At 35.0% G+C, this 144,179-nt stretch overlaps 1 protein-coding gene across 1 annotated transcript; it reads left to right on the top strand.

Moving 5' to 3' along the window:
* Nucleotides 1-29,623: 29,623 nt before the first annotated feature.
* NCAM2 (neural cell adhesion molecule 2) lies at nucleotides 29,624-138,290 on the top strand. Its single transcript, XM_063304711.1, has 18 exons — nucleotides 29,624-29,642; nucleotides 30,843-30,914; nucleotides 33,680-33,886; nucleotides 34,522-34,665; nucleotides 37,308-37,445; nucleotides 40,683-40,800; nucleotides 42,549-42,709; nucleotides 43,259-43,404; nucleotides 60,192-60,342; nucleotides 73,161-73,348; nucleotides 74,097-74,193; nucleotides 76,553-76,726; nucleotides 88,390-88,509; nucleotides 90,076-90,197; nucleotides 101,518-101,698; nucleotides 130,923-131,127; nucleotides 134,749-134,868; nucleotides 137,925-138,290. The coding sequence occupies exons 1-18, from the start codon at nucleotides 29,624-29,626 to the stop codon at nucleotides 138,034-138,036; spliced, it is 2,475 nt and encodes an 824-aa protein (XP_063160781.1). The 3' UTR covers nucleotides 138,037-138,290.
* Nucleotides 138,291-144,179: the final 5,889 nt, after the last annotated feature.

Here is a 144,179-nt window from a genome sequence, read left to right as displayed (position 1 = left end):
ATAAATGCTTGTTTCAGAAAATTTCCTTTCTTATTCCACCTCCCCTCTGTTTCCTATGTAAGGGAATAGTGATCATAAAATATATTTGCTACACTACTCAAATTCTTCAGAGAGAGGTTGCTTTCATCACTGTGTGTGATGATTGCCTTACTCCAAATAAAACTCTCAGACTCAAAATCACAATTCAGGTTCTGGGTTTATTTAGAAAAGAGTGCAAACAGGTAAAAAGCTGAGAATGAGGAAAGCGCGCCTAAACTCAAACTAAATATCATCGCTTCAAACATCAGCCCATCCCCTCCTTCGCATACAGTACAACCCCACATTCCCAGGTGCTCCTAACGAGCTCTGCTGATCAACGGGTAAAAAGACCTTGACATTTAAGAGATAGCCCAAACACATTCTTCCCTGGCACAGTCCAGCACGTCTTGAGTACAAGGCTCTCAGCAGCACCCACCCAGCCAGCACACGTATCAGCACCTTGGCAAGTAAACCATTACGATGTATAAACACCGCAACGGTGAACATGACACTGTGCAAAAATCACATGTTTATACAATATTAATAATTCAACTATCAAAAAGTATATTTATACTACTCACTTGCTCCCCCAAATATTATGTGGTAGATCATACTAATCCCCAGACAAATAAATTAAAAGTAGTTGTGTGATGTTTTCATGTCTCAAAAATATATAGGCAAGCAAATAAGATCACTGCACATACTACTGGACCAGCATTACAACCTTGAATTAGTTTAGTGACAGGTAAAGGTGTCTAGATGGCTAGATCAGTACTGCAAAAAATCAGACAGCTAGCATCCTGTATGGTGGAAAGGAGTTAGTGTCTTTTATCTACTACTACCATGTAGTGGTAGTGTCATGAGTACTGATGGTGAGCAGGAGGGGGGCCCTATCCAGGGGGGAAAATGCATGCATAGTACTGAGGAGTTAAGCAGCCATTCAAAGAGACACAGATCAGACCCGCCTTGACTTTTGGGGTTTATCTGTCTGGGTTTTTCCCACGCTTCTTCAGTTTGTTAGGATTTTCTGTCTAATGTAGCAGTAATAAACACTAGAGACCTATTCCTTGTCTCAGTGTGGTTCCTGACTGTTAGGACATCAAACCTAACAAACTCTACTACTCCCATTGAAAGAGGGAGGAACAAAAAAAAAAAGGAAGAGACATTTGGGAAAATGTCTTCAGAAAACCAGGAAATTTGGCAAGCCATCCAACAACTGGCAGCAGCATTGCAACAACATCAACAACAAGTAGATCTCCAGATCAACACATTACAAGCAGCCATGCCACAGCAGTTACAACAACCAGCTCCCATTAACACACAACCGGTGCCAGCAGCAGCAGCAGCAGCTCCGCCAGTAGTCTTGAGATCCCAGGGCAGTTTACCAGAGAAGTTTGGAGGAGAAGCAGGACAGTTGAGAACCTTTCTCACACAGTGCAGGATGTTTTTCGACAGCAGACCAGCAGAGTTTCCCACAGACTGAACCAGAGTCACCTTCATTCTAAGACTGCTAAAGGGCCCAGCAGCCAAATGGGCTATTCCCATAGTGGAGAACAACGACCCGATTCTCAATGATTACCAGAATTTTCTGGCAGGGTTCCGAGCACACTTTGACTACCCGATCAGAGAGGTCACTGCCAGCTGGGAAATTCGGAAGCTCAAGCAAGGCAACAAGAGGGTGGGAATTTACATTGCTGATTTCAAGCTGTTAGCAGGAGATCTGTACTGGAATGAGAGTGCCTTGAAAGACCAATTCAAACAGGGGCTGGATGAAGAAATTAAAAAGGAATTAGTGCACCAGGGAACACCAGCTACCCTAGAAGGTTTATATCAGCTGTCTGTGGTTGTAGGTGCCAGGCTAGAAGAGCTCAGACAGATGCAGCTGGGGAGAGGCAGGGCCTCAGAGCACTTCCAGGATTTCCAGCTCTCTCTGAAGCATCTCTCTACTCAGGACCAGAGGAGCCGATGCAGCTCGGGGCAAGCAGGAGGCTGACTTCCAAGGCTGAGAGACAGACAAGGAGCGAGAGAGCCCTCTGTTTCTACTGTGGAGTCCCGGGGCATTTGGTGAGAACTTGCCCAGCGAGAAGCCAAGCAAATTCCGTAAGAGCCCCAGGGCAAGCAGCAGAACCAAGAGCCACCTCCACCTTGACTTCCAACCAGGGAAACTCCGTCAGTCTCCCTCCACAGAGCTCAGCAGTTAGACCATAAATCAATTAAGAAGAGCTCCTTCCAAGGATTCCAGGCAATCCTTTTACTACTTACTAGTCATAATGCACGTAAACCCAGAGTACCAGGTCAAGCTAGAGGCCCTCGTGGATTCCGGAGCTTCCACCAATTTTATTGATGTACAGACTGTACAAGACTTGAACATCCTGACCATGGAATTGCCATGTCCCATAGAAGTTGAGACCACTGACAGCCAGCCCCTCAAGGCAGGACCAATTTGAAGTTTCACAGAACCTTTGCAACTAACAACAGGACACCACACTGAGTGGATCCAACTTTATGTTACTGCATCACTTAATGTGCCTATAGTCCTGGGCACACCTTGGCTGAAGATCCACAACCCATTGTTGGACTGGACTATGGGAGCAGTCTCCTTCCCAGCTAAGGAATGCCAGCACCACAAGGTTCAAGCCACTCTTCTCTCTCCAGCAATCAACGCAGTCACGGAAGCAGGGGAGGTCCAGTTGCCAGCCAAGTATGCAGATTTCACAGACGTTTTCAGCGAACAAGAGGCCACAACACTACCCCCCCCCCCCCAATAGGGACTGTGATTATCATAACTTATTAATAGAGTATGAGGTCAAAACTATCAGAGTGATGTGAATAAGCAGAAGTTTGTGAAGTAGAATCCTGGCCTGGCCATCATACATAATTCCATTATTCATTGATATGAAGACTTACTGTAGAATGATTGTTCCCAACCCATCATAGCAAAGGAAGAAATAGAAGGTTAATTTGATTATCCCACCTTCTCTTTCATGGAAAAAGCTATATTTACTCTATCTCATCTACAGCTAAAGCTGGCATTCAAGCTGTCATGTTCATCATTTCAATGTGTTTGTACATCCTAACGGTTCACATGCCAGAGTGTTGACGCGTGTTCCTGGCTGGGAGGGTGCTGCTGATAAACCTTGTACTGAAAGCTGTATCTCTCTGTGGCATGCAGGAATGTGTTTGGGTTATCTTTTTAATGTCAAGGTCTTTTTGCCCATTGATCAGCAGAGCTTGTTAGCAGCACCTGGGAATGTGGGGTTGTGATGATTGAAGGGGGTGGGTGGGATGCTGTTTGTAACGGGGCTATTTAGTTTGACTTTAGGCGCACTTTTCTCATTCTGAGCTTTCTTTTTGTTTGCACTCTATTTTAAATAAAATCAGAACTTAAACTTTGATTTTTAGTCTGAGCATTTTATTTGGGTTCAGGTAATCATTACACAAGTGCTCTGTTGTTGTTTATTCATTTAGTCGCTTCCGACTCTTCGTGACTTCATGGACCAGCCCACGCCAGAGCTTCCTGTCGGTCGTCAACACCCCCAGCTCCCCCAGGGACGAGTCCATCACTTCTAGAATATCATCCATCCACCTTGCCCTTGGTCAGCCCCTCTTCCTTTTGCCCTCCACTCTCCCTAGCATCAGCATCTTCTTCAGGGTGTCCTGTCTTCTCATTGTGTGGCCAAAGTATTTCAGTTTTGCCTTTAATATCATTCCCTCAAGTGAGCAGTCTGGCTTTATTTCCTGGAGGATGGACTATTTTGATCTTCTTGCAGTCCAAGGCACTCTCAGAGTTTTCCTCAACACCACAGTTCCAAAGCATCGATCTTCCTTCTCTCAGCCTTCCTTATGGTCCAGCTCTCGCAGCCATATGTTACTACGGGTAACACCATTGCTTTAACTATGTGGGCCTTTGTTGTCAGTGTGATGTCTCTGCTCTTAACTATTTTATCGAGATTTGTCATTGCTCTTCTCCCAAGGATTAAGTGTCTTCTGATTTCCTGACTGCAATCAGCATCTGCGGTAATCTTCACACCTAGAAATACAAAGTCTTTCACTGCTTCTACATTTTCTCCCTCTATTTGCCAGTTATCAATCAAGCTAGTTGCCATAATCTTGGTTTTTTTGAGGTTTAGCTGCAAGCCAACTTTTGCACTTTCTTCTTTCACCTTCATCATAAGACTCCTCAGTTTCTCTTTGCTTTCAGCCATCAAAGTGGTATCATCTGCATATCTGAGATTGTTAATGTTTCTTCCAGCGATTTTAACTCCAGCCTTGGATTCCTCAAGCCCAGCATGTTGCATGATGTGTTCTGCATACAAGTTGAATAGGTAGGGTGAGAGTATACAGCCCTACCATACTCCTTTCCCAATCTTAAACCAGTCCATTGTTCCCTGGTCTGTTCTTACTGTTGCTACTTGGTCATTACACAGATTCTTCAGCAGGCAGACAAGATGACTTGGTATCCCCCTACCACTAAGAACTTCCCACAGTTTGTTATGGTCCACATAGTCAAAGGCTTTAGAATAGTCAATAAAACAGAAATAGATGTTTTTCTGAAACTCCCTGGCTTTTTCCATTAACACAAGTGCTCTAGTTGGGATTATCTGCAATGTTCACCAAAAAGGAAAGATGTAAGTGGATGAAGCAGAGTAAGAACTTGTGAGTACTCTCAGCTGAACAACATGAAAATGCTGCCTTTGGCTTGCGTGATGAGGCCCATCATTGTTTTAAGAAATAACAAGCCTGTGAGAAAGATCTGAAAATGTAGAAATTCCAGTGACATTTTTCTTGGTAGAAGCAAGCAAATAAAGCAAAATAGTTTTTCAACTCCCTCTACCCACAGCAATTTTCAAAGCTGTAGTTATCGCTTATTTCCCTGCCTAGACCAAGAAAACCCAAGAAAAGAGAGAACTGACAATGTCCTGAAGGATGCTTTATTCCATTTTTTTTTAATATTAATTGAACATAGTGGTGGTTTGAAAAGTGGGGAGTGCAGTTAGAAAACAACATACAGTTTAACTGGAGGCAGCGTGTTCTTTTCAACATATGCTTCATTCTTCTTCCTCCAGACATACCGCTGATCCATCAGGCCAAAAAGTTCCAGTTTTGTTTCATCTCTCCACAGAACAGAATCCCAAAACTTCTGTGGCTTATTGATATAATTTTGAGCATATTGGAGTTGACTTTTCTTGTGCTTTTGGGTCAGTAGTGGTCTTGGAGTTCTAACATGGAAACCTTCTGTGTTTAGTGTGCTGAAAAGAACACAGTGGCCATCACAGTCACCTGACTTGAACACCATAGAAAATCTCTGGTGGGATTTGAAGAAGGCAGTTGCAGCATGCAAACCCAAGAATATTACTGAACTGGAGGCCATTGCTCATGTGTAGTGGGCTAAGATTCCTCAGGAACGCTGCCAGAAGCCTGTGTCTGGCTATGCATCTTCTTTGCAGCAGATCATAGCAGCAAAAGGGTGCTCTACTAAGTACTAAAGATGCTTGCCATGAAGGGGTTGAATAATTTTGAGACTGGAGAAGTCATTATAAGTTGCATTTTCAATTGACTTTGGGTACACTGCTTGAAGCATTTGTTGTGTTGAGCTATTTCAATTGCTTTTGTTTGCTTTGTTCATTGCAAACAGCTGAAAGTCTGTACATTTTGCCAATCAACCTGATTTGCAATGGGGGTTGGATAATTTTGATTGCAACTGTACATTAACTTTTTTAAAAAAATAAATAGGGCAAGCAGTAAAGGTCTTATTTTCAGTATAATAGTAAGAATTGTCATGAGTAAGGATGGCGAGCAGGGGGCTCCCTTCCAGACTGTTAAGCGCATGCATAGCACTGAGGAATTGGTGAGCTATTCCAAGAGGCACAGATTGGCACGGCCTTAACCTGCGGGGTTTATATGGATGGGTTTTTCCCACGCTTGTTCAGTTTGTTAGGATTACTATTATGTATTAGCAAATAAACAATAGAGAACAGTTCCCTGTCTCAGAGTGTTTCCTGGGAGTCAGGACAAGAATGTACATAACTGCGTATTGGGTTGTATCACTCAAGTAATATAAATATCTTGTGTGCATTTGCTTTGCATGAAAGGCATGCAAAGAGCTTCCAAATTTCTATGGTCAGTCCAAACTTCAAAAGGAAATTTGGTACCTTTCAGTAGATGGCGCCAGTTCTTTAACGGCAAACACTTTTTTCTCCCAGACGTGCCAACTGCGCTCAGTGTCAGAGAACTTTTTGGATTAATAAGCACAAGGTCTCACTTTGCCTGAGGGGTCCTTTTGAAGTAGAATAGCCCCAATAGAGGTATCTGAGGCATCTACTTGCACAATAAAGGGACAATCGGGGTGTGGATGTCGCAATACAGGTTCTGCAATAAACAAAGCTTTGAGCTTGTCAGATACAGCCTGGCAGTCTGGGGACCAATTAAGCAAGGCATGAGGGGCTTTAACTTTGCGAGTTTCCCCTTGGCCTTTGGTTTTCAACAAGTCAGTGAGTGGCAGGGTAATCTCCGTGAACACCTTGATAAACCGCCTATAGAAATTGGCGAACCCCAGAAAACTTTGTAGCTGCTTGCGGGTGCGAGGTTGATCCCAATTTGCCATGGCTTGCACTTTGGCTGGGTCCATTTCAATGCCCGCACTGACATCCGGTATCCCAAATAAGCTGGGATATGTGGAATTCACAGTTAGAGAGCTTGGGATATAGTTTTGCTGTTCTAAGCTTAGCAAGCATTTGCCTGAGCAAGGCTTTAGGTTCCTCTTCTGTCTCTGTGTATATTAATACATCATCTAAATAGACCAACACTCCTTTAAATAGATGGTCATGGAGAACCTTGTTAATGAGTTCCATAAAGACTCCAGGAGCCCCTGAGAGTCCGAATGGGAGAACCTTATATTGGAAGGATCCCAAAGGACAATTGAAACCATTCATCCCCCTCCTCGATGTGAACCCAGAAATATGCCTCCCTTAAGTCCAGTTTGGAAAAAAAAATCCCCTTAGCTAAATGAGCTAGCATGTCCTTCATTAATGGTAGGGCGTACTTGGAAAAATGTGGAAATGGCATTCAAGCCTGGTAGTCCGTGCAAAGTCTAAGAATCCCATCCTTTTTCTCCCAGAATAAAACCGGCACTCCCACAGGGGTGGGCTCAATGAAGCTGCGTGCCAAATTCTTGTCAATAAACTCAGGCAAAGCTGCTAGCTCCTTTTGGGTCATGGGATAGATTTTGGGCTTGGGTAGCTTTGCCTCTGGGTCTAGTTCAATGGCACAATCAGTATTACAGTGGGGAGGAAGCTGGTCTCCCTCTGCTTCTCCAAATACATCTGCAAAATCCACATACTGGGGAGGCAATCCCTCAAGCTGTGCTGGCGCTGGCATTGCTTGATCAATCCCCACCTTGCAGACTCAAGTTGTAATAGACACTGCCTCAGCAGGGACATTATAAAATCCATCTCTAAATGTCACAGTTTTGTACTCCCAGTTGATATAAGTGTTCTGGTATTTTAGCCAAGACATGCCCAAGATGACACAAGGACTGCCTGCAGGAGCCACCATGAACTTTAATGTCTCTATATGGCTCCCCACTTGCATTGTTACAGTCCCAGTAAAGTGGGTGGCTGGGCCCCCTCCAGCCTCTGAACCATCAAGATGCGTAAAAATCAGAGGGCACTTAAGGGGAAATGTTGGTAGGTCCAAGGCTGCCACCAATTTAGGGTGGATCAAACAATGTTAGCAGCCAGAATCCACTAGTGCCCAAACTTCAGCATTTTTCATTTGGCACTTCAGTCTGACTTTTAACATCAAAGTGGGACAGTCATCATTCACCATGGGGTCTTCATGCCTGTCCTCTGCCACCTGCTCACTGGCGCTTTTCACAGCAGGCAGCCGGAGTTTCCCGCCATCTCCTTGGGTTCGGGCTCAGACTCCCTGGTGAAATACACAAAATCCTCATTGTCGACATCACCTCTGGCCACTGTGGCCCTGCGTGCTGCCGGTGGTGATTTTGTAGGCATGCTTCCATGTTTGGGATTGGGTTTAGGCTTCAGACAATCGGTTGCCCGGTGTTCCTCCTTCCCATCATGTAGGCACTGCCCCTTTGCATAGTGGCAACTCCTCTTTTTCTCCCAAGGCTTTGTGGCTCCCTTGGCGGCGGCGCTGGTCACCTCTGAGAGTTTGGGTACTTGGATAGGACCGCACAGCCTTTCAGGCTTGTAAATAGGTAAATTTGGCAGTTTTGTCTTTTCCAGTCAGGCAGATCCAATCATAAAGAGAAGTGGGATCATCTCGGCCTAAAGCCCAACGCAATATGTCACCGGAAACCTTCTTTAAAATACAGAGTCTAGGGTAGACTCTGACCAATTGGTAATTTTATTGGCTAGAGCTTTAAACTCTAAGGCATAGTCAGCTACTGACATCTGGCCCTGGGAGAGCTCTTTCAAGGCTTTATTAGCCTGTTCTTTTGCCAGGGGATCTTCAAAATGCATCTTTAATGCCCACATGAAATCATCAACGGTGTTCAGAGCAGGCACCTCAGTATCACACAGCTGGATGTACCAATCCGCTGCCCTCCCCTTGAGCCGGGCTGCAACTGCATCGACCTTGGATCTTTCGTATGGAAAATACATCCCAAAATCCCTCATATAGTTCTTTGTGCTGGTGAGGAAACATGCCAGTTTCATTGGGTCCCCATCGAATTTAACTGACAGCTCTCTAAAACCCCTTCTGGGGCCAGGGGCCATGGAAACAGGGGCTGCAGGAGCTGGAGCTGCAGGGATGGATGCCCCATCACTCCAGGTCATGGAGGGTTGAGTTCTACATGGTGGGGATCCCTCCCCCCCTGTAGCAGCCTGTCCCTGCCCCATTGTTGGTCTGCTAGCTGGTACAGGTGAGGGTTGTTGGTAGCTGTCCTCCCCCAGCTTCATTAAGCTATTCATCGACATGGAGAGGTTTTTTTAACAAGTTCTCTATAGATTCAGTTTTTGCTTCTATAACCTGCAGTCTCTGAGGAATTGGTGAGTCCCCTCTCATCTGATGTCCCAGGGGTCCAGCCAGTTTGGTAGATTCTCCCTCCAGCATCTGTGGCACCTGTTTGCATTGACAATTATGGATTGTTCTTTTAACTAAATATCTGATTCCTTGCCTGCTTTTAGGAGCAACATGCTAAATTCCTGCTAACATGCAGCTCTGGGAAATATTGATGGAAATGTTCCCAAGAAACCAATAAATTTGATATGTGAGGTGAAAAAAAAACAATCTCAATATATGAAGTGTTGCTTATTTAAACATCTTTATTAAAACAAGTATAATGGCATATGTCACATAAGCATTATCTGGACACAGAAATAACATCAAGATAAGTGGACACATTATGCAAAGACCTAGTTCTTTGGAGAAAGCTTTAATGCTGGGAAAGGTGGACGGATAGAGAAGAAGAGGGCAACCAGCAGCATAATGGATAGACCCAGTTAAAGGGATGTTAGGTGCACTTTTGAAATATCCAAAAGACTAAGTTAGTGACATTGTCATGGATAAAATCTGTGTTCACTAGGAGTCAGCACCAACTTGATGGCACATAATCAATCAGTGGAAAACTTCCTGGCTTTCAAAGTAATGTTGGTAAATTGACAGTATAAAAATGTTCACCTGCAAGCTTTAAAGTAGGATTAGATGATGCAAAAGGGAGGCAGTTGTGTCAACAGATTAGTGGATCTTATTTTTCTTTTTTGGAAAGATTTTTCTTCACCTCAGAGGGCTGTTGTGGGGAAAATAGGAGGAGGAAGGAGTATTAAGCATGTTTGCCACTTCGAGTTATTATAAAAAATAATGAAGGCAGGATAGAAAATAAACAAACAAACAAACAAATCACTTCACAGTTTTGATGTGCTTCTTATGTCAAAATGATAGAAATTTTTGCAGTTGACATTCAGCTATGGGGTCAGTGAGACTCCAAGAGGTTGCGTTAAAGAAATACAATGTGTACAATTCCTGCGTTTTTTTTCAGAAACATTTTTTCTAGCCTCATTCTTCTCTGCAGAAGTTAACTTTCAATATTTTCATCAATAACTACCTGAGTTGCATAAGTAAAACAAATATAAGCTTCTGTATGTAAGCTTCAGTAACAACTTTACTCCCACTGAAAGGTTCACAAGCTCAATATACACATTGTGAGAACATCTAGCTTCTACCATTAAGAGCTGTATAAAAAAATAGGACTGTCCTTTTTACCACCCTTCTTTTGAAACTGATATGTGGAATGTGAAATGATGTCTTGAAAATAAACCAGATGAAGCATAGATTAATACGGAATGAGAATGATGTCTTGAAAATAAACCAGATGAAGCACAGATTAATACTAAAAGCAAACTTCTTTTAAGTCTTGTATTGTAAGGAGTATTACCTGACATTAAGTAAGAATAGATTTTCTCTTCTCCTTTCCTGTGAAAAGTAGATAGCTAATAAATAATGCATAAGAAAATGTAACATGGCAAAAAATCAGTGCTGAATGAATGAATGAATGAACAAATAAATAAATAAAGACAAGAAAAATCAGTACTGCATAGAGGTTTGTTACAAAGTGCTACATTTGCTAGAACATTGTCCAAATGAATTTGATTATTTTTATCAAAACAGACCTGATGATTTAAAGAGAAATAGAAAAACATGGATGGGACAAGAAAAAATGGCAAAACATGTTACAACATTAGAACATGAACTCCACCTTGTGCATACTTGTGTGTGAAATTGCATTGTAACTACAGAAGGGTGGAGGTTACTTCATGACATAGCAAGGAATATTTTATCATTTTAGCATCGTTGTGGTTAGGAGTGGATTCCTATGCAGAGAAGACAAGAACAAGGATGAAACTATACTTTTTAAACCTGAAAGCAGTAAGCCTGTTACGGGGCATATTATAAATATGCCCCACAACAGGCATATTTCTAAACAGGAAAAAGAAACATGCAACCACTTTTATTGGTTTGTAATATTAACAGGAGTGATTGCTGTTACAAAAGGCTTCATGCATTCCTTTGTATGCAAGGGAATTAACTGCTAACAACTTGAACTGAAGTGCTAGTAGATACAGTAGCATAAAGATTATACAGTATAAATTTGAGCTAACTTTTAGCATGGGTTAATAGTACTATCACTAAAGAAATCCTTCAGCCTTCCTCTCCCCACCCGCATTTTTATGCCATCCCACCACTTTTGACTGGGACAGCCACAATTCAGCCTGTATCGGGGTGGGTGGGCTGGGGGCTAATTTGGTTCTGTGTGTTTCAGTTTGGGCATGAACTATCAAAAAAACATTTTTCTGTGTATGGAATGGTTCATGCACGTCTCAGTTTGGCACATTTATCCTAGATATGTATGGAGAGAATAAAGTGTAGGTTATTTATTTACTTATTTCCATTTGGTAAATTTGATAGTCCAAAAATATGTTGCATGCACAGGGCCAGAGTTTGCATCATATGATACTCATTTCATAATTTCCCTCCTCCGTGGATGTCTGGGCATGCTAAACATCAGGCAACTGTGGATCCCAGAAGTATACTGGTTAGAAACATTTTATTTTCCTTTCAGCTTGGAAGTTTCGTATAAATTGAGCAATGAATCAGGTTGCATGTATAAAGGCAAGGGATGTATTCTGTAAAGAAGTTAGAAAGATAAAAAAATCAGGAAAAAATAACAAGACTGTCAGAAGAAGCTTAGGTCATTTATTTCCATTAAAACTGGAAAATTGACACTCATTCTCTTCTGAAGGCATATTTTAGGCTGCAGTGAGCTGTTAATTCTTGGTGATATATTTTGTGTTGTGAATATAATTCTGTAGGAAAGGATGTTATAGAAATCAAGTGAAGGTTTAATTAATATGACACAGCTCATTTACAGTAGCACATTGTAATGTGCTTCTGTGCCCATACAAACGTACTGTATGAAGCTACTAATAGTCAACAAACATTCCACTCATTTATGACTGTTTCTTGGATAAAGCAATTAACTTCTCATTACCAATTCTGAAAAAAGGTCTTTGTGCCGATTACATTTTACTTAATATAGGTGAAAGGAAGTTGTCAAAAGAGTAAAAACAATGCATTTAAAACTAGAATTTAAAAATGTTGGGTTGTCTGCAAAAAAAAAAAAAGAAGAAGAAGTAAAGCCCCAAATACCACAACTAAAGAAGAAGAGGAAGAAGCACAGTTAAAATAATTTACTTTGTAACTATAGGGCACATAATAGAGAATTAAACCTAGTCACTCAGTCACCCGATCAATCAGTCATTGTACTGTGGTCTCAAACCAGTACAAGAAATATGTCCATTAGTGATCTGTAAATATCTATAAAAGTCAAGCTTAAGAAACCAGTAAATAAAAAAAATAAGACAAAATTAAAATACATCTGTAAAACAGCCTGATTTGCATTACTAATACAGCTATAAGGCAGAGAAAAAATGGAGTATCAGATTAAATATGCTAACACCAAAATTTAAAGCACAGGTAATTCGAAATTTGACCCAGAATGCACTGCTTTCTTTCTTTTTCTTTTTAACTGCTAGAATGCTACAAAATTGTGACAAGGGGAGTTTAAGGAGACACGTAACATGTATTATAATTTTAAAACTTGATATGCAGGCACTGCCCAGCAGGCCAATATGCAAGCAGCAGCATTTTAAAACCATGCTTCCCAAAGTATCTCAAGAAAGTGGCAATCACACGCGCTAATGAGAAAGGAATTGTTCAGGGGAACAACACAATGACAGTATGTCAAAGCAAAATATTAGTGAAAGCTTTCAATGGGGAAATAGCATATAAGCCATAATGACAGCATATAAGCCAGACTGTAGGCTTTACAACTGGGACAGGCTTGCAGAACTCTTTGGTGCTTGAATACTGGACTGACACGGACCATTCCTGTTTCTTTGCCACTGCCTCCTCCTGTTTTCCTGAACCTACACTGCCTGCCTTCTAGTCCTGCCTCTTGTCTCTTATGGCTATGATCCTAGACTGGAATCTGGCTAGTCCAGAATAGCCTTCTGATATGTAGTAATAGTTAATTACTTTATCTATGAAATATTACTTGGAAAATACATCAATTCTTCTAATACACATACAATTTTAGTAGTCTGTGCTAACTGACTTGCCTTTCTTTCTGCATAACTTTCTGGAATGTCAGTAATTATGGCTCTAAATAATCAAACTTAAGTGTTTGTATGTGCGAATGTGTCAATGAGTCTGCCAATGTTACACTTCAGGTTTCAGGAAGACCTGGACAAATTGCCCTCAAATAATATCCAGTAGTAGTAGCTGAATCAGATCAATTTAAAGCAATCTTTATTATGGACATATTAAGATGATGATAGACCAGCATAAATAGTTAAATGAAGAATTACTCTGATGATTTGAGAATATATGTTAGCTTCAGCCACCCATCCACAAATTTCAGCAATTTCCCATTGCAGTAGAATCACATAATTCTACAGATGGAAATGATCCCAAGATTCATCTAGCCTAACCCTCTGCAACCTGTAGGAAAACCAGTTAAACCATCCATGAAAACTGGCTGTTCAGCCTCTTCTTAAAAACCTTCAGAGATGGCAAATACACAACCTCAACTAGTAGACTGTTCCTCTGTCCTAATGGATGAATTATGACTTTTAAGGCATGAGGTAGCAGACAAAATAATTGGACATGTTCGGTCTACCACGTGTTGCTCAACCCTTGCCCTTCTTGGATTATTAAATTTAGCAGCAATAGGCTATCCAGCTGGATCCAAGAAGTCGTAAATGTCTTATTCAGAGATGGAGCAGTTCCAGCATCTTTAAAAGAGGCAGTGATCAGGCTGCTTTTGAAGAAACTGAATCTGGACCCAGAGGATGAAAACAGTAAGCCAGTGGCCAATACTGCCACTGGTATTGGGCAAGGTGCTTGAGCAGATGGTAACCAATCAAGTCCAGGCTTTCCTAGATGAAACTGATATTCTAGATGCATTGCAGTCTGATTTAAAACCTGATTATGGAACAGTGCCTTGGTCATCTGTGAGATTACCTGTGCTGGGAAAAAGAAAGGGGTGGTCTGGAGTGAGGTGTGACCCTGTTAGTTCTCCTGGTCTTCTTGATGGCTTTTGATACCATCAACTATGTTGTCCATCCAAACAGGCTGTCTGTTACAGAGATTCAGGCGAGGAAGGAGGAGGTGCATTCCAGGGGGAGAAATGCACTCACAGTGCCAAAGATCTTGGGTGCCCAGCCAAGAAGGTCAGGCAGGGCCCGCCCTAGAGTTTCTGGAGTTTTTCCCTTAGAACCTGCTAGTTTTGCTCAGTTTGCAAGATTCTGTTTGCATGGCAGAAACAATAAAGACTAGAGCTTCATTCATGGCTCAGTGTTTTTTCTTCACTTGAACCCCGACACTGTCAGAGTTGGAATGTAGGGGTACTGTACTATGGTGATTCCACTCCTACTTGGATGGCCATTTCCAGAAGGTGGTGCTGGGATTAGTCTTCTGCTTCTTGGTGGTTGGGATATATAGTCCCTTGGGACTGCATTTTATCCTTACGCTCTTTAAATCAACATGAAACTGCTGGGAGAGGTCATGCAGGGATGTGGACTGAGGTGCTATCAATATGAGGATGAAACCCAGCTCTGCTTCTTCTTTTCATCTAATTCTGAAGAGGCAGTTGGCATTCTGAACCAGTGCTTGGACAGGGTAATGGGCTGGATGAGGGCCAGTAAATTGAGACTCAATCCAGACAGGATAGGGATAGGGATAGGGATAGGGATAGGGATAGGGATAGGGATAGGGATAGGGATAGGGATAGATAGATAGATAGATAGATAGATAGATAGATAGATAGATAGATAGATAGATAGATAGATCATAGATCCTCCACTGTCACTAAGGGACCAGCTGGCCTCAGTGGCAACAAGTGCCTTTTATCAGCTTTAGTTGATTTACAGTACCAGCTGCAACCTTACCTAGACAGAGACAGCATTACAACATTTATTCACGCTCAGATAACTTCCTGGTTGGTTTAGGAGCAGGTTACCTGAAGGAGTGCCTTCTTCCGTATGTACCTATGGACTTTAAGACCTTCTAATGAGGCCTTTATCCAGGTTCCCTCACCAAAGGAGGTGAGGTGAGCCTCCATAAGGAGGAGAGCTTTTTGTGTGGTAGCACCCCATTTATAGAATTTCCTCTCCAGACAGGCTCAACTGATGTCCACATCAGCATCATTTTAGTACTTGATGGATCTATTTCCCCAAGCTTTTTAATTGGCTTTAATTGTATTTTAACTGTATTTTAATTCTTAGTTTTCTAATGACCACTGTGCTTCTTTTTAATTTATATGATACTTTTATTTTGTATTTTATTTGATTTCATCATTTATATTTTTAACTCAGATTGTATTTTTAGGGTGTTTTATTGTAAACTACACATAGAGCTTCAGCTATTGGCTGGTTTATATTTTTACTAACTAACTAACTAACTAACTAACTAATCTCATGAAACGGTTCCTTGTATTTTAATGATATTTGTAAGAAGAGAGTATTTAGCGTCACTATAGCGCTGCCATATTGAGCATTTGCCATCCTGATTCTCTCCAGATGTCTCTGAATCTACTTTCCTTGGCCAATTTTCTTTCTTTCTTTGAAATTCCAAGCAGCAGGAGCAGGGTAGAGCCTGTGAGATGAAAGGTTGAAGATCTGTTGCTAACGTAGATGCAGCTCTGCTGTAAAGAGGTTTCAGAGTTCCATAAAACACATACAGTTACTAAGCGTATACAGATAAAATACTACAGAGAAAACAGTAGACTTAAACACACAAAGAGAGCCTGTTTAGTGTAGTGGTTAAGGCACCAGGCTAGAAACTGGGAGATTAATGGGTTTTAATACTACCATAGGCACAAAGTCAGCTTGGTGACTTTCAGCCAGCTATTCTCTCTCAGCCTTAGGAACAAGGCAAGGGCAAACCATTTCTGAAACTTTTTGAAGAAAAATGTCTTGTCCGGGCAGTGACCAGGACAGAAGACTGACTTGCAGGTACGAACAGATATATACCCATGTGATTAAAATTCTAATGTAGTTTTCTGATTTGATTTGTTTGTCTATTCTTTAGACAAAAATGGATTTCCTGAAGCAAAAGCATTTTCCTTGCTTCTCTGTAATTTTCCAATTTCTTGTAGATTGCAGCTACAAGAGTAGAAGTCCACAGCCTGCCCATTTATTATACAAGCGGAAGAAAAGCTTGTCTAAATGAAGACAAAATATATTTGGAATCAGTTATCATGGATTTCAGCACAGCATGTTACAGACATTATTTACCCATTCCATACCTATTTTCAGTGAATTCAGCAATGGTCATAAAGGGCTTTAGTTAAAGCAGAGGATAATGTAAAGCTGTACATGTCCCCACATATCTTTGCACCAGCAATGGTGTAAAGTCCTGGAAACAAAGTTTTGGAGGTTGTCTTCAAACATCACACTAAGCCATAATTTGATTTGGCTTTGACATATTTTATTGTGAAAATCTAACCACTGTGGGTGGTATAACATACTTATATCTTATATGTTTATGTTGAATGAATCTAGATAATTGTAAATTATTTAATAGGCAAACCATGGGTTAATACAATGTATGAATCTGTTAAATCATTATATTTCTTCCTTCAAGCCTTATGTTAATTTTTATTCCTGTTTCAGTTATTTTCCTTCAAGCCTTATGTTAATTTTTATTCCTGTTTCAATTATTTTATAAGAAGAGTTTTTAAAAGAAGTTGTAATACCTATGATTATTCCAAGTGTTGTTTTCTTCACTATGGTACTACGTGTTCATTTAGATTCCAAAAAAGATCTTGGCTACAGATGAAATCATTTGCTTTAGAAAAGATAAAATAAGCCTATACAGAAAGGAAGCAGTGATAAAACTGCAAAACTATTGCTAGATAAAATATAAGGAATTTCAGATTTCTGGTTATGAAACAGACATGCATTCTTTGAGGAAATCTGCTGGCATTATATATTATGCAAAATTTACTTCACTCTCATTTTAACCTTAAGCTTCCAAAACATTTAATTTTTTCATAATTCTCCATTGGCTAATATCATTATATTGTATATTCATAGAAATTTTTAAAAAGTGTGAATTTTAAGGAACTTTTTTTTTTAAAGTTGGGTAATATAGTACATTGCAAAGCTGATGTGCAGAACTAAATAAAATTGGTCTAATTAATTGTCTAGTTGTAATTATAATTACATTAATGCATACCTCATCTTCCTATACAGTATATAATATATAGAAATCCCATCTAACATTACAATTTTTGTTTTTTAAAAGAGCAAAGAATGAATTTTCAGAAACACACACACACACACATATTTGTACAGATTATGCAGTTCAATCTTTATTATTTTTAGCCACATACAATTACATCTTAATTGGGAAGGATTGATGAATATACAACATAATTCTATATACAGTATCTGCCAACAGCAAAGATTGCTATCATTTTAATGATAATTAAAGTAATTTTATGGAAAGAACAGTAGCAAAAAGCTATAGCCAGCAGCAGAGCTGATGAAAGAACCCCACTAGTGAAAGAAGAGATGTATATAAGATATAAACTCTGTGCTCACTATGTGGGTTAACTTTTTATCTTTTTTTTTTTTGTAAACAACTGCTAAGACCAAGGTAGTCTTTTGTAGTAAATTAGAAAATGATCTCTAATATGCCAGAGTATTTGCCTCAACTCACAATTTGGCATTAGTTCTCTTTTCTTTAATTTTGATCTTTTTTGTGTGACAGACAAAGTGAATGAACCTGGCTTTTCAAAGTGTTCCTGTGTTGTTGAGGTAAACTCTCTAAATTGAAATGTATTTTTTTTTCTAATGTATTATCAGTAATATAACTGAATAAAAAAAAAATTACAGTCCCCACAATTAAACCTTATGTTGTGTTAAGCTGTGCATAACTATAAACAAGATATTTCTGAGCAGTGCATTAATGAAAGGACTTTTATATCCAGTGTTATGCCCTGTTTACAAAGCCTTCAGAAAGTGGTGGATTTGACTTTGTTCCCATCCTACCATCTCTGCCAGCAGAATAATAACCACTAATCACTTCCTCACTAACACAGGACAAGGTGAGTTTGGGTGAGTTTAGGAGAGTGTTTGGAATTATGTGCTAGCCACCTGTCAAGTTGCCTGATTCAAGGTGTAGTGCTCTGCATCTGTGAGCTGTTAAGCTATATCTGAACAAAGTTCTAGTGCTTCTGAAAGCATATTTAACCTATGTCCAAAAATAGCCTGGCTGACATGCAAGAAGGAAATAGTGATCGAGAACAAGTGAGCAAAGTCCTCTGCTAGTAATGTAAAGAAGTGGTAATGCTAGCAGTGTGTCCAGTTCTGTTCTTATGGATGGCAGCCGTGGGAAGTAGCTCATGGATGCCTATTCAGTCAGAATGGAATAGACAAAGTGGTATCAGCCTCTCCATCAAAATAATAAAATGGTAAAAAGCCTAAGAATAAAAAGTATAGCCATCCAAAGTCCTTTTTGTGAAAGGCAGGAGAAACCTATACAAACCAATGGTGGTAGAAGAAGCAACATTTAGCTGGTACTGTCAGTTCTAATTCATGGTTGAAATTCACTTTCTTAACAGAACAGGAGTACCTATCTTGTTTCTTGAAATCATGCCTTGCATTCTTGCTAAACCTGTGTGTATTACAAATTTTCATAAGGCCCAACACATATAGTAACTGCCAGACAGGCATATACAAGTAGTCCATGTTTAGCGACTGCCTTGGACAGTGACCATTCGCAGTTACAATGGTGCTGAAAAAGGAACTTCTCATCAATGCCTACATTTATGACCTTTGCAGCATCTCTCTTTCAGTTATGTGTTCGCCATTATAGTCAGTCAGTACGAGTTGTCCTGTGTACAATCGTAAGCACAGTTGCGGTCTCGTGATTTTTCAGTTGGTGATCGCTTCGCTTAACAACCAATTTGCTGGTCCCAATTGGGGCTGCTAAATGAGGACTACCTGTAGCAGCAAATTTCTCTGCAAAAACCAGGTGTTAGTTTCCTGTAGCCCAAGCAAACCAGCCAGAGAAGGCAGTTTCTACCAACTGGTGGAAAAAGAATGTGCCCACAGCAGCCTAAAGGAGCTGGAGAGATCCCAACTTGGATGCATCAGCAAGCACATTATCAATGAAGCTTTTAGGTTATGTCTATACCAAAAATTGTGTTGTAGAACAGGACAAATGTTAATTTAAACTGGAATGGCTAAGATGACGTTAAGCTAGCTCAACTGTGGGCTGGGTATAAGACAAAGGCAGCAGCATTAGGATGTGCCATAAAAATGGTTGCTGGTGTAGGAAGACATAAGAACGAGTCATTTAACTGGGTCCTGTGATTGTGTCCCTAAAGGAAATTAATCAGGACAAATGAAGGATAGTTAAACCTGCATCTGCAAGCCCAATGCTTCCATTAGATAGAAAGATACCTGAGGGTGGCCAAAGGAGTAGTTATTGTCTCTATGCTATATCTGCCAATAAGAATGGTATGTGTGCACATCAGCCATACCCACTTACGCATCTTCTGAATGATTCTACCAGTGTCAAGATTTCTTCTCAAGCATAAATCAGAGGTTAATGTAACAACGGCATTTTATCTTTTGCATGTTGAAGCAAGTCTCTAAAACATACTCTTTGGAGGCATATAAAATCTCATCCATGCATAATTATTTCTGTGCATATGCATATGTACAACTTAACTAACGACCAGTTGTGGGTGTGGAATAATTTGGGGACATTAAAGTAGCACAAGTATAAATAATATTGTTTTTATAAGTTGTAACTATTGATTTTCTCTTGAATATGCCTATTGTACAGGGAGAAGGTGAATCATTAATCAAAATGTGATTAGAAGTTGGAACCATAGACTAAATCAGATGTTATGTTTGAATAAGCTGAATGCAACCCACATAAACATTCATGCCTGCTAGTTCTGTCCTCAGTATTCTTAAGTGTACTTTCTTCCCCAAGCTCACTATTTTGTCTCTAGATGTTTGTAGCAATCTTAAATTTGTTTTCCCATGCTTGAGTGTTGAACTTCACTTGCATTTAAGCAAACACAACTAGGAATCACGTATAGCCTTCAACAAAGCAAGGTGGGGGACATAGAAAATAGTAAGCATTTATGTCATTGTCTTTACTATGTGGTTTGTGCATTTTTAGAATGTAATAATAATTACTGTAAATCTTAAACCAGACAAGAGAAGCCAAGATTGTGAGTTATAATGCTAATGTGACTTACACTTTGAACTGTTGATAATTCCTCAAGCCTTGAAAAAGTAAAGCATTTTTCAGAGGAAAAATGCATAAAGCTGGGGGAAGGAAGGCTGGAAAGAGGTATGCCTTTGTCTTCTTTCTTTGTCTTTGTTGTAAACTAACCTTTTTATTTCATCTTTTTGTGTGTTTTTCCTGTAAACTACACAAAGATTCTAGTAAGCCTATTTGATTAAATGGACACAAAGCATTTTAGACAACTCCCACTATCCTTGGCAGCTGGTCACATTGATTTGGGTAATAGGAGATATATTCCAAACATCTAGAAGTCATAAGGTTGTGAAAATCTGTTACGTTAAATATATTATTTTGTGCTGGATGTTTGCAAGTTAGCATAACACGTTTTTGGCAGATGTTACTGTTATGAAGAGGATGAACAGCACAAGTCTGAGAAAAAAGTAGCAAATGAATTGTAAAGCTGAATTATAAAATCAAAGGGCATTTTCTAGAACAATGAAATTTCATTGTTCATGTGCAATGTTGTTGTGGTGGTTGTCTTTTAGTTTGTAGTTTTTTGGGTAATTACTTTTTCCATTCATCAGTACCATGAACTATACCATCTCTCAAATATAATTAAGGACAAATAAACATTCAGCTGGGAAAATCAGTGCTGAAAGGGAACACATGTTTGGCAAATGCAAGTAAAAGTAGTAATACTTAGTTTTATTTGTCTATTTATTTGATTTATAAACCGTCTCATTCTGGAACTGTAGGCAGTTTTTCTAGGAATTTGTTTTAACAGGTAGACAAATACACAGACGCACACACACACAGGTAGGTCCACGACTACATTTTAAAAGAGCAAGAATGTCAACACGTCCCATTTAAAATCCTTTCAAACTTTCCAAAGGTTTGCAGATTAATTTATGAACCACTGTATTGGTCACGGACTGCAATTTAGTTCAAGTATACTTTAAAAAAAATAGCAAAGTTCCACTGGGTATTCAACTGTTGCCAATGTTTATTACCCTTCTTTTTAGTAGTAAGATTGCTAATGACCTTATCATGAACATTGTTGCTAATGAGGTTTTTAGCATACGCTTTTTAACCATGCTAATGTTTTAGGGCACTTTATGCCTTGTAACAATTTAGCTGACTGAATTTGCAGTAAACTGAGTAGGTAGGCTTAGTTGCTATTATTTATTTATTTAAAAAAATACAGCAGCAGTGGAAGGCATGATGGTGAAGTTGAGGTGAGTGCTTGACCAGGATTTGCTAAGATACTCAAAAGCATTTCAGATTTAAGAATATCACTCAGAAAATTGCTCTCACATATATGCATGCTTTAAAAAATGTTGAGTTTTTTTAAACAATCCAAATTATAACAGATAAGAACATAACTTACACACTCCATTTGAAACAATTTAAAGAGCAAAGTACTGCACATACTTTAATGTAATAAACAGCAGAATCTAAAAGGAAAAGAAAATAATGAAATAACTAAATAGCACTGAACATAATAAAAAAGAAAAAGTAATACAATGCGATTAAAAATTCACCTCTTTTCTACAACAGCAAAACAGTAATATTATATTTATATACATTACAGTTCAATTTTTAAACAACAAATTAAATGTATACCATACAGCTACTGTCTAGTCTTGCCTCTGTGTCAATGCAAAACTGGTTCAGAGGTTGAAAGGTGATAAAATTTATTGGCCATCTTTAAAGTTTGGTATATATCCATTCTCCCTGGAATACATAATCACATTTTTGGCAACAGTCCAATCATCATATTTACAAAGTTCTTCATAAATAAGTAAATTCTAATATTTTAAATCTAAGTTAACAATACATTAAGATATTTCAATTACAATTTCCTTTCAAGAATCATGTTTCCCCCTGTAATGTCTAACTGATAAGAAACTGTGAGAGATGTGGCCAAAGCATACTGTATGCACTAATGTTTGTTCAAATTTATTACACTCAATAATATATATAATATATTACAGTCAACTAACCCAGTTTTTAAATCAAACATAACATATTTATTAGAACTTGAGATAAATTATATTGCAATATAGGCAACTCTAATTCTGTGTTCCAGATTACTTGTATATTGTCTAAATTTATATTTGTATTTTTTCAATAAATATTTTACAGTATGGAATTTTAGTTTCACTTTATAAAATCTTCAATATGCTCAAAGCTTCCAGAGACAAGACTGAGACATTAGGACTAAATAAGGAATCTAATGAATATTTTAGCTTTATATATTGCTACTCAGTTGTTTTTGGTAAAAAATATTTCTTTTCAAAATTTTCAAAAAAATTCAAGGTATTGTTACTTACTATACAACTTGTGACCTGTTGGTTCATCATTTCAGAGATATTTTCTTCCCAAACAGAGATGACCATGGGTGGCTTGCTATTTGTTTGGTCTAACCATGGGTGAATGCTGTTGGTTTGGTTTGAAAATTAAAGAACAAAATATCAGTTTATTAAAGAAGATAGATTCATAGGAAGAGAAATATAGATTCTTTTTGTTTAACAAAGGAACTTTGGATGACAACATTTCTGGCTGATCTGCCATCCTTTAAGAATACTCTAATGTTTTCACTTCTTTTTCACTGGCTTAAAGTGACATACAGCTGACCATGCTCGAATACCAGTTTTTCTAGATAAATTAGCACATTCTCCATGGTTCTTCCTTGTGCTTTATGTTTAGTGAGAGAAAAGCATGACTGTATTGTGGAGGATACCCATTCTCAATTCTACACTGTGTTGAGAAACCATAAAGTAAATTTGAAGGGATTTGGCTTGCTGGTTTGGTCTGGCATTAAATATCAGATGTAATGATGGATTTGCCCTTGAATAATCACAGCAGGATTCCATCTGTTCCTCATTGAAATACTACTTTGGCATTAAAAGATGTCATTTGGAAGAGACAGTTGTATTGTCTGATGTTCTTCCTGAACTCATGTGCAATAGGTTCATCACTGCTGAATAGGTTGAGGAGTTCATCAGGTAGAGGTTGCAAATTGCCTATACTGACTTTTCCCTTCATACAGAAGAAATTGGTGGTTTTTCCAGGGAATAGAACATGACAGTGAGCATAGACTTTGGCCATCACACCAGCATCAGCAGAACTATTACACCGTATGAGTCATGCATTTCCCTTTGCTCTTTCTCTCTTGAGGTCTTGTCGTCAAAGGCGGGTGTTGTTATGCTGAGAAACTCTAGCAGTAATTACTCTTTGCCACATATCCTCGAGTTGATCTTGCCTTACCTCCTCTGTCTCTTCTTGTGTTCTCATTCTGTGGCTTTTGTTTTCATTCTGGAGATGTTCAGCCCTTTCATCCTGTTTGTTCATATCTTTTTTCTATTTTTTCTTTGTCTCTGATCCTGGAGTCATGCATTTTTATGCTCGTTTGTGTGTTCCTCTCTTCTCCTTCTGTGCCTCTTGTTGTCATTCTGGAGATGCATATGGCTCTCCTCCTCTGCTTCCCTTCTCTCATGTTATTAGTCCTGAATATTTGATCCTGGAGTTGTGCAGCCCTGGCCTCATCCAATCCTTGTTGTCTCTTCCTTTTTGCTGCTTCCTGGTGATGTTTGGTGTCATCTGTTGACCATGACTTCCCCCTCTCTTTTCACATGTCATAATCAGGTTGATGATATTTATTTTTATTTTTTTTAACTACAATGCTGTACAGTGTCATCATCACCTCTGAAAAGTTCACACTTCCTGCTGGCTTACTTTGCCAAATTTCAATCCCTGAGGTATACGGTGCTGTCATCACCTCAGAAGATTCACATTTCCTGCTAGCTTCCCCATTTACTTGTGGGAGTTGACAAGGAGAATTGAAAATGACAATCACACGTCCATGGCTGACTGTGGTAGCATGGCAGTCAGCATGGCAGTGGTGAAGTGGCCTCCAATTTTCAAAATTTCAATTCCATGGGAGTAATAGGTCCCGGATTTTGGATACATTCTTTAAGTTAGCCCATTTGAGGTATATTGATTCAAAAATTGTTGCCCTGGGATGCACTGTTTTAGACCAGCTGAAGGTTACAAACGAACAGAAGAGTTTTAGTAATATATAGATTAATTGACTAAGAATAATTATACAATTTTTAGTCCTCTGCCTCCCCACAAATTCTTTTTCCTGTCATTTTTAGGTAAGGATTGTTATGGAACATCATTTCTAATCAGAACTAAAATGGAATTTTAATTTATTTCACAAATATGTCTAATCACCTTAAATTCTGGAAAATAATCATGAAGTTCCTACTTTAGTTAGAGCTGGTACCATGCCAGCGTACCAAATAATAACTCTCAAATAGAAAACATAACTGCATCATCATCATCATCATCATCATCATCATCATCATCATCATCATCATCATCTCTCTCTCTCTCTCTCTCTCTCTCTCTCTCTCTCTCTCTCTCTCTGTGTGTGTGTGTGTGTGTGTGTGTGTATAGATGGATATGTGTATACATTGGATAATTGAAGTTATCCAATGGTATATCTTAAAATCAGGAAAATTAAAACCACTGGTATTACCTGAAAGCTGTAGCTTTGAGAAAAAAATCCTAGAGATGTATGCCTTCTGTTTAAAAAGAAACATACACTTGCTTAAAATATTTAAGCACTGCCAAAATAGGCCTGCCTTTTGAAACTGTGCATAACACAGAGTCCATTCATCATCACTAATGAACCGCAACCTCACTCTGATTTTTTGTATAAAAAACAATTTCTGAAGATATACTTGATTCCTAAACCCTTTCAGTTTAGAATTCTGTCAATGAACATAGATTTGCAAGATCTGTATAGGCTCATACCAAGAAGTGAACCTTATTAATGCTCTTTAAACTATCAAATAGCTAATGGAAAAATGGGTTAGAGAAGCCTAGGTAATAATTTACTTCAGCTAGCTGAAATTGTATAATATTCAGCACAAAATACCACAGCAACTGTTCATGAGATATCTTTGAATAGTGTTTACTCAAGATTTTTTTCTTTGAAAATGGAATTTACTCAATAATTTTATTGTTAAGGCAGCATCTAGGCAAAGCTAATTTTATTTCTGATTGATTTTTAATTTCTATGTTAGACTAAACTGGACTTCAAGATTTATCTCTTTGGTGTATAATGCAGTAATTTAAAATCAATGGGATAATGGCTTTTTAATACTTCTAAGTTTCTGTGGATTGTTATACACTATATTTATTTTATATAATTAAGGATGAAACCCTTGCATCATTCTTTAGTAGTAGAAACATCCTTATACCCCATGGGTTGAATGAACTCTATTTGACTTCTAGTTTAATCCCATCAGAGACACTAAGCTTGATGTAAAGGATAACTCAGGTTGAATATCAAACTAAGAATTTAATGTACTAACATAGTGATCTACAATATAATTATTGGTTATAATCATTAGACATAATCACTGCTAAAAGTATTCATATTGATTCAACTTATACTGACACATTTCAACACAAATATGTAATAGAAAGGCTAATAAATACAACACTAAACACAAACTATTAATAATAAAACAGTTCAAAACTTTTCCTTTTCTTAATTACTTATTGAACTTGATGCCAAATCATTAAAATGTAACAAACAAGACTTATTAACCTGGGACTGGAGAATGCCGTTTCCCAAATATAAGCAGAAAAATTAAACAGTCTCCGTAGAGTTTTAAGTCCTGAAGCCAGCAAATATAAGTTAAAGGACACTTCCACAATTATTAATTTGATGGGGGAGGGGGTGTAGGTCAAACCGTAAGCAATTGCTCTGTAGGGTTCCTAGGTGTCCATCCTCTCTCTGTTCTTGATTAAACTCTGGGAAACAGCTAGTAATTTGCCAGCATCAAGAGAGATATCATCAGTATGCTAATGATTCTGATATATATTTCTTACCCTGATCAAACAAATGATGTTTTCTAGGTTCCTTCACAGTATCTGGAAGTGAAATGGGAGGGTCCTAGATGGGAAGAACAAGCTTCAACTGAACCTTAATGAGAACCATTGACTATGGGTTTTAGGTCCCCCCAATGCTGGGGACTTTCCATCTATAGTTGTGGATAGGGTGACACTCCCCCAGGCAGAAGTGGTGCACAGGTTGGAAGTATTCCTGGAATATAAGAGCTCCTGCTGGAACAGCAGGTGGCAGCCACAGTCAGAAGGTCCTTTGTACAACTTGTGTACCAAATGTACCCATTCCTGGATTTAGAGGCCTTGTCCATAGTCATTCATGTTTAGTCATCTCCCAACTGAAGTATTGCAATGAACTATCTATAGGGCTGTCTTTGGAGATCACTTGCAACTGGTTCAAAATGCAGCAACATGGATAATTATGGTCATTCTTCAGTAGACCCATGTTACATCACTGCATTAGCTTCCAGTAGGCTTCTGCATGCAGTTCAAAGTACTAGATATTACCAGAAAGTTCTTCATGGCACAGATTATTTGTGGGACTGCCTGTCTCTGCTTATCCTACTAGATTCAATGGAGTTGGCATGCCACAGGTCCCTTTTGTCAAGCACTACTATCTTATAGAACCCAGAAAATGTGCTTCCTGTTTCAGCATCTGCCCTATGGAACAAGTTGACCCCCAAAATTCAGATAATCCTGACCCTATTGATGTTTCATTACCATTGAAGATTCGGCTGCCTTGCAGGCAGTGGCCAGTGTGTTGCATGGGTCCATCTCTAAGGAGAGGTGAATATATTGATTGCAGGATAACCACTGAAGTCCTTTTACAGTATAGCCACCCATAGTTATGGGACTGGGTGGCAATAATAATAATAATAATAATAATAATAATAATAATAATAATAATAATAATACAGTTTGTAAAAGTATTGAAAATAATTTAAAAGGGAGATAATATTGTCCAAATATATTTAGTGCAGGATAATAAGATAAAGTTTGTGTTCTTGGGCAGATATGAAAGTAGAATGACTGCAGAAAGATAAAAGATTAAGTCCTGCTTGAAGAAATAATAGAACATAGCCGGCTGTGTGAAAAAAGTTCAATTTTTCAATAGTTTGAGCATATGTTAGCGCTGTCCTTTCTTGGTTTTGGAATATAAAGGATAATTTGCAGTCCCATACTTGGTTACATATCTCAGGTACCACTTAAAACTTAACACTTTATCATCTTGCAAGATATTAAAGTTCTGCAGGTATTTCATCAGCTCTTGCAGCTTTGTTATTAGCAATTTTTTAAGGGTCAATTTACATTCACTTTTCAGAATGTCTGGTCTAGTTCAGTGATCAACCCATATAGTCAGTTTGAGATCATTTTTGTTAAGTTCTGTGTATTTATGCCCTCTCTTCTTTATAGCTTCTTCCTCCAATTGCTTTTTGCTTTGTTTCTCTTTATATTTGCATAAAGATGGCTTATTTGCTTTCTACCTTTCTTCAACTATTTTCAATGCATTAGCAGAAATCCCTTTGGTCTCCTGTTTTTTTTTGTTTTTTTTTTGCATTTTTGGTTATTTTTGTTTTCTTCTTCTTTAAAATGTCACAAATTTCAGTTCAGACATTATTTATAAAATTTGATTTGTAATATCTGTTCTTTACCTTCACTGTATAACTATATGAAATACTGCTGACAATGCATCTCTTGATGTGATGGCTTTGTTTTCCTTAGTTTAATTTGTAATTTTACAATGGATTTGCGATCTGAGCTGTAGTAGTTTTTGCTGGCTGAATAGACTTACCCATATTTGCCTGCAGAGTATATAGTCAATCTGATTCTTGTGTCATCCATTCTGTGATATCTGCATGTAGATTTATCTTCTAGGTTTTTGAAGATTGCTATAAACATTGCATTTTCTTGGCAGAACTCTATTACTCTGCCCCATGTTTTATCTCATACACCAATGCTAATTTTTCCCATTCCAGAAGATATTTTACTTCAAACTTTAGTATTCCTGTCTTCTCTAATGAATATGGCTTTTTTTGGATGCATTGTGAGTAAGATGTTGGAAGTTGGCATAGAACAGTTCAAAGATAGCCTCCCCTGCATCTGAGGACATAGTCTTGGAAAACTATAATATTGATTGGCTTGCATTAGACTTGAACTAAAATTATTCTATCAAGTTTTGGGATATATCCAAACATTGACTTTGACACTTAAAAAAATATGGTTACTACATTTCTTCTGTGATTTTCTCAGGGCACATTTGCAGCTGAACAACATTTCAGCTTTAATCCAGGCATAAGGTCTGGTGATACTTACATTTCATCTCTGCATTTCCCCAGTATCTTGTTGAGGTGGGAGGTAGGCATTTTCTAGTATACGATTGGGGTCTTTTGTTCATGAATGTCATTTTGGGTTTATTGGAAGAATACTGGTGTGGATTGCCATTTTCTTCTCTAGTACATCATACTTAGTTTATGATCTGCCCATCATGGGTGACTCTTCTGGGAATATATAATCAAAACAATGAAGCTCATAGTATCATTGGATTTCTCAAGCACCTTCACTAGACAAGGTACAATCCATGTAAGGTGGGTTGGGGAGATCAATGTATAACAAATAGTTTAACAGGCATCATGGAATAAAATAAGATGTGTCACCTTGATTGCTGAATGCAATTGCATATGGATACATGTGTGTTTAAGCATTATTATGGTGTTGTTAGAGATATATTGGTGGGGACATGAGTTTTCATGAATTTTTGTATATAGATCATACCACTCTATTGGCTGAGATTAAAATAATTTGATGTACTGTAGATAGATTGTACAGTATGCAGCAATGAAGTGTATTGATCTGAAAATCAGTACATCAAAAGCTAAGAAAATAGAGAAAATAGAATGAATGATTGCAAGTCTTACTTAAATGGTGAAGAACTAAAACAAGGAGATTAACTGTGAACCTTGGTGGAATATTTACCAGTGTTTGAAAATGTTATGGAGAATTTAAAAAAAAAATATATTTTAGAAAGGTAAGAGGTAGTATGCCAACTATTCTGAGAAATGAATATTTGTCAAAATACGTGAAAACAGCTGTGTATAACTGCATACGTCTTTTCACGTTGTTTTATGAAGTTAAGAATTAAGTGCATCAGAAGAAATATAAATGTAAGTTTAATGTAGCAGGAATGGTTGCTTAGCGACCAGTATGAAAGAAGTACATGGATGTGGTTTATTCATACAGAGATAGAATTGCAAAATAAATATATGAAGGAAGAGTGAGTGTGGTAAAAGGTAGTGGAAGACCAAGAAAGTCACAGTTGGATGGAGTTATTGATATTCACAAAAAGAGAAGAAATGTGAAGAACAAAAGGCAAAGTATGAATTGGTATATGGGTATAGTGGGAGAAAGTATGTCTTGCAATGCTGAAAAACATTCAGCAATTTCATCATACCCTTGAATCCTGCTTACTATTTTTTATTCTTTCTTTGTGAGTATGTTTTGCATAATATTACTTACCCCAACAGGAAGTGTGATGGCATTTACACAGGAATATATGTGAACTGAATATAATGATCCTTGCTTATAAATAAACAAATGTAAGATTGCAATGGTTAGAATAAATAACTTACTGGATAAAGGAGACAGACATCTCAGCATATACTGAAGTACCGATTATACATGGAATTTGGGCCTGGAGTTGATCTCTGCAAGGCTTGGTGTTTAATAGCTACAGTACTTATCAGACACCAGGGAGATTATATATATATATATATATATATATATATATGGGGGGGGGGGTTCAATCCTGTAAACTGCCCAGAGTCATGTGTGAAATGGGTGGCTATATAAATGATATAAAGAAATTATCTAAATAAAATAATCTGTGAATAACATTTATAATCTAATTAATGGGGAGGGGTCTTTCAAAGTCACTGTTGCTTCTCACAGCAGAGTGGTTGGAACAGTTGATCTAACATGTTGTTTTTTATTTTTTATTTGATTTATAACTTACCTTTATTTTTTTAACTCCAGATGGCATGCATGATGTAGGTGCCTCCTATTTTCTCCACAACCCTGCAAGGTAGATTGGCTGATAGGGAATGAATGACCTAAAGGCACACAACTGGCTTTCATGCCTAAGGGAGGCCTGGAACTCATGATCTCTCAATTTCTAGTCCAGCGCCTTAACCACTACACTAAATTGGCTCTCAAGTTCTTCACGCAATTGTTGGAATTCAAAAATTAAGTTATAATAATTATGAGAAAAAGGTATATAAGTAATTTATATAGGCTTTTTATATAGACACATATTCAGTGAGAATATACCAAGAATATTGTATTCCTATCTGGGTATTCTAACCTGGGTTGTAGCTCCAATTTTTTTCTGTATATGAATTAATAGTTCTCTGATGACTGCATTCTGCTTCTGAACTGAAGGTTAATAAAAGTTATTTAAAATTAGTATGATCTTTACGATTTTCAAATCAAGTTTATAAAATAAAAAAAAACATATATATTATTATGTGCTCTTTTCTACTATTTTTCTTAGTTTTTAAATTTTATTATTTAAGTTGACTACCTTAAATCTTTTACTTTATGTCTTACAGCACTTCAAGTGTCAATTTCCCTCAGCAAGGTAGAAGTCAGTGTGGGTGTATCCAAATTCTTCACATGTACAGGTATAATGAATTTTATTGTTCTGGATCAGCTTCATTATCAATATTACTATAAATTTTAACTGGAAAATGTATGGAACATCCTAGTGGCTTATTTAAATTCTTTATTAAAAGTATTAGAGATTGTCCAAGTATAAAAGTCAAGGATAGTGGAATGAATTCAGCTTTTAAATCAAGAGTGTTATAATTGACCAGGAAAGTATCCTTCAAAAATCAATAGGAAATGAAGTTGTATAACAATAATTTTTAAATGATACTATCTGGATAGTTTATGGTGAGCCTTTTATATTTATGAAGCATTTTTTTCTTAACCAAATTATTTGTGCTTTATGTGTTTGTCAGTATATACTAAATTACTGCAACACTAACCAGGTAGCAATGGTCAATGAACCAACAAAACCAGAATAGTTTTGTTTTTGTTTTTTTCATTTGTAGTAATCATGCTAAAAGTTCAGCATCAAGAACAGCATGTATAGAGAACACCAACAAATACAGTAACACTCAACATTCCAGTAAAATCAATTCAAACTTTCTGCACTGAAATTCAAACAAATCAACATAGTCTTTTGTGTTTATGATTTACAATCTGAAAGTTTAAAGAATAAGATCAGGAACTACCTCTTCCAGTGCAGATTAGGATATTCCAGCAGAGATGTAGCAAAATGAGTCAGGACATCCAGGCTCGAGTACTATGAAGCCACTATATTACCTTCCTCGACTATGTGGAGACACTTTCAGACATGGTTTTGTGTGCAAAAGGTGAACTTCCAGGCAATTACTGTCAGGTATGGTCATAAACATCAATATTGACTGTTATAATGAATTGGAGTGTCCCACAGTGTTAATTCTGCCAGGATGGAACACTAGAACCTAATATGCTTCTAATACTGAACATTTAATATTCTATCACCCCAATCCCTATTTGAGTAATACCAAGCAATGTGCCTTAAAACATACAATAGCATTAGATAGACCACAAGGAAAGTGGAAAAATAAAGGGAGAGTAGGATCTGAGAAATTAGGGACTTGTGGTGGAATCAAGAAGTGTGTATAGCCTTTGGGGAATTCAGTATATTCAGTTCAAAGAACAAGCTCAAAGGAAGACAGAGAAAGCAAGGGATTTGAGAGTGAATTCACATTAATAGAGCATTTACAGAGTTCACCTATAGATGAAGAAAGCCAAGGTATTTTTTAAGCTATCACATTTTGAGGCATCTCTTAAAAATAAGATGATGAATGATCTGGAATAAGTACAAAAATAGGAGGCTACTTGACCATTTGAAAAAGTGAGGAGCTTAAAGTTATGGTTCTTGCTACCACACAGAAAGCAAAAGATTTACAGATGGAACCTTGTACTACTGCAAAGACCTTCACTGAAGTACAAGGGAAGCAGACTGAGAGTGTCCTGAGGCACAAATATTACTAATTCAGGTATTTCCACCAAATAAAAACGGGAGGAAAGGAAGTACTCCAGCCTGACTGAGATTAACCAAAGAGCATCATGACAGAGGAAGAAGGAGGTTTATCAGATGTCTGGTAATTAATGGTTGCTGGCCTGTACAAAAGATTGCCAAGGAGGTTAATAGCCTTAAAACCTTATCAGCCCTTTTGTTTTAACTGACAAAAGAAATTGCCAAGGAAGATAGTCTGAGGCTTGGTCTAGCAAATCTCTTGATACCTGTGTTATTATGTTATCAGGATCTAGGAATCAACAGTGTAAATGGGAAGAAGCTAGAGAAGGGTATTATCCACTCTTACAGCTGTTTGGGAAAGTCATCCTTGGGTTACTTTAATATCATACCATAACACTGTCTGCTATGAGCAGGGATCATAAAAGTGGTTCTCTGAACTCTCTCTACCACGGTAGGCTTCCTTTACAAGCATATAGATTTGTCTGTCAGCTAGTTTCTAGTACATAAGAATGCCAGCTTTAGAAATATTGACCCAAAGTAGGGATTAAAGCTTTGGATAGATTAGAATCCTACCAAATACAGTAGTATGTCCATGCCTGCCTTAATAAACATATCTTCTTCATGCCTGCCTTAATAAACATATCTTCTTCTTGACAAGGTACCAAATATAGCAGTTTAGAGGAGATTAGCAATGCTTGTGCTTGCTAAAGAAATACAGTGCTGGGAGTCAGGATGAAGGGGAGAAATCCTGCTTGTTGCTAGGAATAAACTATTTGCTAAATAGTCCAGCCTTCTTTCCCCAACTTTGCACAACTTTCCTTCATTGGCCTGGATCTTTCCACAACCAGGAAGGAGGGAATATACTGAAAACAATCTCTTCATCCTTGGAAAAATAGGCTAGAGAGCACAAAGGAGTTGTTTCTTCAGTTTCAAGAAGCATACAACTCAATATGAGGTCAATCTGCCAAAGCTCTGCAGTCCTCAAGAGTCCAGTTTTTCCTGGAGGTTATCCAAGGTCTTTTATGAAAAAAGAACTGTGAGCAAAATGTTGCAGAGCATGGCCTTTTCTGAATTCAATAAATTTATCATGAAAAAAGAATAGTTTGAATTTGCACACATCCTCATCCATAAAACAATTTCAGGAGGTGATGTATAAGACATAATATTATGTTTTTTATTGTCTCCTCATATTGCAGAAAGGACATAGTTGTTGTTTTTTTAAAAAAGTTTGATTTGATATACAGTAGTTTTGTTTTTTTTTAAGATGTTTAATTTCATTAAAATACTATGTTTGCATTTAAGTATCTTTTGAACATTTGTTATATTCATTATTTCTTTTTTTTTTTTCCTTTTTAGTAATCGGTGAACCTGAGAGTATAGATTGGTATAACCCACAAGGAGAGAAGATCATTTCTAATCAAAGAGTGGTGGTGCAGAAAGAAGGTGTCAGATCACGATTAACCATTTACAATGCCAATGTGGAAGATGCGGGAATATATAGGTGTCAGGCAACAGATTCTTTAGGATTTAGTCAAGAAGCTACTGTTGTTTTGGAAATTTACCGTAAGTAAATTCAGTATAAAGCTTTGTCTTTCTACTGGAAATGCTGAGTATAAATTTCTGTAAATTTAATTAAAAAGTATACAATTAAATTGTGATACCATTTCTTCTAGTAAAGTGTTAACTACAGAGCTACCATATCTAAGCTGTAAAAATCCAGATAACCAACAGATAGTAGCAAAGAGAGAGAGAGAGAATAATTCTCTGACTCTATCTCATTCAGATCTTTGCTACCAAATTATGGTAACTCTTGCATACATAGGTAGAGTCTTTAACAGAACTTCTTGTTTCAAGTACACCATAACCAACACACTTACAATATCAAGATATTATAACACAATGATAACTTAGCTTCCTTGAAATGAAACTACCTAAGAAAATCCCCCCCAAAATAGAATAGTTTTGGCTGATCACTTATCCCTCATCTATGAAAATTGTTCTATGTGCATAAGTCCATAACTATATGGACTTTAAAATATTTTAAAAATCAAGAAATTGATTTTCTGAATCATATTTATACATAGCCTTTTTGCCAACAAATAGTGCTCAAGGTGACTCATTATAAATGATTGATTACTTTGAAATTCTTAACAAAATAAAGGATAATTTATTAATGTATATATATCACTTTTTCTTAGAAAAGCTCACATTCCAGGATGTCTCATCACCACAAGAGTTTGTACAGGGAGAAGATGTACAAGTCATTTGTCGTGTTACTAGTTCACCTGCGCCTATTGTCAGCTGGTTATATCAAAATGAGGAAGTCTCAAATATTGCTGACAGTTAGTATTTTGGTAACTCTTTAAATTATATGTTTTATTACATATTCATTCAGATTGCATACACATAATACCATTCATACTTAAGAAAGTGATGTGTGGAATGAAGAAATATAAGTACTTGAATATTTAAGCTGACATGGCTATTGCACTGACTTTACTGTTTGCTCTAAGATATGAAAACTATGTGGAAAATATCCCACAGGTTTACTAAATAAATGACCTAGTAATTCAAATGGTAATTCACAGTTAGAAGTACCTTGGCATAAATCTTCAGGTTCAGAGGTCACATCTGTTTTGTCAAATTTCCGCCAAAAACTTTTCAGCTCCACTTTTTGCTTTGGACATTAATTATTGTCCATAGAACTGTGTACCTGTCTTTCTCTAAAACTCTTCTGTGCATTGAGTTAGTCAAAATATCTTAATAACTTCCACATACAACATTCTTTCCTGACTCAGTCTAGCTTTGGATTGAAATGGGGCAGGCAAGAAGCTGACTGTTGAATGGAACTGAGTGACTACATCTACCACCATCTCTAGTGCAAATGGCAAGCTTGTGGTTTTCAAATCATAGTCAAGGATTCCACTGAGTTCATTTCTGATATGAGTAAAATTGAATTTTGAAAATTCATATTTTGTGCTATTTTGAACTTGTCCATAAAGTCACTATTAGTCAAGTTTGATTATAGAAGAGTTTGATTATTTATCTTTATTTAAGGCATCTTTTTTTTAAGCCTGGAATTTGAACTTTATCACTTGAAACAGAATAATCATCAGTTTATATTTCTATCTACTGATCTCCTGTTAAGTAACTGTTGCTGTTCCTTGTAGTGTGCTAATGTTCATTCTTCTGGTTCTTTAGCTGAAGAAAAATATGCTAGCATATTTACTATATCACTGGCTGAACTTTTATTGCCGCAGTAGTAAAGTTTGCAAGTAGTTCTGTCCCTATAGCTTTACTGCAAGACACTAAATTAGAAATCTACATAGCTTTGTTTCTCCTTCTACCTAGCATCAATAGGGGGTAGGGGTGAGACTTCCACTTGTTCTCCTTAAAATATGATGGGACAAGTTTCAATAAATGTGGACAGGTGGAGAGAGGGAAACTTTGAGGTGAAAGGTGAAAGGTCCCCTGTGCAAGGACCAAATCATGTCTGACCCTTTGGGGGGACACTGTTTTCACAATGTTTTCTTGGCAGACTATATGTGGTGGTTTGCCATTGCCTTCCCCAGTCATCACCCCAGTCATCACCCCAGAGGGAAACTTTAACCGTCATTTAATTTGCCCAAGTGGCACATTAACATTGTGGAAATGCTCCATGCTGGCAAGTTGTCACTCAGACTATTTATGTACATTGGTCTGCTGGAGTTCTAGAAGACTGTTAGATCTGTGTCAAGAACAGCCCAGCTGAAAGGTCTGTAGGACAGAGGAACAGTGCAGGTGAAGTGGGAGAGAACTTGCAAAGCACATCAAAAGAGTTTCTTCCTGATTCATCCCATGCTGATCTTCTATTCCATTACCTATTACTTGATTATTTTTGGATATGTGTTAACTGGTCTTCCAGAAGACTGGTAGATCTCTTTCTAGAAATAACCTGTTCACCATCTGTTGTTTATTTAATTTTCAATTTATCTTGTGCTTTTATCCTGTTGTTGTTGTTTTTATTTTATTTTGTGAGCTTCCCAGAATTAATTTGGAATTGGGTGACAGCTACATGAATGAAAAATGAATGAAACCTGTATATAATGCCTGACTGGTACTTCACAAATTGCTAATCAGACATCTCTCATGTAGATGCCTCTGCAAAAGCCACATATCCAGTGTCTCTTGATGCCCAAGCCAAAGCAGCCATGTAGGCTATGCCGAACAACCAGAGGAAAGGGGATAAACCCAGAGCATGGCCAATGGGATCTAGCACATCCAAGTCTTTGACCATATCATCAATAACATAGTTAAAAAGGCATTGCATAATATTTGTACAGTAAGACTTTTTGGGAGGAAAGAAAAACACTGAAACACTACTTTGTGGTTGAGATGAAAGCTGCAGCATAAAATGTATAAATGGATACCAGGGTATCTTTCTGTGCCACATAGCAGGATGGGAAGATGAGCCTGTGAAAATATACCATCAATGATATTTGGGAAAGGATGGGGAAATTTACCTTTTTTTTGCTTTGGCATTTTTATCATCTGCTTTGTATTTATTATATAATGTTTTATATGAATGATATCTCAGTCTTAGCTTTGTTATGCTTTTATCATTTTTTGTGCTAAATACAAAAGATACACAAATTGTATCCTTCCCAGTCTGAGTTAAAATGGGTAATACCTAAGACTCAAATTGCTTTGTAAAGACCAATTGCATCATGTCTTTAATTCAACAAAGGGAATCATGTCACCCAGCAGTGTGAATCTCTTTATCAAAGTGAATGTAAGTAGTATTGCACAGTTCTGTTAGAAACACAAGATGTAAGAAATCTAAAATACAGAATTGAACTTTCAGGATTACATATTCTGTGAAAATTGAAATATGTTTTGTTGATGAATACTTTAACAGTATAGTGGAAGTATTTAAATATGTCAAAAGTCATATTTACTCATTGCCATTGCTTATGGATAATATTTGTCCTATATGCTTTTCCAGATAGATTTGCCATGTTGCCAAACAACAATCTTCAAATTCTTAAAATTAATAAAAGTGATGAAGGAGTATATAGATGTGAAGGAAGAGTCGAAGCCAGAGGAGAAATTGACTTTCGGGATATCATTGTAATTGTAAATGGTAAGAACTTAAACTAAACTATATTTCTGATATTTTGGTGATTTAGACTAAGGTAAATTAATTTTTAAGAGTAAAACTGTAGTAGTCACTATAGTAGTGACTATAGTAGTCATATAGTTACTATTGCAGTCAAACACTTGTAACACTAACTCATCACTTCCTAGATGAGTATAGGTGGTTCACTTATATAAATGTGTCCTTTAACTTTGGTATCATCATAATATAGGCTATAAATCATTCCAAGTTTGTATATGGATATGTTATATGTTTTAATAATATGGACAATGTTCTAAAATTTATCTTTGGAAAAAAAATATATGTAAATGCACGAGACAGAGGATTGTAAGTTTTGAATGCATTATTCAGTAGCCAAACTCTCTATGTAGAATGACAAAATAATAATAAAAAAAGTTATTCTTATTTTAATTTCATAAGAAATGTATAAAAAGGGTAAAAAAAGTACATTGTTTTCATTTTGTTTCCATTGATTTACTTTTTTCATGAAAACAAATGCAATTAAAGAGGTTAATAAACTCTTACAAGTTCTTTTATGTGCACTAATTTCCCTATTCAGAATCAGTGAGTTGGATTCAGTCTTGCTTCTTAAGAATGGAAGGACATTCCATTCCTTTCATTCACAGAAGTTCACAATGTGACTTCCCATACTGTTATAGGGGGTTGTAGACTGAAGTGAGAATCAGAGAAAATGCTCCAGCACCAGAGGAGCAGTGCTAAATGAATTCTTGGATTCAGCTCAGAACTATAGCAAATCAAGAGATTTTTTTTTTTAAATGTATTTATATGATACTTGTTTTATTAAAAGCAGCCCAATGAATAAATTATGTTTTATAGTTGCTTACGATATGTTTTATGGTTGTTCAATTATCAGTACATTGATAAAACAACACCAAACATTACATTCAATCACTAATAAATTCTAAGCCAAGACTTTAAAAAAAACACACACATACAGAGATGCATATTATCTTTTCACATTGCAATATATGAGATGGCGAACAGGAAACCAGAAAGCAAACTAGAAGTAAATACAGTAAAAAAATAACAAATGTAGCATAATATAATTTACAGTATAATTACGCATTGTGAATTTATTGCTACATTGTTCTGAAGTGTAAGTAAAAAGCTTTTTGCAATTTAATTGGTTTTACCTGGTGCCTATGTAGTGATTCTCCAAATAATAATAATAATAATAATAATAATAATAATAATAATAATAATAAAAGATGAATTCCTTTTCACAGGAAACTGATAACACAATTATTATTTCCTGAAATGATATAGATAGATCTTTATTATGGTCACTGACAGTCGACTTCTTAAAAGAATACAGCACAAGATGCCTTGGTGTTGGAAGAAAAAAACAGAAACATTATATGGAAAACAGTAAAATGCCTAAAATTGAGAATGTTCCTAAATAAAAGTACATATAATAATTTACAATACCAGTAAGTATAGGAATAGAGTCCAGGTAATAGAAACAGCTAGACACAGCATCACAAGGAGCTGATACACTATTGTGTAATAGAGGTCTCACATTTGTCAGTCACTGAAAATTTGGGTGGAGGAAATTCCATAGATTTCCAGTAGGAGGTCATTTTTACAACATTGATCATAAAAAAACAAACTGGATCCTTTTTATGCCATTCACATTAGGAAGCCATTTAATACTCACAAGAGCAACAGCATAAGTCTGGCAGTGAAACAATTGGCTTAAAGAGAAATGAAGAAAATCTCTTGGAGCCCATTTTCCTGCATTAATATTGCTATGAAGAGCAAATAAAACTAGTTGATTGTATTGATAAGTGGGGAGAAAATCCTCTTTATCATTTGGACTCACAGAAGCACTGAATTTACTGCTTTCAGACTGCTTATACAGTATGGCATGGAAGCTTGGTGAAGGGGTTTTCTGTCTTTGTCTTTATCTCTTGGGATGAGTCTGTGTGAGCAACAAATATTTTCCAATTTTTCACTTTTAACAGAGATAGCTGCTAGTTGCTCAAACAAAGCTACAAACAATTAAAATACAATATTTAGCCAGAAAAATCTGAGGAAGGTTTTCCAGTTACATCTGTATATAAAGTTCATCTGTGAGTAGCACATTAAATGCATAAGTACAGATGGTGGGCAGCATGCTTCCTGGATGCAATGTTTTTCTGAAAGTCATTGCTCCAGAGAAATCCATTGTCCTTGTTTAGAGGAAAGGAATCAAATACCTCATCACATTGCTGAAATAACACCTCAAATCTATTCACAGAATTCATGGTGTTCCATGAGGAGATTTAGATCTTCAGTAGGAGCCTTTGTAATGAGAAGCTGGTTAATATTCAATTGTTCTGCTGCCTTAGCTGGTTTCAGAATTCCCAGGCCAGTTCTGTATCTCTTTTTTCTGCCCATAATGTGTGAAGTTTGGGATTCATATGATAAGTAAAATAAGATAAAATATCAAAAATAAAATAAAGCAGAAGTTCCATAGAACCATGGACAAGTGCCAAACAAAACAAGTGCAAAACAGAGCTTGCCAACAAGGCCACTCCTCTGATTCTATCTTTCGGGGGGGGGGGGGTACTCCTAAAATCATATGCATAACAATATGCAAATGTTTCAACACCACTCTTCTTTTCCTCCTTGGCCTCCTCTACCTCATCCTCTCCTTTACTGGAAGGGGGAGAAGAGTAATATTAAGTCTGATGTTCCATCTATTTTATCTTTAAATCCAAACTTAGTATGTCCAGTGTTTTATGACATTGCTGTTTAATTTTATTTTAATGTCATCTTCATATTTCAGAATGAAGTACTTTGGAGGTAGGTATTATTATGTACATATAAATATGTATGATACCTGCTTCCCAGCTCATTCTGCCAGAGTGGTTCTCTCAACTTCTGCTGCAAATTCCTCTCCTGATAATCCCTCTATCTTGAAAGGCTAGGAAACAGCACAAACTATTTTTCCTGGGTTCAGTGGAGAGCAATGTGACTCTACTTCTGTAAGGAAGTGGATGATATTTTATAAATAATTAGCTTTATTCTTGATATCGGTAAAACAAAATATCATCAGATGTTTTCGAGAAGATAAATGACACTCCCCCCACCTTCCTCAATTGTCCTTCATAATCTTCCAGATCCCATGTTTAAATCATTATGGAGAGATGATCTGAAGGACAAAATAAATCTGTTTTCAATTGTCTAATGTCACATGCATTTTTTATATTTTTCCAGTTCCTCCAACCATTACTTTGCTCCAGAAGTCCTTTAATGCTACGGCAGATCGGGGAGAGGCAGTTACTTTGTTCTGTAAAGCTACTGGTTCTCCTGAACCTGAAATCAACTGGTATAGGTAAGTTTCACAAGCAGAAATATTTAAAATACAATGGGTTTTGGAATTACTAAACAATGAGCAGAACTTTTGAACCAATAGGGATTTTTTTTTAATGTGCTGATTAAAAACATTTCTGTTCCCCTGTCTGTGCTCAGTTCTGAATGGATGACTTGCTAAATATTTTCTTATTGTATCAGATTCTGTGTAATCCATTAAAATAACATGCATACTGACTAAGTGTTGAAAACACACACCAAAAAGATGCACACTGAAATGGCAGTTTACTTGGATTGTGAACTACACTAGTATAATAAATAATGTGTCAAGCTGATGGAAGACTTCAAAAACAAGTGTTTTCAGAAACTCTTCCAGTGTGTCTCAAGGGCCTTTCAATGATATTATGATTAAACATAGTTTACAATACTGAAGATAATAAAAAATGTTATTTTTATATGAAGGCAAATATTCAGATTCTGCAGTATGAAAGGAATTTCACTCAAAACTATAGTTTTGAACATTGCCAATATTACATAAAATTATATGTAATAAAGAAGGCTAATCATTCAGAAAATCTATAATTAAACATTATTTTGGTTCAGATGTTTACATTAAATTCAGTCTATACAGCCATATGAATATATTAAAGAAAAAATAATCTCATTATTCCTTTGGGGAAGTATTTATTCTGAGAATCATAGGAGAAAGTCACTTTGTGTACTTTTGCAACATATATTTGAGCATACTCCCTTATTACAGGTTGCTGGTTAAGATTTTTGCCCTTACAACATGGTGCTTATTTGATTCTGCAGATTAATTTACAGAACGCTTTGGAAATCTGTTGCTGTATGCAAATACATTTGTGAATAGAAGTAACAGATTAAGATTTTCACATTAAGTGAAAATAATTGTGTACATGTAAATGTCTTGATGTAAATGTCTAGATGTAGAAGATATACAGTAATTTGAAATTATTAATGGTAATAATAAATTTCCTGGTAATAAAATAAATATAAAATGTTTCTTCTTTCATTGTGTGATATATAGAGAGATAGATATATCTCTAAAGAACTTTTACAACTTCTCCTGACAGCATTCTGATCCCTGCATCATATTTCCTCAGTAATTATCCTTATATGAAGATTACATGATTTATGTCTTTTGGAATATAAATCTTTCTTTATATGGAAGTATTCAGTAATCAAAATGAAAGTATTCAGAAATAAAGTCAAGAATATTTGTGTTCAAATTTATTTATCCTTCTCATACCTATGAGGAAAGCATACATTCTTCATGGCATGAATAAGTTATCAATAATATAATGAATAATATGTTATACTATATAACATTTCTTCTATAGCATACAGTAAAGCTACATGATTTTAGCTTTCTTAAGCAGCCAACTTAAGCCCTCAGAATATGTCCAATTCATTATGTCTTTAGTGATAGATTGATTATAAATGTTAGTTTCAATAATAAAGTAGATAGAATTTGAACCTTCATACTGTAATTGTAGAATGTCAGATGCATTAAATTAAATTTATTTGGATTGATAAAATTGCCACATCATATTGAAAATTAATTTATATGTTCTTATTTCATTATATATTGAAGCCCATTACAATGTATTTTCACATACAAATGAAGTAATTATCTTTTCTTGTTAGTAGCACATTACATAGTAATAAGAAGACTGAACTTTTAGATTTTAGTAGGATCATTCAGCTTGTAAAGAATACATGGTCTTTATATACTTTCTTATTTTGTAGGAAGGGCAAACATATTGAGGAAAGTGATAAATATCTATTAAGAGGAAGCAATATGGAACTAACCATAAAAGATATTAAAAATATTGATTCTGGTCCTTATATTTGTGAAGCAAGAAATAAAGCAGGAAAAATGACAAATCAGACTTTCATGCAAGTTTTTGGTAAGTATTGTTTGGCTTCCTTTGAATCTCAGTTCAAATTTATTGTATATACAATTTCTTAGAAATGTTTCCATTTACTTGAAGAGTAAGTTGAAAGTTGAAGAGGAGAGTCACTGTGGCATTAGCTACTAAACAGTTCTCTTTCATAGAACCAACTTCTGGAGAGATCTGCTAGGGTTAGATATAAATTGTGAGCATAGCAAGAACTGGGTAACAAGAAGAAAAAATGATGTTTTCTGCATCTGCAGGATTTAGGCTTCATAATGTCCCATCTATCTAATCTATAGAGGGTCATAGTATGGAGATAAAGATCAGGATAGAAAAGAATATCTGAGATTGAATAGAGCTATTATTTTACGCAGTGTTATTTTCATTAAGCATATGGAATTAAATTTAGTTAACCTCTCGCAAACCTCTAGCAAAAATGGAATAATGTTACAATACAGATAAGCATAATTCTTGATAAAATATGTCTGTATCAAGAATTACACAGGCTTGTATGTACCCTTTCATATCAAGAACAAGTAATATAATTTATATTTCTAACAGTACAGCCTCAAATAATACAACTTAAAAATGAAACCACCTTTGAAAATGGTCAAGCCGCTCTGATATGTGAGGCAGAAGGAGAACCAGTTCCTGAAATCACTTGGAAAAGAGCCATTGATGGAATAACTTTTTCTGAAGGTGACAAGGTAAATTGATAAACTGTTAAACTGTTTAATAATCTGTTAAACTGTTACAATAATCAGTATTAGATTTATTCAAAATATAAATATAACTTCAGTTAGATAAAATATTTTTGAGTGAAATATTCATATATTAGTATGAAAATCTTGCCTTTCCAGGTTTCAGAAAACAAAAAAGTCAGACTAAGGAGAGTAATTCTTCCTTCAATTAATTTCTGGGCAGCACTTAGCATTATGCTTGAATTACAGTTTTATTGATGTTTTTTCTTGCCCAGCAAAGTGGTTGCTTTCTAACTTATCCTCAGGGTGCTTGAGAATTTTGTTCAAATTTCCTTGTGGGCATCTTTGAACTTTATTACTGGAGTTGACAGGAGGTCTTATTGCTGGTGTTGTTGTTTATTTCACATCTTCCATAACTCTGAAACCACTCTGCACATCGACAGACATTTCTTCCTAATGTTTTCCTTTGAGGGGTTAATTGAAATGTGGGAAGCCCCGGTGGATGCAGATTACTTAAGAAATAATGGTATGATGAAATTCAAGGTATTTGTTCAAAAATCTGGCAACTAAATAAAAAGACCATATTCCATCCATAATTATTTAACCAAAATAATTGGAATTTATTCATCACTAGAAATAAATTTCTAAAGCATTTTAGCAAATGGAAAATTTGTTGGGAAAAAGAACACAAGGTTTGGGGTTTCTTCCATGGCACTGGCACCGACCAGTGAAACACAAACAAGACATTTATTTAATTTTATAGAATTTTTAAAATAAATTTCCAATTAGAACCTATTTGTGTGCATTTAATGTAACCTATTTTTTAAAAAAAACAAATCATCATTTTGTGAGAAGTATACTTATCTGTGAGACCCATTTTTTTAAAGAAAATTGAATTTCCTGTGTCAAAGATAATTATAACTAATACAGTTTTCTTTATATATGTGTTAAAATTATATTTTTATTTGGATAATCTGTTTGCAGAATATAGGACATATTTATATATCATTTCCAGGCATCTTGCTTTTAATTTATACCACACACACACACACATGCACATGCACATATACACACACACACTGTATATAGAGTAACAAGAGTTTATCAAGACCTTTTAGCTTTGAAAAGAGCTAAGTGATGCATTACATGAAGAAAGTGAAAAGTTTTCTCCCTGTCCACAAATAATATTTATAGAGAAGAAATTGTTAACCTATGGAATTCATTACTACAACTTGTAGAATTCATTAATGTAAGACTGAATAACTTAATGGAAGATATGTCTTTCAAGGTCTGTTGGTCTTGAAGGGCCAGTGAGTTGTATTTGGAGGCATTTGTCTCCAGCTTGCACGCAGGACAGAATCATTGGTTGGCCTCTATGAGAAACAAAATGCTAAACTAGGATGGACCTTGGTCTGGCTCATCAGGGTGCTCTAATATGTTATTAATTGTAGCTATTATCAATATTTTATGTCCAATGCCACCATAATTGTGTAAAAAAGTGTATGATCTTCTGAGATCTCCAGTAAAAATGTTGAAATGTCCTTGAGATCCTAGTTGATACATAATAGCACATATAAATGATTTTATTGATATAAGTTATCAATATCGAACTAGAAATAATTCATACAAACATATACAGTAAGTATACACAGACATACTACAATTGCTACCTGATATACTAAACCCCTTTTTTATTAGCTCTTTTGACATAATGTAGCTTTTTAAAAAATGTGGGTCTTATATTATCTTTTTTGGCTTGAATTTCTCCTAAATGCTTCCCCTACTTTATAATATATTAGAAATAAGACACAAAGGAAGTTTAAGCATACCTATTTGAACCATAATTATTGTCTATCTAATTAACCATGAGCCAAGTACTAATTTAGCTTTTGCTTTTTTTTATTTAAACTCATGCTTTGTAATATTTTGATTATTAGCATTTATCTTCCCCCTTTCTATATACAAAGAGCAGTCTAGAGTAATGTGTCTTGCTGGAGACATTTCTGACTTGTTAAGTTGCTATCTTGATGCCTGCATTGTGACAGGAGATGACCTAAATAACTTTTCAAGAGCAAATAATGGCTTTTTATTTGCACTTGAAGTTCCCCATTTATTAAATGGGAGATATTGTATGTTCTAGGGCTCACAATCTAGAGATGTAGCCTGTTTTTTCTTCTGATAATTTAGTCTACATAATATTTTTTTGTAGTGGGTCAGTGAAAAGTGATTTTATTGGAGAGTATGGGTGGATGATATCCAGTAGCACATTTCAACTCCAGGCAGCCAAAAGATGCCATTGATGTCCTGTCCCTGTGTCTGGAAGCCATCCAGGTCTGGATAGAAACAGACAGACTCAATCTTGTTCAGACCGAATAGCCATGGATTTTGGGGGCCCTTGGATCTGGGGACATTCCATTTTTAACATGGAAGAGTTACACTTCTCTTTCTGTAGTCTGTGGAGTCCTTGGTGCTCTCTGGCAATGAAATGTCTGCAAGAAAACAACAGGGCTCAGAGAGCACCAAGGACTCCATAGTTCAACCCTGAGCTACAAATATTCTCTTTGATTGGTATTCTGTAGTCTATTGCTTTATCAATTGTTTTCCAAACACTGACCACCTCCCCCTGATTTCCTATTTTACATAAGATAGCAGATGACACTGACACTGCCCACTTAATACATCTGAGCTACTTGTGTTTGGACTAAATAGTTCATTAGTTTGGCAAACAGATTAAAAGACATGTTGAGTGGTGAATCCTTTCTCCAGCTATGTTCTCATATCTGTTTAGTTGTTTCAGCTGAACAGGTACTACCAGCACATTTCCAGGTCACTTCAAAATCTTTTACACAAATATTATTTTGCTAGATGTAGTCAATATGCAATAAATTGAAGCCTTGCTTCAGTGGAGATTGTCTGGAAGCTATCAAATTATTTTGTGAAACTAATTCACCTGCTTGGCTTCATTCCCTTCAAGCATCAAAGAAAAGTTATAAAATTGTTAAAATTAAAGAAAAGATTATTTGATGGAAGAATATTTGATTACTATTGCTACCATTAAATTAAAAAAAACATACAGCATTTTGGCAAGGAGTTAAAATCTTCTTTTACTAAAGGGCTATAGCTGGCCCGACAAACTTCAGCAGTCCTGAGAGAAAATTATTTCCAAACTAATTTTACATTAGCTTTTGGTGGCAAGTGACTATGGGACTTTGCACCAACAGATCTCCTCTATCTGAAGCAGAAATTAAGGATCATATTTACCAAGTAAGATCAGGAAAAGCATCATGTGAAGATTTCATCCACCATAAACTTTAAAAGGAAAGCATGCATTGGAAGCTCCAGTTTTGCTAGCCCTTTTAAATAAAAACAATGCAGCCTATCTCCTTGCATCTAGTTGTCAACACACAGTCCTCATTCTATTCACAATAATATTGGTAATAGGCTAGACATTTCTAACTATACATACAGTATATTTGCTAGTTATGTATTAATAGTAAATGCAAAATTATTTATGTTAAAGTATCTTTGGGTAGAATGCAAATGTATGCTGACAGAGGAGCAATCAAAGTTGTGGGGTGTCATTCAACATTTGATCAATGTTTGGTTCTAAATAATCTGGTGATATACATGATATACCCTGAAATAATTGTTTGTATAGCTTTTGTAGATTTAAATCTACCTTTGACTTGACTCCTAAGGTGAGGAAAAATAAACTATGGGAACCTAGGCTTGGCTACTATAGATAAGAGGCTGTAAATGTTTATGAAAAGGCTTCATACAAGCAACTATTTTAGACTTAGATGCTTTCCTCGGGGTATATATCACATCACATTCCCATTCTTGGAGGGATAAAGCAGTTTTTAAAACTATTTTAAATCTGTTTTTTTTAAACTATATTCATTAGTTGGGCAGTCAATGTTGACTGAAATTTTCATCCTTCAGTTTTGGAAGGCAGAGCAATTTCAATTTAATTTGATGATGTTGCAGTTGTTTTGTTTGTTTCATCGGTGAGCTTGAAGAGGAAAAGGTTCATATCATATATAATTACTGTATAAACTGTTATACAGTTATCTGATTACACAGATGGTGGTTATGAAAGAGGCTAGGGGTATTTTTAATGGTAAATGTGAAATCATATTTTAATCTTCCTAGGTCTTAGTACTTTTTTATGAAACCCAATATTATTTCTCCACTAGCTTCTGTTTATCTGTATTCTGTGATGGTGTTGTTTTTAGTAGAACTACTGAAAACTGCTTAGACATATTTTATTAAATGTATTAACCTATTTTTACTGTTTTCATAAGTTTTGTTTTTTGCTTGGCATTGCATTAAATTTAATTTACTATGAAATCCCAGTTACTTTTTGTTTTGTTTTTTACCTGATGAATAATTTCTAAACTACATTCAGAATGATATCAGCCTCCATGGTAATCTTTTAACCTAGGTTAGGTGTAGCTGTTGACTATAAAACTCAGTACAATTTTTATTGGCAAAGGTTGAGAGTAGTTATAACCATAATTTGTTTCTTCTTCAAATTCATTTTCAAGCCTGATAATTTTCCACTGTAATTTTTATTAATCTTTGAAGATTATTAATCTTTGAAGGTTTTCAGATTTTTGGAGAAAAGGACAATGTTGTTGACAAAACATAGATGGTTGATCTTTATTGCTTCTTTGGACCAGTTCAGCTGTTTGAATATCTCTTCTAAGATTGCTGATAATAGTTTTGGTAAATTTAATCATTGTGTTGAATTTCTTTTGTATATTGATGATAGCAGTCTTTTCATTTATGTGGATGGTAGCTGTGGCATTTCTGTATATTGATTTCAGGAGGCTGATGTAGGGTTCTTTCACACTTGCCCCTTAGGGCTTCAATTACAGTACTCAATTTAGCAGAGTCAAAGGATTTTTGAAAGTCAATAAAGGCCAGGCAAAGTGGTATCTGGTAGTCATTGCAATGTTCAATAACTTGCTGAACCACTTGTATATGATCTATAGTGTGAAATCCATTCCAGAATGAACTCCTTCTCTTAGTTGGACAAGGACCAATGTTTTTGCTTAGTCTTAAAATAACTCAAAACTGAGAAGTTTGTATAGGGCCAAAATTCCTTATTGGTCTACAGTTTTTAATACATTCTTCATCATCTTTCTCCTTTCTTTGGCATCTTTCCATCATGGTGGAATGGTAGAATGTTTCATTGTTTTAAACAGCAAGTAAATAATTTTGCCAATATTCTGTAAAGCTACCAACATATTAAATTGCAAATAGCACCTTCTACTTCTGTTGGAATTATGTCAGGCACGTCAGCATTCATATAGTTACTGTTGTCCAGTTCTACCTTGTTAGCATATAATTTAGAATAGAAGTCTTTGTTGCATTCTATATTTTATAACTGATTTGTTATGATTGAGTTATCCTATTTCTTGATCCTGAAATTTTCATGATTTAAGATCTTCTATCATAGATATACAGTTTCTAAACTTTTAAAGTTAGTAGCCATCAGTTTATAAATGGCACCATTTTTATCTGATCTTGCTGAGATTGTGATACATCAGGGATTAATATAGCACTGTCTAATCCATCACTTGGGATGGGAGCCATCACTTTTTCATGTCTGAGATATCAATAATGTGCCTCAGCTTCAATAGCATACCTAGCCTTATCCTGCTTTTCTGCCTCACCACTACATGGAGTATAGCTCTTGGCTTGAAATGACTGAGATGAGCTATCTTCTTAATTTTATGAGGCACACTGTTAACATAATGTTACCTTCAAGCCATTAAAGTAAATAGAGAGAGTTTGGGCATAAATCACCCACCCATTCAGCAATTCCATCATAGGGTCAGAGTAGGATAAAGAAAAGTAATTGTCTAAGCAGTCATGAAAATCCAAAGTCCTAAAATATCAAATATTAAGGAGTTATTCAACATTTTTGGCTCAAGTGTCACATTTAGAATGTGTAGAGTTGTATAGGAATATGTAGATAACCTTGAAGAAGGACTGATAAAATTGTTACATAAATATCAGCTACTTTTGAGGTAAGCTGGGTCAAGAAACAGACTCCACAAAGAAACTGTAATTCTACTACTTCATGTGACAGTCTGGCCAGTTGGTGTCTAACCAAAACCTCTTTCTTTGCAGTATTACCCAGTGAATCTAGTCCTGTTGTTCTGGGCAATCTAGAATATGTCCACTTCTGTGTGACAACACTTTAGATATTTGAATACTGCTCTCATATCTTATCCTAGTCATCTCTTCTGTAAACTAACCATACTAGATCCTTTATTTTTTTTTTCCCTCAGAGCTTGGGTTTCCAGACCCTTGACCATCACGGTAGCCCTCCACTGAATTTTTTACATTGCAGGTTGATGTTTAACTTGTGGTCAACAAGGACACCCAGATCACTCCACTGAATTTCTTTCAATTGTTCACTGTCTAATTGTGGTTCCCCTAACTGGCCACAGTACTTAAAATGAGGTCTGACCAACATAGAATAGAGTAGAACAATTATTTCCCATGATCTGGACTTTATATATCAGTCCTACTAAGTAGACAAGACCAGGAAATTAACTCCACAGGAAGGCTAAAACTACTTTTTTGATGTTGGCTACAATAACAGAATCTTGCAAGTTTGATTGTGTGTACCTCCTTCTCTTCCTTATAGTTCAGTAAATTAGGGAGCTGTCTGCCTGAGTTACTTCTGAATATTATCTTATAGTTCCAGACTTAAAAAATGCTTCAGCGCCTTTTGCTTAGGTAACAGTTCCTGCATGTCTCCATCAAGGTCATCCTCCTTATTCTTTACATATACTGTACGTGTAATGCACCCCAAGGTAGAATTTGACTTTTTAGCAGCTGTATTATATTGCAGGCTGATGTTTAATTTGTGGTAAAGAAGGACACTCAGATCACATGTACACCACATGTAGTACTCTTTGTGCTACTGCCATTCAGGTCTGCCCCATCCTATATTTGTGTCTTATATTTTATTACCCATATATAGAAAATTGTATTCATTCTGTTAAATTCTGTCTTATTCAGTTCACTTATTCATTACAGCTCAAAGAGAACAGACTCTTCTCTCTTTCATGCAAAATACTTCTAGCTTTATGTCATCAGAAAAAATTACAAGTAAAGTAAAGGGACTATGTGCTAGCAATAGCTAGAAATATTATTTTTTCACATTAGATCTTGCTTCTAACAATGAAGCTGCTCAAACGGACAGTAAAATAAATAAAATAAAATAGCTTATATACAGTGATATAGCATAAGTACATAATATTAACTGTTCTTGCTCCCAGTATTAGTTGAATCTTCAGTATTAGTTCTCTTAGTCATTCCTGTGCCTTCATGATATTTTCCTTCTTATTGCTAATACAGTTCAAGAAGATGGTTGACTCTGTGCAAAATAGGTAGTTTGCCAAAAGCATTTGAAAATTGTAGCTATACTAGATCAGTATAAAATCTGATATAGCTTAAATCTTTTGACTTGAAATGTTTGCTCTCAAAACTGGGAAAGTCCTTCAGCGTAGTCCTGGAAAATTCCCCATTTGAATAGTATAATGTACTTGAAATGTGTTAAAGAAGAAGCACAAATGCAGACTTTCTCCCTAAACTGGAAAAAAAGCACATGAATAATTTTGTTCATGCTATTGTGTGGACTGAAATCTAATAGGAATGAATATTATCATTTTATACTAGTCACATTCTTTCAGGTGAAGCCACTAGCTCATCTCCTTTTTGGGACTTTGGTTCTTTGGTCCCCCCAGCTTCTTGTTTCACCTCCTTGGAGAGAGTACAATCTAAGTTCATCAGAGCAGCTCTCCAGTTACCTTGTTGTGTCTCTAACACACATTTACGACTGGAAACAGGTATGATAAAACTTGAATCAAGAGTGTGTCTAGCTTCCATAAACCTCTGCTTAAAGCTTAACTTTTATCCTCAAGGCTTAGCAACATTAATTCTCCAGGATAATTTCCAATCCACATGGATCAAGGCTGCAGAATCTAAACTTTCAAATTTAGGCTACTCCTCTGTTCTTAAGATGAAATATGATTAAGTGAGGCAAACTCTAAAGCAAAGGATAAAGGATACAGAGCAGCAAGCAGATCTAGGAAAGTCTTTGGTTTTTCTGTCACCAGTACACAACAGATATATTGTCATTGTTGCCAGCTACCTTACACAGCTAGAAACACCCAGCCATTGGAGATCCCTATGTCATGCACCCCACTCTGCTGTATTGGATGATAAATATAAAAGAAGTACCATTGGCTGAAAGGCTTTGCCCCCGTGATTCTGGACAGATAGAAAATATAGAACATGTTCTTCTTTGTTGCCCTTTTATGGAGACATTCAAAACAGATTCATGCTACCTTTGCTTAGTAGATACCTTGGTCGCTCAGACTCAGCCTATGCCCAGATGCTACTCATAGACAAACTACCTTTTGTTAAGATAGATTTATATATACTCATTGAGCACTCTGCTTGTACTGGTCTACAACTGTAATGAATTGAATAGTGTATTGTATTTGAAATGTGTTAAAGAAGTAGCACAAATGCAGACTTTCTCCCTAACCCAGAAAAAAGCACATGAATAATTTTGTTCATGCTATTGTGTGGATTGAAATCTAATAGGAGTGAATATTGCTGTTTTATACAGCCACATTTTTTTGGAAAAGGATATATGGAAGGGTGAGTCATTTCTTCTGTTATTCTCACGGTCTCTCTAGGGTTCTGCTCTAAAAACAAGCTGAATGTGAAAGTAAAGCTGCATAAAGGAGTCCACATAACAAAGCAGTGATTAAGTTTAGGACTTACTCAAATAGGTGATAGTTAAGGAATTGTTAACTGTAAGATTTGTATATAAATATCTATCATTTGTTAAGCTAAGACCAGTGTACAATAGGTAGAAACCCAAATTGTTTACTTTAAGTATACTATAACATGAAACATATTGTAGTTTAGAGAATTCTGTGTCTGTGTCTGGATAAGTTCCTGTTTGTTTGTTTTTTTTCCCTATGTTCAATATTCATTTTTCTTTTTAATCTGAACTCTAAATATTTTTTTTAAGTTTTCCACTGAGGCTGACAAATGGTCCAAATGATAATAATTTGTAGTAACATGCTGAAAATACTAAATATGGCTAATCTAAAAAGAAAAAAAATAAATTAAAACATAGATTTACCATGTTAAATTTACTTTGAAATTTTATATTGGATTAAAATATTAGTGATATAGGAGAGAGAAAACTATGTCTACCCTTTTCTTCATTTTAATTAATTATTTTAAAAGAATTTTAATTGGGTATATTTTTAGAGCTGAGATCAACATTGCTAATATATTAGAATGCAAGAGAAAAAAACACCATGTTGAAATACTATCAGGCTGGATTTAAAAAAAAAAATCTGTCAAGACTTCTTATTTCTGTTTCAATAGGTTACTATTGTTATGTCCTGTGTAAAAAATGGTGGTTATGTCAAGCATGAAGAAATTAAGTGTATATTAGACCTTCATTTATAAAATTAATTTAATATATATCATACTATGCTATACTAGCAACCTATATTCCTTTCCTTTTACAGCACTTATGCTCACAAGAGGATGTGCTTTAAAATACCTGATGTTACTAAGGGAAAGAATGGAACCTGTGGCCATTTTTTCACACTTGCATTTAATCTGAAGAGAATTTTAACCCTAACGTTTATTACTTATTTTGCTTATTTCAAAAGGTGGAAGTACTACAACTCTTATTATACATCTGGGGGGAAAAAAGGGAGAGGATAGGAACTAAATGGGGATAGTGAACAAAATCCCTATCACGTAGTATATCTATTAATAGTGTGTATATTATGAAGGTATAAATATAAATAATTTTGTTATTAAAATGCTTTACATTGTAGCTGTAACTCTTTAGCAGTGCCAGTGTTATTAAATGAGGCATGATATGAACATACATTTGGGAAATACAAACTACACTAAATAGAATTAAAGAAACAATTTTTCATTGGCTGGATTGTATTCTAATATTCTATAGTACTTTACAATATCTTATAATATGATTAGACGAACTGTTTTTTTAGAAAGTGACAGAATATATGCCATTGTGTCACAAGCTGCACTTTTCATTAATATGCAGTTTTTAAGAAGCATTTTGTTTTTCCATTACATCTTTAAAGAATATGCTGGGGGGAGTGGGGGAGAGGGAGAGAGAGAGCTTTTTGATTCATTCGCCTGTAGAAGCTCTTCTGGTTCTTTGAGAGGTTTTGTGCACCACAATGTGCTTAGATCCCAACAATAACTCTGCTCAAATGTGTAAGAACAAAAATACAATTATATAGTTTCTTTCAGAAATAATTAGCAGTTTGCTCAAAATATTTTAATGCTGCATATAAATTTGAAAGAACCATTCTACGAGCTGCTTTAGGATTAATTAGGGAATGAAACCCTGAGGAAAATGAGCAATACTAAATTCTGAGGTTCTACAAAGTTAAATAATTTCTTTTTAGATAGTTTTTGATAACTTCCATGTAGGGGTTACACAATATTCATTCAGTAAAAAAAAATTGTCTATGAAACTTACTGTTTCAAAATTAAAGCCATAACAACAGATCAATTGGCACTATCAGAAGTGATGGAAAAAACATCATTTGCAGCATTATAAAAATGCAAAAGGACAGGAAGGGAAGTGAAAATGAGGGGCAGAATGGGTGATTGTTTTTTTGTTTTTGTTTTTCCCAAACAAAATATCATGGATTCTTTATATATAATGTTATATGACTTCTATAGTTGAAGAATGATGTCTCCACTGATTCAGGTAATAACTTTAAATAATTTCATTTCTTGTCTTCTGGCTAGAATTTGCAAATTTAAATTGAATAACCACATTTTTTTTCAATATTGTTTTTTGGGTAGTTGCTACTCAAGATAAATAGTACTGATAGTTTTTATTATTCAAAAATTGTTAATTTCTAGATTAATTTATTATTATGAATATTTAAAGTGTCCCTTAGCTTCATTTCCCCCCTTTTTTTTACCTTCCTATAATTACAGGTGCACCAATCCTGGCTCTTACAAGAACAGAAGAAATAATATTGGTTTTGGTATGTACAATGCCCTGTGTCACCTCTTTGTATAACCTACCAAAATATTGCATGAAAACACCAGCATAAAGCAGTGATTAATCATATCTCATATTGCTACCATTTCTTAAATTATATCTTATATTCTTCAGAATGTAATAATTATTAAATAATTTTCAGTACATACAAAAAGTCATTTTCACTTTCCAAACTTTGAAATTAGGTGCTAATTATGCAGATGGGCAGAAAGCCAAAGCAACAACAACAACAAAATCTTTTTGTAATGACTTAAATATTAAATACTTCTTAAATGGGTTACAACAAATAATGATTTTCCCTATGGAAGGGAAATTATATCAGCCCATTTAGAAAACTGTAAAATGTTGCAATAATTTATATTTATGTGAGAAATTAACTGACTTGTAGATTTCATTCAAGGTGTCCCATTGAAAACATACCCACATATGTTAAGTGCAAGGTGAAGTTTAACATGACTGAATCAGTGGACAATAAGGAATATACACGTGGCAATACTCTGGAATTTTCTGCTGTTTCCAACAGGTGCATGGGTAGAATACATTTACCTGAAGATTGTGGGGAATATTGTGAATGTTTCATCCATATACCAGAAGGAAGCTTCCATCAGCTTCTCCACATTAGTGGCTGTTGTGAATAACAGCCCTTACTCATCAAAGGTAGCTTTTCATCCTAGGAAATCTTGACCATCTGTTTCAACCTTTGAAATTTTAATAATGCCTTCAGTCCAGATAGCGCTTTCTGTCTCCATTGCTTTTCTGCTACTGAAGATCTAGTTTATTGCTTGAGGTGTTCCTCCTGTGTATGATATTGAAGCCTGACTGAGTTACAAGTAATGGTACTTATTTATCCATCTGTCCCACAGATACTAATTCATCAAGTATACATCATGTAGTGTATTCCTTGGCAAACTGATATAACTTATGGACTACAAAGACAGTGACAGTATACTTTGTTAAGGATTCAAATTTATTTTGAAGTCCAGTGATATGAATTCTCCTGGATGCATAAATGCACCATATACTTGACTTTCAGAAATAGTTCCCTGTTTCTTGCTTGTGTAAAGAGTGGTTGAATTAAATAGTATCAGTGAAAACAATGTATATTCTTAAGACATCATCTTGCTTTGGCTCTCCTACCATCTATACTTAATGGCAACTTTTTAAATTATTTGATTATTGTTAATGAATATTTGTTTGGGGGATGTTATAAGTACCACGAAACTACCAATATTATCATATACAACATACATTTGAGAAATGGCAGTATTGCACATAATAGGGGTTTATTTCCTGTCATTATAGCTGGTGACACATGGCATTCTCTAGCTGTAAGCCAAAAGAAGCACATATGAAAATGTTGCTATAAACAAGTAAAACGTGTAAAAAAAAGTAAAAAAGTAAAAATTGAATACTAGGATATTTTACATGATTTTTCACATGAGCAAATCAAACAGAACCCTCTTTCCTGAATATTGTTTCTGTTGAAAGAATTTTATACTTGGACAGTAATAATATGGTTTCATGCAGATTTGTGTTGCTGGATTATATGATACAGTCACCTGCAGAATCCAATTAATGACCACTGAAATCTGCAGAGAATGTTATAGGCACTTAAACCAAACACAAAATGAAAAATAATTACTTCCTGAGCTATTCTTATGTTGCAGTCAAAATGAAAGATCTGGCTACTGAACAACTATATATGATCACAGAATGACATTCATCACTTTGTCAGAGTTACAAAATGTTCAAATTGCAATAGAGTAGAACTGGGGATTCCTAAAAAAATGTATTTGCAATTGAGGTTCTTATTTTATGTAATCAGATTCTTAAAAAAAAAAAAAAAAAACTGAAATAAAGCAACTAAAATTACTGTACTGGAAGGAACTGACTTCTCTGATCAATGTCAGAAATTCTGACTAAAACAATGAAAGAAGTTAGTGTCTATCTTTTCTGTTCTTGGAAATATACATATTATTTGTTATTTAATAGCGTTTCTCTGCTACCTATACTAAATCCAAGCTTGTAAAATCCAGCTGACCACTAGGTAGTAACAAAGAGTTTTCTGTATCTCTTTGCTGTCATCTAGTGGTGGGCAACCAATATATTTTATGCTCTGATGGCCTACTAATATTATTGTGAACAGATTAATAACCTTTTCCAGATAATTTTTTCTTGTAATGCAGATGTATATATTTCTTGGGAAATACAGTAAGTATGAAAACAGCACAACGTTTTTTGAAATTCATTTACAAATATTATTGTAAATACAGATATTACAGCAGAAGTAACTGTGTAATATAAAGGGAAGGATACTTCCAGAATGCTGTGTTTTAATGAAATGAATAAATTTCATAATTACAGCTTCCTTTAGAAGAAACCAAATAACAAGTTACTTTTGCAAAGATGTCCATTAATATATGGGATTGGGCAATGTGATCTTTGCTTGCTGGTATGTTTTAGTTTGAATACACTTAGACTTAACCTTATGTAGAAATTTACTTTTTTCTTACAGACAGATTTGATACATTGCAGTAAAAGAGTGCCACTGATATCCATGCTTAAATACTGGAATCTAAACTTACTTGACAATTAAAGTTACTTGCATTTCTTTCAAATAAAGCATGTGTAGAGAAATCAGAATAATAATTGTATACAATATATTAATGTGCCACAGATGATAATAGAGTGTTTTTTGCTAGAACTTTGAGCAGTGGTTTTGAAGTGGTTTTCTGGAAGGTATTGTAGGTTGCTAAGAGTTGACACTGACTTGATGGCAAATAAACAATCAATTGTAGAACTGATTCTATACTGTAATTACTGTGCTTATAAAGCTGCATTACTTGTTCTTGTGCAGACAGTCTGGGCCAGTTTTATAAATTTTGTCTTGTTCTGCCTAGAGATGTAAATAATGTTTTGTGTACATACTGTTTTGTGCATGGAATAGCTGGTTACAGGTGGTCTAACCCTGAATTGAAACACTCATGTTTCAGGTGGTTTGACCCATGCATGGAATAGAATGGGACATTTTGTTCTGGGAAGAAATGGTTTCAAGGTTTTGAGGGCAAAAACAAAGACATTGGCCACTAATGAAAGCCAGGGAAGCAAGGGAGGATGCCAGGATGATAGGGAAGTGGGTAGACCAGTGGGATTTGCCACTGCAGCTTCTAAGGTGAGGGGAGAGAAAGGGCAGTGTAGAACAACCTTATCCCATTTACCAAAGCTAGATTTTGCTTCATTTGTAACCTGAAATAACCAATATGTTTTGGATTTTGATTCTGCCAAACTACTGCTGGTTTGGAGTGATTTGGCAGAACTTCCAGAACTCAATTTTCACCAAGGTTAGAAAGATAGCATTTGTCTTTGGTGGACATCTCTAGTTCTATCAGTTTCTGTGAAAGAAAGGAAATAAGGTTTTTTCAGTTCTACTTAGTTCCTATTCCTAATTTATTTACCCAGTCTTTTTTCTATTTATTTTGTTTTGCATATGAATATTTTATGCATTTATGCATAATACTATAGCTAAATTTCCTGCAACTGACAGATGTCAATTTGTCACTTTCTATGGAAAAGTTCAAGTGATCAATCAGATGGCATTCGAAGCTGTTACAAGGATCCTATCTTCTTCAGGAATACCATTGTATTCAGGTTTCTCTCAGCCACAATAATAATAGTTGTTATGCAAAGAATTTCTAAACATACATAGTGGCTGTATTCAAATGTACAGACCATTTTCTGTGGACAATGCCCTATACTGACCCTGTATTTAGACATACTACTTACATTGTGAATGGCTTGCAATTTACGGAACTTAAAAAACAAAAAACAAAAAAAAACTTTCCTAGCCTATGTATTTAATATGGTTTATTTTTTTTAAGACTATGTTTTCTTCAGTGTTTGAAAAATATATTTATCAAATAGAAGAATAATTGGAAGTACTATAGTACTGTCAATCAATAATTATTTCATAGCTGTGGAACCATCTTTCTATTTAATTCATCATTTGATTGGGGAAAAAAAAAACATTATTAAGTTTTGGATTCAACTGAAGTCCAAAGTATCTAAAAAGAAACGGTTCTATTTAGCATTTCATCCATTATGTTCAAAAAGAAAGGAAGGCAAAATGTTAGATTCAATAATTATGATGACTATCCTCATATCTGAATGAGGATCATTGCTACCAAAGCCACCTTTTAACTCAGCCACAGCATAATGGATGAAGGAAACAGTTTAGGTTTTGCAATGATTTTTTTTTCCTGTTCGTTCCATTCAATCTCATTCAAACATTGTATGGTAGACTTGCTGAGTTAATTCTCTAATGTTTGGAAAATATCACAAATTAATCCTTAATACCTCTGTTTTAGATATATTTAGCTCTGCCATATTGATATAAATATTTATTTTCATTACCATATTGATATAAACATCTCTTTCATTATATTACTTTTTTTGGGGGAATTACCTACTATATATATATGACTATAAAAAACTGGGTGGATAATTTTACTGAATTTTTTTCAGAGGAAGGAACATTCTCCAGTAGTCTAACTGATCCAGAGTTTCCTTAATAATAATAGTAACTCCATAACCTCCTTCCCCCACAAATCTTCTTATGTAGAGAGACTGAAAGATAAAATTATTATACATCTATACAGCAAAACTATTTTTAAAAAATATATTTATTTGCTTGTTCATTTTCTAGGAACCAATTTTGGTAGTGGTTACAGTGCTGGACTAGAAACAAGGTGGCCATGATTTCTAGTCTTCCTTTAGGCATGAAAGCCAGATGAGTGACCTTGGGCAGATTCCCTACTCTTTCTCTTTCTCCCTTCTTTTCCTTCTCTATTTCAGCACAGAACTGTTGTTTTTTTTAAAGATATTGTTATCATTATAATAATGAAATGCAATGCAAAAATGCTCTACACTGGATAGTAACAATTTAGTAACACAAAAAGGAAGCAACTTCTAAGCACGAATCACTTTCTAATAACACATTCTCCCCACAGCCACCTTTTAGTTTATTTCTATAACTACTGATCACATCCTAGACATATATGCTCTGAACACAGAATTGTTGTTTACATGTTTTATATCTGAATTTTTCAAGGTTACCTTCAACATACTGGGCAACATATTTTTGAATACCAAAAATTCAATGATTTTTTTTTAAATTTCCAAATATGTTTCTGATATGCAATATATAATAGGAAAAGAGTTCTAAAATAAAATACTCTTTTTAATTCTTATAAGAAAACTATATTTAAATAATTAAATGTTCTCACTACTTCATGTAGAGCATGTTGGTATATGGCATATTTATTTGTGATACATGGCATGAATACATACAAGTGTCACACATCAAAATCAGTTCCACCAAAATTGTCATAAGCATAGTATGCAACAAAGGGCATATTCTACATATGTTCAGGTTGATAAAGGATTGATTACCCTTGTGAATAACTTTAAGTCCTATGGGCATTTGTTTTTTTCCTTTTTCTTGTCCACGGGACTTTCTTTTTATCAATACTTTGTTTAATTTCTGCATTATGATATGTATTACAAGGCATTTATAAAATAGGTATCATGAAGTCATATGTAATCCTAAAAAAGATATGTAATCCTAAAAAAATCCTAATAAAGAAAACAACAAAATTAAAAACTTTTTTTCTACAAATAGAGTCCAGATGGTCGAATAGAAGTCAAAGGACAACATGGAAGATCATCACTACTTATTAAAGATGTGAAATTGACAGATTCAGGGAGATATGACTGTGAAGCCGCAAGTAGAATTGGTGGGCATCAAAAGAGCATGTACCTCGATATTGAATGTAAGTTAGATTTTTTTTCTCTAAATATTCTGATAAGAAAGCACTTCTGGAAGAAAGGAATTTAAATACAAAATTCTGTTGTATTTAAGCACTTACATTTAAACAGATGTGACCAGAAGCTGCAATTCAGTCACAAAAGCTTTAGAGGCAAATGAAAGGCCTGCCTAAAACAAAAATTGCCCTGATAATTTTTTTCCAGGCAGAATTTGGGCTTAAAACGAACAAACAAACAAAGGGTTATGGGAGTAAGATTGGATATTCTGTATTTTGTAAAAAAAAAAAAAAAATGTGCTATTAAAATTCAGCCTTTTTGCTGCTAAAATGCCATTATATGTATCAGGCTGTGGATAGAGGGAAAGCAGCATACAGCTGGTGAGCCATAGAGTGCATATCCTTGAATTTAAATAAATCTCTTTATTAATTAGCATATAAATGCACAGAGTAAAGTGTTGATCTACAGCATTGTAATGTGTTTCTTAAAAAAAAAAGCTTACTTTAAAAAGATATATTTAAGAAATTATATTTCCCCCCCAAAAAATCTATTATATGCATACACACACACACATACACCCTACTATAATAGTCTAGATGCAGATATAGATGACCACGTGTTCATATGGATTGCAGCTTTCATACCTCTTTGCTTTATTTGAATATTCATTTTTAAAATAATATATATATCTAGTTTTGTGTGATACTTCCAACAGGAACAACTTAGGGTTACTGCTGTTGTACTGACCATCTTGCTGTCCAACAGTATTGCTTCCTAAGCTCCCAGACCTCACTGTTGTTTGGAACTTAGTGGTAGTACATTATCTGCTCAGAAACAGATCTTTGTGAACACTAATCCTGGAGTGTGTTTTTGTTTATGGAGATGTTCCAGGAGACAAAGCAGCAAACGTTATGCCTAAAGCATTGGTCAGAAAAACCAAAAGTGAATATGACTTAACGTAAGAGCTCATGTTTGGGCCTGCACTGTAGTGATAAATGTGGTGAAACAACTGTTTTTATCTGCCTTTATTCATCAGGACAGTCCTTATCAAAGGAAAACTGCTTCCTGTTGGAAAATGTCAGGCAGGAAGATCTATCTGTAAACCACTGTAGCATGTTTGCTAAACATTTTACTATAAAAACTGGGCGGAAGATTTTATTGAATTACCTCAGGAGGAGGAACATTCTCTGGTACTCTAACAGATCCAGACTTAACTTAGTAAAGAGAGTAACTTCATTAACCCCCCCACCCCTGAACTTTGTTTTGCTGATGAAGTTACTTTATTTGCTCAGATTTGGATTCCACATGGGCATATCTAGTTGAGATGATTAGGGCAATATCTAGCTATGTTACCTGAAATCTGAGGACTCTGATAAGGTGGATAAAGTTCTCTGAGTTCTGCACCTGCAGGTTTTAAGCTTGTAATTCTTATGTCTTATCATTGCAGTAACATATGCACTCTTCGTATATCTTAGGATTCCGAAAGCCAAAAGTTGGCTTGTCAATTCAAATGTAATGAACAGTGAGGCAGAAGAGGAATATTATTTATTTATACATATGCACACACACACACATACAATCTGCTTTAATGCTTTTATATTTAGAGCAGATATAATTAGAAGCTGGATCTTCTCCATAATTTTAAAAAGGTCCTCATGTTTCAAGACAATTCCAGGTTGTTACAGCAGCACTAATACCTGGAATGAGCTTAGAAATTATTTCCTTGCAGTTCTGTTTGAATGTGTCTTCATATTAGTACATGTTATAAAATAGATTTTAGGAACATGAAGTTTCTCAATCATTATCAAGGATCTCTAGCTATGTTTTTTTTTTTTCTTCGAAAAATGTACTCTGGATAGGCATCACAGATGGTAGTGGAAAAGATACACCACTCCTGCCCCCCACCCCGTTCAAATATCTGATTTATTTAATTGCAATATTGCTATCTTTAAAATATATATATACTTAAAATACAGTAAATAAAGGATAGACAATAGCATTAAAAGAAAAAAGACACAAACTATAAATGTGAAAGTAGAAGATAAGAACAAAGCAATTACTTCCAGCTATCCCAATTACAGATATACATATAACTGAAATAAATTAATCTCTTACCACTAATTTATCCATATTAACATTATTTCTATCCAAACAAAACCCAATATTCAGTAAAACCCATAATCATAACTTCATTTTTTCCGTCACGAAAAGATAGTCTAAAAATGGTTGCCATGAATCTATAAATCTGGAAATAGTATTATCTCTTATTAGAGCAGTTAGCTTCGCCATTTGCACCAAGTCCATTAATATAATTAAACATTCTTCCATTGTTGGTATTTGTGGTTCCTTCCACCATTGAGCATAGAGTATTCTTGCAGCAGTAGTCAGATGCAGAAGCAGATTTCCATGCTGTTTCTCTAATTCTTCCTCCACCAAACCCAATAAGAACAGTTCTGTTTTGTTTTATTTTTTAATATTTACTTTAAGAATTTTTTGAATAACAGCACATATCTGATCCCAAAATTTCTTTGCTTTGTCCACCAGAGGTGGTAAAAAGTTCCTTCTGCCTGTGAACATTTCCAGCAAACACTTGTTACATTCTTAAACATTTCTGATAACTTGTCAGGTGTTAGGTACCAGTGGTACATCATTTTATATATTTTTCCTTTAAATTATAATTTAACATAATTTTAAACCTTTTGTCCACATTTTCCCCATTGTTTCATCATAATATTATACCCAAAATTTCTAGCCCATTTGACCATACATTCCTTGACTTGTCCATCCTCCAAATTCATTTGTAATAACATCTTATACAACTTGGTAATAATATGTTCATCATTCATAGAAAGTTGAGTCTCAAGGCCAGTTCTTTCATTTACAAATCTATAATTCTTTTTATCCAACTTAAAACATTCAAATAATTGCATATAAATAGAAAATGCTAGAAGAGAAAATGTGGGAGAAACAAAGTGGTTAAAATATAAAAAAAATATTAAATTTTGAAGAAGGCAAACCTATGTTTAAGACAAGAGAAAAATTAGAGATAGAAGGTCTTTCATGTCAGTGGTTTATTTATATGCAATATTGCTATCTTAACCAGATTCAATTCTGACTCTACTCAGTTCAGCAACTTAGTTTCTGTTTATTCATGACTAAATAATCTTCAGATTGATCTACTGTAATGTTTTATATGTGAAGCTACCATCTGTGATGTCTTGATAATTGGAATTAATTTAAAAACAGTTGCTAGACTATTATTTTAGAGAGGTTATTGTTGTTCTACAATAAAGTGTGGGCACTAGGCTTGTGAATTCAAATGTAATGAATGCACAAGTGAGGCAGAAGCTTGAATATTATTTATTTATTTATTTATTGAATAAAGGGAAGCAAAATAATGACTTTAACTGCAGAGCATAATATAAACAGGACATATACACAGTCAAGATAACAAAACAAGAATGGCCACATTCAATAGAATAATGTGAATAAAGAAAATGTGAATAAAGTCTCACATTACTTTACCTGTTGGAAATCTGTACTCAGCAAAGACAATAGCAAACAGCACTGATCTTTTAGCAGCCCATGTATAGCATGTTTCCCAGGTAGGTCTACACTGAAATTCCTCCCTAGGAAGGTTTATATAGTGCAATATTGTAATTATTCATGTTTCTAATTAAGCACAATTTTTATACCTCTTGCCTATCAGCCACCAAAAGTTTAAGTTACATCAAACCTTTCCTTTCTGTAAGTGGCTGACCTTGGAGCTACAAAGAGATAACAATACTGACTGCATCAGGAGGTTTGGAAACAACTAAGTGAAACTGTTGTAGGGAGAAGGAAGGAAGGGACAAGCTTAGAGACTTGTTGTTAAAAATGAACACAATTCTAGGTCAAGCAATGCACAAGAATACAAAGAGTAGAATTTTAAACATGAAAGAACAGAAGAAAATTGGACAAATATCTATTCCATTACAATAATACTTCACAATAGCAGAACAGATGTTGTCATTATATGTTATCTGTACTCAGAGTTCTATTCTAAGCTCAATGCTTTCCATGAGGAGCTCAGCTTTAAAACTGAAATCTTTATATCTAAGGGCCTCAAGAAGTAAGATGTGAATTGTTTCTCATCTAACCAAGTATTCTGGCATTCCTCCAAGTGCCCTTCACCTCCTGAAGTTTATGATATTGTAGGTATAACAGGAATATTACAGGTACTTTCTTATTCATGCCTCATTTCTAAAATGAAATTCACAGGAAAAGTTTTCAGTGTTCCATTTTTTAAAAAGTTTTCCTCAAACCTGTCAGCAATATTTTGTTTGGTAGTTTATTCCTGTACTTGTAAACTGAGCTGAAAGTAGTTGTGTAGTGCTGAATAACATAGAAACATGCAGTGCTGATACACCAAAGCTACAAATGCTTGCCAGCTTTTTATAAATCTCAGTAACACTGGAAATATACTTGGAAATAAATAAATTAATAAATACACACACACACACACACACACACACACAATTTGGATCATGTAGAATTCCAAATCATAGGTAGCTGACTAGTCCATTGAGTCATCCATTTACCAACCTGCCTGTTACTTACCTATTGTGTTTTTATACTGTTGAACTCAGAAAAATGACTCCCAGTGGTTTCTATCATAACATAAAAGTGTAAAGAACCAATAAAACATAAAAGTACTTTTAAAAAAATAAACAAATAATAATGACATTTTGCTCCCCAAAGGCTCCCCCAAACCACTCAGTCCTGTAACTTCAGTTTTCATAAGGCCAACAATAAGGATGGTAGCCTACTTTCTTAATGGAGAATGTTATATAATATAAGGGTGGCAAAGTAAAAAAAAAAAAATCTCCAAACTCTTTGGAAGCACTAAGAACAAAATAAGCCAAGTTATACCAAATTAAGACTCTCAAACCTAAATGTTTTTAATGCTGCCAAAAAGGTTCTTTGGAAGGAAAAACAAAAGGAGACATAAAAAGTATACATGTAACTAACGTATCAGGATTAGCGACATATTCTTGGTTTCATATCTAGTTTGTATCTAGTTGACAAAGGCCTCCAATTAAGGGCAACATTTAAAAAAAAAGTATGCTTCAACAATCATATTGTTTAAGCGAGGCACTACTCCTTGGTCTATTACAGTCATGCTTCTTTGAAAGCCATTCTGGGCCAACAGACATCTGAGGATGCTAACACACTTTGTGAAATTTTTCATTCAAATTATTTGCATGATTTTACTAAAAATATTGTATTAAATATAATACAAATATTTGATCATACTATGTACTAAAGTATAGTACATAGAATACTATAAAGTAATCGAAGTAAAATGCATTACTGAATTCCTGACAAAAGGCTGGCAGCATGTTACAAGAGCTAGGAAGAATATGTTTGGGAGGTGTCTTACAAACCTGATCTGCAGGCTTTAAATTGAATCCTGTGAGGGAGGCAAAAGGAAGCCCAAAAAGTAGTGTGATGCTAGTGCTGAAAACAGAACTGGGAGAACTATTCAGAATAGTGAGGTATCTGATACAAAAATGTAATTACAGGAAGGAAATAGATCATTTACAGTATGTGACCAAGGATTCCAGTGCTTCTGTATAAATCCACAGAATACGGGCAACAGACAATAAGTACCAGAAATCTGAATTCAGGAGGCAAATTTAATTTAGTAGGCATTACTGAAACTTGATGGAGTGAAACTCAGCAGTGGAATGCAAAGATTGAATGGTACAAGTTATTCAAAAAGAATAAGGCATACCAAAGGGAACATGTAACATTATATATGAAGGAAGTACAGTTATGCATTGGGATCCAAGAAACTGAGTATGAAAGAAGAGCATTTGGGTAAAAATACAAGGGAGGGGAAGCAAGAAAGATATTATTGTGGAGGTGGTAAACATTGCCAAACCAGGAAAAAGAATGCTGGATAATCACCTTCTGGGAAGAGAGACATAAACTTGCATAATGATGGAAACTTTAACTGGGCATCTTTGGAAAAAAAAGCTTTGAGACTGCAAGGTCCCAAAATTTTGTCAGTAATCTTACGCTTTCATTTATTTGTCTGCATATTATTTGTTACAGTATTTGTTAATCCAGTTGAACTCCTGGTGGCTCCCACACATAAAGACATAATAAACTACAATCCTAGGTGTTCACCTCAGCAACATCACAGATCACAACATTACCCTAACCCAAACCACTTAGAACATTTTGTTTTGATTGTTCTACCAATGCCTTCATAATTTTCATACTTTCATAATTTTCAGAAGGCTGAAGTGGAAAAGGAACTTGTAATAGAATCTAAAAGTAACAAAAAGGACATTTTTGGCAATGTTAATACAAAAAGGAAGAGCTTTCAGATAATATCTTTCAATCTCTTTGAGAAATCATGAGGATAGACTAGTGCTAGGAGTTTGTAAAAGGGCCACGAAGCACAAAGGAACCTTTCCTGTCAGTATACTGACACTGCATGCAACTTTTACAAGGTAGGCTTTAGTCATAGTGTGCTGGCTTTAAGTTAGAGATCACAGCTTGCTTAGAATAGCATGAGCACCCTTGGGGTAAAGCTGGGCTTTGCTTAAACTTGTTTCATAATGGCCAAAATGGACTCTTTATCATTTCTGTAAACAGGAATGTGGTTTGCGTATGAGTAAGTCTAGTAATCTGGTCCTTCTCTTTCCTCTCTTACTAAGAAGCATCCAAACACCTATATATGTGTATACCTGCCTTCTGGCAGGTATGTATACATACAATTATATGTTACAGATATATGCAGATGTGTGTATGGGAATCTTCAGGACTGCTTCAGTTGCAGTTGGCAAGCTTAGCTGACAAGTTAGAAGTATCATTGCCTACGATTTTTGTCTGTATAGGGTAGGGCATCATTTTCAATTCGAGTTCATCTCACTCTGAAGGTATTTTTATTTTTATCCTCTTTTGTTTAATCCTTATGGGCAGATGTCCCTTCATGGTTTTGCTCCCTTGAAAGACACCAAATCCAGAAAATAGTGCTGTAGACAGGTACATGATTCTGCTGAGTGAATGATCTGAGTTTGGTATCAGACTAGCATTACAAGTCTTATTTTTCTTCATATTTGATTAAGTTGAAATAGTAGTCTTCTTTGATGACTGGGATCACTAATGAACTGGAATTGGACAGTGCAATAATCTGAGATTAATTCAAATAACATGGGACAAATATACAGTATATTCAACATGTTCTATATTGGGTTTAGACACCTAAATGATCCTATTCATAATTATCAGCTGCTACATTTCTTGGATATAATGTCTTAACTTCAATCATTCATACTCTGGCAAAATTGAGAATAGGCTATCCTGTATAGATAGTTCATAATATATTTGTTCATCTTCTGATTAAGAGTGAGTGTTGCTGAAATAATAGAGCAGCTAGTACCCTTCTCCTTCTCCTCCTTCTTTTCAATATGTGGCATAAAAAACAAATAGTATGGTATAGTATTGATATAACTATGATTCTGTACAGTCTATTTCTACTTTGACCTTGCTTCTTTTGGATACATTTTGAACTACTTGTCATATCAGAAGCTATAACAACACTACAATGTAACTGTCATAATAGTATTTCATGTACCAAAATAATAGTAATTCTATTTGTTGCTAAAGTTGGCGCTTCCAGTATACTACATTTGATTCAATGACTTAAGCATTTTTATTTTATTTTATTTTTTATTATGTTAAAGAATTCAACCAGATTTAGATATTATCTTACATCAGGCTTAAGAAGGTGTTAATACATAATTTTGTACTTCTTTTCTTTTTCTTTTCAAGTATTAAATGGTTGGTTAGAGCAAAAAAATGTCTGTAGAGAAAAGTCAGTGGAATTATTATGATTGCTTTATTGTTGTTATTCACTTCACTCCTCCCTCTAACAAGTCACCTAGACGGTCTTTCTTATGAATGGACATAAAAGGTATGAGAGAATCTATTCATTGAAAATTGTTCGACCTAGTTTAAATCTCAGGATCCCTACACTAGCCTGTGTTCCAATTATTTCAAAATGTTTCTATATAGATTTTCCAACCTATAACCAGCCTTTATACAATACATAAGTAAAGGCATACTTAACATTACCATTTTTTTTTAGAACTTGACTGTAAACACATTGTCATCTTAGTTGGCCATGTACTCTGGAATATGTTTCCCCTTGTTGTTGTTTATTCGTTTAGTCGCTTCCGACTCTTCGTGACTTCATGGACCAGCCCACGCCAGAGCTTCCTGTAGGTCGTCAACACCCCCAGCTCCCCCAGGGACGAGTCTGTCACCTCTAGAATATCATCCATCCATCTTGCCCTTGGTCGGCCCCTCTTCCTTATGCCTTCCACTCTCCCTAGCATCAGCATCTTCTCCAGGGTGTCCTGTCTTCTCATTATGTGGCCAAAGTATTTCAGTTTTGCCTTTAATATTATTCCCTCAAGTGAGCAGTCTGGCTTTATTTCCTGGAGGATGGACTGGTTTGATCTTCTTGCAGTCCAAGGCACTCTCAGAATTTTCCTCCAAAATCACAGTTCAAAAGCATTGATCTTCCTTCTCTCAGCCTTCCTTATGGTCCAGCTCTCGCAGCCATATGTTACTACGGGGAACACCATTGCTTTAACTATGTGGGCCTTTGTTGTCAGTGTGATGTCTCTGCTCTTAACTATTTTATCGAGATTTGTCATTGCTCTTCTCCCAAGGATTAAGTGTCTTCTGATTTCCTGACTGCAGTCAGCATCTGCAGTAATCTTTGCACCTAGGAATACGAAGTCTTTCACTGCTTCTACATTTTCTCCCTCTATTTGCCAGTTATCAATCAAGCTGGTTGCCATAATCTTGGTTTTTTTGAGGTTTAGCTGCAAGCCAGCTTTTGCACTTTCTTCTTTCACCTTCATCATAAGGCTCCTCAGTTCCTCTTCACTTTCAGTCATCAAAGTGGTATCATCTGCATATCTGAGATTGTTAATGTTTCTTCCAGAGATTTTAACTCCAGCCTTGGATTCCTCAAGGCCAGCTTGTCGCATGATGTGTTCTGCATACAAGTTGAATAGGTAGGGTGAGAGTATACAGGCCTGCCGGACTCCTTTCCCAATCTTAAACCAGTCTGTTGTTCCATGGTCTGTCTTACTGTTGCTACTTGGTCGTTATACATATTCTTCTGGAGGCATACAAGATGACTTGGTATCCCCATACCACTAAGAACTTGCCACAATTTGTTATGGTCCACACAGTCAAAGGCTTTAGAATAGTCAATAAAACAGAAATAGATGTTTTTCTGAAACTCCCTGGCTTTTTCCATTATCCAGCGGATATTGGCAATTTGGTCTCTAGTTCCTCTGCCTTTTCTAAACCCAGCTTGTACATCTGGCAATTCTCGCTCCATGAACTGCTGAAGTCTACCTTGCAGGATCTTGAGCATTACCTTACTGGCATGTGAAATGAGTGCCACTGTTCGGTAGTTTGAACATTCTTTAGTGTTTCCCTTCTTTGGTATGGGGATATAAGTTGATTTTTTCCAGTCTGATGGCCATTCTTGTGTTTTCCAAATTTGCTGGCATATAGCATGCATTACCTTGACAGCATCATCTTGCAAGATTTTGAACAGTTCAGCTGGGATGCCGTCGTCTCCTGTTGCCTTGTTATTAGCAATGCTTCTTAAGGCCCACTCAACCTCAATCTTCAGGATGTCTGGCTCTAGCTCACCGACCACACTGTCAAAGCAATCCCCGATATTGTAATCCTTCCTATACAGGTCTTCTGTATATTCTTGCCACCTTTTCTTGATCTCTTCTTCTTCTGTTAGGTCCTTGCCATCTTTGTTTTTGATCATACCCATTTTTGCCTGGAATTTACCTCCAATGTTTCTAATTTTCTGGAAGAGGTCCCTTGTCCTTCCTATTCTATTGTCTTCTTCCACTTCCGCGTATTGCTTGTTTAAAAATAATTCCTTATCTCTTCTGGCTAACCTCTGGAATTTTGCATTTAATTGGGCATATCTCCCCCTATCACTGTTGCCTTTTGCTTTCCTTCTTTCTTGGGCTACTTCTAGTGTCTCAGCAGACAGCCAATTTGCCTTCTTGGTTTTCTCCTTCTTTGGGATGTATTTTGTTGCCGCCTCCTGAACAATGCTGCCAACTTCTGTCCAGAGTTCTTCCGGGACCCTATCTACTAAGTCCAGTCCCTTAAATCTATTCTTCACCTCCACTGCATATTCCTTAGGAATATTAGTGACCTCATATCTAGCTGATCTGTGGGTCTTCCCTAATCTCTTGAGTCTGATCCTAAATTGTGCAAGAAGAAGTTCATGATCTGAACTAGAGTCAGCTCCAGGCCTTGTTTTTACCGACTGTACAGATGTCCGCCACCTTTGGCTGCAAAGGATGTAATCAATCTGATTTCGGTGTTGTCCATCTGGTGAAGTCCATGTATAAAGCCGTTTCTTAGGTTGTTGGAAGAGAGTGTTTGTTATGCAGAGTGAATTGTCTTGGCAAAATTTTATCAGCCTGTGTCCTGCTTCGTTTTGTCCTCCCAGGCCATACTTACCTGTAATTCGAGGTGTCATTTGACTCCCCACCTTAGCATTCCAGTCTCCTGTGATGAAAATAACATCTCTTTTAGGCGTGTTGTCCAGTAGGTGCTGCAGATCCTCATAGAACTGCTCTACTTCAGCTTCTTCAGCATTTGTGGTTGGGGCGTATATTTGGATCACTGTGATGTTAGATGGCTTGCCCTGAATTCGAATTGAGATCATTCTGTCATTTTTTGGGCTGTATCCAAGCACTGCTTTAGCCACTTTACTATTAATTATGAAGGCTACTCCATTTCTTCTGTGGTCCTCTTGTCCGCAGTAGTAGATCTGGTGGTCATTTGATGTGAAGTGGCCCATTCCAGTCCATTTCAGTTCACTGACGCCCAGAATGTCTATCTTTAATCTTGACATCTCACCAATAACCACATCCAGTTTGCCCTGGCTCATAGATCTTACATTCCAGGTTCCAATGGTGTGTTGATCCTTAGAACATTGGATTCGCCGTTCACCACCAGCACCGTCGGCCGCTAGCCGTCCTTTCAGCTTTGAGCTAGCTGCGTCATCACGTCTGGGGCTAGTTGAGCTCATCCTCTGTTCCTCCCCAGTAGCATTTTGACCATCTTCCGACCTGGGGATCTCATCTTCCGATGGTATACCGACATATCTCTGGTTGTACTGATCCATTTAGTTTTCACGGCAAGAATACTGAGGTGGGTTGCCATTACCTTCCCCAGGGATCTCATTTAGTCTGACCTCTCTGTCATGAACTTCCCGTCTTGGGTGGCCCTTCACGGTTTAGCTCATGGCATCATTGAGGTGCTCAAGCTCCAGCACCATGACAAGGTAATGATCCTTTGCTGAAGATGTTTCCCCTAGAGGCACTGAAAAAGTTTGGTTCTAGTACGAGTTGAACTCTAATGGAATTTATTTATTATCTGTGTTCCATCTTCGTGTATGTTCTTTCTCTGTTGCTATTGTCTTTGTTCATTCTGTTTAATTTTTTTTTGCACCACAAACGCTCATTATTCATGATTTACAAAATTTCTAAGTAAATAAATAAACAATAAAATTAGAACTAGGTCTGAAATGCAGTTATTGGCCACAGTAAAGATCAGCAAAATATTTACATGCCCCTCTGAGATTTTACCAAAATAACAGACAAATGAATTATTGTGGAAAAACTGTTCCTGGGGAAAAAAAAAAAAATAGCCAGTCTGCCTTGCCATGGTTTTGGTGTTCATGAGACAATAAATGCTGTTGTGCATAAATAGTCGCAGAGCTTTTTGAATTATGGAAAGCGCATAATTAAGTGCTTTAATTGCTATTTATTTTAATGGTTTTCACAGTTAAATTATCATTTAAATGAATGGTTTACACATTATAGATAGGATTCTGTCCAATATCTGAAGTTAATTTGTTTTGTTCTATTATTCCAATCAGTGAACTACAATTGAAACTTTTAGTTAAATTTCATATATTATTATATAGTATTTAACATTCTAAAATAGTGTTTTAATAAATCTGAACAGCTGACATATATCTTTAATAAACTGATCAACATAATGCAGAATGAAGCTGTGTGGGGTGTTTTAGGTGCCCCTAGGAGGGCACATGTAACACTGCTGCTGCGCGAGCTGCATTGAGTACCAGTTTGCTTCTTACGTCCAATTCAAGGTGTTGGTTATCACCTTTAAAGCCCTACATGATATGGGGCCAGGCTACCTGCCTGTTCCCCATTATATCAGCCCGTCCCACCTGATCGTGCAGAAAGAGCATGCTGCAGACCCTGTTTGGTGGGGTCCAGGAAGTGGGCCTTCTCTGCAGTAGCTCCCGCCCTGTGGAACATGCTGCCCCCGGAGGTGAGATTGGCCCCATCGCTCCTGGCCTTCCAGAGGAGCCTGAAGATCTGGCTCTGCTGTCTTGCTTGGGGTGGAGAGGGAAATAATTCTACATGGGGATGGCTACTATCTTAGATCACTCCTCCCACGTATAGACTGCCACTTGGATTTTATTCATATTCTTATTTTTACTCTTATTTTTATATTTATTTATTAGGAGTAATGATATATTTATATATTGTATGTTTGCTGTTTTAATTTACTATTTTATTGTAAACTGCCTAGAGTCCCCTGATGGGAGGAGATGAGTGGGAACAAATCAAATCAAATCAAATCAAATCAAATAAATAAATAAATAAATAAATAAATAAATAAATAAGTTAAATGAAGGAAAAGCAATAATATACTTTTATAATATGTGTTGCAGATGCTCCAATCTTTGTGTCAAACCAAACAATTTATTATTCTTGGGAAGGAAATCCCATCAACATAAGCTGTGATGTTCTGTCTAATCCAGCAGCATCTATTCAGTGGAGAAGAGGAAAATTGGTTTTACCTGTAAAAAATACAACTCATTTACAGATTCACAGTAGTGAAAACAAATTGATATTAGAGGTAAGCTTTCAGGGATAATCTAGTATTTTCTTTAATCAAGATTCTTTTTTCCCCATCACCATATATATATTAAAATTATTTACTAAAAATTCAGACATATCTTTTGACCAGTTATAATTTATTTGAGATAGTATGTGAAACTGCTTTACTTCTTTATTAAATAGTTTATTCTACAAAGAAAAACAATTAAAAAAAATAGTACTCTCTATGTGCAATTCCAGTTTCCAGGGAATCACTACAATTTTTCTGGATGAAAAAGGGGAAGAGGATTGTATGGTTTTATGATAACACTATAAGATGGACTCACAGTTTGTTCAATGCCACACTCAAAGTGTGCTCATTAATGGCTCCACTTCAGCTTGGAGAAAAGTGCTGAGTGCATAGGGCTCTGTCCTAAGCTTCACACAACCCTCTTCCCCTTTTTCCATCTACAAAAATGCCTACATTGGAAGACAGTGGTAAATGAATGATGAAACCTTTCAATAAGTCCTATTGGACAATAAGGCCTCTCATCTGTAGTCAGCTCAAATTATTCTGTTAAGGGCTACAAATGTTTGCATAGAGCCCCCTATTATTTTCAGTGTTCCTGGCCACTTGAAAAAAAAAAGTAGGATGAAAAAAAAATGTGGGTTATAATTAGAGATTGTATTTGCAGTTAACTGGATCAGGCAGTTTTACATATCAGCTGATACACACTTATCTCTGTCATCTCTATTTCTATCTCTATCTCTATCTCCTTTTTACAAAGATTGCTCCCACATCAGACATTGACTTTGGACATTACAACTGTACAGCCACAAATAGAATAGGGAAAAGATATCAAGAATATATCCTTGCCTTGGCTGGTAAGTACTTTATTTAAAAATAAATTTATTGGATGATAAAACAAATCATTTGTATTCTTTGTTTAAGAAACAGTGCATATATTTTAGTGCGCTAAAATTAATAACAAAAATGTAAAATATGATTTTAACAAATTTAAATGAATTCAAAGTCCCAGATTACTGTAGGAACTAGCAGAGATGAACACAGAACCACCTCTGAGAAATCCTGGAAGACTGAATGGATTCCAAAAAACAGAAAGAGAACAAGTATCTTCCCCATCTTCAAAAAGGGAAAGGAGGAAGGCCCAGAAAATTACAGATTTGTCAGCTTAACATCTATATTGCCTAATGTCATCAAACTGGTTGTGAAGAGCATGTTTGTGAGCATGCTACAGTTCAAAGAAGGTCTCATGGGTTTGTCACAAACAGATCATGCCAGGCCAAACCTATCTCCTTTAACACATTAGGAGATAGTTTAGGAGACTGGAGGAATATTAGAGACTTGGTGTACCTGGACCTCAGTAAAGCCCTTAAAAAAGTACAACATGGTATTCTCCTTCATAAAATAGTAAAACAGGACCTAGATGATAACACTATAAGATGGACTCACAGTTTGTTGAATGCCACACTCAAAGTGTGCTCATTAATGGCTTCACTTCAGCTTGGAGAAAAGTGCTGAGTGCATAGGGCTCTGTCCTAAGCTCCATGCAACAGTTCCTTTTTCATCAATGACTTGGGTAGAGAAATGAGGAGGAACTTATAAAGTTTGCAGGTGACATGAAGTTGGAGGAGTGACTAATCCTTCAGATAAAAGACAGGAGACTCTATCCTCTTTGAAAATGGACTTAATGAATGAGGTGGAATTTAAGGGACAAATTTAAAGTTATACAGTATATCTCTATCAGGGTAGTAAAAAATATTATGGCACAGATATAGGAAGTGATAGAATGTGCTTGGCAGTAGTAAAAAGGATCTATATGTCTTTGTTGACCACCAGTTAAACATGACTCTGCAGTGTGTTTTGGCTGCTGAAAAGACAAATGCTACCTTGGGATGCATTTGCAGATCACAGAGCCTAGATCATAGAAAGTAATTGTTCCACTGTACTTTGCTCTAGACAGATCTACAGTATTTGGAACACTGTACCACAATATGGGCACCATAGTTAGTCAAACTGGAGCAGGTTCAGAGGAGGATTATCAAAATGGTGAAGCCTATGAGGAAATGCTGCAGGATCTACTTAGGTAAAGTTGCAATAGGTGATATATGATGGCAAATACCTAAAGAGTTGTCACACAGAAAAGAGAATGGACTTATCCTTTATTGTCTTATGGATCAAGACCAGAACCAATGAGTTAAAATTACATGTTAGATGTGATGAAGAAGTTCCTGACCATGAGATGTTAACCAGTTGAACAGGCTGCCACATGAAGTAGTGAGTTGTTCTTCCAGAGACTTCAGAGGCTGGTTGGTTATCTTTCAGAGAGGGTTTTGATCCTTCACTGTGATTGAGAATAATTCTTTACTTTTAATAATTTTATAATTTTAAAAGTGTATATTTTAATAATACTTTAATAATTATTATTTTAATAATAATAATTGTATGAATAAATAATAGTTGCATGATAGTTTGCACACTCTCTTTTATTTGGTTTTGGTATGTATGCCTGACCTTTTCCTACTATATATGTTGGCCACTATGTCATTCTCCAGCTTTATGGGCATAATTTTATTAGAGTTTTCCGGATTATTCTTCTGACTTGGCAATGACTAGAATGCTCATTTAATTTCATGTTCTGGCACTAGTGGTTCTTGTAAGTCGGGAATATCTTCTACGGTTTCTTGGATGCTGCCATCTCTACTATACAGTATTTCAGTATACTTTTTCATCTTTGTTTGATCTCCTTTGAATTAGTTACTGTCTGTCCCTTGGAGCCCTTTAGCATACCAGTTCAAGGTTGGAAACTCCTTTTGAGTTAAGAGATACTTTGGAAGACTTTCTGAATTGCAAGCCTTTCAATACACAATAAACTAAGTTCAGAAGAGTTTGCATTAATAAAAGTAGTTTGTATGTATTTTATTTATTTATTGGTGAGATAAAATTGAAAATAGGCATGTAAAGCTTAGCACACTATTTTGCATTAAACTTCTATCCAAAGGGTTTTAGCCTAAAAAAGGGCTAAAATAATTCAGTCAATCCCCTTACTCTGACCTTCCTGAAGACCCCACTTTCAACCTTTCAATGTACTGATCAGTTTTGCTTATTTAATTGTGTTATGGTCCGTGTTTTTTCCCCCAGTTAAAAAATAACTTAGTCTGTATTGTTCCATATATTGCCTATTTTTGTTACCTTATTAAATGTTCTTTATTTTTTTCCTAGATGTACCATCCAGTCCACATGGCGTGAAAATTGTAGATGTTTCACAGACTCTTGCTAAAGTATCTTTTAATAAACCAGATTCTCATGGAGGTGTACCAATTCATCATTACCAAGTGGATGTAAAAGAAGTCACTTCAGAAACATGGAAAGTTGTTCTTTCACATGGAGTTCAAAGTAAGTCTGCAATAAGAAAAAGAATAAGTCTTATAAAAAAATCTTAAATAATTGTTTGATTTCCTATTTTTATATATAAAATTATATATTTTTGGAAGAATTAATATTTTGCTTGAATGAGTACAAATATGTCATTTTCAAATCCTTTCAACAAAAGCAATTCTAACAGGCTATAATTCTATTGTACCTAGGACAATTATATCCTCAGTTTTTCCCTTTAAGGTCAGAGACAAAATTTAAAATATTCCCCCAAATCATAGCCATTACTAGTACAGTATCATTAATTATAAGGCATTTCAAAGTATGTACAAACATGAGACAAGGGTCTTAACATTTCCATGGTATCTGTAAATACTCTTTATTGTTACATGTGCTTGGACATTATTTTAAAAGGAAGCATTATTTTAGAAGTGTAGTATAGGGTTTAACTATTGGTTATTTGTTGATAATATTTTTAAAATGTCAAATTCTATCTTCATGTACACTATTTCATTTCACTCCTAGAAACAATTTGTCAGATTCTGTTTTAAGAAATTTTACTGCATATATGAAACTGCCTTTACAAAACAAAAAAGGTGAAAATATAATCCATCTGTCCCATTTAATACAAAATTGAAAAATGTATGTTGAAATATTGACTGCCCCAGCCTTTCCTTTTTCATATTTATCTGCAGTGCCACTAAATAAAATAAAGACAAGTGAGTTTTTGTTCTTTATAAACAAATTTCCTGGAATCATACAACAATAGTAACAAGCAAATCTGACAAAGTACTCAATTTATGATGTAGATAAAATGTCTCCCAGTCCTATTCCAATATTTTAACCATTACATGCACCATTTAGAATAGCTGTCATTTAAAATATTGATTTTCCAAGGTTGTAATACTCATAAGGATTTAACACAAGTAGAGAAAGTTCCCTTCTTCAGAAGATATCCTCCTGACTTGTGGAAAGCAGTTAGGATCTTCATTCACTGATTATTTAATGTTCTTATATGTCATCTAATTTACTGATTCCTGGGAGTTTATAGCAATAAGATGCTCATAAACAACTATATATACAAAAAATAACTCAAAATAAATGATAAATACAGCATAGAAATAAATACGAACTACAATAAACCAACTACACCAATTAACAGCAATACTATCCCTCAAAGGTCCCTCAAAAAAGTTCAGTCTTAATGGCCTTCTGGAAGGTGTCAATCTAACTTTAGAGGCCATTATATTAAAAGATTGCCTAAAATTCTATGCTCTTCACCTCATATAATCTGTGGATGTAAGAGGATAAAGTTCACTCCAACTGATTCATAGACTTTTGCCTTGAAAGAACAGTATGATATACCATAACCAACATGTCAATCATATATAGAAAGTATATAATGTTCAAAAAAATGGGGATCGGGGCTGGTGTGGGAAATACTGGAAATTTTATGTAAGATTTTATATACTGTATGTTAAATGAAGAAATTAATATAAATTTGTAATCTGAATATTTGTACCATATTTGTTTCACATGTTATGGTTGAAGCAGCACTGGAAGATTAAAATTGGATGCCAGAGCACAATGGAAGCTTGTGGAGATAAAATAATTTTATGATTCCATGTGCCTAATCTAATTGGGCCACTTATTACAATGAGAGTGTAATAAATGAGAGTGAGATCACCACTCTCCAGATTCATAGCAGAGACAATGATGCAGCATCTCGAAGCACAGATACAGCACTCCCACACATACAACCAAAAGTATGGATCCAGTATGTTGATGGCACATTTGTCATAAAAAAAGAGGAACAACTAGAGAAGACCAATGAAACAATCACAATGTCTTCGAAGGAATAAAATTCACAAGGGAAGAAGAAAATAACACAATTCCCTTCCTGGATATCCACATCAGCAGAGGAAACAATGGTAAATTACAAATGCAGGTCTATCAGAAAGCAACCCACACTAACCAAGTGCTCCACTACAGAAGTAACAACCCAACTTTCCAGAAGAGGAACTGTGTAAGAACATTATTCAGATGAGCACAAACAGACTGCAGCAACCCGGAATGCCAGAAAGAGGAAACAAACAAAGAACATCCAGCTACATACAACATCTTCCAAGAAAATGGATACCCACGCAACTTTATCAAAAAGTGCTTGACCATACAACCCACTACAGCACAACCAGTACAACCTATGAAAAGGAAAACACTTCCATAGTTCAAAAACATCTCAGAAATTACTACAACCACACAGGATCACATCATAGTACACAAACCAACTAAAGCCCTCCCAAACCATTTTAAGCAAACCAAAAGACCCAGTAGCCCAAGAAGAAAAAAAAGCAGGAATCACTTACAGCTTATACTGTAGTGCAAGGACTGCAACAGCCACTATATCGGACAGATAGCCAGAAGATTAGTAGAGCACATCCATGAACACCATCTAGCTGTCAGAAGAATGACAAAAACCCCTTAATTGCACAACACATGGACAGACTTAACTAAGCTTCAATGGGGAAACTGTTAGCATCTTAGATCAAGCCCAATCCAAAAATGCTAGGAAATTCCTGGAAGCTTGGCATTCAAACAAATTAGCCATCAATAGACTCTTAAAGATAAACCACATTTGCATACCATTCAAAAGAGAAAATAAAAACCTAGAAGGAAAACAAAAACACTACAACAAATTCACTTCAGCTGCCAACATTCAGATAAATAGGATTCAGTACCAGACCAATAATCAGGCAGAAAGCAATACTCTAAGATACCACCAAGGAGGACACTAACCCCCCATCAAAACTGGTAGGGAAAACTACTGCATATAAACAGGCAGCAAACCCCACACTCACACACACTGACGATGTTACCTAGCTGGGTAATGAAACATCTGCAAGCAAACAACCAAACTCAGACAACACCAAGAATTCCACATTTATTTCAATATTAGAACATTAAGTAGAATCTCTATGAAATTGCAAATCTTTTAAGAATTAGCTGTATTAAAACAAAATATCCCTAAAAGTATTTGTAAAATTAAGAAATTAATAATATGTTTTATAATGTTAATGAATTAATTTCTTACATCCAGAAACTAAATTTGAATAGATATAACATCAACATTTTTACTGGTTGTTTGTCTATTTATATAACTTGCATTTAATTATAGTGTCAATATTTAGTAATTTCTTTGGAGATTCTTTTCCCATGGAAAGTATGAGATCTATAGAATAAAATGATAGAAAAGAATGTCATTTATTTTATTTATTTTAAATAAAGGCTGTTCTACACTATGTTTAGCTTCAGACTGAAAAATGTATAGCTTTATAGAATTAAATAAGAAAAAAATATATTAGAGTTTTTAACTGCTTCCCTTCTGTGATAGGAAGAAAACTTGTGTATAAAAATTCAAATTTATACTTGGCTTCCTTCTGCTTTATGTTTTTGTACCCAATTTTCTTGTTGTTTAAGCTTTGTCCTCTCTGAATAGTCATATGCAAATATTTTAATTTTCCATGCTCAAGAAACTGAGAGTAATTGTATCTTAAATGTTACAATATTATTAATGAGATTTTATCACTAAAATCCTAATTGTTGTATATGAAGGCATGGGGCACTATTTTTAAATTCTGGCTCAAACTACTGTTTTCTCTGTTAGGTTTGGCTCCTTTAACATTTCAGAAAAAGTGTAGGTCCACTAGGGATACTATAATTAATAACCATGGATGTTGATATCTAATCACATAGAAGTATGGTATCTAATTAAAAGAAGGCTAATTAAAGTGTTTAGGGAGCTTCTTAGTGGAGTTTACAACATCTCTCTAATCCTATTAATCAGAGAAGAGTGATCACATGCATGCTTTTAAATCTGCCTCCCATCAGCTTGGTTGAATGATTTTGAGATATACTGTACGGTACCACACCTTGGTCATATATCCCCATGATGGTTCAGTTGATTGAATTGATATTAATAATAATAATAATATGATTATATTAATAATATAATAATCATAAAATGTTACATGCCTCCTATCTAAAACTCCAGGAGGAGCCTTATATTATTTTTATTCAGATACATTATGGGGATGGGGGGAATCTGCAAAATGATGAGCACAGCAAAATGATTAAAGCTCCATCCCTTTTGTTATGCAGGCTGATGTTGCATGTACATACAAACTTCCCCCTGTGAACACCTGTTCTTATTAGGAAATCATGTCCCATAAAAAACAAAGAAAGCAGAAACATTTTACAGAAAAACAGAATTGTTTTTATGCTAATACAAAAAATAATTGAATATATTTTGTAACCATCTGCAACTGCTTTTTTCTGCACTTTTTTTTTTTGTTTTGTTTTCATTTGCTAGTTTCCATACATACTGCTGTTGATACAGTTTCTCATTTTCTAAACACCTGGATTCTCCCCCTTTAGAATTAGGGATATATGAGAAATCGTCATGTCACAACTTCTATACAAATTTATGGATTTTGGACCTTACAGCTATATAGAGCTGAAATGTCTGTATAAGCTGCAGAACCTTGTGATACACAAAAACATGTGTATATTAAAAGAAAGCTATACCCATATATGTTGTATAATAGGTAACTGTTTGGAAAAGTTACATATTATGTTTGCATATTAGTACAAAATGCAAATAATAGAAAGAGCAAGTACACAAATGTTTATGTATGTTTGTGGATATTTTTGTCAGTTTGCATAAACTAAACTAATGTTTATGAATATTTGTAGTTTTGTGGGCTGAATGAATGCTATAGAGAGTGCAATCAAGCTTGCACCTAGCATATAAAAAACATGCTCTATCCTTCAAAAAACCTTGCCCATTAATATTCCCTAGCCACCTTTTCGGAATTCCAAGTTTATATCACTGTTTTATGATTTTTTAAAAAAAATGATTTTATTTTGTTTTTAAAAAGGTCAGTGGAGGACAAATGGGATTTTAGAGTACAGGTAATATAAGAATAATGCTTCCCCACTGGAAGAATGATTCCAAGGAGCAGAACTACTAGAATTGTTGGGTTAATCTTTCTTCTTGCTATTGTGGAGGCTTCTAAAACAGCTTTGCTTTGGTCTTCTTTGTAAAAAAGTAGATATTGAATAACTAAGTAATGAATAAATATATACATAGATAAGTTCCAGACACAATTATTTTGGCAAAATAAAATTTAATGGACATCATTCTAATTTTTCTTTAAGAAGAATTTTATTAAGTTTCAGGCAAAAATAAAAGCTACAGAAAAACAAACAAACAAAAACCTACAAAGAAAAAAAGAAAACTTAAAAGGAGTGAAAACACAAGAGAATTTTTTTTTCAAAGTTACAAAGAAGTGTGACTTCCAACTTTTAACAGTGGGTATATTCAAAATTTTTCCATAGTCAATCCCTTACTCTATATTGAGCACAAACCACATTATTTCTATAAATCATTCCACATTCGCACCTTATAAAAAATCACTAAGTATAGTTTCTCCCTCCCCTTCTCTTAAAAGAAAAAAAAAAATCATATAAACCTCCTAAACAAATTCCGCCTCCCCAAAGTTAATATCTATTTAATTATTCCCTTCCTACTACTATTCAATACATTTCTGTCTACTGTAATAAAAATCAAACTAAAAAGCACATAAATTGTCTGCTATTATACTTACTAATACAACAATTTTAATGATCTTAATCTTAATAAAACCCAAACTCTCCAAGTAGACTTTTTTATACTTTATTAATCTTAATCCAAATCATTAAAGATAAATAAAATCAGCCAAATCTTAAAAACAATCCAGATAAATATTCTTTAACTCTTATCCCACTTCAGAAAAGACCAGAGCCTTTACATATCCCCACAATGTACACAGAGCTTTTTTCTTAAAAAGATCAAACAGCCCAACTGTCCCCCTCAAAAACTCTGACTTCTCTTCAGGAAACCTCCCATACATAATGACCCTTTCTTTTTCATGGCATTCCACCAGAAAATCAGTTTCACTTGTGGCTTGCAACTCAATCTCTCCCTTAAATTTCTCCAACTCAACAATCCAATCTTCATCCAGCATTTCAACAGAAATTCCCAACTCACTCTTAGAAGAGACATTCCTGTCACTGTTAAAATCCTCAGTTTCATCCATGACATCCCCAACCAGATGACACATATTAAACCTTACATTTTCCACAATGTCCTGAAGGTCTTCTATAAAAACTTGATAGGGATCAGAAAGAATCTGTTTAAAATCTTGGTGGAAGTCAGAGAAAATCTGTTTAAATCTTCCATGTCTCACGCAGTAGGTTATGGCGCCCCTAGAAGCTTAATGAGTAAAGATATGAAAGAGTTCTGGAATGTGTTTACACAAGCAAAAGTGAGATATGCAGACAGTTCCCAAGGGAAAGTAGAAGCAGAAAGCTGAAGGTTCAAATCAGCTGATTCAACATGTAGGAAAATGCTAATATCTTCAAATTTAGTAAAAAAATTATAACAGGGAAACAATTATTTATTCTCAATCCTCCTTAACATTTAGAGAGAAAACAAGGTCCAAAACTTAAAAATATTTTTTTTTTAAAAAAAGTAATCCCCAAAATAACAATAAGCACCAAGATAGCCTGCTTCTTGTTGCTGTAGAAAGCCTTTCTTAGGATACACATACTTAAAAGAAATATAATTTGGGAGATTTAGAAATGGGGTGGCCAGTCTTAATGTCCCTTTAAGGCTACAGCATGGCTTGGAAAATGGTGATGTCCCAGCTTCCCGGCTAGCCCTTGCCAGTAAAACATGAATGCTGTTTGCGATCTTCGGGCTGCAAGCAGCTGTCCAGAGGACAGATGGGGTGATTCCAGGTGTTTTTTCTTTTTTTGGAAAGCACTCCTAGGCTTCAGGAAAACCTTCCTGAGCCTGAAAAACCTTCTGCATTATCAGTTTTGTTATTTAATGTTTTTGGCTTTCTGTTCATTTTTTAACAGAAGACATATGTGTAAAGCTTATCTTGTATGTGATAACTTTCTTTCCATATGAATTACAACTATCCTTTCAAAAATAGTATTTACAGTATCTAGAAAGTTGAAAAACATATCAATTTCTCTCAGGTTTTGAGTTATTGTTTTGTAGTCACTAAATCGGAATCTTACCAAAACTGCGTTGCTTCTGCTGTACCAGCTATAGCATATCTGTTGCCCTCTGAATTACAGGGTTTTTGCATAACTTTAATCAGAAAATAATTGAATATGTGCATCATCCTTGTTATATTTTTGAAGTTTCCCTTTAAATAAAGTGATAAGAGTTATAATAATAACAGTTTCAATATTTTTTTGCAGTTAGTTTGCAAGATGTTTGACTCAGCATTAATTAGTAAACTTTGAATATTGTCTGTGCTACTTCTATGTAGAACTACAAAACAATGAATGAACAACAAAACAAGCATCTGCTGAATTTTAGATATAACAGTATATTAAGAGATCTGTTATCCATTAAAGTTTAAGAATCAGAAGTTATGCTTTTCCCACTTGGAAGAAGCTCTAACATCCACAGGGGTAGTATCATGCTTAGCACATGATAATGGATTATTGTCAGAGATTTTAGAATTGTAGTTACTGTATATAATTAGTAGAAATAATAATGCTGTCAGTGGATCTATTTAGGCAATGCACTTAATTAACATGAATGTTTATAGTCAGACTTTGGATGCTTTCATAAAAAGAACAAAGCAACAGAACAAAATAACACTGGAGGCTTTCAGATTGTGTGTATGTGTGTGTGTGCTGGTAAATGTATAATTAAGAGAATGTAAGAGAGTTATCCTTGGGAGAAGAGCAATGACAAATCTCGATAAAATAGTTAAGAGCAGAGACATCACACTGACAACAAAGGCCCGCATAGTTAAAGCAATGGTGTTCCCCGTAGTAACATATGGCTGTGAGAGCTGGACCATAAGGAAGGCTGAGAGAAGGAAGATAGATGCTTTGGAACTGTGGTGTTGGAGGAAAATTCTGAGAGTGCCTTGGACTGCCAGAAGATCAAACCAGTCCATACTCCAGGAAATAAAGCCAGACTGCTCACTTGAGGGAACGATATTAAAGGCAAAACTGAACTACTTTGACCACATAATGAAAAGACAGGACACCCTGGAGAAGGTGCTGATGCTAGGGAGAGTGGAAGGCAAAAGGAAGAGGGGCCGACCAAGGGCAAGATGGATGGATGATATTCTAGAGGTGACGGACTCGTCCCTGGGGGAGCTGGGGGTGTTGACCGACAGGAAGCTCTGGTGTGGGCTGGTCCATGAAGTCACGAAGAGTCGGAAGCGACTAAACGAATAAACAACAAAGAGAGTTATATGAAGCACTAGTTCCACTGTTTCACTTCAGACTTTAAAATTATGACTGGAACGTGCCAAAATTCTTCCTGTCTTCAGCTCATAGCTATTCTCAATTCATTCTTCTAAAAACTACATCTGCATGCTTTTTCTAACCCTAACTGACACGGTACAATTCACTATAAAATTGAAGAGATTATGGATAAGCGGTTGATTAATTATCTGGCAGATAATCCTGTTATGCTCCTGACTGACACATTTTCAGACATGTCAGGGGAAGAGCAGGAGGCAGATTCCCTAGAAGTTCTGAGTTTCAGAAGCCCTGACACAGTTAAACCGATTCATACCTTGTCAGGATTTTGCAACTCAGGGATTCTTCAGCCTGGACTAAGTGATCTAGGCCCTAATCGAAGTTATACCATCCAATTCTCAGGAAAGATGCAGATTTAGGATACAAAGTCAAAAGGCTTCACAGCACAGAAGAGTTGGCTATAAATTCTGGCAGGAGAACAGATGAAGTGCTACAGGAGGTTTGATGACTCTTAGCTGAGTGCTGGGAGGAGACACAATGTGGAATATTTAAAACCTCCCTTTATTTATTTAAAACACAAACACTTTGTGTGTTGCTGGAAACAGTTATTCTACTCCAGCCCATCTTGTATTTGTGTTGTCTATGTTGTGCCTCTTAAATCCGTATAAGATACAAATATGGATAAGCTATAATTCTGAGACATCAAACTCCAGAGTCACTGTGATCCTGTGGGAAGATGGCCAGATAAATTGATTAAATAATAATAAACAATATGAAGACCACATAATATTATCCAGATATTATAAATATAATATAGTCTATGTTGTTAAGCTTCCAGTGTCACCTTGTATAGAGGTGTTTTATTGCATCTATGTGAAATAATATCCCATGTGGTCATGCAGTGATTTGAATTGCATGTGAATTGCATGTATGGAGGCTTACCTCACCTAGAAACTCTGTCTGTCATCAGAGGTAATAATCTATGTCAAATAAACAGTATCATAAACAGAACTGTATGTGCAGTATATGGTTTACTTGCAAGCTGAATGCCTGGATATGACAGTAGGTTTATTTTTGAATAAAAAAGAATAAGAATATTCTTAATCATTCTATTTTAGAGACAGATGTAGAATCAAAGTATAGAATATCCTAAATAACTATTTTAAGCAAGTAGTACATTTTTTAATGATTAAGTGTAGTAGCTTTCCAGTCCATATCTTCATTTTTTAAAGAAGGAAAACAGAGAGTCTTGCATTTCAGAGGTTGCATATAGCTCCCTCTTCCTTTGCAGATTGCATCTAGATTAGAAATTCTCAACCTTTTGTTGCTCATCGCCCTCTTCTGAGCCTCATTACCTCTTTGATCACCATCATAGTTGTTAGCTGGAAAAAGGTACTTTTTTATTAATAAACTGTATCATATACTATACTGTGAAGAAAAAAAAAATATTTGTAGTAGCTAACAAAAACAACTCCAGATAGACATAATCGTGTAATAGCAAACAAAATTCTTAAAGACAAAATGTCTAGCAGCCACATAAGCCCCCCTAGAAATGGCATGACCCCCTGAGGGTTGATAAAGTCCACATTGAAAGCTACTGCTCTAGATGGTTCTGGAAAGGAAACATGGACTCTGTTTAAAATCCATTTCTTTCAGTACTAAATTAAATATATATTTTGAATATTCCCTATTCAGGTAATGATGAACAGCATTTCTACTGATTAATGTAAAAGAATGTTTTTTGTTTGCTTGTTCATTGAAATTTGGTGGTAGTTTCAGAAATTATCATTATTATTCCTTGCTTATTTTTGTATGTTTATTTTATCTTTGAAAGAAAAGTGATAACTTTTTGACGGTCAGATAAAAATTGTGGGCATAGTTATCCACTTTTCCCTTTTAATATGATGATTTCCAGAAAAATAATGCATACGCATATATGACTTCTGTGAGCAGTATTGTAAAAATGACATGCACATTGAGCAGTTCCTATTTACAAACCTGTAAAATTTCATAAATATTTGCTTTTGTAATCTCACTTTCAGAGGAGTTGTTTCCCTTTTTTCCCCTTAGTAGTTATTTATCTATTGCCATTTTGACAGAAATGGAATAAATTATATATGACTTTACATAGGAAACCTGAAACATTTTAGTAGGATACGTGCAGCTGCTACATGATTATGAGACATAAATATCAGTTGTTGTTATTCTTTTCAGATGGCACTAGAATCAGAGAAAATATACGATGGCATGAGTGGAAGATACATGCAAATAATGGTGGAGATAAATTTATGCTATATTTCCAATCAAACTTTTCAATGCTATGTTCTCCCAGGTCCCACAATTTTATTTATTTGTTTTTTTAAAAATAACTACTTCTTGGGGCAGAGAACTGGCAAGGAAGATCGATCTTTAGAACAATACTGTGATACTTTATTTCAGCAGCTCTTTCTCAAAGTTCAGTGATTGGATAAATCTAATGAACTTTCAGTGTGATAAGCAGATAGAACTTGTTATCACTATGTTCTATTCTTCTCTTTCACCACCATTGTTTTCTGGAAGATACAAACTGTTTGTAAATGTGTATGAGCATTCCTGACAGTGGGAATTGAACCTCAGCAAAAGCAATAAAAAAGGTTTATTGAACGAAATGCTTGATAGGGATAAGGAAAGCCTAGCACCTAGTGAACTGCATCCTGTGCTACATCTAGCATAGGATGTAGCATCATCTCTCCCAGGATGAGACTCAGAGAGCAAAAGCTGCATGCATGTGAATCTACAGACAAATACTGGACGAAGACTCAGAGATCATCAATATCATAGACAAAGAGTAGACAGAGTGAGAGGTAAAGGACGGAGTAAATTGCTATCTGTACTCTCTGTCCCTTGTCAAGATGTGAAGAGACAGTGCCATGAAAGTTACACCTAGAATGGTTCAAACCAAGCATATTAATTCACATATATTTTCTTATTAAATGTAGCCATACATAGTACAGCCATATTTTCCTTAAATATTAAATACTTCTGGAGTAATACCAAGATATGATGTTTTTTCCTTTCACTTATATATGCATTGAATAAGGAAATAGATAACAGTATGTTCAAGTTTGCACTTTACATTATTGTTAAATAGCACAGTCACAACTGGATGCATTGTCCAACACTTTTTTGTGCATACACACACCTTACGAATGACTATTTCTTTTTCCTTCCAAATAAAAATTAATGTGTCTATCCTTAATGTAAACCTTGTGAAATAAATGAAGCAGAAGTATTACAACCTAATGTGTCCCTTTTCACACAAAATATGCTTCTTTTAAATAAAGCTTTTCTTCATTTTCTCTTAGATATGATTATTCTCAGCAATCTGGAACCAAATACAACATATGAAATTAAAGTTGCTGCTGTAAATGGAAAAGGGCAAGGAGAATACAGCAAAATTGAGATATTTCAGACTTTACCAGTTCGTAAGTAATTTACTGTTCTGCCTTATGGGTAAAATAAAGTATTTCTAATTAATTAAATTTATTAAAAAACAATTATTGGTGTTCATTTTTATATTTAATATGGTATCGGTGCTTTTAAGCATCAAAAGTAAAATCTAACACAACTGAATGACAGACATCCCTGAACTTGCTTATGACTGATAATTCTCCAGCATAAACAGGACACGTGAAGTAACTGAATTGTCACTGTTCTGAAAGAAATTCTGGATTCCAGAGTTTTGATGCTCTTTTTTTTTTAAAGGAATATAGAAATGACAAGATCAAATAGCATACTGCTTTAATTATATTGGAAGCAATGGATTTATTATCAAATTTATAGCTATATGGTAATTTCTTAAAGCACTTACATGTATTTAAGTATCTGAATCTACTCTATCCACACAAACATGTGTGCAGAGTAAAGTTCCTGGACAATAGATTTTATTAAGAAATAGGTACTCTGCCAGTTAGCATGTCTTTAATTACAATTTTGTCTGTGAGAGACAGAAATTCAGTTAGCTCAGATAGCCCTATTTTATTAAGGTGATGGGCTACATATTATATCAGGTCTTGTAGTCAGCCCATTGAAAGCTCCATGCTGTGAGGATATGGCCCATTGTTTTCCAAGGCCGGGCAATTGTGAAGGCAGGATTTCTGCTTGTATCAGTCAATATTTGTGGATTATCTCCTATAACATCCATGAAGAATTTCAGGTAATTATGTTTTGAAAGTTAACTTCCTACCTTTTATTAACATAGTTATGAAATATTAATAGAAAATATAGTTTCAGGTTTTTAGATGAGCAGTAAATTGATTTTTTTCAAAATAATATTTTGAAAAGTGTTATGGACAACTTTGTAGATAGTTGTATATATTAGTATTTTTTCCATTAGTGTCAAACCTCAGATCTGTAAAAGAAACTGATTTATTTTTAAGGTATATGAAAATATGGATTTGTTTTTAGATTTTACTTTATTAGGTATTTTATAGTAGCTTTACGGATTATGGCACACTAGAAATGTATGCCTTTCATAAACAAGTTCTTGTGCATGCTTTATTCAATCCCTGTTTCTCTCCCCTACATAGATACATCTGCAATACCATCTACAATTAAAGACAAAACTTGGTATCACATCTGTCTTTCATGGACTGATTTTCAGGGAAAGTTTCCCCCACGTAGATCAATAGACATTCATTCTATGTAGGAGCACACAATTCTGTTAATAATGTTTTTCTTCTTCCTTTTTTTCTTCATATTTTCTTATATTTCTGTCACTGTCCTGCTACAATATGTATTTTCTGCTGTGAGGAAATATATATATTTACTAGCCCTGGATATTGCTTTGACCACAAAGAGTTTAAGAAATGGATTGTAGCTACGAAAACATATTTTTAACCTGGTGTGCTCTAAATATTTTTCTATATTAGTGAATTATTGCAGTATTACCTGATTAATATTGGTTGAGGCTAGCACCCAAGAAAACTGTCTGTGAACTGACCCTTCTACTAATAATGTCTATAAATGCATCTCTTATTTTGATCTTTTAGGTGAACCAAGTCCTCCATCAATTCATGGGCAACCAGGAAGTGGGAAAAGCTTTAAACTTAGCATAATAAAACAAGATGATGGAGGAGCACCTATTTTAGAATATATTGTAAAATATAGAAGTGTAAGTATTATATTGATGATGATGATGATGATGATAATAAAATTTCTTGATTATTTTGTTGCTCTATAATCACAGAGGAAAGTAAGTTTGGTAGAACTAGTTTTTGCAGACCTGGATAGCTGACTAATGTCAACTAGGCTAATAGAAGGAATCAATTTCAGACAGTATACACAATTGTCATAACCAGTGATGCAACTTTGGTTAAACAAGTAATGAATAAAGTCATTCTCCATGGAAGTGGAGCTGTGCAGAGAGCTAACAAACATTAACTTTTCTGGAACTTCGGCATTTTCTGACAAGGACATATAGGACAAGAAAGGAAGTATGTCCAGATAAAACAGAATATCTACAAATTCTTCTTAATGAACAGATCTGGACATAAAATATACCTCTTAGAAGGGAGGCAGATAAGATTTTTCATTAGGTAGAATTTCATCTTTGCTTAAAAAAACTCAAAATATCTGGGAGTTTTCAATTTGCCTAATGATCAGCTTAGCAGAACATCCATTAGAAAGTTCTTCAACTCATTAGTTTTTGACCATCCAATTGTAGGCTTGTTTGTGACCAAATTTGTGCTAAAATTCAGCAGTTCTGTGATTTCCACATCCAGAATTGGGAAATACCTAGTGCCTGATTGACTTCTTCATGTCTCCCAACCCTACTAATTTTAATTCATGACTCAGGAACAAAGGCAGAGGAATTCTTAAGTGCCATATTGGCAGTATCACAACTGGTTTCCTGCTCCTTTAGAGCTATACTGCTGGGTGATTCCATTCAGGAAGGATATTATTTTTCTTACTTCACCAGTGCCTTCCTACTAATAGTTCAGAAGTTGAACAGTACTGGTAAAGTAAGTTGTTAGATAAGGACCTTAGGTCTTCATTTTCTTCTATGAGGAAAAGCCTATACAAGGCCTAGTATAACTTGGTAAATCTTCTTAAAAGCAGATACTGTCCACTTAAGGAGTCTAGTATTATTTTGGAATTTCTCCATGAGGATTTGAGTATCAGTTTAATTAAATGTTAGGCTGCTGTTCTTAATGTTTTGAATTATTAGGGAAATGTTTCTGTTTTTCATTCATTCCCATTTCAAAGAGTTTTAGAATGGTGTGGTCTTAATCTTGTGGTTCGTAGTATCATTACCTGGTATATAAGTTGACCTCACTTATGTTAGCTACATATTTTTTTCAGATTACTAATATTTATGACCATTTTCTTAGTGGCCATAACTTTGGTTAAGAGCATTATAGACGAAGGTTATTTTCTCCAAAATCCAAGTTACTGTATATTTAGGGTGGGACTGATTCTTATACAGTCAATTCTACTAACATCAGCAACAATATGGGGAAAATCTGAAAGGTAGCAACAACTCTGCCAACTTTCTTAGCAAGATCAGGATTGCTGATGTTTTCCCCATCTGAATTCACTCTTTAGAGATTCTGTTATCCACTATGTTGTGCTGAAATGGCAGGTTGCTTTTGAAGGGGTGACACAAAAGAATATTTTAACTCTTTGCTTGGGCTAAGTCAGCCCCCCACTAGGTAGACCAGACCAGGAAACCAACTCTACAGGAAGGTTAAAACTACTTTTATTGAGATTGGTTATAGTAATAGAGTCTTGCGAGCACTGATTGTTGTACACCCTCCTCCTTATAGTTCAGTGAATCTGGGAGATGTCTACCTGAGACACTTCCTAATGTTATCTCATTCTAGACTTTAAAAAATGCTTCAGACCCTTCTGACTAGGCCATGGTTCCTATGTATCTCCATCAAAGTCATCTTCCTTACTCTCCATAGGCTACCAGATTTGGACTGCAAAAATCCAAACAACCACTAGCTGGCAATAAGTTTTATGTATCTGCTGCCATCTAGTAGTAGTCATGTTACTAGTTGTGTCAGAAAGATGGGGGGAGGTGAGAATGGAACATGGTCTTGCAAGAAAATATTGTCTAGTAACTGGCAGGAAAAACAATGGTGGGAGGGTACAATCCAGACCTTACAGGGAAAGGAGTGTAAGGCATTTGTTGGTCTATCTTTCCTTTCGGTTGCAGTCTAATAAATCAAGTCAAGGTATGATATCCAACTTAAAGGTCTTGCTTTTTAATGTCAGTGTTTTTGCTTGTTGAAAAAAAAAATCTGCTACCCAGGATATGATTCATAGTGATCTGTATATATTATTGATCTGCATACTGTATATTACAGAAACCTGGCTGACAGGACTGAGGGGCTAATCTGGTACATCCTGTAATGCAGCAGGCTAAGTTGTAGGGAAGCTGGCCCTCATTTGTAAAAATTCCAGCTCAACTACCAGAAGCTCCCCCGACAATCAGCCAATGTTTAATGTTTGCTACTTGGTTTGGGTGATTATGACAGAGTAGATATGCTATTTAGTGTACCATCCACTTGGCTACACTATATTTTCTCTCCCTAAACTAGCTGGAATTATCTTTAGTGAAGCAGAAGAGTATCTAGATGTCATTGTCCACATTCAGCTTGCCCAGTTTGAAGTAATTTAGGATTTCATATGTGCCTTGACTATGGACTTGTTTAACACATGCAACAAAGCATACACTGGATGACCTATTCTGTTCAGCTGGAGTAATCTAAAAGTATAAAAAATAAAAGGCCTCTGTAACTGTTTCAGATAGAACTCTCTCTGTTCACTTTTACACTGGGGCTACAGTAAACTTCTCTAGGGATACATGAGGGGTCAAAATGATATGACCCAGGCATCTGATGGATTCACAAGATTAATTTAATGTTCTTGGGGAATTTTCTGTTTGATTTTCCAGTAATTGAAGCCCTGAACAATTTACAGAACACGGATTTGAACTATATGATTGATACTATCATTTCTAAGTACTTCTAGCAAAACTAATTCAACACTTTGGCCCACTGAAATCTTTGAAACAGATATGGAGTGGATGGGAACAAGTGGAGAAATGTTCAGGATATATCCAATTGAAAACAGAGTGGGCCCTGTTTAAAGGGCTATCTGAAATCCCATTTTATGGCAGTGGATACAGCAAAAGTGGCAAACTTCTTTGCTTTTTTACCTGCTTTTTTGTCCTATTTGGCATATTCTTCATCAAAATGAAGCCAGAATACTTTGAAGCTGGCTATGCACACCTTTCATTGTACCTTGCAGATAAGGTGATTGGATTGGCTTTGGCTTTAATTTCAATGTTTGGTAAGGTCATAAAAAGACAATTTCTCTTCTCATGTTCATATGAACTTTTTTAAGCTTGTAGAACTCAAGGATCTACATGGTTTATGTGAAACGATAGGGTGTTTGTCCACATGATTGATTAAGTCAACCACATACTTGAGGAAGCAGTTATAAGGACTTTATTTTTTTTAAAAAAAGTCCTTCCTTGATCCAGGAGATCTCTGGAACTATGTCCTGTCTCAAATATTCAATTTCTATGTGAGATAACTGAGACAGTGGTGACCTCAAAGATCCAGATGCATTTGCATCAAACCGATTATCTGAACTTACTGTATTTCATCTCTGGGTAATACTGAGATTCTTTGGTTCCCTTGGTAGATGACTTATACCAGAAACTGGATGATGTGATCTTGCTAGTTCTCTTGACCTCTTGGTAGCTTTCAATACCAGCAACTCTGGTATCCTGAGCCACTATGTGGAGTTGGGTCTTTTGTGCACATAGGAGTAGGTAGTTTTGTAGTAGTTCCAATCCTTCCTCTCAAGACATGTCCAGAAGTTAATGCTTGCAGTGTCCCAGAGAATTTTGAATCTGCTAATCAACATGGACATGCAACACCTGAGTCATTAGGAGTAGGTGCTTAAGATATCTTCTCCACTTTTCCTTACCTTCTGACTAGAAGGAAGCAATCAGTATCTTGAATGTTGCCTTATCTTGATAATGGTCTGGATGAGGGAAAACAAACTGAAATTAAATCAAGGTAAGGACAAAGTGGACTTAGTATTTGCTAAATCCTTTAACAGTAATAGACCATCATTACAGAATTCCATATAATAAACCTGTTACATAATAATAACAATAATAATAATAATAATAATAATAATAATAATGTTATATTCACTAATAATAATAATAATAATAGTAATAATAATTCATTAAATGTATATTTCACCTGGCTCCCAGTGACTCTGGGCAGTTAAGCAAGCTTACTGCTTCAGATGGTCATTTTTCTTGTTTCTCTGTATTGTGAAATAGCAACATTTTGCAATGGAAAAGGCATAAGTAACTTCCATAAAACCATTATTCAGTACAACCTACAACCTGGAAGAATTTAAAATAATAACTAATTTGTTCTTAAGTCATAATATAATGCACAACATAAAAAACTCCAGTAAAAATCCATGTTCCCTGTATTCAGTGATACCTAATCCACATAGGCATTGCCTCTGATCCCTATCTCTGGACTTTTGTCCATGTTGCCCTTCAGTATGGCTGAAATGAGAATGTTAAATCAAGATTAGGAAAGGTCCTTCTACAGCTGGAGTAAGTAAGAAAATAAAAATATTTTGCAGTGCAAACCTGCTGCCATGAGTCTTTAGCCATATTGTGGTTTCTAAATCTTGACCTCCATTATGGGAAGTCCTGCTTACAATCTTAATTCTGCACTGGGCACCCTGGGTGTCATGAACAGGAATAACAGAAATCCAGATTGCACTTTTCTATTGGAAATTAAACTGGAACCATGTCCCAGCTGTGTCCCATATAATAGTTATGCAGCAGGTTCTGCATTAAATAATTTAATTGCAGCTGGAATAAAGTGCTCTCCCTGGTTCCAGTGAAATCTGAAAATAGCAACTGCACTGTTATGGGCAGCATTAGAAGCATAATTTGCATGGTTCTAGAGGCTTGAAACACCTAAATATTTAAAAAGCTTAGCTTGTTCAATTTTATGATTATCTGTACACTAATTATGGATTTTATTTCAGAAATTCTATTTCAGAATACTATGACATTTGCTTTTTTAGTTTACAGTCAACCTCCTCCTCCTCATTACTAAAAAGAGCCAGGGGCCCTAGGCTCTTCTATTGCCAACTATGTCAAGTAATTGGCATTGAGGATTTTAGATAGGTTTGCACTTTCCTCAAAAGAGCAGGATCCCAGTTTAGGAGTGCTCCTTGAGTAGATTTGTTATCTGGATTTGCTTGCAAGATTGGACATGGTAAGAAATGGTTTGTATAGCTAACTCAATCAACCTTGGATGCAACAATCTGTTTTTATTTTGTTTCACCCCACCTAAATTATTCTACACTTGTGATGAGGGACTGCTCTTCACAAGTAACTGGAAATTTCAGCTGAAGCAAAAATGTGGTGATCAGGCTTCTAACTGGGGTAAGATTCAGGAATCACTATGCCTGTACTGAAATACCTTGTTACCAGTTGCTCAGTGGACATAATTTAAGGTATTGATGGGCCAGGCACTTTTAAAGGCACCACCATGCCTGAACCTCAGTCCAGTACATAAGAAAGGTTGCCCATCTGCCCCATGTATGGTTCCCAAGCAATGGAATCTTCTTTCCAAATAGTTTTTTTGGGGGGTGCGGTGGGGCTGGGGGAGAGGTTTGTCACTTCCCCAGTATTTATTAAATCCCTTTTGCCAAGCTTTTAACTATTTAACTGATTTTAATTGTCTTGATCTTAACTTTATACTATTATTATTATTTATTTGTAATCACCACAAGTGTTTATGTAAATAGAGAGGCAGGCAGGGAATAGTATTGTTATTATTTTCATTATCTGTATTTTGCCAATCTTCTTACCATTAGAGCATTTTGGTTTTGCAGAATAGATCTTCAGAATTAAGGAGATGTTTCAAGGAAAATCTAAAGACAACAAAGTGTCCAATGTTTCTATTTCCCATTGAGTGAAATAATGTGTCTCTATGTGCCTTGCAAATATATTTATTATCTGCCTCTCTCATTTCAAATTCTCTCATGTTGTTGTTGTTGTTGTTGTTGTTGTTTTAATCACCAATGTCCAGTCAAATAGTCTAAGGATGGGAAGGTAGACTAGATGATATTTCAGGTCTGTTTTTTCATTGGCTAGAAGATACATTCATGTACTTTCTGGCATTTTAAGTGATGGTAACAATCATGGCTTCAGCAAAGGATCATTACCTTGTCGTGGTGCTGGAGCTTGAGCACCTCAGTGATGCCATGAGCTAAACCGTGAAGGGCCACCCAAGACGGGAAGGTCATGACAGAGAGGTCAGACTAAATGCGATCCCTGGGGAAGGTAATGGCAACCCACCCCAGTATTCTTGCCGTGAAAACTAAATGGATCAGTACAACCAGAGATATGTCGGTATACCATCGGAAGATGAGACCCCCAGGTCGGAAGATGGTCAAAAAGCTACTGGGGAGGAACAGAGGATGAGTTCAACTAGCCCCAGACGTGATGACGCAGCTAGCTCAAAGCCGAAAGGACAGCTAGCGGCCGACGGTGCTGGTGGTGAACGGCGAATCCAATGTTCTAAGGATCAACACACCATTGGAACCTGGAATGTAAGATCTATGAGCCAGGGCAAATTGGATGTGGTTATTGGTGAGATGTCAAGATTAAAGATAGACATTTTGGGAATCAGTGAACTGAAATGGACTGGAATGGGCCACTTAACATCAAATGACCACCAGATCTACCACTGTGGACAAGAGGACCACAGAAGAAATGGAGTAGCCTTCATAATTAAGAGGAAAGTGGCTGGAGCAGTGCTCGGATACAATCCAAAAAACAATAGAATGATCTCAATTCGAATTCAGGGCAAGCCATCTAACATCACAGTGATCCAAATATACGCCCCAACCACAGATGCTGAAGAAGCTGAGGTAGCAGTTCTATGAGGAACTACAGCACCTACTGGACAACATGCCTAAAAGAGATGTTATTTTCATCATGGGAGACTGGAATGCTAAGGTGGGCAGTCAAATGACACCTGGAATTACAGGTAAGCATGGCCTGGGAGAACAAAATGAAGCAGGACACAGGCTGATAGATTTTGCCAAGACAACTCACTCTGCATAACAAACACTCTCTTCCAACAACCTAAGAGACGGCTTTATACATGGACTTCCCCAGATGGACAACACAGAAATCAGATTGACTACATCCTTTGCAGCCAAAGGTGGCAGTCATCTATATAGTTGGTAAAAACAAGACCTGGAGCTGACTGTAGTTCAGATCACAGAAGACCTGTATAGGAAGGATAACAATATTGGGGATAGCTTTGACTGTTGGTCAGTGAGCTAGAGCCAGACATCCTGAAGAGTGAGGTTGAATGGGCCTTAAGAAGGATTGCTAATAACAAGGCAGCAGGAGATGACAGCATCCCAGCTGAACTGTTCAAAATCTTGCAAAATGATGCTGTCAAGGTAATGCATGCTATATGCCAGCAAATTTGGAAAACACAAGAATGGCCATCAGACTGGAAAAAATCAACTTATATCCCCATACCAAAGAAGGGAAACACTAAAGAATGTTCAAACTACCGAACAGTGGCACTCATTTCACATGCCAGTAAGGTAATGCTCAAGATCCTGCAAGGTAGACTTCAGCAGTTCATGGAGCGAGAATTGCCAGATATACAAGCTGGGTTTAGAAAAGGCAGAGGAACTAGAGACCAAATTGCCAATATCCGCTGGATAATGGAAAAAGCCAGGGAGTTTCAGAAAAACATCTATTTCTGTTTTATTGACTATTCTAAAGCCTTTGACTGTGTGGACCATAACAAATTGTGGCAAGTTCTTAGTGGTATGGGGATACCAAGTCATCTTGTCTGCCTCCTGAAGAATCTGTATAATGACCAAGTAGCAACAGTAAGAACAGACCACGGAACAACGGACTGGTTTAGATTGGGAAAGGAGTATGGCAGGGCTGTATACTCTCACCCTTCCTATTCAACTTGTATGCAGAACACATCATGCGACATGCTGGGCTTGAGGAATCCAAAGCTGGAGTTAAAATTGCTGGAAGAAACATTAACAATCTCAGATATGCAGATGATACCACTTTGATGGCTGAAAGCGAAGAGGAACTGAGGAGCCTTATGATGAAGGTGAAAGAAGAAAGTGCAAAGGCTGACTTGCAGCTAAACCTGAAAAAAACCAAGATTATGGCAACCAGCTTGATTGATAACTGGCAAATAGAGGGAGAAAATGTAGAGGCAGTGAGAGACTTTGTATTTCTAGGTGCGAAGATTACTGCAGATGCTGACTGCAGTCAGGAAATCAGAAGACGCTTAATCCTTGGGAGAAGAGCAATGACAAATCTCGATAAAATAGTTAAGAGCAGAGACATCACACTGACAACAAAGGTCCACATAGTTAAAGCAATGGCGTTCCCCGTAGTAACATATGGCTGCGAGAGCTGGACCATAAGGAAGGCTGAGAGAAGGAAGATCGATGCTTTGGAACTGTGGTGTTGGAGGAAAATTCTGAGAGTGCCTTGGACTGCAAGAGGATCAAACCAGTCCATCCTCCAGGAAATAAAGCAGACTGCTCACTTGAGGGAATGATATTAAAGGCAAGACTGAAATACTTTGGCCACATAATGAGAAGACAGGACACCCTGGAGAACATGCTGGTGCTAGGGAGAGTGGAGGGCAAAAGGAAGAGGGGCTGACCAAGGGCAAGGTGGATGGATGATATTCTAGAGGTGACGGACCCGACCCTGGGGGAGCTGGGGGCGGTGACGACCAACAGGAAGCTCTGGTGTGGGCTGGTCCATGAAGTCACGAAGAGTCGGAAGCAACTAAACGAATAAACAACAAAAACAATCATGGCAGGTCAGCTTTATACTGATACTGGGAGTTTCACACATGAAAATGGGGTTCACAAATATAGCATCACTCTGGTAAGGTATGGGCATCATAGTGTTAAGCAGTTACAACCAGAAGATTCAGGACTTGAAAGTAGCAGGATTTATTGCTGAGCAACTTAAGCATTTTGCAATTTGCAAAATTTGCAAACAAAAATTGTCTTCTTGTCTGTGTATATACGTTTCACCTTTCACAATTATTGTAGCATATGTGTCATTATACTATAAACATGTTAGTGTAATCATAGAGCAAGTAATACTAAAGGACTGAGCAGGTGAATTAGGGATGTGATATTCCGATGTGTTTCAATTAATGTATGCACAAGATAATAAACCTGGAGTACAATTACTTACCAAAAATTGTTGAATACTTTTTCCAGATGTGGTTTCTGACATGTTTGCACCATATTTTTGCCGCTACCTAGGTCTGACCTTTCTTGTGAATTAATTTTCCCATTTCATACATTCCGATTTTCATATAACAGTGAAATAAAATCACTGTTATGAAATAAAAATCAAATATTTTATTTCTATAAATCAAGACAGAAAATTATAGTATTGACTTTTTGCTATTATTCATCTATAAAAGTATCTGTCTGTATGTGTGTTTGTGCATTATATATATATATATATATATTACTTAAATTAGGTTCTCTATTAACAAATTAAGTTATATAACAACATTTTCAGATTTATTGGATAATAAAGAAGGTGAGCTTTTTATGTAATCATAGATAAGAGATAATTTTGTAATCATATTTGCTGCAGAGAAAATTGGAAGCTTCTTTATATTTCTTTTTATTATTTCTCACTGCACTTTTGTATTTTCTTTTTTCTTCTCTTTCTTTGTCCTCTCTAATTTCTATTAGTTGGTATTAGTTTTTATATTTTCTTTAAAAGTTTTAATAACATTTATTAAAAAAACATTTGCTGATTATTGTTCATTATTATTATCACTTGCTTAAAAATGGAATAATTTTGTTTTACATCTTGCATGGATGAGCATTTCACAGAGTTCAGACAACAATACTGTACCTTCATTTTTAGGTTACTATTTAGCAACTTATTGATACATATAGTAGTAAGAAATAAGCAAAAAAAAATGAAGGCAGAATAAAATAAAAAAAAAGAAAGAAAAGACTATTAAATCTTATTTACCCATACACCATTCACAGGACTGATTCAAATGTTGCATTTCATTCTTAAGTTTCTCTTTTCCTGAAGATCTCATGAAGTCCTTCCCACCATGACTTTTTCAGTTATACCATTCTTTAACCCAAACTTTCTTCATAGATAGACTGATTGATTGATGGATTTGTGTTCTGAACCTCATTTATTTCATACCAATCATCTTCGTTCTTAATCCATATTCATTTGGAACCAATTTATTGTTGACCCTAACTTGTTATTTTTGGCCCTAACGCATATACTTTCCACTGAATTCAACTTGTTTTTATATCTTCTTATATTCCACCATACTTTTCATTTTAACAAAGTAGCCATAAGCACACATATAACACAGCATTTTGGCTTCTTTCAAGAAGCATTTATTCCTTATATCAGACTTCATTTATTTATTTATTTATTTATTTATTGGATTAGTTGATTGATTCATTCATTGATTCATATGGCCATCCAGTTTGCAAGTACAATTCTGGAAGACCATGAAAACAAGGAACTATAATATAATATATTATAATACATCATATCAGCCTTTGGAACATTAAAACAACAGGATAATGAAACTAACAGAAATAATAATTAGTGAAGTAACCAAGGCCAATCAACATATAATCTCATTCAAAGGTTTTAGATTCTATATGGGCTCTTCCCATGACTGATGAGGCAGGATTCCTTTTTAAAAATTGGGGTATAACTTGCTACTTTCCAATCTTCCTTAACTGAGATATAAGGTACTATCTATTTTAGCTAGCTTATTAGCATTTTCACATTTGAATTCTTTAAAACCTATTGGGTATATGCTATCAAACCTAATGATTTATTACCTGTCAAGGGGTCCTAGGAATATGTTCAGATATATAATTTTAATATGATGACCAAAAATTGATATTTACATTAGATATGATATTAAACACTACAAATAGTTTATCTCTGTAATCCTTACCTATATTGCTCATTATAATATAAATTAGCTCACATACCTTATAATGGACTAAAGGTGAGGCCTACAAAGTTGTCCTGCTATGTATGTTGATGAATTGATATTTGAAACAGAAATATTTTATCTTCAGTGTACATATATAACCAGTTTGTTACCAGAGTATGTGCATTTTGTTCCCAGATCAATGGTTAAATAAAAATTGTCTGGGTTTTTTATACCCCAGTTCTAAATGAGGTTTGTAAAGATTTAAGATGAGTTGATTCTATATGCTCAAGAGGAAAACAATCATAATGCCTCACTTGAAACAGCTGAAAATCTATCCTGAAAATATTCATTGTAAGTATTCACTTCACCACAATTTCAACTACTATTTATACTTTACAGAAGGATAAGGAAGAACAATGGCAAGAAAAAAAGGTTCAAGGTAATAAAGACCAGATTATTCTTGAGCATTTGCAGTGGACAATGGGCTATGAAGTGCAAATTACAGCTATAAACAGGCTGGGATATTCAGAACCAACTTTATATGAGTTCATCATGCCACCAAAACCCAATATTATTACAGGTAAGTTAATTTTAATATGCATCTAGCAATTACCTCTGCTTTTAATAGAGGTTCATATGCTTTCTAAATTCCCTTACAAATTATTTAGGCTTTCTGTAAATGTTGTTTCTAGCCACTAGTAGAATAAACAAATAACCCATTATTATGTTTTATATGTTGAGCAATACATATCACAAAAGCCTACACTGTCAGTGTACAGCTTAGTAATTCTACCCATTTGTTTTACATCAGCATTTTAGAAGAATTTGTTGTACCATTCAAATATAAATAGATTTATAAAGGGATTTTCCAGAGAGTGAAGGATATGCAACTACCAATAGTTTGTTGCAAAAAAATTGTATAGTGCCTCCTCCTCTTCCATGAATCAATATTACTGTAGAAAACAGTATGTGAATTACTTTCAAACATTTATGGATTAGACATGTTTTGCTTAAAATAGCTTCCCAGTGTTAAGCATAATGACATTTTATTGAAACTCTATCATACAGTAATAACATCTTCTTTGCCTAGATAAATTAATTATGGCACTTAAAAAATTTAAACTAGATCCTTGAAATGAGAAAAGGACTATCACAGTATCTTCTGGCTATGACCAGCCTTCCAGAGGACACAGGGGGCAATTCTTAGCGTTCTCCTTTATCCAGGGAACACTTTGGGGCTCCAGGGAATCTTGCCTGAGCCCTAAAACACCCTGCTGCCAGGTCTACTTGCGAAGCTAATTCACAAAGAGATGCTGAAAGAAGAAACCCTAGACATGAAGTGTAAATTAAATTTAATCAGTGTTCAGTAGCTAGAGGCAGGACAACCTAACTTTTTATATTGTATCTTGCAATGGATAAATGCTTTGGGGGTTGTAGTTTTAATTGTGAGATATATTGTGACATTTAAAATGCATCACATGAATTTAAGACAGATTTAAAAAGCAGCTAATTTGTGAAAAAGTGATTTATGGTAATGATGACTATGTTGTTGTTTTTTTAATGCAAAAGGTTATATTCTTTTATAAAGCAAAGTCAAAATAGCCACTGTCATGCTAAACTGACATTAAGGTGGCTGAATTTGCACAGAACTCAGACCTCTTCAGAAAGCAGAGATTGACTGACTGATTTGTTTGTTTCTTTGTTTGTTTGTACATTCATTCATTCATTTATTCATTCATTTTGAGCTGCCATTAGCTTCATTAGAATTTACTTGCGATTGCCCTCATTCTGGCCAACTTTAGTCAGCATTGTGGACATCTCCCAGTCCAGACAGAATTTGGATGTAGTCTAACCCTATTCCTGTTCATCTTCTTTTCACTTTTTTGCTGATATACAGTATTTTGAGGTCAACCAGAAATGACTCGCTTAATTTCTTCTGGAGAGCACATTTTTATTTAGTCTTTTACATTATATCTCTCCTTGTGTGCCTGCCTGCCTGCCTGCCTTCAAGTTGTTTTACAGAAGAGTTGTGGATATTCTTCCAAGGAATATTTAATAATTAAACAGCTTCATCTTTTTCAGGGTTATGTGGCTGCTTCAGCAGCTATTTCTGGCTGTCTCTGTATGTGGTTCTATGCAGAACCATTCTACCTGGTTTTTATTTCAGCAAAACAAAATGGATATACACAGAGACACATACAGAGAGAGCTGGACACTTCTTCCAGAGCAGCATCATTCTTATATATATATTTTTATATATATATATATATATATATATATATATATATATATATATATATATATATATAATGAAGAAAATGCTTAGCCTTGTTGTCTAATAATATCAGCAGACCTTTTTACAACACTATAGTGCACTTTTGGGATCCCACATATTCCTCCCTTCCTTTCTTTTCATCAATTTGGGATTCTTTGCAGGACAGGTATAGGCTTCAGTGCTACCTGCTTCAGTTGTAGTGGGCATAATGATTTATATCCTTTGATTTTTCTAACGTTTAGATACTTCGCTGTTGTGCTTGCTTGCAATAATATCTCAGCAAGAAAGAGCCTGCAGTGCTGCTGTTCTCTGTATTTTGGCAGGACAGTCTACTGCCAATCATAAATTCAATAAACAGTGGATATCTACATTAATTTACAAATCAATATTCATAGACCAAAGATTTAAATCAAAATCTTAAAAATGTTAACCATATTGATTTAAAAATTGAGTTTAATTTAGTTGAGTTTTATTTCTGGAAACTTACATGAACACATCAATACACTTTGGAGGTGTATATTACTGTTGCTATTTGGGATATTTTTTGACATCACATTCTAGCATGCAGTTCTCCTCTTCTAAGATGGTCTCAAGTACCAACTATTGTGACACTATTTAACTCTCTACATCACTCAGAGTTAGTTGATGTTTCCATATGCTCTTACCTTTTCAGTTATGTATATGATGGTAGCAGGAACTGTTTCTCACAGAATGATTGGACAGATCAATATCTGATCACTTAGTCATATATCTCATATTCCATAAGGGTTAGACAGGAATTATTATTATTATTATCATTTGACATTAGAAAATCTGGAGTCTTCTGAAGAGATAGCAACAACCACTAGCTAATGGTAAACACAGGAATGCTTAGAACACTTCTACGTCAGTATGTAGAATGTTACATTTTCAAAATAATCAAAAGGATGCTTTCAGATAAATTTAAACTATCCTTCCTCGTATGAATTACTTCTTCCTTTCTTCTATTGGGATTTTGGTTTTATGTTTATATTTCCTTAAACAATGTTAAAGTTCCATATTTAAATAGGAACTCAAGCGATAGAAAATTTGTGCAAGATCAGAAACATTTTTTCATAATATACAGTATATTACTATTAACTAGCATTAGAGTTAATAGTATTAACTATTAACTAATATTAACTATGAATGAGAGGTTTTTTTCTCAACATTATTTTTTAAAAAAAAACATGAAAGCTGAAGCGGAAAAAAAATAAGATAATGCCTGGGATGATAAAATTCTGTTGTGTTCTGTGAATCCTCAGGCAAAGCTTTTATGGCTTGGAATGGCCTGCAGCAAAGAAAAATATTTAGTTCTGTATTATTCACTCTAGATTTCTAATGGAAATATGACAGCTGGCTTTCTTTTCCTTTGGTGGGGTTGGGATGGCTAATGATAGAGGAAATTATTCCACTCACATTATAGAGCTCATACTGTCTTCTCTACCTATGCAGCTCTTTTGTGACCTTGATAGAGGGAAATCTTGGTTGGGCTGCCAAATATTAGGGCTATCTGCAGACTCCTTGCAATATTCAGAGTGACCCAGAGGAATAACTCAATAACACAGGCCACCTGTACATAAATGATATTGAAGAATGCCAGAGAGGTCCATTTATTCTATGCAGTAATGGAACTTGTTTCATTTTCCCAGTTTATTTAAAATGCTTTAAGAATAGGTATTCATATGTACAACAGAATTCAATTGCCAATGTTAGAGGCACAATTGTCTAGCTTAAGCAGCAGTATTTTGGAAGATGCTATTAAAATTCACCCTGGACATGGTTTCTTTGGACTTTTTCTCTACATGTTCCCTGCTATTGATGTCAGTCCTTCTTACCCTATCTACCTAGCCCTAAGATATATAGAATTGGAGGAGCCATTTAAGCCATAAAGTTACTCCTCTGTGCAATGCATAAATCCATATGAAAACATCATCTTTCCTGGAAATTGACTCCTATGCTGTTAGGAAGTTTTTGTTGTTTTCCTGACATTCTATTCTAATCTACCTTCTTGTTAATTAAGTCCATTATTACATGTCCTGCATTCTAGAAGAAATCAGTAAATCAAATATTGATCGTATTGGTGTGTGGTCCTTGCTTTTGGAGGCTGGAAGAGATAGTAACCAATCGAGACACAAGGAACTGGGATACCAAACTAAAGTCAATTTTATCATTATACAGTGACTAACACAGAAAATAATTCTTGCTGTTAATGTTCAATTGCAGTGTCCTTATATATTTTATTTGTGTGAATGTGTGATTCTTCAATTACAAGACTAACTTAACAATATGCTATTACAATAGGTCTTTGGTGAGGGAGAATGAGACATGTCGCTTCATTGTGCTTTTATCTCTTATCCTTATCTGTTATATTTTATTGATTTTATTTTAATGTTTATTTGTTTGATTTTTATGAGCCACCTAGAATTGTTGAGAACTGGATACCATATAAGTTTAATAAAGTTTTTCTAAGATTATTTCCTCACCTACCCTCTTGAAAAGCTAGAAACTATATCAAGCTTTTTATTTTATTATGGCTTTTGTTTCAATGCTGCCTTGTTCTATGGCATCCTTCCTCCACCATGGTCAGGTTCCTTTTCCAGTCCAACTGTCTTTCCTACTATTTTCCTGGAAATGTTTAAGTCCATCACACATTCTTCTGGTTGATCCTCTTCCCCACTTTTGCCATCAATCTTCATCTTCTTCCGTAGCCCTCTTCACCAACATTATCCTCTGTGGATCTGGGGTGGTGGTAGGGGAGGAGATTCTATCTGCCTAACCTGTCCCTTTAAACCTTGCCAAAAATGGTGAAGGTGCTAGCCTGTAAGTAATCTAAGGGATGCTTATGTGACTTAACATGCAAACCACCTGGCAGACCACCAATAAAACAAAAACATACAGAAAACCTCTTACTTTTACTCTTTGCTTGTTTTAAAATTCATTGTTAATTTAAAAAAGCTTTATTATATTTTCAGAATAAATATAAAACATGAAAAGACAGAAAAAGATTGAAAGGAAACTAAAAAAAGAAAAAAAAACTGCAGAAAACAAATAGAAAAAGATACAAAAAAAAGGTACTTCCAACTCTTTACAGAGAAAATATACATAAAAAGTACATCAATCTCTTACTCCAATTTGAACATAATAAACATTATTTCTATAGTCCATTTCAACTTAATAATCAAAATTCAAAAACTATAACTTCACTTTTTTTCAATTACAAACAAAAGAAAACCAAAAGCAATTCTCTACTAAAGAAAAAAATTATACTAAATATTATCACACATTTCTATGATCAATTTCGCCTTCTCTGCCAAATCTATTTAATTTCATCTTATTATAACCCCAACACTACTATCCACCACTATACATAAAATATCTAACTCTTAATATATAAAGAAAATACAAATCAAACCATTATTTCAAACTAAATATTCCCCAAGGATAAATTATTTTATATATTCAATAATAATAATTAAAAAAACTTTGGGATCACAATACATTAAAGTTTCCATTATCAATATTAGTATTATTTAGAATAAAAAGAACATCCTGAGTATTCATCTTAATCACCAAAATCCATATCAACCATGATGTTAAAAATGTATCACATGTCAGAAAGTTATTGTCTTATTTATAAAATACATACCTATTCCCATTACTTCTTAACATTCTTATATAATCCTTCTAAATGACAAAAATATCTTCATCTCACATATCAAACATAGAAAATATCTTATTACTAATATTTAAAAAAAATATTACCATTATTAATATCAACAGAGTCTAAAGTAAGAATAACATCCTGGACAAAGCAATCATCTTAACCATCAAAAATCAGTCCACACAAGCGTAATTGGAATTTATCACACCTTAAAGTAAACCAAAGCACCATTTAGTCTCATATTTATTATTACATACCTTAGCATTATACAAAGAGCTTTCTTAATCTCCTCTTTCATCTTTTTTTCTTCCCATCTTAAGAATCCCAAGTTCTCTTCTGGGGTCTTCCAAATATTTAAACCAAAATCCTTTTCTTCAAAGTCCAACAGTACAAACATATTCATTCAGTTTTCTAACTCCAAAGTGCTGTTTTCTTCATATTCTAGGAAAACGGTGTTATCCAATTCTCTTCTAACTCCAAACTGCTAATCTCCATCTTATTCTTTGACAGATCCAGTGTGTCCTTTATGTATGTGGCATCACTGCCACTTTTTTCCAACTGTTGATCTTCTGCATCTTCCAAATCTTGTAAAATATTGTTTATACACTGCAAAATTTTGGAACTAAATTCCTCAAGAATAAAATAATATACTGTATGGCACCACCTATAAGGGACGCGGTGGCGCTGTGGGTTAAACCGCTGAGCTGCTGAGCTTGCTGATCGGAAGGTGGGTGGTTCAAATCCGCATGATGGGGTGAGCTCCCGTTGCTAGTCCCAGCTCCTGCCAACCTAGCAGTTTGAAAACATGCAAATGTGAGTAGATTAATAGGTACCACTTCGGCAGGCAGGTAACGGCATTCCGTGTAGTCATGCTGGCCACATGACCACAGAAGTGTCTATGGACAAACACCAGCTCTTTGGCTTTGAAACGAAGATGAGCACCGCCCCCTAGAGTTGGACACGACTGGACTTATTGTCAAGGGAAACCTTTACTTTTACTTATGGCACCACCTAACATCCCAATGTAGCTCCCATAAAAATAAAATCTAATACAGACGAGAAGATTCCCCCCACAAAAAAAGGTCCAGTTATCATTGTTTATATGGCTAAACCAATTAGCAGAGTAGGAAATAATATCAGAAAAAACTTTCCCACAGGAGCACAAAAACAAAAAAGGAAGGCAGATTTCAGTTTCATGAAAACATATTCACCAAAGAATAAAATAAAGAAAGTCATCAGTAAACCCTATAAATTCACTTACTGCTTAAGAAAGAAGGGAAAAAAAAAATAAATCAGCATTCTCAACTTCATCATATATATACACACACACTCACACACATACAGTGTGTGTGTGTATATATATATATATATATAGTACATACATATATACACACACACACACAATACTGTATATACAGGCACAAACTTCTACACCATTCACCTAAACAAGAAATCCAAGAGATAATGAGAATCACCAAGAGAAACAGGTTCTCTTCACTGTAAAAAGTCTCTCTTAAGTAGCAAATTAGGATAAGAATAATGTGCTTTAGAAATGGGGTGGCTGGCTCTAAAGTCCTTTTGTCTTTGAAGTAGCCTCAAACAAGATGACAGTCCCACATCCCAGCTATTCCAATCCCAGGTCGATTGCAAGAACTCCATTTCACAACCATCCACCCATGAGAAATAGCTGTCCAGGGATGGTTTCCAGGATTCTCCTTGAATCTGGGGAATTCTTTGGATACCACGAACCAGCCTAAGTCCATAAAAAAAAGCATACATCATCAGCTCTACTTCAAAAGTTGCTGTTCAAGCTGCCATATTCCCACCAGAAGTCCACATTCATTCTGTTACTTTCAACACATTTCTCCAGCCTGTTAAAATACTATTTTTTCTATATTCTAGTAGATTAGCTATTTTACAAAATTTTGTATCGTAATCTATTGTACATGAAAGCATTTTGATAAAATAGCTGTTAGATCTAAAGCTTCCACTTGTCATCCTGATCTGTTAAATGTTATTTCCCAGATATATAAACAAAGAAGCTCATTTTAGATTTAGTTTGTCTTTTGTTTCCTTTTTCCTGTATATACTCCTGAACAAATTTTGTTCCCTTGCCTAATTCAAAGAAAATAACCCATGTAAGGGACTTTATGACTGGGATAATAATCAGTCATCATATGCATAACTACCTGACCTTGAAAAACTGATTTAACTTCTTGCAGATGTGTTTCCAACCATTAGCAACCAAGGTGCTACTTTTGATCAACTGTGATTTAAACTTAGGAAGAAATATTTAAGTTCTTAGTTATAGTTTTGTCTCTATTTTGTTGTAACCTTTTTATATCTAATGCTTCTTTTATTATTTTATTTTATAATTTCACTATTTTATTGTTTTATTGTTATTATATTTTATTGTATTTTATTGCATTCCTATGTTATGACCTGTGGTTACAACAATAAACTCTATTTACTAACCTGAAGCAGTGATCAAAATGCAATAAGTTAGCCTAAGGCGCAACTCTACAATTCCTACACCCATGAATACCAGTTGAAAGTTGTGAACTTTATACACAATGCTCAATGATATTCTTCATGAAACCAGTATAATTCTTACCACACCAGCTCAATCTGAAAATGGAGTTTCAAAAAGAACTAAGGATTAATAGATGGAAATTAATTCAGTTAACAATAATTGTGCATAGCATAGCTTTGTACTGTATTATATGGATGTGTTTAGAAGTAATATTGGAAGGAATAGTTATTTTGCATATTCAAGCCTTAATTTTGGGGGGGGATTTTAGTGTCAAACCAGGCCAGTCTCTTCATGATTTTGCACTATATGATGGACTTCCAAGTGAATTTTTTGATAATCATCCACAGTGGTTTTCAAAAGATAACAAAAGTAATACTGCTGGTCCATATTTGGTATCACTGATTTTTAAATGTAATCTTCAGATTTTGGGAGGTAAAGATAATAATTATGTATACCAATACACATTCCATTCAGCCCATTCAAGTAGTGTGTTAGATCTTATCTGGGTATCAAGAAGTAAAGCTGACCTCTTTTCAGAGGTCATTGTCTATCCATGAAAAGAAAGTGATCATCAGCCAGTGAGAGTGAAATTTTGGGTCATTCAAATTTAAGATCATATAACATGGCTGTGGGTTATTAATGACTCAGAAGTGAGTCAAAATAATATGGTCCAAAGTAGATACCAGGACAACACTGAATAGCCTTAAATCAGAGAACGCTGTCAGTTGGGCCTTAGTAATCCAGTCACCCACAGCTGACTGGCAGTCAGTCTCCAATGCATTCACTATTTTGTGTCATATGTTGAAGAAACACCTAATATCCTCCAAAAGTTTCCATATAGGTACTGCAGATCCCCTTGGTTTGACAATGAATGCCATCTGATGAAAAAGAAATTGAAGGCGGCTATGAGATTTGCCCAGAGGCGTGCCTATATACGTATACAAGCTAAGATGCTGTCTCTAAGAAGTGAATATATATATACACATACACATATACATATATAAAACCTTCATCAAATAAAATTTTAAAAGAGTTATGCAGCTTCAATTTGATTAGGACTTGAGCTGTCTGCAAAACGTCATAATTCAGCTATATTTTGGCACTCTGTAGCTAGAATGCTAAAAGAACAGAGATTTGCATCTGATATACCTATCCCTGCTGAGGAATGGGAAAAGCATTATCAACGTCTGTTTGCTTTCTCAGAACCCATTTCTAGTAGTGATTTCTCACATATTGAAGCCTCACTCCTTTGGCCACCGGTATCAGACAGTGAGAACCAATCTATTATAAAAAGCTTGAAGAGCAATAAAGCTAAAACGTGGCTAAAATATATGCTAGGTTCCTCTTGAGCAGAGTCGAGAGCTGGGTAGATGAAAAGTGTATTCTTGCAGAAGAACAAGCAGGCTTTAGACAGAGTTGATCCACCGTTGACGATTGCTTTATCTTGACCCACCTAATTACAAAATATGTCAGCAAGGGGAAACAACTGTTTGCTGTCTTCTTTATAGATCTTAGTGTAGTATTTGACACAGTAAACAGAGAAATATTATGGAGGAAACCGATTACGCTCAAAATGGAAGCCAGACTGCTGGCACTGATAAAGCCCTTTATACAAGCACTTGTTTGAGAGTGAGGTTTGAGGTTTGAGGTTTGTTTGTTTGTTTGTTTGTTTAGTTAGAGTATGGCATACAATGCCAGGGAGTCTACAATGTTTTTACACATAGTAGATGTTCTGGCGCTGATAGTTGCTAGTTCTCTGTTGCACCAGTGCACCACAAGAGGGTGAGCTAGCTTCATGCCAGCTGGCCAGCAGTGTTCCAAGGGAGGTTGGCTCATCCAGGGCTTTTTATCCACCAATCCTCTGCTGTTCGCATCCAGACAGATCCAGCACCAGTTCCTGCTCCCGTGCAGAGCGCCGCCAGCATTTCGCCCCACCGAAATGACGGTACCTATTTATCTACTCACAGATGGTATGCTTTCAAACTGCTAGGTGGGCAGGAGCTAGGGATGAAATGATGGGAGCTTACTTCCGTCAAATGGAGCTGGGCTCGAACCGTTGGAGTGTCGACCATTTCTGGCCAGCAAACTCCAGCGTCATTAAGCCACTGTGCCACTGTGTCTCCAGGTTTGGGGTTAATGGAGCCATGACAAATAGGATTGATACTTACAAAGGGGTAAGACAAGGGTGCATACTTGCACCACTGTTATTCAGTCTATACATTAATGACTTACCAGGACTGATGAAGGATCCTGAAGTACACATGTGTGAGGCACTAAACACACATTGTAATACCTTGCTGTAGGCTGATATGATATTATTATTATATTCACAAGTAGGACTGTGTAGGCTGTTAAGAGGACTTGGCTCCTATTGTCATAATAACTCTCTGACTATTAATAAATCAAAGTCAAAAATTATGGTCTTTGGAAAACGACATCATATCCATAGATGGCTATTAGATGGTGAGCCAATAAAGCAAGTTAACACCTTTCCTTACCTAGCAATAGTTTTTCTCTGGAATGGATCCTGGCTTCCTCATCAAAAGAGCTCACTTAGAACAAGGGCATGAGTGAATTTACTGCTCAAATTAAAAACAAAACAAAACAAAACCCCACAGCTATCCAAGTTCCTTACCCCCAATTATCAAACTATACAAGGCCAAGGTTACCCCTATATCTTATGTGAAACTGAAGTTTGGGACTTAAAGCATATATCACTATTAGAACAAACATAACCACAGTACCTGAGAAGTATATTGGGTGTGGATAAAAGGACTTCAGCTACTGCACTTAGAACTGAATTTATACAATTTGTTCTTTGTCTACAATCAGGGCATAGAACTATTGGTGCAAAATTAGTGCTATGGAAACTGACAGACTCCCAAAATTGTGTCTTTTAGAACAGACAAAATCCCAATCACAGGATTCTTGGATTGTACAAATTATATTAGGGGCGGTGGTCTCCCTGCCTCTTGTACAACTGGAGAACAAGCTAAAAAGATTGCTGTACAAAGAATCTTGGATGTAGAAGTACAGAAATATATAGCCATTCTTAGCAAGATTGGCACATTGAAATGGATGAGCTGCTACAAACGTACCAACACAGAAATGCCTAAACGTCTTAGGGCTGTATTTACTCAAGCAAGATATGAGCAGCTGGACACAGTGGTTAAATTTGGAAGATTTAACCAAGTCCCTTATAATGAACGTAGTTGTATTTGCAGACCTCCAGAGAGAGAAGACATAACAGACATATTATCTGAATGTCAATTGTGTAAGAAAAAGAGAGATCAGTATCTAGGACCACAGATTAGACAAACAACCTATTGGGATCCTTATATTAAAACAACATATTTCATTTGCTGACAGAATCCAAAAATTACATATAATATGGCCTTTTATTTGAATAAAACAGGTCAGTTGAGATCTGCATATGTAAACCTGATTCGGGTAAACTGTAGGGGTGATTCAGAAATATGATTTGCATTTTTATTCCTTATTTAATTTGTTTCTTTTATTCTACTTTTACATATGGTATTATTGATGTTCTATGTTTTATACCCTGTACTTTGATATGGCCTAATGGCTAATCAATAATAAATTATACTATACTATACTGTATTATATAAATAAAACCCGATTTTTTTCTTTAAAAAAGCCGAATGATTTTGAACATTATTTAACAACTTATGAACAAGAGAAAATAATATAACACTGTGTATTAATGTAAAACAATACTTTAGGTTCATGGTTTTAAAATAATACAAGAATTAATTTCAAATGTAGTCTGAAATACACATAAAAAAATAATAGCACCAATACTATAGTAAAATCTTTTCAGTGATTAAAAAAACTGCTAACCCTAACACTTAGTGTTAAAACTGTAATATTCCTGAGCAAGTTAATATGCAAATTTAACATTTCATAGCTGGGATTAATATGTGCAATCACATCAACTTCCTGCTTGCAGGTAACTGCTTCTTGTAAAGTTATTATCCTGCATTACTTCCAAGTAACTGAACATAAATGATTGAAACTAAATACTTTGTAGAGTGAGCCTAGTGAAATGTTGTCACTTCTAGTTGTCACTTCCAGTTATCCGGATACCCAGTACAGGTGAGTTGAAAAGAGTTCTATTGTATTTCCATTGTCCTTGCTGAACATCTCACATGATGAACTAGCTTAAGATGTAAGTAAACTGAAATGATTAAATAACAGCAAGCACAATACTCTGATATGATATTCCTGCCAATGTAACAAATGGAAGTACAAAATAGCAGCCTAATGAACTTGTTCTGAACATTATAGTTCAAAGAGGAAATTATGCCTAAAATGATCATAAATTTTAATCACTGTTTAATCTGGAATTCATTTCACTTTTAAGAAGCCTTTTGTTTATCTATGGTTTTAGCATTTTATATTAAAATGATTGCTTTAAGTAACTGACTGGCATTGTGTAAATATTGCATTAATTATTTTTTCTCTTTTTTTCTTTCTCACTCTGTTTCTTTTTAATTTTATTTTTTCACATACTTTTTTCTCATTTTTTCAACTTTTCAATCTGATTTTTATATCAATTTTCATCAAACCAGATACTTGCTGTGAAGCCCATAAAGGTGGAATTGGAAGTCAATCACTGCAGCTGAATGCTGCTGGTTTTGTTTTCTTGATAGTCCTAAGTGTATTGTGTGTTTTTTAATATTGGTGGTGAACCAAGCCAGTTGTGGTGCATTTGTTCTGCATTTTTTTTTTTAATAAAAGGGGAAATAATATGGATAATATTAGATTTTTTGGCACTCTTTAAAAAAAGAAAACATTTGTTAAGTTATACTAACACTAAAGCAACTGAAAAAAACGGCATGAATATTTCTTACAAGTGTTTTTTTTTTTCAATGAAGAAACCATAAATCATTATTTGCTTTTCTGTATGTATAATTTGATGTAAAGGCTTCATTGCCTAGAAATGTTTTACAACTCAAAGATGACAAGGCTGAAACGTGTTCTTGATGTCATTTGTGAAACCAGGAAACAGTTTCAAACACAGTTATGATTGGTTGCTTGTAGTGTGATTTAAAGTAAAAGATTTTCTTCTCACCTAACTTAAGTTCTTTGCCAAGAAATACATAGTTATTAATAGGATTATGAAGTCACCTGTATATTATTTTTAGCATCTAATCTGAGCCTTCTTATTAAACATTTGGTTTCATCTAAACCACTATGCATCTTGCTGTGCCTTTATGGAGATGTGTTTATATGCTGTTTCTTCCTTATTACATCTTTCTTTTAAAGAAATTAGTAAAGTTCAGCCTTCACTTAGGTAGGTATACATATTAATAAATAAGTTTTGTGTCTTCAGAAAGGTTTCACTGAAGTATCAGATAGATTTTTGTGTACATCTCTGTAATACATGTAAGATTATCTCTGCCATTAAATTAAAGAAAATAAGACTTGTACTGTGCTTAGATTTAAGCAATACCAAATAAAGATACAACTAAATACTACTAAAGTCAGAGGGAAACCCAGAAAATGTAGGGTCCCATGTACTTATGGGCTTTTGGACTGGATTATTTTTGCATAATATATATTTTAAAATAATTTACACTTTTGTATTTTTAGACAACTATTTTGTAGCTCTACAGTCTTTGTAACTTCCCCTAATAAATCTCCTCTGTATGTACTTATCACAATATTCCAGACAATGAAATCCTCTAAATATTATTTCTATAGTAATATTAGTATTACTTTACTAAAATTCAACCCTAAACTAAAACAGTGTTTGCCACATGCATACTCATGCAAACAGAAACAAACAAACAAACAAAAATCTTTCTAATCTTACAGCTATCCTCTAAATGTGATCACAACCTTTACTTCAAATGTCATTAAATTTTGAGGGATCTTTCAAATTCATGACTGATGAAATCACTTATGTATACCTTACAAATCAAACAGCAAGATGTCACATTATTGGCCTTGTAAGGGTGACAGTTCTTATATAGATAGGCATTGACAACAATAACAAAAACATAGAGCTCAAGGGGCTTTCCTCTTTCTTATACCTTGATAGAAACCATCATAAACGTATTTACTCCAGGTACCAAGGTACAGGGCTGCAGCCTAATGAAAAAAAAAGTTGTTGTTTTTTTCCTTGTAAATACATACAAATGGTAGTAAGTTGAATTAATATAGGAGAATTCCCATTATCAAGACCTGATAAGAAATGTAGTTTACTTAAAATAAAGTTATATAATAGGAATAGAATATTTCATGTTTCTACCAGATAACAATAGTTCTATATGAATCTAATTCTAAATAGTAATAAAAGGCTGCAACAACTCTTGCTTAGTATGGTGCAGCTGTGTCATTAGTCTTGTTACTATTCAAAATCAGTAGGACTGAACTGCCTGCTTCATTTCATCTACTCTTTTTCACATATTGCTATGTTGAAGAAGGAAAAATCTATCATATATTCAAAGAAGTAAAGAAAAGATTAAAAGTTGTGGTCTAATCTTTTAGACTTTAAACTACCAAATTTAAAAACTGATTTATCATATATGCTCTGAAAATTCCTTAATTATGATTGCAGTATCGGGTACACAATGTTTTCTTTTCCCTGAATTAAATAGGAATCATTTGATGGCATTATGCCTTCAGTTTATGAATGAAATTTCTGTTCATCTCAATCTTTTTCTCTAAAATTATTTGGGGAAAATATTTTCAAAGGAAGAGATTTGTCGGTGTATTACATTTAGAGGGAAAGCACTTAATTATCTAGCATTCATATCCTAGCTTCTTCAAACTATCAACAAAACAGCTCATTCTTTCTATTACATGAAATTCAATAAAAATTGATCAAATAATATATGAAATTTGAGAATACTGAACAAATCAATGAAATGTTTTACCTTCTATTTTATACTTAATTTTATTACCATATGCTGGTTATTTTTTTAAGGTTGCAATGGATGCTGTGATCTTATTTTCACAACTTTTATTTTGGCTCTTTTGCAGAGATTGGGAGAATGCTGTTAAAATTCACCATTGGCCAGAAAATCTTATAAAAATATATTACTCTATGAATTTACATTTTAAAAAAAATGGATTTCCATTCAAATGAATGGGATAAGAACCATAGCATTAGCTGCAATGCCTCGCACTGTTTCATTCCTTTATCAGGCTGGCAAAAATAAATAAATAAAACAAGTAAAACATAGTCTTGGAAAACTACAGTGTTTGGTAGAAATAAATATTACGGCTTTTTGGTCTCTTTAAAATAAATAACTTGTTGAAACTTAGGGCTCTACTTTCACTAAATTTTATGAAATTATTCTTTATTTGCAGTGATTGAAAGAAAGTTTTAGGAAAGTATTGTCATTGCTGAGCTACACCAGCTACTACCTAACAGAATCTGTCTCTCATTAATTATTTTAAGTCTCTTAACATTTTTCAGAAACAGTTTATGCATTTAAAAATTAAAATGTGATCATCTGTAAGATTAGTTCTAAATATATCCAATTTCTTTACTTAAGCTGCAATCATATTCAAACTTACACACTTTATATTTACTTGAAAAAAAAATCCCACTGAACTCCATGGAATTGGTTCTGAAAATGAATTAGAGTGTTTTTAAATATGCATAGAATTGTTCTCCTTCAGTGGAAAGATACTGCTAATTTTGATGATTGGAGGCATTTATGGAAGGATTTTCTTTTCCTCAAGAGACAATGAAAATAAAGCTAATTAACATAAAACTTTGGAAAATTACATGTAGAGATACACACGCATTGCATTTATGTGGTTAAGGCACCAGGCTAGAAACAGAAGACTGTGAGTTCTAGTCCCACCTTAGGCGTGAAAGCCAGCTGGGTGACTTTTGGCCAGTCACTCTCTTTCAGCCCAACTCATCTCACAGGGTTGTTGTTGTGGAAGAAATAGGAGAGGAGGAAGGAGTATTAGGTATGTTCATCAACTTGAGATTTTTAATAAAAATAATAAAGATAGGATAAAAAAATCTAAAAAAAAAAGAAATTGAAATACTTGGCATAAAATATTTATGTTTGGTATTAGGGAGAACATTCACCTATTTCAGATTATATCTGATGGATATTGCACATAAATTATATATAGAAATTTACTTTCTAATTTGTGAAAACATTGCACTAATTCATAAGTTGCAGTATTCAAACAGCAATATAATTCTATTTTATCATGTATATGTTCTGTATAGGATAATCAGGTAGGAGCCATAGTATCAGACAGAGTTCTAAAAATCACAGTCTAGCTTCTAAATATTGGATATCTTCAGACCAGAAGTAGAATTCATAAGAAAACAGGAAATTCTGCTCCCAAATATGTCCTCTGGCCCATCTTTGGCCCAATTAATGGGCCAAACTCACCATGACTAACTTGTTTGTAGCAGGCTTCAAGTATATGTTCCTTCCTATTCTGTTACCATCAAATGGTTTTTCCATCACTGTACTTATGACATTTGTAACTAAACTTTTGAAAAGTGACTGGTAACAGCATAAAATAGCCTCACTTATTTCTATACAAGACCTGATATTGGGAAGTTGCAAAGGAAACGTAGGACTTATTCTCATTGCCAGATTGCCCAAGTGCCAGTATGGATCTGCAACCATGACAAGAATTCTGAGAGGAAAGTCTGCAAAATATGCAATTTAGAGTACTAAGCTAATAAAGAGGTTAGATGGCAGTTGAAAGATGGAGAGTGAGGAAAATGAGTGGAAGAGGAAGATGAAAGAAAAAAGGGAAAAAAAAAGCCTTGGGACATAAAAAGTGAACCATAATTCTCTTGTCATCACACCAAACAATTTCCCACCAGTAAATAAGTAATGTGTGAGTTTTTAATTATTTAATATGTTTTAATTAGTAAGTAATAGGTGACTAATTCTTTGGGATTGAACTCTATTGTTTAGCATTAATGAAAAGCAGTGTATAATGCAGTGTGCATTGGAAGCTTGTATCTTGGTCAGGTAATTTAGCTAATTCTGGTGATTCATTGCCTTTAGCATTAGCCCTTCAAAAAAGGAAAAAAAAACAAACAAACCCTGAAATACAGATGAAGCAAACTTGATTAAATGTAGCTGCATACATTCACAGTCCCTAAGTAAGAGTCATGTCATCTTAATCCAAAGTAAGACTGCAGAGCATTCCAATTAAAAAAAAAAAAAGTGCTGGCCTGAATCAGATGATCACTTAGATTACATTTTAATCCTTAATTAATTTAATTAACTTTGATTAGACTGACAGTTCCATGAAGCTATTTTTAGTCTGAAGCTCGTTTCTTTTAGCATGAGACCATCACCTTTCTGTTTCCTCCCATATGTACAAAAAAAAAAGGGGAGAAATAAATTTATAGCCAAGCTTAAATCCAAGACTCACTGTACCTTATGTGCTAATGCTGAAACAGAACATTGTGTGAGAGAGTAAGAGTGAGTGAATGAATGAAAGATGCCAGATCACATCTCATATCTAAAATTTTATTTAAGAACAAAACTCTCCAAATGTAGAATATGTATACTTAAAGTAGTTATTGAAACACTATGTATTTTTATTTCATTCTTGTCCATGTCATTCTGTGTTATTAATAATCACAGATGCTTACTGTCATGTATCTTATTTTTCTTAAAATATGTGCAAATTGTATATGTATACCTTCAAGGCTTCCTAAGTGTAATGTCAAAACATATGTAACTTTATGCATGTTTTTCATTACTTGCTTGGTGTCAGTTTTCTTTTATGTAAACTTTGTTTCATTTTTGTAATTAATAAATGTGATATAACATTCCTTTAGCAGTTCATTTTTTTAAAAAAAAATGTATGTGTATATATATATATATATAATACCACATATTGGCAGTATTTGACATTTTTTTCCACATCACATTTAATTTGCAACATTCTTAAAAAGCATAAAAATTATCAAGGTCAACACTATTTATCCAAAAATATCATTAAGAAAAAAAATATTAAAAAAATGTTTTTCTGTACTCTATCAAATTTAACATAGTCCTTCTAGTTATTTAAAAAAAAATGATGCTAAAATTGGTTGACAATTAAAGATTGCATTACCTGAAGGTAATAGCCTAAGAAATATTCACTAGGCAGATTAGTCATCTTCTTTTCTTGTTCTGTAGCTTAATGAGGCATTAGGAATCAATGAACAGAAAGCACAGATCAATCTGTATGCATCTCTCACTGCCTGAATCACAGATTCCCACAGGTACTATGCCAGCAGGTATTGTATATTTAGAATGTTGATACCTTGGCATGGCCAGTCTGACAAGGTAACTGTTGGGCGGTATATGGTTAGTAATAAAATATCGCTTGGTAGAAGCTGAGTGTATAAAGTTGCTTTCACTACCACCTGGATACTGTACTATCTTAGCTTACCTTTTTCTGAGCAGAGATGTACACTTCCAAATAAAGGACCAGTTGTGGACCCTCCCTCCCTCCCTTCCTCCCTCCCTCCTTTCCATTCCTTCCATCCATCGCTATTGCTATCTACCTATACCTATATCTATCTATGTATTACACACATACCCTTTTGTAATGTATGTTCCCAAACATTCTTGCAAATAAAAATTATGCTTAAGGCTGGTACTTTTCTTTGCAGCATAATAGTGCGAAATAATAAAGTATAATAGTGAAAAAAGAAAAAAAAAACTTAAACTCAGGTGGGTCATAGACCCTGGCTTGAGGCAAGGGTGGTCACTGATTATGTGCCTTGACTTGAGCAACACATAGAGGATCTAGGATTTACAAGTTCACACACACCCAACATTCCTGTTCCCCCCAGTGGTGCTTGCATTATTTGGAAATAGTTACAATAGCAATGATTGAGTTACATTATGTCCACAGAATAAAATACATAGAGATATCTTCATTTCCAAGGTAGGAATTTGTTTGATTGATCCACTTTCTATGTGCAGTTCAATGATTGTGTACATTTATATTGTTTACTGCCATGGAAATCATAGAGTAATTATGCCGATTTGTTTCCACAAAAGCTTATGCCATAGTGAATTTATCTTTAAGTTGATGGAAGGCTCATGTTTAAGTTAACTAAACATTATTTACTTATGATAATAATAAATTTAGTGACAATTGTTGAGGAATTTGTGAGTTTGTTCTCTTTACCAGGATGATATATTAGTTATCACTCTTACAATACATTTCTTAGACTATCCCTCACAAACTTCCATTTTTTATAGATTTCTATGGATATTTCCAATAGAGATATGTTGCTAAAATAATGAAATGTGTGTCTTGATAAGATACAAGCTTCACCCTTTAATATTTGTATTGCAGTGTTGCATGCAAGCATATAAAGAGCAGGATTTGTGGCACAATGTTACATGCATATTTTGCTACTTGCTTCCCCTTCTTCCATGACACCTATGGTTTTGAAATGTATCCATCTTCATTAAATAATGAATCAGTGTTCCTGAAAGACCCAGATATTGTACTATACTACTTGCTTTAAGCTGATTTATAACTATTCTATATTTAATAATGATACAACATTAACTAAAACATTAACTAAAGGATAAAGTCACAGATCACACACTATAGAGAAAACTTGCATACACTTCAAGCCATGGTGGTGCCCCTACTAAAAAATTCAGACATCCTGAATAGTTCAGCTAAAACTCATTTAGTCTAGTAATCAGCATATACAAAGAAAACTATCCAGAGAATTCTTATGCTTATATGTAGGTCCAGCAGGGTTCCACTGATTTTAATTTAAAATAAATTATTATTTTGTATCATTAAAGAAATATACTGAATATCAATTGCTGGTGATCAAATGAGCCAAGGAATTCTGGCAGAAGAACCTAGCTAATGTCTAAGAAGTCACTAATACTTTTTTTTCTCATTTGTTTGCAAGAAAGTACTGCTAACAGAGACTATGAATACTATTTCAATTAAGCTTTAAACTAGTAATGGATTACATATTGCTTATATTTTAAAATGTAACATGTGCATAAAATAGGATATCTAAATAACAGATTACTTGCCTTGGCTCAAAGTGTCATTTCTCTTTTCTCTCCCTTCCTTCCTTCCTTCCTTCCTTCCTTCCTTCCTTCCTTCCTTCCTTCCTTCCATTAATTTCTTTCAAATAAGTTTTTTTTTCTTTCCAAAAACTTATATATTCCAGTGTGCTCTTTTTTAATCACTGTTCTGTTTCTCTCTTTAAATCATTCTAAAGACTGAGTTACTAACCTTGTTTGTCACTAAGACCACAACTATTGGCAGAAAAACAGTTGTTAAGAGTAAAATATATTAGCTGGTTGTAAGAATAAAACAAGCTAAAAGAAGAGTGGTTGTTAACTTGTATTCTGTATTTTCTCTTTCTATGCATGACACCCAGTTATCATGAAATTCTTTGGACTGATGCACAGCTTCATAATATCAAATATTTTTTTTGAATAAAGTAGCTGATATTTCCTATGAAAATCAAAATGAGGAAGAACACCATATTAATTATTGACTTAATTATTAATTATCTTATACACATTAATAGTAGATATTATGGGCAATTTAGTAGTAGTCTATAGGAGTCATATCAAATGTACATATATATATTTATTTCATTCCAGACTGTATGCATCTCATCTCCTTCATGCAAACTTATACGGCCAATAACATCTATTTATACATTAACAGTATGTAGGAAAATAATATGCATTTACCATTTTGATCTCAGATCTACATATAGTATCATGAAATAAAGTATCAAAATGCATTTGTAATGGTGTGAATCAGTTTCCTGATGCATCTTTTGGTTTGTAAGTACAGATAAAAGTAATTCTGCAATACAGACAGAAGTCATAAGTTATGAACTTATGAATATTGAAGTATATTTGGAGGAAGAGAGTGAACAGCATGTGGCATGCCTATAAAATAAAATATGTAATACTTTCACTTCCAGTTATTAATTGTTTATGTAAATGCCATGTGAGAAGCAACCTTCTGCAAATATATTAATATTTTGAAAATTTTAAAACATTTATTTGAAAAAGCTACTGCTTCAGAATTCTGTTAGAGGTAAAGTAAGAGCAGAATGTCTGAATAACCAGACTCTTTTTCTTGAAAGTTTGCTTAGAAAATGAATTTAGGACATTTTGATGAAAAGCTTCTTATTATATATAGTTAGTTCCAAAATCTTATAGTAAAAGTTTCAATATTCCAAATTTGTCTGTGAAAAGTTGATGTCTTATGGATTTGCTTATAGATAAGGTTATGGGAAGAGTTTGATCTAATGGTTAAGACTCCAGGCTAGAAATCAGGAGACTGGGAGTTCTAGTCCTGCCTTAGGCATGAAATCCGGATGGGTGACTTTTGGCCAGTCACTCTCTCACAGCTCACCTCACCTCACAGGGTTGTTGTGGGAAAAATAGGAGGAAGAAGGACTACTAGGTATGTTTGCCTCCTTGAATTATTTATAACAAATAATAAAGGTGGGATTAAAAAAATCTTCTAAAAAAAAGAAAGAAGAGATAACTATTTGCAACCTTTTAGGGGGTGAAGAGCTACCAAACTTGTTTATACTTAAGATTAGAAGTCATTTCCTTAAATATTTTTTTCTTTTTCTTTATTTCATTCTTTCCTTTTTCTTTTCTTTCTTCTTTTTTAACTTTTTCTTTCTTTGCACTTTTTTCTCTTTTGATTTTCCATTCTCTCTTTCTTAGTTTAGTTTGTATTAGTTTGTATTACTGTAATTAAAATCTTCAATAAAAATCTATATTTTTTATATAAAAAATGAATTTAGGACATTCTGAACTGACAAAATTTGGAGCAAATACAATCTTAGAGGGTTTCTGAACTGAAATAAGTTGGAGCAAATATATATATATATATATATGGTTTCTTTTTTTCCAATACTAACTTATTCCAATGAAAACACAGATATTTTGATTCCAATTAAAGTTTGCATTGTCCCAAGTGATAACGGCAAAACATTGCAGCATAGATCTATTTGTGCCCTCAACTATTTTTATGTCCTGGATCTCCAAATTACTCACTAGAATAATAGAATAATATTATTATATAAAAGGATTGGAGGGGTCCTTGGAAATCTCATCCAACCCCCTTCCAGTGCAGGAATCTACTGCTATACCATCTCAACAGATGGCCAGTCAGCCTCTCTCTCTCACCTCTGTAAAGGAGTCCATCATCTTTTCATGCAGTGTGTGTGTTAAACAGCTCTTATTATTTATATATAAATATAAATATAAATATAAATATAAATATAAATATAAATATAAATATAAATATAAATATAAATATAAATATAAATATTCCCTGCTGTCCAATCAAAATTTAGTTCCTTGTTGAATCCATTGTTTCTTGACATGTCTTTGGGAACAACTCTGAACAATTCTTTGTGACAGCCCTTCAGACATTTGAAGATAGCTATGTCTCTCCAGAGTCTTCTCTTCTGTAAGCTAAAAATATCCAGTGCTCCAACCATTCCTCTTTTTGTTTTTTTCTTTCCATGCCTTATCATCTTAGTTGGCTATTTCTTCTTTTTTGACTGTGAAGTCCTTGGTGCTCTCAGAGCTTGATTGTTTGCTTGATGATGTTTCAATACCCAACTAGGTAACATCATCAGTTTAAGTGACTGTGGGATTTGCTCCCTGGTTAGATACAGTAGCTTGCCCTGCCAGTGTTGGTGGAGGTGTTTTCTCCTTGGTAGTTCCTTGATTAGGGTATTGCTCTCTACCTGATTGTTGGCCTGGTGTTAATACCTGATTAACTGGGTGTTGGTTGCTGGAGTGGATGATAAGCAGGGATTAACCTGCTTATCCAGGTTATTCACCCATTTTATCCACCCAGAGTTGCAATGTTAGGCTGACAGATGTGAAGTTGGTTATTACTGAGGATTTTTTTTTAATGTTTATACCTGTCAGGCCCAGCCCAAGAACAACAAAGAATCAATCCAGCCAAACTTCAGTTCTTTATTTGCTCACACCATACAGACAGAATCTTGCCAGACTAAAGCTACTCTATCTAACATAAAGGGATATAATGTGGAAGGCTCTAGAGCATGGCTACTCTGAATCTCTTAGTCTTTCCATGTTTCAGCTCTGGACTGTGTTTTTCCTTATCTTGCTCCCCTTTTTGGAAAGTTCTCCCTCCTTCCTGAGAACCAGCTGCATTATTGTATTTCATCACATCACCAGTATGGCATAGCAGAAAGACACAGCATGTTATAGTGGTTAAGATGTTGAGTGACAATCTCAGAAACTCAAGTTCTAGTAAAGCTTCAGCTATGGAAATCTCACTGGGTGACTTTTAGGCCAGTCACTTTCTTCACAGTCTAACCTACCTTACAGGGATGTTGTTGTGATGAAAAATCTGTGCCTGCTGCCTTGAACCCCTGAATAAAAAGTAGGATATAAATCTAATAAATAGTAAATGCACTTTTTAAAAGACCATCTTAAATTCAGTGTCATTTTTTTCTTTCAGGAGAACTCAGTACCGATTAGAATTACTTTAAAGTGCTATAGATGGGCATTATTATAATACGTTTCTTCTTTTGTTAATGTAAACTAATATATTGTACAATCAGACACAATACTGCATACCACAGTAAATTTTCTATGCTATTAAAAATACTGACTAGTGTGAACAATGACTAACTGAGCATATGGACCTGGGAGAACTATTCTGTAAATAGCCAAGAGAGGTTACTCTTTAGCAAAAGTGAGTAGGAAGTCTCACCTGATTCATTTCCCTTCAGTTATCCACAGCAGCACTGTCGTTCGTGTTTCATAGAAGCTTCTAGGCTTCATACCAGCTTTGCAGGAAGTACAGGAGCTGTAGGGGAAAGGAGAAGTGAAAATTGTCTCTTTCCTTGAGAGTCACTGAGAAGTATTGTTAATCTAAACTCTAAATTTCCGCAGTTAAAAAGCCAGGAATGAATAAACTGAAGATATTCAAAATTGTTCAAAATACCTATTGGATTTTTTTTTTTAACATGATAAAGAGATGACAAGAATTTGTTGCATTAACATGATAGTCAATACTTATGATGATTAATTCATTTTTAAAGCATATAACAGATAGTTATCAATCAAAATTAATCAAATGAAAATTCACAGAACAAAAGTTAAAACTGTTTTAAAAGCTATAGTAAGTGTGCAAAACATTACTTTTACTTAGACTTTCAAGCTCTATTCAGTTTTTCATATTAAAGGTGAATAAATATATTTGTAGTCTAGTTTTTCTCCAAGAAGCACAGTGATTTAAATTTTTTATCCTCATTACAAGATGCTATTCAAAAAGAAATAATCTAAACCTAAAAAGTCACAGTGAAACTCACATAAAATTGTTCATATTAATAGAAATAATACATTTGGATTTTAATAATAAAAATTGACTACTAATTTCTTTAAAATATGGGTATTTAACAACATAAAAGATAAAGTAGGTTTGGGAATATAGAAGTTCGGGAAATGAAAAAAACAATGGGATGAGTTAAGTGGTGTATCACCACATCTGCTGATATCTCTATTCTATCTATCTATCTATCTATCTATCTATCTATCTATCTATCTATCTATCTATCTATCTATCTGAAAGTTGTAGGTTAAAAACAAAACCTACAAGCCAGGAAAAGCATATAAAGCATGATTTCTAGAATTTTTTCCACCTCCTATTTTATTTTATTTTTATTATTATTTATCAAATTTGCCCCTGCCTATCTCCTCCCATTGGGGGACTCTGGGCGGTTTACAACAATCAGTTAAAACAACAATCACAAATATACAATATAAAAATACAATAATAAATAATATAAATAAAAGTAAAGATAAAAAGTCCAAGTGGCGAAAGAATCTAAAACAGTCCAAGTATGGGAGGAGTGGTCTATAGCAGCCATCCCCATGTAGATCTATTCCCCTCTCCCCCAAGCAAGGTGGCAGAACCAGGTCTTCAGACTCCTTCAAAAGGAGTGGTGGGGCCAATCTCACCTCCGGGGGCAGCAAGTTTCCACAGGGCTACTGCAGAGTAGGCCCACTTCCTGGACCCTGCCAAATGAAGTTGTCTTAAAGACAGGGTCTGCAGCATGCCCTCTCTGCATGATCGGGTGGGACGGGTTGATGTAATGGGGAAGAGGTGATCCCTCAGGTAACCTGGTCCTATGCCATGTAGGGCTATAAAGGTAATAACCAACACCTTGAATTGGACCTGGAAGCAAACTGGTACCCAATGCAGCTCACGCAGCAATGGTGTTACATGTGCCCTTCTAGGGGCACCAAAAACAGCTTGCACAGCTGCATTCTGGACCAGCTGAAGCTTCCTGATACTTTTCAAGGGTAGCCCCATGTAGAGTGCATTGCAATAGTCTATATGATAGATAACAAGGGTATGAGTGACTGTTCAAAGGGCCTCCAGATCTAGGAAGGGGTGTAACTGGTGCACAGCATGTAGCTGCACAAAGGCTCTCCTGGCCACAGCTGCCACCTGCTCTTCGAGCAGGAACTGTGAGTCCAGGAGGACCCCCAAGTTATGCACCGGGTCTGTCTGGGGCAGTGCAACTTTCACATGTGTGTGTACATATTTCTGTATGTGCATATATGTGTATTAGAGACTCATTAGGATGGGTACATATATATTGCCTGTGTATATATAGGGGTCTAATTAGGGTAGTGTGTTGCATTTGTGAGCATGTTTCTGCTCTCCCCTTGTGTTGTGTCTACATGCTTTTATAAGGCAACATGTACTGAGAAATACAAGGGATATTGCATATGCTCGAGTAGGAATCCCATGACCAGGATCATAAAGGAAAACATAGAATGGAATAGTTGGCAGCATTAGAAGCTGCTGCTCAGCTTGGATTCAGGGAAATTTTTTAATAGATTTTTTTTTCCTTTTCTATTTTTCTGGGCTGGATTATCTTGACCCTTCTGCAATCTTCCCTTCACACCAAATCGGTCTCATTCCATTCTGTTTTCTCAGAGTTATATTGCTGATGGACAGATGGTCAGACAGGTTGTTGAGCCCCTTTATGCAAATATTTTCCTTTTCCAACATTTATTTGCATTAGACATAATAGAAAATACCACTGGTGTCTGATAAACTTTTTAAATATCCATATAGACAACCATATTCAATGGAGCATTCAGTAGATTTAAACTGTAGTACATATAACATCATAATCTAATTTTGACAACATAGCAGTGACCAGAGATATAAGAGAAATTTAATTCATCTTTTAATAACATGAAAACTTGCCAGTGACACATGTTTCAAACCAATTTGTGCATTAACTTAGTTTTATTTAAAAATCTGCAATTTTGCAAATATGGTTTCCAATCAACAAATGTTTTTGTGTAGTAGCATTAGAGACAATGTACAGTATTTATATATTATTTTCAGTAATAATGTATCAAATACTATGTTATGGAAAGTTACCTATATAAAATTTCATGTAAAAGATAAAATATTGAGAAAAAACCATCGGAATGCATATATGTTTTATGTGGACTTAACAACTTGACACAGGGGAAAAGAGAGAGAAATTCAATTAAATCAAATCGACTGATTTGTGCATTTTTAAATCTCAGCATAGACTTTTAAGGAATATGTACGTTTAATATGTAGATATAAGAACTATAAGGATTTGCAGTAAATATAACGAATTGCAATTACATGTGCAAACAACTTCTGTCTTATACACCTTCACCTTCATCACTGAATTTTACAGTGTGTATCTAAAATCACAAATCAAGCCACACAGAATGACTTTACATTATCTCAGGCAACATTTTTTATAACACTAATTCTATAATTAAAGTTGCAATCCTATACAAATCTATATGGAACTAAGCTTGGTAGGAATTTAATCGGACATCTGAGTATCCATGTATAGAATATCACTACAGTATTCAAATGATATCCTGAATCTATGAGTTAACCAATATATATTATACCGCTAAACTTTTACTTTAGGTTTATGCAATAATATGTATTTTTATGTATAAATTCTTGCCAATTTGCTTTCCTTTCAGTACTGGAATTGGTTATGTTGTAGTACCACTGACAATAAAGTATAAAGTATAAAGAGTATAAAAAATGAACCTGCAAATGTCGTCCACACAAGCAAGGATATTTGCTGATATTTTTTTTATATTTATTTTATCTATATCTATTTTGAAATCCCACTTTATAACATATATTTTGCATCAGTTTTGCTTAATTAGTCACATAGTCTAAGAAAGTGTTGTATTTCATTAAGTAAATATAACATTTTTTTTTTTTTTGGTGGAATGGCAAGAATATTCTAAGCAGTTCAAATCTGATAAGATTACCCTATTATTATAAAAAAAGGCAAATCATTTTCAGTAACCAGTTATTTAGATAAAGAAACATAATAATTAATCAAAATGTTTGTTACAGTGAAACTCCATAAGTGCATACAAGCTAGTAAACAGTATCCTAACATTGTGAAATTATTGTATAATATTTGATTCATTCTCAAGCTACTTGAACCTAAAAATAAGTAAATTTAATTTTCCAGTCAATTTTATCTCCTTGACCAGGACTTTCTAATTTCTCCTTTACTATTCTATGTGCAACACTGGCATTAAATTATGGCATTACTCTCATCCTGTTGCCAAGCACTTTGCAATTTTATAATAAAATATTTCTATGTGCCTCCTACAGAAGTAAATGGATATCCAACAGTTGTTAATCAATATCTTTATTTCTTCAGCTTTGTAAAATACAAGATGCATGCACAGCTAAAAGAGTTGTGTCTGTATATCAACTCTTCATATCTACTATTAACCTACAAAGAATGTGAAGTATCTGCATTTTGGGGAGGGATATAGAACAATATAGCAAAAGATTTCCACCTTTTATGACTGTGCCTATCTGGTAGTAGCAATACCCAGTGTTTTTGTAATTGTCTCAAGTCTTTCCCTCAGAAAAACCATAAGAACATAATTACTGGGAAAATATCTTTTGTTATGCATACCTACACTAGGTCTTACTTACATCACTTGGAACAATGGTTTGTGAACAAAAATGTTCAGTGTTGAACATATCCCACTTGGTGTAATGGTTGCCTATTCTAAAACACTATCAGACTCATGAGCAGGAATTCAAAGATATCTGATTTATTAAAGAATAGTATGCAGGATCACAGAGAAAGCTGAGAATGATAAAAGTATGCCAGATGCAAACTAAAAAACCTCAGTGTAAATGAGATCCCTCCCCCCGTAGAATCTTCCCAAGGTCACAATCTCAGGTGCTCCTAACGGTTTCTGATGGTCTGCGGAAAAAGTCCTTGAACAGAGAACATAACCCAAACACATTCCATTGTAATGAACACAGATACAGAGCTTGGGTACAAGGTTTCACAGCAGCTCCCTCCCAAACAGAAACATGCATCAGCGCCATGGCACGTGAAATGTTATGATGTATACTATACATTGAAACAGTGAACATGACACTTGGCTGTGAAACACCCAGATATTACAAGGTCAGACGGCATAAGGTCAGCAGGTCACACCTGCTCTAATAGATGGTGTGTCAGTCATGATAATGGACTTATACAGGATGAACAGGAACTAAGGTACTTCAGGAGAACACCTGCATTAGCAAAAGCTGCTATCTATGAGAATGAAGTTAAATCGAACTCTATTAAAATAAAGCTCTACAGTTGAAGAAGAATGAGACTAGCTTAACTGTTAAGCTTTCAAAAGAATAACTTTGAAGGATTCCAAGTATGTAGGGTTGTCTAGTTTGCATATTAATATGTCCAAATGAGTATATATGAACATTGCACTCACACAACACATAGACATGTACAAAATAACACAGATTTGCTTCAACAAAATGATTCTGGCTGTGGAGGTGACATGATTCATTCTGCTGAAATAAAGAGCTGTCAAACTTTCAAGACAGGCCAGGTTAAAAACAAAACAAAACAAAACAAAACAAAACAAAACAAAACAAAACAAAACAAAACAAAACAAAACAAAACAAAACAAAACAAAACAAAACAAAACAAAAGCAAGCAAACAAACAAACAAAGACAGATTCCTCAGGAATGACTGGAAGTTTATTTTGTTGATACAGGCCGTAGTAACAGAATCTTAAAAGCCTGATAGTGCTTTCCTTCCCTTCCTTTATACCCAAGAGAGTTAAGGCAGAGTCAGTTTAAGGGTTCTTGTCCCCACCCTCCCACCTCATGATCTCTTCGTGTCCTGGACTTAACTGATATTCTCCTACATAGGAGGTTAACTGTTTTGACTTTGTCTAATTTGTTCATTTTCAAGGTACGTTTTTTAATGGCCTTGGACTTGGTGCAGTCATTGGACTGGGCGTAGCTGCTCTTCTATTAATACTTGTTGTGACTGATGTCAGCTGCTTCTTTATACGGCAGTGTGGATTGCTAATGTGCATCACCAGAAGGATCTGTGGAAAAAAGAGTGGTTCCAGTGGGAAGAGTAAAGATCTGGAAGAAGGAAAAGCTGCATATTTGTGAGTATTGGTCATAACATTTGGAGAAAAATGATATGTACTGATAACTTGCAAATAACTCACAAAGTGTGGTATCCCACATAAGGATTGTAATTCAACAAATGTTCTCTAACATTTACCACAATGCTGTTGCTACCTACAGTTCTAATCGAATATTGAGACAGATACAGGTTGGGAGATAATCAACATGTGGCATTAACACACATCACATTTGTATTTTTATTACATTCAATTCAAAACTCTACAAATTTACACAATGAGACATCTGAAGCAAATGTGCTAGGAATTGTAGTTGCACAGCATGTTGATGGTGAGCTATGTATCAGTAATATTCCCAATCTTGTTTGTATTCCCAAGATTTAAAAAAAAACATTACCAAACCATGATTTCTGCCTTGAGCATTCATTGTGTAGATGATGCAGGAATGATAATAGAATATATTTGTGTCATTTATTTTCTACACTTTGGACAATAGAGCTTGTTATTCCAATATAATGCAGATCAGAGAGGGTAATGATTGATATGATATATGCTTTTTTTTTCTCATTCTCATGGAATGTTAAGGAGTTGGAACCCAGCTAAGCTTAGATGAATGTTAACTAATCTAAAAAAAAAAAAAGCTGAAACTCCTTTTTTTTTTGTAAGACACTCATATTCTTTCTATATAAAAACAAGATTTAAAGAAAATCTGGTTGCAAAAGTTTGTGTAAGTGGTAATACTAAACATACAAGTGTTCCAGTTTTGATTAGCAGATTTGTGAAGGGTGATTACTGAAGTAGAAATATCTAGTGGTAGGAGAACTTTTTAAAACTGAACAGTAAAGGACAAAATTTGGTGTGGAAAAAGATTTTGATAAAAAAGGTGATTAATTGTAGGGAAAAAATCTACTTATTCATTCCATATGTCTTATGACTAGTATAGATCTCTGGTCTATTAGAAATTTGAAGTTAACAAGCTTCTAAATTTTAATTATACTGCACAGATTAATAATATTGATAAAAAGTAGAAAGATCCAGTGAGTTACTGGCTTTCAGACTTTATCAAAATTAAACAGCATAATATTATACCAATTATTCAGGTACAAATTGGAATATGTGTACATATTCCAGATAAATTTGGGGGGAAAAAAACAAAAACTAAAGTATATAGTTTTAATTCTATATCAACAGATTATATGCATGTTCTGTATATGGTATGTATGCATAGACACACACACACACACAAACATATTACATATATGAGAGTGGTAACCAATGACTAGGTTATTATTTCCAGTCCACATCTTTTCCTTCAAAAAGTTGTCATTACGAAATTTGGGGTGATCCTTATCTTGCTTGCCAGTAGATTATTAGAAGTATATATGTAAAAAAATCCTATTTTCTATTCTATTGTATTAGAGACTTACAAGGAAGCTTTTCAAAGAAACCATTGTCTTTTGTGATGAAGCTAACATCATGGTTATTCTTAAAGAAGGCAGGGATTTCATTATGTGTTCTAATTATAGATCTATATATTTGATAAATTTGGATGCTAGGAGTATAATAGCTACTTCTTCCATAGCTTATGGGACTTTCTTCCAATTATAGTGCACTTAGAAACGAAAGTAATGTTTATGTCAAAATCAGACTTTTTAAAATGATGTTCTTGCTTTAACTTAAAAGAACAAGATGTTAAGAAAAACTTTGTTACAGCTTCTTGAACTTGACTTATTTTATGTTTCTCCAAAATTTAAAATTTTTGATTTGGTATTATGTATTAAACACCAATATATATTGATGTTATATTATTTAATAGTGTTGTATATATGTATAGTTTCTTTTTGTTGATTATATTAGCATAATAAAATTATTGTATTAAAAACATTGATTTATTTGAAAAGGAGCAGTAGCTTGATGGCAGAGACATCCTTCATTGTGGCAGAATAGAAATATCATATACTGTATAAGTGTGTTATTTCCAGCTAGAACAAAGAAGTAATATTTTTTCAAAGCTAATTGTTGTGCTGAACAATCTGTATTTTAAATATAACAAGTATATTTAATGTAACAAGTATATTTAATATTTAATCATAATATTTATATCAACCTGAGTACTTGAAGCAGGCTTTGGGCAACATAGAAACAAAGCTTGGAATAGTAGTAAAATGTTTTATCACAATTAATTTATAAACTGAGCATCACCCAGGTGGATTACTGTAATGTGTTCTATGGAGCAGTCTTTGGACATGCCCAGAACCTACAAGTGGTCCAGCAGGTCAATTCCATCACTACAAGCTACAGGAACACCTCTCCTGAAGCCATTATACTGCTTAACAATAGGTTTTGGCCCAATTCTAAGTGTTGGCAATGACCTAAAGCCTAAAATGATATAACAATGGATCACATCAAACTGGATCACTATCATTTTGCCAAAATTGAATCTGCCCATCCAGTAAGAACTTCTCAAGAAAACTATTAAAAATCTTTTCTTGGTCTGAAGTGAAGGGAACAGGCATGCTACAATAGATCTTCCTTTTGGTGTCCCACACACTTTAGAACTCTTTTCTCCCAGAACTTCATAAAGTTATTTTCCTAGAGTCTTTTACAAGATCTTTAAAGTCAGTTTTATTTTACCAGGGTAAAATATTTTACCAGGTTTTCAGTAGTAATTGACTGGTTGGGTGATTATGTGCCATCCAGTTGCTGTTGACTCTTAGCAACCACATAGATCTTCTCCATAATTATCTGTCACAAATCTGGTCCTTAGGTCTTCCAACAATGCACCCATGACCAGTATAACTGAGTCCACCCACTTTGCTGCTGGTCGTACTCTTCTCTTTCCTTCCATTTTCCTCAGCATTAGAGCATTCTCCAGAGAGCTAGGTCTTCACACCATGCCCCCCAAAGTATGACAATATGAGCCTGATCATTTGTGCCTTGAGGGAGAACCCTGGATTGATTTGTTTGATAATGATTGATGATATAGTGATGAATGATTGGCCCCTTCAATACAGCTATATTTTATTGGCATTCATCTCATGGAAAGGTTGATTTATTATTACAAATAATAAATATAGATAAAAAATAGATGATACAGATATTTGATTTATTTCTATTCTTTCTGATATAATTTTAACCTGTTTTAACACCTCAGAATCTTTTCAGTTGGACAAGCTATAAAACTGATGCAAAAGCAGAAATCTGTACATGCTTTAAAAATAATTTTCAAAAGTTTGCTTGGAAACTGTTTCTTCTTCTAGGCTCCTACTTAAGCCTGAAAAATTATGTTGCTGCTTTGATGTGTCAATTAAAGCAGCCATGACTTTAATAGGACTGATGAAAGCAGTCAACTTTTTTTTTCCAGGTTTGTGAAGAAACCTGAAAAAAGGACACATTTTTTTCAAAGATGTGTTGCACTCACTCTCCTGCATATTCTGAAATATCTCTCCCAGAAATTTTAGTATCCCAATCAACTTTTGTGATTAATAATATTTTGATCCCACAGCAAAGATTCTGGTGGCACCTTGAGAATTAATAAATATATTTTAGCATAAGCTTTCATGGAATAGGGCTAATAAATATCCACCATTTTTAATCAAAACATTAGTGCATTAAGGATTTTTTAACTTTATTTTTATTTAGGAAAGATGGATCAAAAGAACCAATAGTTGAAATGAGAACAGAGGATGAAAGAATTACCAATCATGAAGATGGAAGCCCAGTAAATGAGCCCAATGAAACAACACCATTAACAGAACCAGAGTATGTATTTTATATTTTTTTAGTAACTTCATTTGTAAGACTAATGAAGCTTCCATGTGAGATAGCATTAGGTCAAAATAATAATTAAAAAAAAAGGTTTAGTTCTACAAACCAACTAATATATAACAAATTGTTAAAGGCACTATGTCTATTAAATCCACCAGCAGTTACCAATAGGGTGATAAGAATCAAAATAATGTATTTCATTTTAATCTATCACTAGTGAAATCAATTTTTAATCCATGTTGTAAACTTAAAATATAGGATTAATTAATGAGCAATATTGTCTGTAAATATCTGTCGCTGGTTTTATTTAATAGAAAAATATATTTTTAAGAGATATAAGTACATACCTGAATAACATAATCTAGAACTTTTTTCAAAGCCATTTTTTTCTTATTATCTAAATTACAAGGATGCATGTGTGTAAATAGGATTAATTATGCAAATTCTAAATAGATTGTGTTTATTTATGTAAAACTATTCACAAAATTAGGAATTGTTAATGGTTGTTAAAGTGTAAATAATAGGCATGGAATATACCTTAATGTTTTCCTCTTAATCCAGTCCAGTCTGGATGAGGGTGGTCAGAAATTGCATTAAATTGTATTAATATTGAAAGGAACAATTAAATTGGTGTGATTGGTTTTATATCTATGGATCTCATATTTGATCATAGGAAAGTTTTGATTCAATCATATATTTACAGTATTCATTTATTCAATCATATGCATAAATGACACTTTCAGCAAAATGGATGAATATGTATGTATGTATGTATGAATATTTTGAATATATATATATATATATATATATATATATAATTTATTTATTTTTCAAATTTCTATCACTGCCATCTCTCTCGAAAAGGGGACTCTACATGTGTGTGTGTGTATACAGATGTATACAGATATATACATACATATACATACACATACACATATACAGTATATATTAAAAAATGGAAATAAACTTTGAGCAGGAGGAGTATTACAGACACTGACCAGTTCAAAAAACAAAAGAAGAAGAAGAAAACACATTGTGAGAAAGCAAGTAAAAGCCACAGTAGGATTCAATAATTATAATACTAGAATAGTTAAATTGTGGGTGCATTTTAAAAATAATAAAACAATAACATCATAGTAATGGGATAACACCAACTGTAGATAAAAAGGATCTGGATGTGCAGCTACTACTGCCATATCTAGCTAGATATGGCAATATTAGCTGCAGCTGGGCATCTGTGTAATGAGAGCAGTATAAGAAAATGAGAACTAATATTTCAGGAACTTCTTCATCACAGAGAAAAGTTTTTGTAATTGGGAGAGCATTAAATATTGCTTGGTTTAGGGGTCTTCTGAATTTGGAAACTGTTATTTGGCTTAGATAACTAGCCAGCTTGAAAAACAGGAAGTCCTGGGAACAAATTTTTGGGTATGGCAGCCAGATTTGATTGGGCTTCCAAATATTCGGCATGCTATTCAAGGGCTGTCCCTGATGCTTATATCCCATAATCAGGATTGCATTAAGTGAGAAACCATAGCACTTCAGTTTATCATGCAATATCTTATCCCAAGATGAAATAGAGTCATCGTTTAAAATCAGAGCTGGCAAGTCCACAGGAAAAAAATAGTAACCTTAACCAATAAGAAAAGATGCATAACCAAATATGAGTTTCAGTTTTGATCACACCAGCATACTACAGGATGCGGTTAAAGCTCATAAAGTTTGCTTTAGATCAGTTGGGGTCTAAGATGACAGCACAGCATTGTTTGCATATAGGAGGATTTCAAGGTGTCCATTCTCTAATTTTGAGGGATGATAAACTAGATAATTCATCTTGGCCACAAGAGGACTGATATACAGATTGAACGGTAATGGTGCCAAGATTCATCCTTGGCTAACTCTTCTGCCCACAAAAATTTCCTTCCTGTAATAGTCCCTCATACTGCACCTAACTTTTAAACCAGGGTTCTCACCGAGTTTATATGTAAGGAGAAGCAGGTGCCTATCTACCATAGAGTTCTTAAGTTTATACCATAATTTTTGTCTAAAAATAAGGTGAAAAGTGAATCTGAAGTTGATAAAATAAGCATATAGTGCAGATCTGGGCCTAAAACTGTATTTTTCATCTAGATTTTGCAAAATAAGAGCCTGATGTTATATCAAATGTCCAGCTCTAAAGGCTGTTTGCTCTTCACTGAAAGTATTTTCTGATTTTATCCACTATAAAAGTATATTGTACAATGACTAGTATAGAATTTATCCTTATTATACTAAGGATAAGGATATACCAAGCCAGTTCAAGAGCCAGTGTGGTGTAGTGGTTAAGGCATCAGACTAGAAACCAGGACACCATGAGTTTTAGTCCTGCCTCAGGCACAAAGCCAGCTTGGTGACCTTGGGCCAGTCACTTTTTCTCAGCACTAAGATGGAAGCAATGGCAAACCACTTTTGAAAAAGCTTGCCACAAAAACTGCAGGGGCTTGTCCAGGCAGCCTCCAAGAATCAGACACAATTGAACGGATTAAAAAAAAAAGCCAGTTTTGTCTAGTGGTTAAGGGACCAGGCTAGAAACCAGGAATTCTAGTTTTGCCTTAGGCATGAAAGGCAGCTTTGGGTCAGTCACAACCCCTCTTGGGGTTGTTGTTGTGGGGTAAATAGGAGGAGGAAGGAGTATTAAGTATGTTCCCCACCTTGAGTTATTTATAAAAATAATAAAGGTGAAATAATAAAAAAAAACCTTTAAAAAAAGGCTAATGTGCCGATAATTAGCAGGGAAATGTTGGTTGCCTTCTTTATAGGCTGGAACTATCAGAGCTAAACCACATAAAACTTTGATTTTGAGTTAATTCTCGATGCTGCAATTTTATATTAAAACAATTCTAGACAGATTGAAACTGTAAAATAATGGAGATAAATTTGGATTGGGAATATATTGACAAGCAGAAAGAGCAGTGTAAACAATTAATAAAAATATATTGCAAATGAAATATGCATTCTCTGTTAACATTGGTTTCCATCTGTAATACTTCTTTTTTCTGAATTTATCTTAGGAAATTACCATTAAAGGAAGAAAATGGAAAAGAAGTTTTAAATTCAGATACTATAGAGATCAAAGTATCCAATGACATCATTCAGTCAAAAGAAGATGATAGCAAAGCATAATACAACAACAGCTATCTAGAGGGGCGAAAAGGCATGTGGATTCTAATAAATCTGTGACCAAAACTTTACATCTGACCTTAGTTTTTGGGCAATTTAAGAATAATTCATGGAAGTAGTTTGGTCTACTTCTGTTGACTGTCTATTTTCATTTTAATTCAATAGTTTTAGTCTGTAGTCCTGGCTGACATCAGTACCATGGCCTCAGTTCAGCAAGTCAGCCAATATAAATACTGTAATTTATTTTATTGCTGAGGAAATTGCAATTATTTATCAAATATTAAGATACCCTCTTAGCCACAGACTATACATAAGATAGCTGTACTCTTTTAATGGAATTAAACCCATGACAGAAAGTGCCATAGAAATTTATATTTGTTTGCAATTTTAAAGATTTGGTTGCCTTTATATAAATATATATAAATGTCAGTTATAAATTAGGTTTATGTGGCTGGATGATTGCAGCTGACCCTTTACTTAAGAGTAGATTGAATGTTTTCAGGGTATTAGCCTTGTACTTCAAATCAATTCTTAAAGAGAATGAACCATTCATAGGTTTGATGTACAGATTTTAACCAAGTTGTGAACTATTTTGATGAAAATATTGAACATATCCTAACTTCAAAATCCACAGAAATTTCAGTGCTTCAGATATTTTGTATTTATGTTTGAAAAATTGTGTGTAAGCTAAAAATGTCAAAACTTATTTTGTGTAAAAAAAAGAAAAAAGCCAAGAATCCTGACTATGACCATAGCACTCAGCTTCAAAGAACTCTTATAACAATAAATACAAGCTCAACTGAGTTATCTCAGTTGTGGTTATAAAACATAATATTGTGCAGACTTTCTTTTTGCTCATTTAGTTAAAAAAAAAAACTTTTATTAAAACAGATAAATATTGATATAACACCAAAGCACATTTCCAGAAAGCTACTTGGCCCTTTTTTCATACTTTTCTTCCTTGCTGAGCAGGATTTTTTTTTAATCTGCTGTATCATAAATCAGATTTGATTAAAAAAAATAAATCTCAGTTCTTAAAGAGGTTTAGCATGCGGTAGGAAATAATACACAAGAAAGAAAGGATAAAAACTTTCTTATATGTATGTAACCAGTCACAGAATTACTTTTATTCCAGAGCTAAATATACAATATAAGTAATGAGATATTTGATATTTATACTTGTTTGTTTTAGTTTGTGATAATAACAATATATACTTAATCCTGGAATAGCTATCAAGAAAATCTTTAGTTCAATATTAGGAAAAAATATATACAGGTAGTCCTTGACCTATGACCATTTATTCAGCAACTGTTTGAATTTATGATGGCACTGAATGAAGGGACTTATGACCCATGCTTGAAGTTAGGACAGCTGCAAGCACACCTGCAGTCACTTGTTTGTGATCTAGCCCCTTGGCAATAATTCACACTTATGGCCAGTTGTCAAGTGCCCCACGATCATGTGATCGCCATTTGCAATCTTCCCTGCTGGTTTCCCCAGAAAGTCAATGGGGGAGGCGGCAGGGAAGGTGTCAAGTGACTGCCACCTGGCACAAGGATTCCTTCTTATCTCTGGGGGCTGGCTGAAAAAGCTCCATGATGAAATCCTGTTTGGATTTTAGCACAGAGCTTTTTCAGCCAGCCCTCAGAGAGCAGAGGGAGTTCTCTTGCCAGGTGGCAGTGGCTTGTGACCTTCCCTTCTGGCTTCCCCATTGGTTTTCTGGAAAATCTTCATCAGGGAAGATTGCAAATGGCAATCACATGATCGCAGGGCACTTGGCAATCACAAGCTGCCACCGCCTGCTGAGCCAACTTCCTCTCATCTCTGGGGGCTGGCTGAAAAAGCTCTGTGCTGAAATCCAAGCAGGATTTTCAGCCATGGAGTATTTTTAGCTGCAGAGTGTAGAGGCTTCAGAAGTCTCACTCTTCTGGGGCTGAAAATCCAAGCAGTTCTGGTCCCTCATGCACCCAACCTGTGCTGCATCCCGGTGCACACTACCAACCTTCCCACATACCCCCATGCACCCTTTGCTCCATTCCCCATCTGGCAGTGCCTGGGGCTTGCAAATGACTTGATTGTGGGAAGCCAGCAGGAAGTTGCCTCACCTAACAACCAGGGCATTCACTTAACAATGGCAACCAGGACTGCCAGGATTGCCATCGCGAAGTTATTCAGTCACATGATATTTTGCCTAACAACCACATCACTTAGAAATAGAAGTTCTGATCCCAATTGTGGTTATAAATCAAGGACTATCTGTAATAATCATCTTCTTCCTAATTCACAGATACCAAATATATTTAGGACATCGTTCTTTGAGTTAGCCGTAATGCCATTTCAACCAGAAATAAGGACCTCTGAAAAAAATTGAGGATGCAGAAATAGAAATCAAGGCACAAGCAGAGACACTTCCACTTTGAAATCAGCAGATGTATGTTTGCTGGTAGTCTGTCACTTCAGAACCTTAAGCTTAAATTCTTGATCAGGAAAGCAAAATGGACTATATATGTATATCACTTTTCTTTCAATGGATCTGGTATTTATTAAACTATCACAATATTTTTCTACTTGGATATTTATGGGAAGCTTTACTGTGGGAATATATGTGTGGTGTTCTCTATCAGCTCTTGTTACACTATGATCTATCTGTCTGTCTATCTATCTGGGATGAAACAGAAAACATCCAGTTTGTTATGCTGAAATAATAGATGAAGAACAGAACACAATCCAGCTGATCATTTCACTGATGCTTACATATATATACATTTTTATAGCTTCATTAGTATCTAGATAAATTAACATTATATTTTCTCATGCATGTAATATTATTAAGAATATAATGAATTTTAATCTCCCAACTACATGTATACCTGGGTTTTCCTGGAATATAAAACATGCATGGTCCAACAAGAAAAACACTGATGTTGGAATGTGTGTATCATGTCATTAAGAAAGCTAGTCAGTTACACAAGTACAATAACTTGCTGTCAAACTGGATCAAGCAACAGAGAAGCAAATGCAAAATATATAACCAAAAATAGTATTGCAAGAGAAGAACATTTTAAACTAAGGCAACATTTTCTATTTTGCTTTTATTTCATAATGGAAAACTACCCACTGACTCTTAAATATACCTATTACATTTTTGCTATATGACTTAGTATATTCATAGGAAATATCAGTAATTAGATATCAGTAATCTGAATGTAATTATCAGTAACCATAACTGTTGTTAAAACATAATAAGCTCAAGTACAGAAGTCCATTAAATCTTTTGAGCAACTTGAACTAATATATAAAGCAGCAGTACTTTAAAGAAAATGTTCTGAAAGGATTTATTTATTTATTTCATTTCTATAGTCATCCATCTCACTGTTACATGACTCTGGGTGGCTTACAATAAAATGAATAAAATGCATAGAATACACAATACAAAAAATAAAAATAAAAATAAAATACATAGCATCTGGGCATTATCCAACCAATCATTTGCACAGCCAGGAAACGGGCTCTATCCCACATTCAGGGCCCCAGGCTTGGGCATAAAGCCAAGTTTCAAGGCCTTATGAAAGGCCAAGAGGGACAAGGCCAATCTAATCTCAGGGGGAATTATGTTTCAAATAGTGGGTACCATGGCAGAAAAGGCACTCCTTCAGGGCACCACCAGCCAACACTCCTTAGTCAATGGTACCCGGAGAATGTCCCTTCTGCTGGATCGGGTAGGATGGGTAAAGACAACTGGGGAGAGACAGTTACAGTAGTCTAATCTGGAGGTCGCAAGAGCATGAGTGACCATGAGCACCCCCCCCCGATTATTCAATTGTTTCTATTGAGTAGATAGCAAAGGAATTTCTTCATTTCTGTTCTTAGCAGAAGATTTTGGTGATAGGGTTGTATAGTACTGTGGGTAGAGATTCTTCACTGATATGCATCTGTGACATTTTCCACAATTTCCATACAGGAGTGGCCAGGTGAAGCATTCAGCTCCTGTTTCAGCTTTACAGTTAATTCAAAACCTGCTGGTCACTATAGCACACTTTTAAACAGGATTTTCCTCACATCTGCATTATTTACAGTTACCAAGTCATTGAACAAATTGCAATAGCTGATGGAAAGCAATTTAAACAAAAGTTAAAGAGTATTTCAGTATAAGAAATGTTTGTATGCAGTTTGAAAGAAGAATGTCAAATATGATGATTAAATTATCTTTACTTGAAGTCAACATGGCATTGTCCAAACACCTTTGTGTATAAATCCTTTTTAAAGAAGAAAATAATAGATTTATTTGGCTTGCTGTAAGTTAAGTTCCAGAATTTCAGTATTTCTTTTGGGGAACTTGATTTAGCTGTGCAGAATCAATAAAATCTTGATTTTGATGTATTCTTCTGTGGGATTGGACACCCGTTTCTTGGATTTCCAAACTTCCAAATGGTTTTCAGAGTTTTTGACCTTATTAATCACAATTTTCTTTAAACACATTAAGTTATGTGAGAATTTGTCCTCCTTAGATTGTTTCCTCTTTTGTTACTATGACATTTGGGGTTCTAAGGAACTAGAACAAATATTATCCTTTTGTTTGTGGATAATGCCATATTGATGATTTATGCAATGGGTTAATAAAGAGAATGAGTTCAATACCCATATATATATATATTATGCCCTAAAATGTAGGAATGCCAGGCAAACTTAGTGCTGAACTTACATATATAGATTATTAGGTTTATACACATTTGCGACAGTCTTTCATAAATAAGTTAAATGAATGTAAGTCAGATTTTTACAATGTGTTTTCATAGCTATATACAGCTTAATTCTCAATAAATATTTGCTTAGTTTTTTTTTTAATGTATAACTATCAATAAATGCACTAAATATGTCACGTTTTGTTTTTTTGGTGAATAAGGAATCTCAGAAGTTCAATTGGGTGTCAAACTATTTGGCTACATTAATTATTAAAATTAATAATCAAAATTTAAAAATATCATGAAATAACTATTTTGTTTGCCTTTGTTTTAGTATATCACTATGTGTATTTATGTGTCAAATTTTGTTTTTCAGTGGGGAAAGAATGTAATAACAAATAAGACGGTTTTTGAAGAAGATTAAAAGATTGAAACCTGCAACTAATCAGTATTCTCCATAAAATCAATAAGAAAAACAGAAGTACCATTCCTATATAAACTTTTAAAGAAGTTTATTACTTGGTCAAATCCTTGTGACTGAAGTTTAGATAAATCCTATGAATAAAGACCATTCAATATAGTTATTAATACCCAATTAATATGTTTTTAACAACATATTTGCCTATTCTTTGTGAAGAATAAAATAGCTAAGATATTGCTAATGTTTCTGATATTGAATTATTGCTTCTGCTTTAGTTATCACAATAAATTATTTATCCTAAGCTTTTACTGCAGCATGTAACTTAAGTGCTACTAAATATGGAAAGGCCACAAGTATGATAAATGCTATCTATTAATTACTACAATCACACTTTTTATGAAGAAAATAAAGTCTTTTATAAAATGATTTTACTTCAGTAGGTCCTTGCAAATATTTAAGAGCTGGTAGCATGTGTTGTCTTTCATAATCAAGATTCTGAAATCACATGGAAAAAAATATCTCTGCTTTTCATAAAATATAATTACTGGATACTCATTAGGTTATTTAGGTCTTGATATATATTTTTAAAAGTGAAAATAAAGCCATGTTTTCCCCTGGATTGCTCATGCTACTAAATAAATATGACATTTATTTAAAGGTACAAACAAGATATAATATTTTTTTGATCTCCTTATTTATTTATTTATTTTTATGCGGATGTCTGATAATAGTGAAGAAAAAAATATCCATCCTAAACTATTTTCAGGTAATTAAAACTGGGAAAAAAACCATTAGAAAATTGGTTATTCATGTGATACAACCATGGACTACAGTATTTGTAATGTTATTTATTTTATTGATTTAAATATGTTATAGCTGCCCAACTCTGATGGACTCTTAGTGGCATACAAAACCAAAAAAATCCATAAAAACAGATAATTATTTTAATCACCCATGTATAAGTAACTAATGCACACATATGTTCCAAGAATCTGAACATATCTACTACTGCAACAGGGGAAGATTTTATTAGCAGTCTTCA

Source organism: Candoia aspera, chromosome 5 (assembly GCF_035149785.1).
Source record: "Candoia aspera isolate rCanAsp1 chromosome 5, rCanAsp1.hap2, whole genome shotgun sequence".
Taxonomy (NCBI): Eukaryota; Metazoa; Chordata; class Lepidosauria; order Squamata; family Boidae; genus Candoia; species Candoia aspera.
The sequence above is the reverse complement of the archived record's forward strand: the minus strand, read 5'-3'. Positions and strand labels throughout refer to the sequence as shown.

Coding starts and splice junctions, on each gene's coding strand:
- NCAM2 (XM_063304711.1), top strand. Junction 37,446..40,682: donor TATCATTGTAATTGTAAATG/GTAAGAACTTAA, acceptor ATATTTTTCCAG/TTCCTCCAACCATTACTTTG. Junction 74,194..76,552: donor ATATATCCTTGCCTTGGCTG/GTAAGTACTTTA, acceptor TTTTTTTCCTAG/ATGTACCATCCAGTCCACAT.